We start from the raw sequence: 144,179 nt of genomic DNA, 5'->3' as shown, positions 1-144,179 counted from the left end.
GTTCAGGAGCTGTGCTGCTGTGAGCTCCCACTTAATCTGAGGTCTGCATATACTGTATGTCCATTAGAAAAGATAATGCAAAGCAATTGAAGCAGAGATCTGGATCCTGTTACAGTTCTTTGAGGGGGTGAACAAGCATGTGGACAAAGGGGACCCAATAGATGTTGTTTACCTTGACCTCCAGAAAGCTTTTGATAAAGTTGCAATAAAAATGGTCAACGCCATGCTGGGAATTATTAGACAGGGAACTGAAAACAAATCAGCCAGTATCATAATGTCCTTGTATAAATTGATGATGCGGTCTCATTTGGAATACTGTGTACAATTCTGGTCACCGCACCTCAAAAAGGATATTATAGCAATGGAAAAAGTCCAGAAAAGGGCAACTAGAATGATTAAAGGTTTGGAACACTTTCCCTATGAAGAAAGGTTACAACGCTTGGGGCTCTTTAGCTTGGAGAAACGTCGACTGCGGGGTGACATGATAAAGGTTTACAAGATTATGCATGGGATGGAGAAAGTAGAGAAAGAAGTCCTTTTTTCCCTTTCTCACAATACAAGAACTCGCGGGCATTCAATGAAATTGCTGAGCAGTCAGGTTAAAATGGATAAAAGGAAGTACTTCTTCACCCAAAGGGTGATTAACATGTGGAATTCACTGCCACAGGAGGTGGTGGCAGCTACAAGCATAGCCAGCTTCAAGAGGGGATTGAATAAAAATATGGAACAGAGGTCCATCAGTGGCTATTAGCCACAGTGTGTGTGTGTCTATATATATACCACTGTGTGACACAGAGTGTTGGAGTGAATGGGCCGTTGGCCTGATCCAACATGGCTTCTCTTATGTTCTTATGATATGAATGTCACAGATGCCTTATTTCACCTCCCTGGGGCGAGGCATTCAGTACAATTTACTGAGACGCTCTGTAACACTACATTCTTTGAGGCCAGGTATGGGGTTTGCATAAGTTTGGACTTGAGGGCAACCAGAGTGGCAGCACTGTGAAATGGCTGCCATTTGTTAACATGACCTTCAGTGGTTGACATGACCTTCAGTTCCAGGAATGTGGTGTGAACTAGGGTGCACCGGTGGGCACAACTTTGCACTCCAACCTGACTAAAAACCTCAACTGGATGCGAGAGGCACCACAGCCAGGCTGCTTGGGTTGCTGCTTCTTAACAATTCCCATGTGTTCCAGGGAGGCAGTGCTGTGGGGTTGCAGGCACAGTCTTGTGCACCAGCAGCCATCTTTAATACAGCCAGAGACTCTTCACTGGATCTATTCAGTTTAGCGTGCCGGCACACAGGGTGGCATGGAGCATGGTAGGCTGAACCTGAGTGGCCTATGGATGCAGTTAGGGCTTTGGCCAGGTTGCACTGGGTGGCTGATTGTTTACAATGTCTTTTCAATTCCAGAGACGTAGCATAAGGAGCGTGAAGTTGCGGGCACACTCTTGTGCACAGATTGTGGACTATTTAATCTATTTGCAATGTCTATTCAGTTCCAGGGAGGCAGCGTAAGGAACATGGAGTTGCGGGCACACTCTTGTGCACAGATTGTGGACTATTTAATCTATTTGCAATGTCTATTCAGTTCCAGGGAGGCAGCGTAAGGAACATGGAGTTGCGGGCACACTCTTGTGCACAGATTGTGGACTATTTAATCTATTTGCAATGTCTATTCAGTTCCAGGGAGGCAGCGTAAGGAACATGGAGTTGTGGGCACACTCTTGTGCACAGACTGCTGGCAATTTAGTCTATTTAAAATGTCTATTCAATTCCACAGAGGCAGCGTAAGGAGCATGGAGTTGCATGCACACTCTTGTGCACAGACTGCTGACAATTTAGCCTATTTGCAATGTCTATTCAATTCTAGGGAGGTAGTGTACAGAGTGGTGGCACATTGCACAGGCCATGGACTATTAACTATGCTTTATTCAGTCCCAGGGAGACAACAGGGATGGGCAATGACACAAAGACCTATGGGTTCATATGCACAGATTTATGCACGTGATGGACCTATGCTGCCTTATATAAGTAGGTTGCGTGACCTCAGCCAGGTGGTGCCAGGCAGGATTCAGCATGATGGAGGATGGCATGTGCCTTTCAAATGTAGAGCCATGAAGATGTCGCTGAGGTGACCAGATGTACATTGATCTGCAACTGGCTTTAGATGTGTAACAGTGAATTATTCCATTTCAGGGGAACAGCTGATACCTAACATCAATTCATTCATTTCCAGGGGGCTGGCAGGAGTCCATTTGGTTCTGTGGGCACAACATGGCAGGGCTGTGTGGCATAGTGCTGTACACTGGTCAAGCATCTATGCAAACTTAGTTGGAGGTCAATTGACATAGGGAGGCATGAAAAGGAATGCCCCTGGTTCTGCCATTTAATGTTGACTCAGAGGTTTGCAAGACTTATCTTAGGCGGCATTGGGTTCGTGCTGTGTATTATTGCTCTTTACAGTTGACTCCATCAGGTTTAAGGGGTCAAGGTTGGTCAGCCTGGATAGGCAGACACAGCTTTGTTTGACTTCTAGTAGGCCATATCTGGTTCTGGCCATGTTATTTTGGCTCTTTACCATTGACTCCTTTACTGTTAACTCCTTTAGTTTCATGGGAAATGGCACCAGTCAGTCTGAATTTGCAGACACAAGGCTGGCTAGGGATGGGACACTGGCCTGCAGGACAAAGTGGGAGTCACTTGGTGAGGTGAGTGAGAGGTGAAGTGGAGGGACCTCTCCCTCAGTCTGCATTCTCATTTGGTCCCCCATGGTCCCCCAACATGCTGTTGACACAACTTGGTGAGAAATAGAGGCCCACTCTGGCAGAGGGCTGGTACACAGGCCGTTGAAGACATTGGGGAAGATACTTCCAGCAGTGATGATCTTCTGGTTTGAACGGGCTGCAGCACCAAAGCTGGCAAGGGGCACGCCTTGTGGATAAGATGGAATTGACATTGGGGGAGATACTTCTGGTGGTGATGATCTTCTGGTTGACCTGGCCACAGTGCCAAAGTTGGCAAGGGGCACACCCTGTGGATAAGATGGAATTGACATTGGAGGAGATACTTCGGGCGATGATGATCTTCTGGTTTGAACTGACTGCTGTGCCAAAGTTGGCAAGGGGCATGCCTTGTGGATAAGATGGAATTGGCAAAGTGGAAGCCAACCAAGAGGTTGCAGAGGATCATGGATTCTATTGGAGGGTTGCTGAATTCAGCACCATGAGATTTCAACATGGCTAAAGGTCCTGCTTCGTTCTGAGGCAGTTCATCTGTTGTATGGATATCTGTCTACACAGAATTGAGGATTCCCTATGCCCTTGGCTACAGCTGTAGGAGCAATGGCAGGAGCTGGCTGAGGCTCGGCTCTTGTGGTGGTATCAGTATGGGACTGGATCCATTCTCTGGGAAATCAGCCTGCGTGCCCACTTTCAGAGTATGGGAATCCTCTTAAGAGATCTTGGCGTGAGAGGAGACTGAGGTGCCCAGCCCAGGAGCATGTAAACCGGGGGATTACCCTCATGCTCAGATGGCAGGGGAGATCACCCCTGGGCTTCCGCCCTAGTGGAATCCCTAACCTGCCATCCCAAGGTGACCAGCAGAGCATCGACTGGCAGGCGGGTCAGTCAATGAGTATGATCCTTACCCCATGCTGTGCCAAGGCTTACTACAGCTGTAACCAATAAAAGTTGTGGCCAATTTTATTCAATTTTTTCTGAAAATGGTGTGGTTGTGTTGAAACTGTTGAAACTAAACTAGAAACTGTAAACTAAACTAGAATGTGTTAGTAGGGAGGAATTTTGCCTAGGGTGCCTGCCTTGGCCCCTCTCCTTGATGCTGGAGCCAGAAATGAATCTTGTGAAACATGAAAAAGCCTTGTAATACTTCAGAGACATAACAGATTCATCGTAGTACAAGGCTTAGTGAACTGGGGCCCACTGTATCAGATAAATGAAGTTTTCCTGCAGTTGGCAGATATATGTTATATGTTACCCTTGCTAAATTATTTAAAATAAATTTTGCTAAACAGGATCCGTTAAATAACTACTATGCCAGCAAGCTAGCCAGAAATTGCTTAGATTAGAATTTATGGAATAAAATAATGAATGTAAAAATACATAGTATTAAATAATATCTGTGAAGCAGTTTAATGTTTTTGCTTTTAGCATAACACAAGTTAGAACTGTTTTCCAACAAGAAGCTATAGATAGTTTGGCTGTTGATAAAAGAATCACAATAACCGTGGTTATCCACTGGGGATGATCTCTACTGCTCCATCTTTACAGAGGTGGTATACATGATTATGGAATCACTATGTTCTAGCTAGACTTCCTTTTAATTTGAATCAGACAATATCAACTGGAGCCCTTCTTAAGAAAATTTGGTTACCAATTCTAACCTAACGGTCTAATCAGAAGGAAATCTAAAGGAATTATATCATTGTTATGTTTAACATATGTTGATATACATTATGTAGTTGAATGATATATTTTTGATTTATATTTACTGTTCTTAAGTCCTTAGTTTTAGTAGAGTCTGTATGAACCCTCCAATGGAATATGAAGTATTGGTATTTCTTTTATGTATTGCTTTTTCTTTCTAATATTAAAGAACAAGTTAGAAACGTTAATAAATACAAGCATTAAAATATACCTTGGTTTTCTTGGATTCTGTTTTGTAATCTAAGGGATAAGAAGAAAGATTTGGGACTTCAAGGTCAGTGAAGTGTTGCATTAGCTACCCATTGCTTGGATTTTCAAGTGCTGGGAAACAGATTATTTATAAATAATGCTAAAATGAATGAAGTATTCTTTCTGCGGCTCCATCTACATATTACGTTTGTTGGCAGACAACACAAGGACTTTGTATCACTTATGTGATATAAGTTTTGTGTTACCCAGATGCACACTGCCTCTGTTCTGTTTCTGACCACAACACACAGGCAGAAGCCTCCCTGCACGCGTTTTCATATCTGCAAACCACCCTATGGAGCTGCTGTTGGCTCTGTTGTAAAAAAAATCACATTACATATGTGGTTGCCCCCCAAGTCGGAATAAAGTGACGGACACAATTAGATTGGTGAAACTATGGGCCACTTTTATTAAAATAACCAGCAACGGCAAGGGCAACCTAACTGTGGCCAGGTCAGGGCCAGGGGTCTCCTCAGACCGCTCCCCTGCCTTTTTCAGCGGGCGAGAGACCCAGGCCCCCAGCCGGAGCTGTGAGCCACAGCTCCCGTTAGGCAGGCCCAGCAGGGAGGCTCGCACCGGAGGGCCCAAACACCAGACGCGAGTCTCAGTGAAAGGCACCCATCCAATCGAGTCTCCAGGACAGTCTGCATTCACATACCTCGGGCCACACCAAAGGTTGATCCTGCCAGACCCCTAACTCCCCAAAAGGGGGAGGCTAACAGGTCCTCCCCAGGCCGCATGGTGCCATAAACCCCGTAAAACCTGCCCTAAAAAGTGACCAAACTCTACCAAGGCACCAACCCCAAGCCAATTCCTCAATCCACTGAAATGCTATGCAGGGTAGGCAAAAAACACCCCCCAGTCACGTGCCAAATAGCCGGGGAGTAAAAAATTCCTACCCGGCCCCTCCAAACGGAAGCGACCAGCAATTGCCTGCATAACAAACAGGGCGGGTGGGTGGGCCAAAAACGCCGGGAAGACTGCCGCGGCGTCGGATGGGGCTTCAGCAACAGCACTGAAGCCCTGCCCCCTCAGGACGCGCTTAGAAGCATGCCGAAGATTCCGCTCTCCCTCCAGGGGGGGCAACACTTCCCCCTCAGCCACGCTGCGATGCAGCGGGCTTCAGGAGGTTTCGCTATACATAAATTTCACAATAGAGCTAACAATGGTGAGGAACATGAGGAATGTATATTATGTAGATGGACCCTGTGTGAACATACACAGGCACTTCTACACAGACACACACACACAGAACCAAATTAAATTAGAAACACTTTCATCTCCCAGTTTCTTTCTAAATTTAAAAATGTTTTCCATTAGATATAGACACTTTGACATAACTTTATAAGTTTTTGGTCTACAAGTTAAACGAAGGAGCAGAAATCACTTTCACAGTATGGGAGCATTTAAACTTGACCCTTAAATCTGACTCTTTCAACCATCAAGACTTCAGCTACTTTTTATTATGGCACAATTTCTCATTCTGCAGACAGCAGAATTCTGGCATATTTTTGTGCTGCAACTGTGTACATTAATCAAAAGTTATTCACAATAAGTGGGCAGTAATTGATGCTAATTCTAAGCTCAAACAGAAATCCTGTGGCAATTAACATTATGCCCACATGAATGGCAAAAAAAATATTTCTGATGGATGAGGCAAGTGAAAGTACTGAAGGAAAAAAATAATGACTTGCCATGATTGTGTGAAGTGTTGCCCAAGAATCAGTGCAATTCTCTGTATCTTCCTTTTTCTGCTCTTTCTATATTCCTGTTCCTTAACAGTAGCAATTTGTTATGACAGACTTTCCTATTCAACAAGACCACAAAGAATCAGTCATTTGTCAATAGGCATTCACACAATTACATACTAATACATTCACTTAAGGCAAACTGAGTAGTGTAGTGAAAATTAATCTCCTCAGATCAGCTGCTTGATGTTCTAACTGCAACGTTCAAAGCTCTTTCCTGCGTTATTTCAGGAATGTGGGGTGATATCTTAACTCATATTCAGTGTATAAATATTTTTCCCTTCACACTTTTTCCTATACCAGAGAGGACAGTCAGAAAAAGATTTGAGATGGTAGAAAGGTGGAGGTATAATTGTATGTAGCCATTTAAAAGAATGGTGTGTTTTCTGAAATTCCCAGAATTCTTTTTTGAAAAATAAAAACAACTAAACATTATGACTTATCTCTCATATTTTAAAACTAAATACAACTGGGTCAGAGTTAATAATCTTAACACAGAAGCAACAAAGGAATTGAAGTGTGTGTAACCCTCCCTACTTGTCTACATCATCAACCTAAATTGCATCCTCCTAAAATAGTAAATAGTTTTGATCTAAGAGAAATCTAGATTATGAAAGTGGTAAAAAAAAGACAGTAAAATGACCTGAGCCCCTTACTACTACAATTAAATTAGACACTCCCTCCAGATGCATTTAGGGGTAAAAATGGTTGGAAGGCCAATCATAGCATCCTAGGCATACTGTATAATTTGATCTAGAGATGAGTGGTGAATGAGGGTGAAATATTTACCCAGGATTCCATGGTTTATTAACATTCCATCTCTGTCTCCCATTTTTACCCTCGCTGTGTGTAAGAAAAGGAAGAAATCTTGATCAAGTGTATTTAGAATTAAATTCTACTGTATTCAGTTTAAACCCCTCTGGGGACCTCACTAAGTGCCAAGCCACACACCTACATTGATGTGCAGACTGGAATTCAGCTCTTGCTGCTCAATTTTTTCTAGAAAGGCCTTTTAATCATTTGAAAACAATGATCAAACAATCAAAAACCTTTATTGGCATATATCAGATTATAAACAAACAAATAAACAGCTACAGAAATAATAAAACAGTCATATGCAGCTATACATTGGACAATTGAACCTTTATTATGAGACTCAAGAATAAACCAACCCTTTCAGTTATTTCAGATGACAAATCATTCAGAAGATGGAAAACCTTTACAATGTCTGAGCAGCCTGCCATATTGAACAGAATTGGATCTAGAAACCTAAGGCGTATGGTATCATATAGGGGACAATAAAGAAGAATATGGGATAATGAGTCAATTGTTTTAAATTACATATACATAGTCTTAATGAGAGTGGAATTTTTTTACATCTACCATAGGTAACTGCTGATGGGATTGTATCACATCTAGCAAGGGTAAATGCTCTACGCAATTTTGGAACGTGGAGAGTTGATAAATAAGAAGGCAGATGGCCAATAGTTGGGGAAATTCCAAAATTCAGAGGGGAACAAGATTTGTTTGCAGTACTCATTAGTTTTTGTAATTCATTATCTAAAATTCTGCGTTTAATTACATAGTATGCATTTGTAAGAGGAAGCATAGAAAGAGAATCCATAGACAAACCTAAAGTGATTATTTTCCTCTCTATACAGGAAATTCATTTGGATGAGGAGGATTCAGACAGCATTTGATATAAATAACTCCCACAGTTGGCAGAATAGTGCACACATAGCCAATATTTGATTGATATAAGCCATGCTCTAGTTTCTAACATATTGAGGCCTGTTTCTAGACAAAGAGTGGCATATGAGACACAGCATGGTAGGTCCATAATTTTCCTAGCAAAATTGGACTGAACTCTTTCGATATCAGACCCAAAGACGCTAATCCAAGTTGGAATACCATACAATAACTGCGGGATTACTTTGGCTTTATAGATTTTTAAAGCCGCTGGAGCAAACTGGTTGCCTCTATTAAAGAAAAACTGGGAAATGGCTGATGCAGTAATGGCTGCTAGGTTAACTGCAGATTTACAGTGACATGACCAGGACATATTGTATCTAAAATGGAGACCTAGGTATTTAAAATTCTTGACCTGTTCTATTTCTTTTGTGGATTTGTGGATTTTACAAGACTTAGCAAAAACCAGAATCTTAGATTTTTCATAATTCAGATGCAGTTTGTTTTCTTGAAAAAAACTGAGACATCTATTCAACAGTCATCTAAGCCCAATCCTTATACAAGAAAGGAGTACTGTGTCATCCGCATATAGCAAGATGGGTACGTACATAGAGCCCAATTTTGGGGGGTGGCAATCTACTTCTGTTAGTACAGGAGCCAAATAATTGAGAAACAGATTGAATAAAAAAGGAGCAAGTATGCATCCTTGTTTAACTCCTTTACTGAAGGGAATTTTACGTGTCAGTTCCTCAGTAGTTGAAGTTTTGATTTGGCAAGTGGTGGAGAAATGTAGAGTTATGATTAGTTTGAGAAGTCTCTTATCAATGCCCAGTTGATAGAGTTTAATACATAGTCACTCTCTGCAGAGTCGAATGTCCCTTTAAGGTCCAAAAAAGCTGCATAAAGTTTGGAATTCCTAGGGGTAGTATATTTGTCAGTCAGATATGCTAGAGTGATACAATGATCTACAGTAGATTTACCCTTATTAAATCCAATTTGTTCAGGGCCTAAGACTCTTTGCTGGGACATCCAAGAAGTTAATTTAGTTAATAGATGCTTGGCATATAGTTTGCCTATAATGGAAAGAAGGCTGATTGGCCTGTAATTAGAAGGAATTGTACAGTCACCTTTCTTGTATATCGGGACTACAATTGCATTTCGCCAAACATCAGGAATAAGGCCCATTTGATTAATCATGGTAAAAAGGGAAGCAAGAGGGACAGACCACCCTTCTGGATCAAACTTTAAGAGCTCTGGGGGAATCAAATCAATTCCAGAAGCTTTCCCAGTTTTCAGTTGGTTGATTAATTCCATTACTTCGTCTGGTGTCACAAGTGGCCAAGCTGGTAAGTCCTTATCATAAAAATCACATGGCTTAATGGTACAATCTTGGTTTTGCTGAAACAAGTCAGAGAAATATTGAAAGCATGCACATGATGGAATCACAGACATGGGGAGAGGCCCCACATATTCAGACCCTGAGGTTATAGCCCAGAACTTCTTAGAATTGTTTAGAATAGTGGCTTGGTATAGTTTATCCCACTGATGGTGCAAATACTCTAATTTTTTCCTTGTCATGCTCTCCCTTAGCTGTTTTTTTACCTGGAAGAACTCTAAAAGAAAAGAGGGGTTGTTAGAGATTCGGAATTGGCTATAGATATTACATAATTGAGTTTTTAATACTCTGCAGTCTTCAGTGAACCAAGAGTTGATGCCCCTATTGCTCTTCTTTGTGGAATGATTAAGTTTTATACTGACTGAGAAAAATGGGAAATCAGCTGAGATCTTTGGTGTGGGATCCATGCTATCAATTATAGAGGCTCTAAGATCAGAAAAAGATCTGAGTTGAAGTAGTTGAGATGCCACCTGCATAGAATGGTTGTTCCATACAATTTTAGGTAAGATTTCTGGTTCAGAGGTCAGAAAAACTGGTGGATGGAAAGGGGCAGCAAAAAGGCTGGTTCTGAGAGTTAAGATCAGAGGCAAGTGGTCACTAATAACAAAATCCCCAATCTCCAAGTTCAAAATGCAAGATTCCAAAAGAGGAGGCATTAGAAAGTAATCAATTATGCTACATCCTATTATAGAAACAAAAGTGAATTCTCTGGCTTTAGGGAAACAGGTAAGTTCATTCAGCCATACTACATTGAACTGAAGGCAAAATTTAGTGAGATGTAGGCCAGTCGAATTTATGTAGCAGTCTTTAGATAATCTCTCTGAGGAAAAAAGAGGGGGAAGGGTGTCATTCTGGTTGACTTCAAGAGCTCTGAAAAATATCAAGTGATCACTGCCTACTCTCGCATTAAAATCCCAGGCCAGAATAATTTCAGCAGAGGGAAATTTCCATTCTAATGTTCCCACAAAAATAGACAAATGTTCCCAATGTTGTGAAAGTGCATGGCTATCTAGGGCAGGGGACACGTAGAGATTAACAATAATCAAAATGGAGCTTTCAAAATCAAGTTTGACAGCTTGTTCTGAATAAGTATCTGATGGTAACATAGTAGCTCTACAGTTTAATGATAAGGAAATGAAAATAGACAGCTCAACTTGAAAACGACTTTTAGATTTGACTCTATACGCTGGGAGACAGAAGGAATTGAATCCTTCTAATTGGATCACATTGTGAAATCATGTTTCCTGCAAAAGTATGATATCAAAACTTTTTAAATAACTAAGAAAATCCGCGTCATTAACCTTACTCCCACATCCTGCAATGTTCCAGGAAATTATTTTTAATGTAGTTGGAGGAGGAGTAATTGAAAGTCAGTTTGCTGCAGAAAGTTGGTCAAGAGAGTTGTTCATATCATGGAATACACAGCCATTGGCTGAACCACTTTGAAGGTTGGAGATTGTTACTTGCAGGTTTTGTTGAGTTACTTTAAACTCCTCACTAGGGAGGGAATTATTGGTCCCCAAGATTCTAGGGTAGCTGTGGGGAAAAAGTCCTCAATCTTAGTTTGTTTAGAATCAGGAAGTACAGATTCATCACCCTCCCTCCTCTGTTTGTGGGGCTGCATTTTATCTATTTCTTCACTTAATTTCAACCTTCAGTTAGATTCACAGTTCAAATTAAGAGACTCAAAAAAAAAATGTCTTTGAGGGACAACGTAAGACTTTGTAAAACGTTATAAAACATCAGCTGTAGTTTGTTAGCTGCAGCAGCTTCTGAGTGAAAAAGCGAACGTAGAAGCTTATTAACTGATTAAACAGCCAGAGCTTGAGAAAGACAAAACAGCTGCCCCAAAAATTAAAAGTGAGGTGATAAGACTATTTAAAAACAATTCCTTCTATCAAGGCAAGATAAAAGAAGATTGATAACAACTTAGAGTTTTTAGGAGCGAAGAAACAAGCGTCTGTCTTTCTCCGAGTCTGCGCAGTTCCCCTGCATATTAGGCCACACATCTGCCGAAAACAATGGTAGCACCAATTAAGACCAAACTAAAATCTCTTAATTGCTGCAATTAATATTGAATCTACCACAAAATTATTCTGGTGCTACCCTTGATAATATCTCACTGATCACTTCATGGACTAAGGAGCAGCTACAAGTGAAAGCTGTCATAATTTCAGGGAAAAATTATGTTAGCAGCACTGAAAATCTGTTTTCAAAGGCATCCTTCATGAGCCTTCCATTTGTTAGATTTTGAATGTTTGGCATCATGTCTATCTATTTTGTCTAAAAAACTGGATGTCATCTGGAGGGCAATGGAGATGCCAAATACACTGATGTGAGTTACTGCCAAAAGTGCTATGCAGAGAGATGCCAGGTATGCAGTAAGGGCAAATACAAAGTTATATGCTATGAAATGTACTGCTGACCCAGGCTGATCCACTAGTTTCAATCAAATGCTATATTGAAAGCACAGTATAGCGATTCCTATACTTCAGTGAAAGGTGAATAGCTCCTTGCTGCATTTAGTGACATTATTCATCTCATGCACTGAAGCACATGGAAATTTAATTATCAAAATATAATGGACAAGCGTGAAACCCATGATTCACTATGATATTTAACTATCTTTAATCCGGTTATAGTACTTCAAGGAATATAATTTTTTGTTGTGTTTTAGGATGGGTGTTTTGTTTTTGGAATTGTTTTTGTAATACAACAGCAGTAGGAATAAGGCCCATTGTGAAGGGAAATATAATGGGATCCAGAAAGATGCTCTGGGTGACTTCCCCCCACCCCACCCTTGCTGTCTTCCCACCCACTCACCCAAATGAAGGCATTTGCTCTCCCCAACCCTGGTGTCTTCCCATCCACTCAAGGTAGCCATTTTCTGTAGGGGAAATGATCTGACTTCAGCTTTCCATCTCCTTCCCCCTCTCTGCAGCCTCTACCTAGGAAAAATACATTCTTTCTCCACAGTGTGAACCAAAGCAGCTTGCATCATTCTCCACTCCCCCTTTTGATCTACACAACAACCCTGTGAGGTAGGTTAGGCTGAAAGTCTGTGACTGGTCTGAAATCACAGTGTGGACCAAAGCAAGAGGGATGTTACTTCAGTAAAGTATAATGACACAGAGTCCACCCTGCAAAGTAGCCATTTTCTCCAGGGGACCTGATCTCTGACATTTGGAGAGCAGTTGTAATTCTGAGTGATTTTCAGCCCTCACCTGGAGAGTGGCAACAATTGTTCCCCAGGAAGAAGTGGCTGGTTTGGACAGTGGAGTCTATGGCATTGTACCTGTCTGAGATCCCACCCCTCCTCAAACTCCTCCCTCTCCAGGCTCCACCCCTCAAATTTCCAGGAATTTCCCAACTTGGAGTTGGCAACTCTATCTCCTTCCCAGCCAACTATCAACCAGCCAACCATGGAAGGAATGCACTCCCCTAATTTTGGATTTCTAGGTTAAAGGGTTTGGGTTGAGCATTGACAAGTCAGTCAGGACACCTGTTCAACTGTCTGCAGTCTCTGTTAACTGGTTTTCACCTCAAAACACAGAGCTCCACAGTGGACCAATCAAAGAGAGGTGTGTGCAAGCAGGCAGCAGCTTTCCAGGTACACAGCAAAGCTTTACCCCTTTGCGAAAACACATTTTACCCCTTTTCACCCCCTTAGGGATGGAATTTCTAAAAAATCTCTTCGGAATGGGCACTAATGTCATGGAAGGAATGCACTCCCCAAATTTGGGTTTATAGGTCCAGGGGTTTTGTCTGGGTGTTGATGAATCTGTCAGGACACTTGTGTTTTTATATATATAGATGTGAGAATGGGGAGGAGAGCAATATTCTATGGTGGTGGTCATTCATTAAGGCTAGACCTTCACGTGGAATTAGAAGTTAGAAAAAACTAGATAGGCCTCAGAAAACAACCACAAATTACAGAGGAGCCAGTTCCTAATTTAACATTCTGCCATCTGGCACATTGAATAAATTTGAGAGCTGGTGTATGGTGCTCAGTCAGTTATTCTGCTGCCTCAGGTTTCAGTCCGTGAGGATACCCCTGTAGTCTCTCCCAAAAGTAATGTCCTTCAGTTAAAGCTGCTAACCTTTAAAGTTAAAGATGTTACCTTTTCTTTCACATTTTCACACATTTTAAAATTTTCTCTGCAGCCACACAGCAGCTGTGGGAAACTGCTTTTGACAAAAAGAAGTGAGCTCAAATTGGCTCACAATGGTGCCACAGGAGGGTGATGGGGGTCCTGCCTCTCTGCAAGCAGGTTCCTTGCATGAAAACCATGTTGGAGGAGGAGTTATTTCATGGATTTTGTTGCTCCAGGAGGAGCATCTGTGCATGTGGAGAAGCAAAATTGGTAGAATACCTCTTACATGGTTTTGATATGAGCTCATTTGGGCTCACCTTGAGAGCCATTGTGGTGTGGTGGTTAAGAGCAGTAGACTCTAATCTGGAGAATCGAGTTTGATTCCCCATTCTTAGACATGAAGTCAGCTGGGTGACCTTGGGCCGGTCACAGTTCTCTTAGAACTCTTTCAGTCCCTCCTACCTCACAGACTTTCTGTTGTGGTGAGAGGAATGCAAGGCAATTATGAACCGCTTTGAGACTCCTTTGGGTGGTGAAGTGCAGAGTTTAAAAACTGATGCTCCTTCTTCTGAGATGCAGTTCCCCTGCAGTTGTTGTGTGGCTGCATGAAAACATGTGAAAAAGGCCTTTCACTCTAAAACAGGGGTGGCCAACGGTAGCTCTCCAGATGTTTTTTGCCTACAACTCCCACCAGCCCTAGCCAGCATGGCCAATGGCTGGGGCTGATGGGAGTTGTAGGCAAAAACATCTGGAGAGCTACCATTGGCCACCCCTGCTCTGAAACATTCTTGAATCTAAGCCTATTTGACTGTATCAAAGCCAGTGGTTTCAATGGGTTGTAATTTATGGCTCTGTGGTAGAGCATCTACTTGAGAAAGCATGCAGAGTGAGCCAGGTTCAATGCCTAGCATCTGCAGCTAAAAGAATCAGGTAGTATCTGAAATCCTGGAGAGCCCTTGCCAGTCTGAGTAGACAATACCAACCAACCTCGATGGACTAACTGGCTCATTCAACATAAGGCATTTTTATGTGTTCGCAAGTAGATAGCTGCCTATATGATAATGGCATGTTGACATGTTAAATTTAGTAATAATTCTATTGAGGGTATTGATGTGGGGTACATGTCTGGTTAAAAAAAAACAGTGCCAAAATCATCCCTCATTTTGCATTCTTTTGATTTCAGAACTCAGCATAGGATATTAAATCAGTTCCATTTGTGTAGCATCTTCCAAGTGCATTGCCATATAATTCATTTCAAACTATTCTCCTTCCTCCAAGAAAGAAAGAAAGAAAGAAAGAAAGAAAGAAAGAAAGAAAGAAAGAAAGAAAGAAAGAAAGAAAGAAAGAAAGAAAGAAAGAAAGAAAGAAAGAAAGACACATCCCCTCCTGTTTGAGAATCCTGATAAAGGATGGGAAATACCTGCCAAAGTTGTCACATCTCCTTGTGCCCATTTGGCAAGCATGGGTTTTAATTGTCTGTAAAATGAGGATGCTTTCTTCTCTGTCTGAAATTTGGCAGGTAGAAGAATCCCTTGGGCGAGGAATCCTAGAGAATTTCATTCCACTTGAACAGTAGGGGGAAAGTTACATGGAGAAAATGTATTTTCTATTGAAACCTATGGAACAAAAACAAAGGAAACAAAGAGCTTTGGAACTATAATAAAGACAAAGAATAAAAAAAATGTAAAATTAAACAAAACTGAACAGACTTTTTAATATGCACATCTCTCATTATATGTATCAGCTGTTGTCAGATTATATACCATTGAGAAATGTATGAGCACTAAGTTGTTTAATAATTTTAGAGTTTCATACAAATGATACAATAAATATATGTACAGCTAATAATGAAGGGTGTGATTCTCTAGGAAAAATCCACTCTTGTATATCTCCCATTTATTTCAAATGAAATTTAGCAGTGATTTGTGTCCTTAAGATCCATTGAAATTACTAGAATTTTATTTTATAAAGACATCTTCTGTGCTTGATTCCAGGAGCTTATGGCAGGTACTTTAATATCATAACCTCATTTTATTCTTATAACAAACCTATCAAGCGTGTTAAAGTGTGAGACAGCAGTTTTCTGTCACACATTGGCCCCAAGAAGGTTATGTTTTAGATCCGAATTTCCAGCAAAATCAAGATGTACACTGACCTAAATTCTTTCACATCTGCTTTATGGGAACCATCTGTTTGTGTGTTTTGTTTTGTTTGTTTGTTTAAACAGTTTTAGGCCACTTTTCACCCAAAGGGACCCAGAGTGGTGTACAAAAAAGAAAAAGAAAGTTTCAAGTGACATTTAATTTTTTTTTTTTTTGAGAAACAAGAAACATGGGTATGAGAAGGAGATATGTGAAGCAGTACACAGCTGTATGCAAAACTAGAATATGCTCAAAGGAGGAGGATGAATTGGCTTTCTGATTAAAGTTTGGCTATTGTGTATAAGGCTGTGACCTGGATAGCCCAGCCTAATCCAATCTGTCAGCTCTCAGATGCTAAACAGAGTCTGCCTTGGCTAGTATTTGGATGGGAGACCTCCAAAGAATACCAGGGTTATGATGCAGAAGCTTGAAGAAAAAAAATAATACCCAATTAGCAGAAATTCCTAACTTGTTCAATGTCTGAGCTTGCTATAGTCAATTTGGAAAGATCCAGACTGCCATTTTTAGAGAAAACCAAGACTTTAGAATTGTTACAGGGCGTTTTCACACTTACCTTAAGCCGGAGTGACGTCCCTCTTCACCGCGCAGCGTCTGCATGGTTTTCGTACTAATTGCTCCGGAGCACCTGGAAGAGCCGCAAAGTCCCGCGGCTTTTGCGTCGCAAATGTAAACCGGTTTTTGGCTGTTTACATTTGCGCCGCAAAAGCTGCGGGACTTTGCGGCTCTTCCAGGTGCTCCGGAGCAATTAGTACGAAAACCGTGCAGACACTGCGCGATGAAGAGGGACATCACTCTGGCTTAAGGTAAGTGCGAAAACGCCCACAGTTTATTTGCAACTCCTCATTTAGGCAATAGTTTGAAAAACATCTAAGGAGTCTCTTCAGACCAACTTTAGTGTGGGAGATAAACACTGAATTATCAGCATACTGCTGCAAGGGTATTTCTTTTGACGCTAATCTGGGGGCATGAAACTCTGGAGAAGAAAGCTTCAACATCAGGTCATTTAGATATGAATTGAAAAGAAGAGGATTGAGCAAACAACCTTGCCTCACCCCCCCCCCCCTATTGAGATTGAAACCCTCTGAAAATTGTCCTTCATCACTGCAGCAGACCTGGGCAATAGTGTAGGCATATGGAGTCTTGATTAGCCATAGTAGTCTTTTATCAGTGGATAGGCCAGCAGTTTCTCCCTTGTCTTGCTTCAGCTAGCTGAATTTAGATGCTTCCTTAAGATCCATAAAGGCTACATAGAGCTTCTGGTCACCATGTCTGTGACATTATGGGAATTTCCCCAATCTCTGTTGTTTTTACCATAGAGATTGGAGGGAATCCCTAGAACATTGCCTGGTCCAGAGGTGGTGCTGGGGTTTTTGCCGTCCCAGGCTGCCCTGTGTCCCCCCATGGGAGTTGAAGTGAGGCAGCAGCACCTCTTTCATTTGCCTGGGCACCAGGCAGGTGAAAGGGGCTGTGTGGCTGCTGTGCCTCACTCTGAGGCTGTCTCCCCTTGCAGGGGAGTCAGCCTGGAGTGAGACCACATGGTCTCCTTTGTCTGCCTGGGTACTGGGCAGGTGAAAGGGGTCATAGGGTTGCTGTGCCTCACTTTGAGGCTGCCACTCCTGCAAGAGAGCACACACTGGCCCGTAGTCCCACTGCTCTCACTTTATAAAGGATACAAACACTTTTTTTTAAAAAAAAACCCTTAAAATAAAGACATTAGCACTCATTGGTCTTAAAGATGCTTTCTTTGTATTTCTCCCATGGGATCCAGGGAACTGGGCAAAGGAAGCTCTGGCTCTTTCCTTCCTTCCCCAGGGGACCAGGAGAGGAAGGAGCCTCAGCCAATAGAAGGAAGAGAAGCTTGGCTCAGTAGCTCTGCTGTGTGTTTGAGAGAACCTGGCAAAGCCAGCTCTCCCTCCCCTTCTTCATCCCCAAGGGAGGAGACTCAGCCTATGGAAAAAATAGAGATTTTGCTTTGTAGTTCCTGTGCAATTGAGCAAACCTTGCAAAGCAAGCTGTGACGAAGAAGGAAGCAAGAGAAGGGGAGAAGGAAGCAGACGACAGCCAGTTGCTCGGGGGCCTGATAGGAACCCTCTGAGGGCCTGATTCAGCCCCCAGGCCACATGTCTGACATCCCTGATCTAGATCCATCTGGGAAATAATGTATCAAATGGTCAAGTATTCTGATTGGCTAGCTTATTAGGATGTCATAGCTGGGCTAGGGTAAAAGAAGTCCAGGTGCTAGTCCAAACAGGCTAGTTTGATCCAGAGGCTCAAGGGCTGAAGATACAGAAAGATGAGGAAGCCAGCTACTCACTCTAGAACTTCCACTGTGCTGCAACTCCTGCTGCTATAGATGCTGCTTGCCTGGTTCCTGCTGCAGCCTCAAGGTTACCAGTTGGCTAGGACAGTGATTGGTAAGCATAGTCAGTCAGGTATATTGTTTTTGTATGTTTTCCTCCATTGTGTACTTTCTTCCCCCATTTGAACATTCTTTTTTCTGTAAATAAATTATATTTCTTTTTTTTTTTTAATCTTAGTATTAGTCTGGTCCATGCCCAAATCTTAACAATTAATTTATTGCTGACTTTTTGCTACCAGCTTAAAGGGACACCCCCTCCCCTTAATTTTCAATTGGGTATATTCTCCTAAAAGAACCCAATTTAGTGATATCAGCTGGCATGGTCCAATATCTTGACACAATGCGAGGGCCCAAAAAGCTGGACAGGGTATCACTGGGCAATAGTAGAGGCATACTTGCTCTTATGAAGTATCTAGTGTTTATTTTTCTAAATATAGGGAGGGCAGACGGACCTGTGATCAGTGTTCCCTCTAAACTGAGTCAGTGTGAGCTGGCTTACAGATTTTTAGGCTCCAGCTCACACATTTTTGCCTTAGCTCAAGAAGGATGACCCCAGAGCACACTAACTGATGCGGTAGCTCACAACTTTAATGCCAGCAGCTCACAACTTTAATGCCAGCAGCTCACAAAGTAAGATTTTAGCTCACAAGACTCTGCAGCTTAGAGGGAGCATTGCCTGTGATGTCTCTCAGCAATTTTAATGGTAATTGTATTATAGTTTAGGGATATGAATATTTTCCATTCCACCTGTATTCTGCACACTGTCACCATGTTGCTGTGGATACTGTGCATGTTGCAAGGTATGCTTTCAACAGTACTAAACAATACCAAACAGTACTAAACTTCTGCAAAAAAAAAAATGGGGTTCAAATATGTCTGGAAAGAGTGTCCTCTGTGTGGAAGCTCCACCCCAATCCTTCATCTTCTGGTTCTTCTTTTTCTACTTACTCAGAAGTGAAGAAAATGCAACCAAAACTTTATTACAGAGAGCATATATTACAAGGTAAAGGTCTTATAGTTGTGGGGCTGATCTTCCATGAAACCTGGTACAAATTTTGCCTTGGTTACCCAGTTGAACTGTGCAGAAACAAGACTGTGCTCTTAACAGACATCATAGGATAGTGGGGATGGAGGGGTGTGTGGGAGAAGCAAGAGGCACCAGAACTTAAGTACCTGGGACTCATAACATGGAATAATAAAATCTGAACCCACAGACCCAACTTTGAATCTGTCTTCCTTTCCCATGTAAACATCCTTAAAAGAAACATTTTGAAGTAATTTCAGAAGTGTCGATCTTATTAACCAGAACAAATTGAATAGTGCAAAATTAAAGGTTCTGTTTTAGACACATCCAGAGTATGATTCTGGGTGTAAGCAGATCTGTGTCCTTTTTATATCATATTAACAAATGTTGATTATAGTTACATAATTTATAGTGCTGCTGAATCATCCCTATAATACACAGAATAGAAAGCACATCAGCCTGTAATAGATTATGTTGATTGGTTTTGTTGGCAGATGTGAGAGAGCATCATTGCTCATTATATAGTAGGCTTAATTGGTTTTCTCCTGAATTACGTAGACAATATTCTCTTAATCTGCTCACACAGAGGGTACTTAAATTCAAAATCCCTGAATTATTGTTTAATTGTTAACATTTTTCAGATAGCTGTTATGGTCTGGAATTGATTTATTATACCAAAAAAAAGTTTGTCCCTTATGAGGAATATTATAATGGACAGGAAGGTCATATGGGATATTGTCAGTGTTACCAGCGACATCTCTTACAAATTCAAGGGAACAAAAAAGTTACTTATATCTATCACTGAAACATTTCCACTAAGGGGACCTAAAATCAACATCAACAATTCTCTTTCAACAGAATTTTTCTAACAGTATAGTGGTCTACCTATGTGTTTTAAGCTATGGATCATTCTACACCTATAAAAGCTGGATCTCAACATTTCCTGGGAATAAGGCCTTGGATCCAGAGTAAGGTTTCTGTGCATTGGGTATGATTTTCGTGCATCTATCCTCAAAATCTTGTTCTTGGATTTCAGGGAGCAGTTAAACTGCTGCAGGAGCAGAGAAGCAGGAGAAAAACACTCTGCTAGCAGAAGTCCTGGTGTCCAAGGAAACATTAGACTGGATTCAGCCCAAAGCCACTTACAAAGAAGACCCTTCTTACCAGACAAGATTAATGGAGTCTTCTTGTAGTGACATGGAAGGAGCTAGGGCTGCCAATCCCCAGATGGGGGGAGGGGAATTCCCCCAGTTTGGAGCCCCCCCCCACTTCAGGGTCATCAGAAAGCGGTGGGGGGAAGCGAAATGTCTGTTGGGCACTCCATTATTCCCTATGGAGACCAATTCCCATAGGGCATAATGCATAACTGATCTGCAGGTATCTGGGGCTCGGGGGGGGGGGCTGTTTTTGAGATAGAAGCACCAGATTTTCAGCATAGCATTCAGTGCCTCTCCCAAAAATACCCTCCAAATTTCACAAAGACTGGACCAGGGGGTCCAATTCTATAAGTACCCCAAGAAGGTGCCCCTATTCTTCATAATTTCCAATGGAAGGAAGCATTTAAAACATGTGCGATCCCTTTAAACAGGCCTGGCACTCAGAACCCCAACATGTGCCCACTCCAACATGTGGGGGGGGGCATGATGACATCATCCAGAGGTCATGTCATCATGCCTGGCATTCAGCACATCTCCTCTCCACTGCTCACCGAGTTCACCAGGTAATACGAATGGGAAGCACAGTTTTTTCTTGGCTTCAAGGGATTGGGGGAGCTCCTCCACCCCTTAAAGCCAAGAAAGAACACTGAATCTGCACTTCCCCTCCCCAGCGCTTGCTGAGTTTGGTGGGCACTGTGGATGAGATTCTGCAGTGGGGGAAAGGGCTGGGCAAAGGCGGGCCGAGCGTTCTCTGAGCAGTGGGCAGTGACTGCATCTTTCTTCCTTCGCTGGGAGCAGGGATGGGGAGGGAGCGCCTGCCCCCATGGTGAGGTGGTGCCCCAGGCAGCCACTGACCTTGCCAACTCCCATGTGTCGTCCCTGCCTTTAAATGTGATAGCCAGAACTCCCTTTGGAGTTCAATTATGTTTGTCACAACCTTGCTCCTGGCTCCATCCTAAAGTCTCCTGGCTCCACCCCCAAGTCCCCCGATATTTCTTGAATTGGACTTGGCAACCCTCGAAGGAGCAGAGACAACTGTTTTCCAAGCTATGCCCTGACCTGGATGGCCAGACTAGCTCAATCTTTTAGTATTTGGATAGGAGACCACAAAGGAATTCCAGGGTTTCTATACAAAGAAAGAGGTTAACGAACTAACTTCTGTTATGTACATACCCCAGTAAGACATAAAGTGTCATTAAATCACAGACGACTTTTGACAACCCCATAGGGTTTTCAAGGCAACGGACCAACAGAGGTATCCTCCAGCTAGTTTCTATGTTCAGATAGTTAGCTAATTAATAAAACCTCTTTCATTTCAGAAATCTTGATCTTTTGAAGGAGATAATTTCAACAGTAAAGGAAAACTCAGGTCTTTTCTGTCATACTATCTCAATGAAGGTAAAGGTAGTCCCCTGTGCAAGCACCAGTCGTTGCTGACTCTGGGTTGATGTCACATCATGATGTTTTTACAGGAGAGTTTTTATGGGGTGATTTGCTGTTGCCTTCCCAAGTCATCAACACTTCCCCCCAGCAAGCTCATTTTACCAACCTCAGAAGGATGAAAGGTGTTCAGTGAGGCTGTGGGCTATGCCATTTAGGGCCATCCAAGATGGATAGGCCACAGCTGACAACCCAGAGAAAATGCTATCCACTAGAGACGGAAATGGAAACCCACTCCAGTATCCTTGTGAAGAAAACCCCATGGACAGTAACAAAAGGCTAAAAGATACGGCGCTGGAAGATGAGCACCTCAGGTCGGAAGGTGCCCAATATGCTGCTGGGGAAGAATGGAGGGCAAGTCCAAGTAACCACAGAAAGAGTGAAGCGGCTGGGCCAAAGCCAAAAGGATGCTCAGCTGTGGATGTATCTGATGGTGAAAGGAAAGTCTGATGCTGCAAAGAACAATATTGCATTGGAACGTGGAATGTAAGATCTGTGAATCAAGGTAAGCTGGATATAGTCAAACAAGAAATAGCAAGACTGAACATCGACATCTTGGGAATCAGTGGACTAAAATGGATGGGAATGGGCAAATTTAACTCAGTGGATCACTACATCTATTATTGTGGGCAAGAGTCCTGTAGAAGAAATGGTGTGGCCTTTATAGTTAACAAGAGAGTGAGGAAGGCAGTAATGGGATACAATCTCAAAAATGACAGAATGATCTCGGTCCATATCCAAGGCAAACCATTCAATATCACAGTAATCCAAGTCTATGCCCCAACCACTGATGCAGAAGAGGCTGAAGTGGACCAGTTCTATGAAGATCTACAACACCTTCTAGAATTAACATCAAAAAAAGATGTCCTCCTCATCACAGGGGACTGGATTGCCAAAGTAAAAAGTCAAAAGGTAACTGGAACAACTGACGAGTTTGGCCTTGGAAAACAAAATGAAGTCAGGCAAAGGCTAATAGAGTTTTGTCAAGAGAACAAACTGGTCATAGCAAACACCCTCTTCCAACAACCTAAAAGGCGACTCTACATATGGACATCACCTGATGGGCAACATGGAAATCATATTGATTACATACTCTGCAGTCAAAGATGGAGAAGCTCCTTACAGTCAACAAAAGAAGACTTGGAGCTGACTGTGGCTCAAATCATAAGCTACTCATTGCAAAGTTCAGACTTAATCTGAAGAAATCTGGGGAAGCCATTAAACCATTCAGATTTGACCTTGATCACAGCCCTTATGAATATACAGTGGAGGTGAAGAATGGGTTTAAGGAACTAGAGTTGACAGAGTGCCTGAAGAACTATGGATGGAGGTATGTGACACTGTACAGAAGGCAGCAATCAGCACCATCCCAAATTAAAAGAAATGCAAGAAAGCAAAGTGGCTGTCTGATGAGGCTTTACAAATAGCTGAGGAAAGAAGGAAAGCGAAAGGCAAAGGTGAAAAGGAAAGATTCACCCAACTGAATGCAGATTCCCAGAGAACAGCAAGGAGAGATAAGGAGGCCTTCCTGAAGGAACAATGCAAAGCAATAGAGGAAAATAATAGAATGGGAAGGACAAGAGATTTCTTCAAGAAAATTGGAGAAATCAAGGGAACGTTTTGTGCAAGGGTGGCCATGATAAAGGACAAAATCAGTAGGGACCTAACAGAAGCAGAAGAGATTAGGAAGAGGTGGCAAGAATACACAGAAGAATAATACAAGGATCTCAATGTCTTTGACAACCATGACAGTGAAATCGCTGACCTCGAGCCAGACATCCTGGAGTGTGAAGTCAAATGGCCCTTAGAAAGCATTACTAACAACAAAGCGAGTGGAGATGATGGTATCCGAGTTGAGCTATTCAAAGTTCTAAAAGACGATGCTGTTAAAGTGATGCACACATTATGTCAGCAAATTTGGAAAACGCAACGGTGGCCACAGAATTGGAAAAACTCAGTTTATATTTCAATCCCAAAGAAGGGTAATGCCAAGGAATGTTCAGACTATTGCACCATTGCTCATTTCACGTGCCAGCAAGGTCTTGTTAAAGATCCTACAAGCTAGGCTTCAGCAGTATGTAGATCGGGAACTACCAGAAGTTCAAGCTGGGTTTTGGAGAGGTAGAGGTACTAGAGATCAAATTGCTGGCATTCGCTGGATTATGGAGAAAGCATAGGAGTACCAGAAAAATGTCTATTTCTGCTTCACTGACTAATCTAAAGCCTTTAATTGTATGGATCACAACAAACTGTGGCAAGTCCTTAAAGAGATGGGAGTACCAGACCACCTCACATGCCTCCTGAGAAACCTCAAGAAGCAACTGTCAGAACAGGATATGGAACAACTGACTGGTTTAGAATAGGAAAAGGAGTTCAACAAGGATGTATATTGTCACCCTGCTTATTTAATTTATATACAGAGTATATCATGCAGAATGCCGGCCTAGATGAAGCAAAAGCCGGAATTAAGATTGCCAGGAAAAACATCAACAACCTCAGATATGCAGATGACACCACTCTAATGGCAGAAAGTGAGGAGGACCTCAAGAACCTCTTGTTGAGGATGAAAGAGGAGAGCATAAAAGTAGGCTTGAAACTCCACATCAAAAATATCTAAAATCATAGCATCCGGCCCCATCACACCTTGGCAAATAGAAGGGGAAGACATGGAAGTAGTGACAGACTTCACATTTCTGGGATCCAAGATCACTGCAGATGGTGACTGTAGTCATGAAATTAAAAGACGTTTGCTCCTTGGGAGGACTTAAGCAGTATAATACAATGTAGAGACATCACCTTGCCAACAAAAGTCCATATAGTCAAAGCTATGGTATTCCCAGAAGTAATTTATGGCTGTGAGAGTTGGATCATAAGGAAGGCTGAGTGCAGAAGAATAGATGCTGTCAAGCTGTGGTGCTGGAGAAGACTCTTGAGAGTCCCTTGGACCCCAAGAAGATCAAATCAGTCAGTCCTAAGGTAAATCAACCCTGACTGTTCCCTGGAAGTTCATATGCTGAAGCTGAAGCTCAAATACTTTGTCCACCAAATGAGAAGGGAGCACTAGCTGGAGAAGCCCCTGATGCTAGGAAAGATAGAAGACAAAAGAAGAAGGGGACGGCAAAAGATGAGATGGCTGGACAGTGTTACTGATGTAACTAGCATGAATTTGAGCAGACTTCGGAGGATGATGGAAGACAGGAGGGCCTGACATGACTTGGTCCATGAGATCGCAAAGACTCAGAATCAACTGTGCGACTGAACAACAAAAATCTAAATGAAGTATTTCCATTAAGAAAAGAAGGAAAGAAAAGCATTATTTGCTTGAGGAAGTTTTTCCGCTTCCTCAAGCAAGGAAAACTTTTCTTTCCTTCATTCTGAAATGTAACTAAGTGTATAACTTTATCATATTGGTTGTCTTGGAATCTGCTTTCATATATTGCATAGTGATATTTTTCAGCTTGTTTCATCACAAAAATAAGCTTAGTATTCTTCTGCTATCTGTTAAAGTGTAGTTTTCATAGGTTTTTAGTTCTGAATTTTGGTTGGTGGGGGATGAGTCTCTGACAATGTCACATGACCCACAAATTTTTCAATATCAAATGCTTTTCAACATGTCTGATACGTGACTCGGCTTTCTCTGTAGCTGAAGTATGTTTTTACTTTTTATAAAAGTATCATTTCAGGTTGAAGGGCATTTATACCCTAGAATTACTTGAAATAACCATGGTAACAAGCTCTGCAGTAATGGCAGTTACTCATATTTCCATAGAAACAGGATTTTAAAGAGGAAATTACCTTTAATTTATTTCCATTGCTTACAGTGACAATGGCATAATTTACATCCACCCTCCCCCCCACTCCAACACATATATAATGGCTACAGAAACTGTCAAGAAGTTGTTAAAAAATACTGAAAGTTATTCCAAAGGTACTGGATGGTCCTTTACTGTCATGACTGTTAATTCTGTCAGTTGAACAGAGAAACTTGTAAAAGTGATAATTATATTAAAATATAAAATGCAGCAGGCACTGAAGGTGGGCTGAACCAAGAGAACATTCCTGTGAATAGAAGGATTTCTATTGAGGGAAGGAAACTTTTATCATCTCCACCCTCCTGTTGCAGATCAAAATGCCATTCCCAGGGGAGCACCATTTCAGGGTGCATTTTAGGCTGCAACAGGAATGGGGAGCTTTGTGCTGTGCAGAAGGAAACCCTTCTGTCTATGGAGGAGTGCAGGAGAATATGGAACCTAGAGGTCCTGGTCTGGTCCTGGTTACCTGATTGGGTTTCCAGGTAACAATGGGCAAGGGGGAGGCTCCAGTATGACAGTTGAGGGGATTAAAACAAGCTATTGGAACCTCCGGCAGCCCGCCGCATTGCGCCGTGGCTGCTGGGGAGATTTTGCCTCCTCCGGAGGAAAGAGTGGGCGATTTAGCGCGCTTTAGGTGCGTTTTAAGTTGGGCTGAGGCGGCAGCCAGGGGGTGGTGTGCTTCAGCCATTTTGTGAGGCACTGGGGTTGTTTGTTCTTCCTCCTCGCCTCTGGTCCTTGGTGGCCATTTTATGCTGGTTCTTCCTCCTTGCCTCTTGTTTTTGGTGGCCATTTTAAGTGCCAGTGAGGCGGCAGCCATTTTAGGTGTGGGCTGTGGCCTTTTTCAGGTTAAGAAATTGAGTGGTTTTTTAGGGGGTGTTAAGACTTAGCCCCTGGCACAGAGTGGTAAAGCTGCTTTACTGCAGTTCAAACTCTGTTTAATTTTGCCTCGTGCCGTGATCCCTCAGGGTGGCGAACATGTCAGGGCGTAAAGGTGGTAGAAAATCAAAGGGTAAGCAGCCTGCTCATAAGGCTCCTAAGCCGCCCCAGAAGCGTCCTCCGCCCCCTTCATCTTCAGACGAGGAGGGGGAGGATGAGGTGAATGCAGTCATTTTTCAGATGCTGCAGGCCCTGGAACTGGCATCTGAACTTCCACCTTCTCAGATCCATTTGTCTATTTTGGAGGGCAGGTCTGCTGTGACTGCTAATGGAGGAGCTGTTGTGCTGGTCGGCTCGGATGCTGGATCTGGCCCATTGTCCGGTGCAGTTGGTGCGGGAACAGCATTGGTGCCTGCTGTACCTCCTGGTAAGTTAGGGAATGGTTCTTTGCCCTATTTGGGGCCTGTGTGGCCCTGGGGCCTTGTGGATCTCCCGCACCTAATGGGGCTGGTGCTACTTCAGGTGGTTCTGGGACTCCTTCATCTTGTCACTTAAAACAATTTATTGGTAACATATGGTAATAAATCTATTTCTTACATCTTTAAAAACTTCTTTTATCTACCCCATATATTACTTTCTACCCACCCCTCCCCCCGTTACTTGACCCCCGCCAGTGTTATTTACTTAAAATGCAAATATTTAAAGGTACTCTTAACTATTAAAACAAAAATTTATATTCTTCTTTTTTTTTTTAAACTTAATCATTATAAAAAAATTGTCCAATGTCCTTTGATTTTCCACTCTTTTTCTACATATCTTCTAAACTTTTTCCACTCCGTCTTAAAAACTTCTAAATCGTAGTCTCTTAATATTCTTGTTAATTTGTCCATTTCACTCCATGTCATAACTTTTATAATCCAATCCCATTTCTCTGGTATTTTTTCTTGCTTCCACAACTGCACATATAATGTCCTAGCAGCTGAAAGCAAGTACCAAATTACAGTTCTATCTCCTTTTGGAAATTTTTCCATTTGTAATCCCAACAGAAAAGTCTCTGCAACTTTCTTGAATTCATATTCCAAGATCTTAAAAATTTCTTAAAACCCTTGTGGGACTCCTTCATCTTCAGGTGTGGGACAGCAGAATAATTGGATGTGGCCACATGGTCAGTTTGGCTCATTCGGTAATTGGCCTGGGGTAGGGCAGCAGGGGCAGCTGCAGCTTTAACTGGTGGTTGGGGTTTCCCATCTCCTTATGGGGCGGTCCCTTTTGGTGCTATGCCCTTTGGTGAGGTGGCCTTACTTTTGGGCGATCACCTGTTGCCTGCCACAAGAGAAAAAATGCTTAAGGGAGAATATGTTGATGATATTAGCCTACCAACATGGCTTTCATGGTCAAGGCTGGAACTGCTTGCCCGGACAGTTCCTGGCGGCACAACTTCTTCCACTGCCATGGCCAGGATGGTGCATGCGTGGAGCAGCTGGAAGCCCATCTGTACTTCTGGCTAGCACTCTTCCAGAGATATAGAGTGCTGTTGTATCACTGAGACTGTTAGTACTCACATAAGTCTCTTATAAAATGGTAGATAAAACCCATGTTTCACAGCAGATGTGTGTGAGTTGAATCTCCAGGCACCCTGGCAACCAAACGGGTGATTACGATGTCCATATATAACTGAAATTAGGGGCCTCTTGCTCACAGTTGCCAACTCTCTCCATCTAGTATGGAACCTTTGCCTTTACAAGCTACTTCCAGAGGCCATGGGGAGACAGGCTGAGCTGTCCCTAGCACAACATTCTTCTGATTGAGGCAGAATTATTGGTTGGAAAGCTGAAACTCGATACTCCAGGAACTGGTTGGGAACTGGTAACTGAGCAGGGACCACAATGGTTATGTTCCCAGGTCTCCCTATTCACTCACCATCTGTAAAGATGCTAAACAGAAGCCTGCACACTTATGCAAATAGCACAGATTTGATAGCAGCCACAACCCTACCTTTGGGGCTCTGCCCCAAATACAACAACAACTATTATTATTATTATTATTATTATTATTATTATTATTAGGAGTAAGGCCCGTTGTGAAGAAAAATACAATGGGCTCCAGAAGGAAGCCCTGGGCAAGTGCCCCCCTGACTGGCTTCCCACCCATCCAAATGAAGGCATTCACTTCCCTCCCACCTCAAGAGGAGCTGATCTCTGCCATCTGGAGAGCAGTTGTAATTCTGAGTGATCTCCAGCCCTCATCTGAAGATTGGCAACAATGGTTCTCTAGGAGGAAATGGCATTGTACCTGTCTGAGGTCCCATCCCTCCTCATACCCCACCCTCTCCATGCCCCACCCCTTAATTCTGCAGGAATTTCTTAACCTGGAGTTGGCAACCCTATCACCTTCTCTTTATCTGCCCCTTTGACTTCAGTTTTCCATCGGCTTCCCCCTCCCTGCAGTTTCTACATAGGAAAAGGACAATCTTTCTCCACAGTGGGGTGGGGGACCAAAGAAGCTTACATCATTCTCCTCTTTCTCCTTTGATCTGAACAACAACCCTGTGAGGCAGGTTAGGGTGGAAGTCTTTGACTGGTCCAAAATCACCCAGTCAGCTTCCACGGCAAGAACCTGGGTCTGACAGATCCCACTCTAAAGCCCTAACTTGTATGCCCTCCTCAAACTCCACCAATGGAATCTCTAGGGCTTTTCCACCAACTTGGGAAGGTATCACTGAAGGCCTCTAGGTGAGTGCCCCCCCCACCCTTGCTGTCTTCCAACCTACTCAAGTAAAGGCATTCACTCCCCGCCCCCACCTCAAGGGGAGGTGATCTCTGCCATCTGGACTCCAGCTAAGAGATCTCTCTCTCTCTCCTTCCTGGAGAAAATATCTGATTTGGAGGTGGACTGTATGGCATTATGCTCCCCTGAGGCCTTTCCCTTTCCTGACCAAAGCAGCCTGGGTTGCCTAGCAACAGCCTCTGGCTAGCACTTTTCAGGGGACAGCCATGGGCTCTAAGGAAACACTGCTAGGCAATGGGACCCATGGGAAGAGGTCAGACAATAGGCTTACAGAATTTTGGCAGTGCCTCTAATTTTATCTTTATTTTTTTGTGCTGGAGAATTTTGTCTAAACATCCACCCTTAACCCACTGATCTGTGCACTCACCCCATGTACTTAAGCACATATCTGAAGCACTGGCTCCTTTTTGACATCTCTGCAATCCCTCCACCAAGTGCCGTGTATTTCTCCACCAGAAATCACTTTCCCACCTGATCTTACTCCCTTTTTCACTCATTCCAGAGGACTCTATGTATTTCTGTAGCACCACCCAAGTGCATCCTGCACTTTTATCTCTCTCCATAGAGCTTTCCTGCCAGAGCTATATTATAAGAAGAAAAGATATTGGATTTATATCCCACCCTCCACTCCGAATCTCAGAGTCTCAGAGAGGCTTACAATCTCCTTTACCTTCCTCCCCCACAACAAACACCCTGTGAGCTGGTTGGGGCTGAGAGGGCTCTCACAGCAGCTGTCCTTTCAAGGACAGTCTCTACCAGAGCTATGCCATTCCAGCAGGTTGAAGTGGAGAAGTGGGGAATCAAACCCGGTTCTCCCAAATCAGGGTCATTTTTCTTGAATCTATCACTCCAAAACAACCCTCCTGTGGGTTCCTGATCACAACAAGACATTGCAGCGAAGAAGCATGCAAGTGGTGATTCAAAATCCTTGCACAAAGATCTGATGATGCACAAAAGAAAGGTTCAGACTTTCCATACAGTGAGACCATCATGGAGTGATCAGTCATCCAGAAATGTGTGATGAAACTGCAGACATCCTTAAACCTCAGACTTTCCCTAGCATCAGAAAGCATGCAATCGGGGAGGAGTGACAATTGGTGTGTGTGGGGGGGCACAACTGCGGTATAGGATAGGGGTGGTGCTGTCTAATTTTATATAAACCAGTTTTATTAAGTTTTAACAGGGAAGATTAGGGAATTGAGGGAAGGATCAGGGATAAGGTACAAAAAATAAAAGAGTAGATTACATTTATTACTACATCAAGAAAGAAAGAAAAGTATAATTCATTATACCCGCAAGTTCCCAAAAGTAGTACATATTACCTTTAAAGTCTACAAACTTTTTGATATACTATGAAATCCCACTATTTAGTGGGAAATTCTGGATTTTTATCTGTTGTATCTGTGCTCATACAAAACCACATCTATATATTTTTAAACTACATCAAACAACAAAGGAAGAAGAAAAAGAAAAGAGAGAAAAGTTCAAATTCTGGTCTTCAATACTATCTTATTAGGCAAGAAGTTTCTGTATATAACAACAGCACCTGTATACTGGCAACATTTATCTAAATTACAAAGGAGTCTCAAGATTAATAAAACTAAAACCAGCTTCTCATTAACCGTGAAAGGCCTTTGAATTAAATGGGTACAATTATGAGGCGCATGTCTTATTAGCAAATGTTGATAACTTTAGCGACCTACTTGAAAAGCTAGCTTTCTTTAACAAGCAAAAAGGCTGGATTTTCTAAGAGAAAAAAAATAAACAAGGGAGAAGAGTTTTTATAGCACTCATCTCCAACAACAAAGAACAGGGCAAGAACTTGCCTTCCCTAATTGTTCCCAGAACTTCACACTAAACTGAGAAAAGAACCCTTGATCTATAAGGAGAATTCATCTCACTTCCATAAAGCTGCACTCCTAACTTTTCTGGAATACAAAAGAAAAAAAAAGAAAGAAAAATCTCTCAGTGGATTATTTCATTAGCAGACATCTTGTTTGACATCTCATGTATGATACCTGCTCATTCCTAAAATACTTTCCTAGATTTATTTTTTATTTCTCCTACTCCTACAAAATAATTTCTGAATAGCCCCAGGATTTTATTAGGCTTTTTCACCCAGCCCATAGTTCTGGCCATGCAAATGTAAAAATCTACACCATAGTCTCCATTGAACCTTTTATCAAAATTAGCTATCATACAGTCCAATGGCGTTCCCTTTCACTGCGTTCCACCCATGGTTAACCAGACAGACGAGACGCTATGATACACACAAAGAAAAGGGTAATTGAGAAGCCGGTAAGGGGTCCAGAATCTCAACACAATTCACTTCTCCTTGTTTGTGGCTCAGATGTGGTTGCCTGACTGATAAACTCACTACTAGAGGATCCTCACTTCACTTCGTGATGGCTGCTGTTACCAGCTAATGTCACGGCTCATTCACACCACAAGCCCTTCCCAGCTCTGCTGCTATGGCTCCCACAGTTTCAAGGGTGCTGGTGGGGAGAAAGCATATTCTCCTGTAATCCAGCGGGCTTTACTAGTGTGGTGCCAAGAAGTGATCAAGCCCCTTCTTCCCTCCGAGAAGCCAAACAGTCTCTTCTGGAAAGGTCCTGATACTTTTAATAGTGTTATACTCACCCTCCAGAGGTCTTCTAACCACTGCTGGTTCCACACTGCTTTATGTGGTTCGTTTGGCACCTGCAGACAGTCGGGTCGATGAGGGTGAGCAGTGGCCAGTCAGCCAAATTTGGCTGGGTCCCCCTACTGATCTTCTGGTCCTCCAATGGCAGCCCAAATCTGGTCGAGGGTCAATCAGAGGGGACCAATATCCCCTAAACCTGGCCAAATGCACCAGAAAAATGTAGCAGAAAATCAGGCCGCTTGGTGAAAAGGCAAAGACCATGCCGCAAGGAAGTCAGGAAAAACAGCAAAGTTTTATTCACGTGCACGTGCCCCAGATGGACATAAATCCTAAAATGTCTGAGCCCCGATTTGAGGAAGATCATTGGTTTTTATATTCACAGTTAATTAATTACAGTAAATTAGAGAACAGTTATAGTAAAGGACAGGCCTATTTCCCATACATCATTACAAGCGTCATATTACTAAAGGAACAAGGAGAGGCCGCATGTTATATTCCATATATGGCATTATCATCACTAACAACTTAATGCAACATCCTTTCTTATAAACATGTTTTGCTCGCTAGGGTATTTCCAAGGTGCATCTACTTGATATCCAGTTCCATCCAGTTCCAGCAAGCTTAGTTCCCCTTTTAGCTTAATACTACTTAGCTAGCATGTAGGCGAGGGGGTAACTTCCCCTTTCTTTCGGCAGTATTTCACACACTTAATATCATTTTATATCAGGCCTGCTATGCAAGCTCCCTACTAACCTTTCTCTCAAGTTCTTTCATATCTGCAGGAACTCAAGCCTGAACCTTCACCCCCCCGGCACCTCTGAGTAATGTGAGTTGACACACGTCTTAGAGTGCAGATGTAGGGAAACTTCCCCAGAGAGTATGTGTGAGTGTATGAGCATACATCTCTGTGTGCAACACTATAAGAGCAACTATCAGGGTTAGAATCTTTTGCCCTTTTCACCTCTTGGTCTTGTGGCATTCAGCCACTGCTATTGGCCCATGAGTTTGTGCAAACAACCATGAGGTTCTTTAGAACACAAGAGGATGACATGCGGTTCTTCCTTCAACTTTTCCCGATCTTAGGTTGATCAGGGTTGGTTGGAAGCTTCAGTAGGAGAGAGAAAGGCATAAACACCCTTCATACAGTATCACCTTAAAAATTCTAAATGTGCATTTCCAGGCCTCAAATGACATAAAATGGATGCCAGCCAGAGGCAAGCCTGGGGAAAATATTTTTGAAGGTGAGTCAGAAATGGCTGACTGACTAACGACTCCCTCCACACCCTGAGGAGATGTAAAATTGGGAACAACAGGTTGCTTCATCCTGGACTAATCTTGTCAAGATTTAGTCTAATGTAGCAACACTTAACACTATTCATAAAATCTGATAGTTTTTCTGTCCAATGCTCATAGGATCATCAAGAAACATTAACACCTATTCCTCATCTCCAGTAAATTCATCAAGGTTTCCCAAGATCATTGTTCATCCCCCGCCCCCCCCCCAAAAAAAAGCAATCAAGTCATTGTTTTTGAGGCAAACATGTCAGGCTGCCCCAGAGAATAGTGTGGTATGTGATTAAGAGTGATGGACTCTAAGCTGGAGAACCACATTCGATTCTGCACTCCTTCACATGAAGCCAATTGAATGACCTTGAATCAGTCACAGTTTTCTCAGAGCTCTCTCAACCCCCGTGCCCCAATAAGTCTAGCTCACCATCTAGTGGTGTGTAATGCTAAAAAGAGCTAGAACTTCAGGCTGCCAGACAATCTTATCTCCTGGCTATACTACATACAATGCTACATGATAATTATTAATCATTTGCCCCAGGGAATATTTTACTGTAATTGCCAGCACACGGCTCCATAGCATTGTGTGAACTCTTGGCCATACCCCCACTCTGTGGGTTCACTTCTCTTCATGAAATGCTGGCCATTTTGCTGCTGTTTCCTGGAGCTCTATAAGATTTGAAAAATATTATCCTTCCCCAAAAAGCTTTCCCATTTCCACTCTGCCTTTCTTCTTAGCTAGCCTTGAATGTGTTTTCAGTGTTAATATGTGTGTTTTACACATTTCTATTTCTTTTAATAAAAACCTTTCAAGCTAAACACTGGTCTAGTTTATTTCAAGAATATTCTAGGGGGGAAATCCCCATAAACATTGGTGGAGAATCCCAGTGACCCTCTCTCACTTTGTCTCCTTTAAAGCTAATTTCCTCCAATTAAATAGGACACTACATCTGTAGGCTAGAGCAGCCATATTCCCACCTCTGCTCACCTGTCAGTGTGAGGTCACCCCTTTGGAAGGTGGAAGCGGGAAGCGCTGTTGCGACTCAGTAACGATTGCCCATTCAGATGCTCTAGAGCGCTCAGGAAGCGCTCAGGAAGCGTCTTGTTCCGGATTAAAAGCGGTAGCAAATTAATCCGCGAGCAAGGTGCATCAGCGTGGGATGGGCACGGGCTAAGCACGCTTCACAGATGCGGACCTGTGAACATCCGGGTAAAATCCGACATGCTTGCGGGCTCAACTCATGCCCGTAGCGGGTTTTTTTGGACGTCTGACCGCACCCATAGGGTGCCTGTTAGGGTTCTCACATGGGACCCATTAGCCAAGTGACATGGACATTGCACTCCCCTTTGGGTGTCAGTGCTAAGTGTCCCATGCCACTCTCCCTCCCTACTGAACCATGGGCCATTCTGGTTGGGGTTTATGTAGTGCTGGGGGAAGGCTGTAATTGGCTGCAGGGTAGGAGTTTTTGGTTGCATCTGGGGAGGGGTTGATTGGGTTACAGCTGTAGTCAGCATCCTGTGTTCTATCAGAACTAGTGAGCAGGACCATGTTGTATGGGCTCCTATGATTTTTGATGGTGTAACTTTCCACCAGTTTTTTTTGGGGGGGGGGCATTCCTGGGCAGTTTAGGGAACCAGCTAATTTCTGCCATGCCCTGGATCCATTCCTTTCGCTGCTGGCTCAGTAGCTTGTGCCAGCATTGCTCAAAGATGTCATCATACTGGTGCCTGGCCAGGGCAAAGCACTGCTGTAGTTTTCTGCATTTGAGAGATATGCTGGTATAGCGCCTAGTCAGCTCCTTGTGCACTTTCAGCCCTCAGCCTCAGGATTGCACTGATGGAGTCAATTAGTAGGTCTCTCTAATTCTGCATTTATTTCATAACTGGTTCACACTGGGTACATTAAGTGGTCTGGTCTTAAGTCTATCTTAAGCAAGTTTTCATGGTAGTCTTCTTTTATAAAAATATACAGTACTGGATAACAGGGATTGTTAGCTTTGCTAACAAAGTTGGTTAGCAGATGCACATGAGACTGTGAGTGCAACCAGAATATAGGACCTGTTCTGACATTCATTAATTGTTTTATGTGGAATGGCCTAAGTAGCCACAGGGTGAGGCTGTGAGAAGGACGTAATATTTGACCCAGTATTTCCATTGCTGTGGCTGTTGCTTCCTGATGATTGTTTGCATGGGAGGAGATATAAAAATATGTTCATGAGGATTATTGCTATGATGCAACACCTGCTATTAGTGGATATATAGGGTCAGATGTTATTTTCTTCATGCAGCTTCCTCCCCAGGGCAACTAAAGCCTTCTGACAGGGAGCAATTGACTAATGTCAAAGCAGCTCCTTCTAATAGTATTATAAATCCCAATAATGAGGCTGTTTAAGCACAGGGGTTTATACTGGCCACAGACCTGAGCCAGGATCCATTGAAATGCTTGAAGGGATGAATATGATCTATGTTTTTAAATTCCCTGTGCATGTTTGAGTAAGTATCACTACTAAATATCCCTGCATGGCACTAGACACTTAGGGAGGAAAAAAATTACTGACATAAGCCCATTTCCATGGCTGGAAAGAGAGATCCCACATTGATAATTCCTCCAGCATTTTATAAACTGCATGCATTTATGAACTAATGAAAAAAAAAATAAACTTGTGCATATTTCATTGTAAGGGAAACAAATGAAGCCAAGTCTGGGGAGGCTTGCATTTAATCATGAAATGTGCAACATTTGGCTGTGGTGAATTAGCCATTTGTCTTCCTAATGCAATGCCTCTAGAGAGCTGAAGGCACGGTGGACACATTCACAGCTTTGTGTCTGCATGTCCTCCAGGGACCTTGGGATGGATTCAGAAGGGGAGCACAAAGCTCAACTCCATGGGTCCTGACTTCCATCTTTGTCAGTGTGGTCCCAGTGGAAAGAATTAGCATATCAATCAGGAATGACACAGCATTCGGGTCGCCAGGAAAATGAATGAGGCGCAAGAAGGACGATTTGTCATATGGCTTCCCTCGATAAGTAATCTAGGTAGCACTCATTTTAGTTATCAACAATATCACATACAGTGTCAATCCTTCTCTATACATTTTGTAGGCTTGGTGACCATGGCAGAGTTACATGCAAGGCAGGAATGAGGAAATAATTCCCAGATTTTGATAACTGAATGTTTTTAACAGAGCTTGAGTTGAATCAAAGTGAATCATTTAATGAAGTTCTTTCTCTTATTAACAACAAAACCCCCTGTATCAGGCAAAGCAGACCATTGCTAAAAATATCATTAATATTTGAAGCTCTTTAGCTAAGGAGCCATCAGCCATATTAATCCGTTTCATCTACACAGCACAAGTTAGATTATCTCTGTTCTACTGTATTATATTCTGCTAGGCCATAATTAAATTCTATTCATGCATCATGACATTACCAAATAATTCTGTCCCACATTAAGCAATCACAGTCACACATTGTTTGTGGATCTTTCAAAGTTGCTCTTGGCTCGTCCCCCTTCCTGTTTTAATTTGCTGACATTTTATCTCTGCATGCTGGCCTCACTTTGCTTGTAACCTCACAACTTTGTATACAGCAGACTAAATTTGAAAATTAGTTATAAGAACTCTCCAGATTAAGCCTGAGCATGAACCAGGAAAATGGTGGTTCGTGTTGGTTTGTTTGATTGCCTAAACTGGTGGTTCATGTTGGTTTGTGGTTCATTTGATTTCCTGAGCTGGTTCAAGGCTCATTTGGTTCAGGTGGTATAGAACTGCCCTCTCACAAGTTAGAGATGCCATACTCACCAGGACTCTTCAGTAGACTCTTCTCCACCTTCCCTCCAACTTTGGCAAAAAATTGATGTTTTAGTTATAGCCTCCCAAAGCAGGTGCCCCCAGGAAAGCTCAGCTTCAGTTTTCATGACAACTAACTCTTCTCTCTTTGTGTTGCAAAATGAAAGCAGCTGAGTCAAGGTGTCTACCCTCAAAGAGCAGAATGATAGCTCTGTGATTGGCTTCCAGAGCTGCCAATCAATCTATGGGCAATTGCTATGGGTATTTCTAGGGCTCCAAGAAATCAACACCTAGCGTTGCCTAGGAATTGATTTAATTGGCACCAGGCTTTCTGGGAAAATGAACAGCAAAAACAAAACAAAACAAATGAACCACCAAGGAAAAAAGATGATTCATTTTCTGTTTTGGGCATGGCATGACCAAATGAATTGATTCAAAACAAACCAGAAACCAGCCTGGTTTGTGGTTGAACCATAGTTTGTTTTTTTGGCTTTTGCCCATCCCTATTCCAGATACATCTTCAAGTACTTCTGTGTGGAATTAAGAACACCCAAATATGGCTGAAGTAAAACTGGTCAACTAATTTCTGAATATCTAAAATTCTCCTTTCTTTACAATTAGACCTTGGAGGAAATAGCAGCTTTGGAAGGCAAATCCAACAGCAACAGAAACCAGCTGAGTAGGAATGTCAACCTGGAGGTCAACTGAAATTTCAGCTAATCTCCAGACTAAAGAGAACAGTTCCCCCGAAGAAAATGGATGCTTTGCGGCATAGACCATATTCCTCTGTGGTCCCTGTCCACCTCAGGCTCCATCCCCAAATATCTAGGAGTTTTCCAACTTGGATTTGGCAACCCTACCCCCTCATCCCCTGCCAATGGCCTGGCAATCTGTTCCTGAGCTCCCACCTGTCCCCAACCCTTCCCCCAAATCTCCTGGAATTTGCCAAGACAGAATTGGCAATTCTACTTATATCTAAGGACCCTTCCATTAGCTGCTTCAGAACAGCCCAAAGAACCATGCTTTGGATATGTAACACAGGAAGGGGAGAATCAGGAGAGTTGTACTGAACTTTCCCAGTTTGCAAACATGTACCCATCCTGCATGTTCTCAGTATAATCAGATGCCAACATAATGGCATCACAGATAATGACAACGAAGTTGCATTCAGACAAAGAAGCCAAGCTTCAGAATTCCTGTTTCCCCCACTTTGCCAAATTCAGTTCCAGTTGCCAACCAAACATTTCTTGCAGTATACTGACATTTCTCATTTCTGTTTTATTTGGCAACTTGTGAATGGAAGAGCTGCACTGATATTGCCAGAGCTGAGACCCTTCTTCCCAACAACCCTATAAAATGTCAGTATGAGACAGAATGTGCTGGATGGAGAAATAAGGGAATCAGTAGCACAGCAGATTGATTTTAGCAATGTATTTTTTTCCCAATTTACTAAAAGCATCAGAAGGAAAAAAGTGCTTTCATTGTCTGTGTTATTTTGAAAAATGTTGCCTTAATGATTTCTCACCTGTTCTTTCTTTTTTAAAAAACATACAGTTTGCTCTTTGTCTTGTTTTTAAATATTTTTTCTGTGTGAAATCCATCAATGGACAAGGCTCTCTGCTAGACAAATGTGGTACAGTTATCCAATAGCAATGCAGAAAAGACAGTGTTCAATAAATATTTTTATTCTCAAAATGAAAAGAAAGTAGCATGGTGCAGTTGGATCCCAATGGTGTTAGCAATAGCTCTATTGATTCCACCTTTTTTGACTCAGATTACTTCAAGCAGCGGTTGGGCAGCTATCTATAAGGGATGCTCTAGCTTGGGATTTCTTGTTGTGGTGAGCTGGGTTCTGCCCCTCTAACTGAAGGGAAGACTCTTGCATGCTGCTACCATGACAATTTGAAAATGGAAACAACTTGTCCCTGTCAAAGCCTTGGGGCACACACACATAAACTCTCCCTGATGTGATATTTATAGGGGAAATGTCGATCCTTGCTTGATCATGAGGATAAGTTTACTGTGCAGTTTCAGTGTGTTCATGAAAATATAGACAAAAAAAATCCTAGTCATCACTTGGTGTGATTAAAAGGCAAATGTTTATTAAAGTGCTAAAGACAGAATAAAAGGAAGACAGACTGCAATAGGTACTTCTGTGGATTAAAAAAAAATTGTATGTGAGTGTGTGTGTGTGTGTACACCTGGAAGTCATGTTGACTGACCCCTACTGGGGGCCTGGAGGATATTCAGGGAGGCGGCTGAATATTCCTTGGAATACCGACTGCTGGTATTCCAAGGAGGTCTCCTATCCAATTACTTGCCAGAATTGATTCTGCTTAGCTCTTCTGAGATCTGACAGGATTAGGCTTCCTTGGACTGTTGAGGTCAGGGCAGAATAGATACTTCTGTTTGAGGAGTATCAGGTGATTCCAAACTTGGGGCCATTATCTGCAATCAAATTGTTGCTCTTCTAGCCTAATCTACATGCAAAATTACAATTAACTTGTGGATATTGTGCTCTGATTTCCCTGTCTACACAGGGGTCTCTATTTCCAATGTTGGACTGGGATACTCAAATCCCCACTCTGCCATGGAATTTTGCTGGGTGACCTTGGGCCAGTCATATACTTTCAGCCTAGCTTACCTCACAGGGTTGTTGTGAAGATACAGTGGAGGAGAGCAGATTTATGTTCCTACTTGGGTTGCCATTGAAGAGAGGGGTGGGGTATATATTAAGTAAATCAACCAGTCAATCAATCCATCAGCAGAGGTACACTCTGCTCCAAATCTTTTTGGCACCAGGGACCAGTTTTGTGGAAGACAATTTTTCCACAGACCAGTTGGGGAGAAGCACTGTTTTATTTGCCATCCCAGGTTGCCTGCCCATGCACTGTCCCTGCCCCCATGGGGGTCTTTAAATGAGGGGTAGATGAAGGTTGCTGCTGCGCTGCCCCTTCCATCTGCCTGGGTCCCAGGTGGTGCTTCAGAGCGAGGCCACACCTCTTTTGTTCACTCGGGTCCCAGGTGGTCGGAAGAGGCAGAGCTGCTCTGCCTTGCTCCAAGGCTGCACTGCCTCTTTTGTCTGCCCAGATCCCGGGTGGGCGAAATGGGTGGCAGGGCTACACTGTGCTCCTCTGAGTGAGGCCACACTGCCTCTTTCATCTGCCCAGGTCTCGAGCAGGTGAAAGGGGTGGTGCAGTGCCTCTGCCTTGCTCCGTGGGTCCAGTTGCTAACAGTCCACAGACTGGTACCGTTCTGCGGCCCAGGGGTTGGGGACCCCTGCACTAGAGGTACACCCCTGGAATTTTTTTTCCAGTTTGAGTTGATTAACACTATCATGTCAAGATAAGAGAAATATTGCCTAATGGCACAAACAGAAATCACTGTCCATTACCTTTTATTTCCTGCAAGCAATATAATAATAATAATAATAATAATATTTTATTTTTATATCCCGCCCTCCCCGCCAGGCGGGCTCAGGGCGGCTAACAGGCACGGGAATCCCATGATTCTTATTGGACAGTATAACAGACACGGGAGTCCCATGATTCATAAAAACATAATAATTTGACATTAATTACAAATAGTTATTTAAAATACATAAAAACAAATAAAATATAATAAGATATATTAAGGTAGGTGCTAGAATGATGTAATCCAGATGTATTTAGGATGGCTAAATATCTGTTCATTCGTTGATCCGGTTCTATATCAATTCAATTACCACATGTTGTCTCAAATGCCAACTGAAAGAGAAATGTTTTGCAAGCCCTGCGGAACTGGTTCAGGTCCCGCAGGGCTCGCACCATCTCTGGTAGATCGTTCCACCAGCGAGGGGCTATCACCGAGAAGGCCTGCTCCCTAGTGGCCTTCAACCTAACTTCTCTTGGCCCAGGGATTGTTAGTAAGTTCTGGGAACCAGATCTCAGTGCTCTCCGGGGTACATACGGGGAGAGGCGGTCCTTTAGGTAGGCAGGTCCTCGGCCATATAGGACTTTAAAGGTGATAACCAGCACCTTATATCGGACACGGTAGACAACCGGCAGCCAGTGCAAATTACGCAGCCCAGGCCGTGCAGGCTCCCACCGTGGTAGTCCCTCCAACAGCCTGGCCGCCGCGTTCTGGACTACCTGAAGCCTCCGTGTCCGGTACAAGGGCAGCCCCATGTAGAGGGCATTGCAGTAGTCTAACCTCGAAGTGACCGTTGCGTGGATCACAGTTGCTAGGTCGGCGCGCTCCAGGAAGGGAGCCAACTGCCTCGCCCTCTTAAGATGAAAGAAGGCGGATCTAGCAGTGGCAGCTACTTGGGCCTCCATTGATAGGGAGGACTCCAGTAGCACTCCCAGGCTCTTGACTTTGCGCACCGGTACCAGTGGCGCCCCGTCGAAGGCCGGTAGAATAGTCTCCCCTCCTGGCTCGCCGCGGCCCATGCAAAGGACCTCAGTCTTCGCCGGATTCAACTTCAGCCCGCTCAGCCTGAGCCAGTCAGCCACGGCTCGTAGTGCCCGGTCCAGGTTTGCTGGGACATCACCAGTCCGGTCGTCCATCAATAGATAGAGCTGGGTGTCATCTGCATATTGATGGCAACCCAGCCCATTCCTCCGTGCAATCTGGGCAAGGGGACGCATAAAGATGTTAAACAGCATCGGGGAGAGAACTGCTCCCTGAGGCACTCCACAATGAAGTGGGTATCTCTGAGACAGTTCCCCCCCAATTGCCACCCTTTGTCCCCGACCTTCAAGAAAGGAGGAGAGCCACTGTAAGGCTAGCCCCCGAATTCCTGCGTCGGCGAGGCGACGGGTCAGCAGCCGGTGGTCGACCATATCGAACGCCGCCGATAGGTCTAACAGCAGCAATACTGCCGAGCCGCCTCGATCCAGTTGCCGTCGGAGGTCATCCATGAGGGCGACCAGGACTGTTTCTGTCCCATGGCCCGGGCGGAAGCCGGACTGGCATGGGTCTAGGACGGAAGCGTCCTCCAGGAATTCCTGCAACTGCGCTGCCACGGCCCTCTCAATAATCTTGCCCAAAAAAGGCAGATTTGAGACCGGCCGGTAGTGTGCCAATTCGGCCGGGTCTGATGACGGTTTTTTCAAGAGAGGGCGGACCAATGCCTCTTTCAGAGGTGTTGGAAAGGCACCTTCTGAAAGGGATCGATTTATAATATCCCGTATAGGATATCTTAGTTCCTCCCGGCAGGCCTTAATTAGCCAGGAGGGGCAAGGGTCCAGATCGCAAGTCGTGGAACGTGCAGTGGCAAGAATTCTGTCGACTTCGTCCAAGCTGAGCGGGTCGAAGCAATCCAGAGTTGAATCAGAAGACACGCATTGGGCTTCGAGTCCACTTACTGCCTCCAAATTGGCGGGGCAGTCCTGGCGGAGCGATTGGACCTTATCCGCAAAGAATTTCGCAAAAGCCTCACAGCCAATTTCCAATTCCTTAGCTTTAGAATTGCCTTGAGGCAATGTAGTCAAATTCCGAATTATTCTAAATAATTGGGCTGGGCGCGAATTTGCAGATGCAATCCTAGCTGCAAAGTATGTTTTCTTTGCAGCCTTGATTGCCATCTCATAGGATTTCATAAACTTCCTATAAGATGTTCTAGTCGCCTCGTCACGAGTGCGTCGCCATTGCCTCTCTAGCCGTCTAAGGCCTTGTTTCAGCTGGCGTAATTCCGGGGTATACCACGGAGCCAGCTTAATCCGAGGTCGCAGAGGGCGCCGAGGTGCGATCTCCTCGATGGCCCCAGAGAGCCGGCTATTCCAGGTCTCTATCAGGCCATCAAGAGAGTCACCAGAGGGCCAGGAGTCCCGCAGGGCCATCTGGAACCGTTCCGGGTCCATTTGGCTCCGCGGGCGAGCCATAATCGGCTCCTCGCCTAAACAGGTTTGGGGGGGCATATTTACACGGGCCTTGAGGGCGAAGTGATCCGACCATGGCACAACCTCTGTGGTTATATCGCTCACTACAATCCCGGCCGCGAAGATCAGGTCTAACATGTGCCCGGCCTGGTGGGTGGGGGTTACAACAAATTGAGAGAGTCCCAGTGTCGCCATGGAGGACACTAGGTCCATCGCCTGGCTGGAGGACGGGTCATCGGCATGGACGTTGAAGTCACCCAGGATTATCAACCTTGGGTGCTCCAGCGCCCAGCCTGTCGCCGCCTCAAGCAGGGACGGCAAGGCGTTGGCCGGTGCGTTAGGCGTACGGTACACCAGCCAAATCGCCAACCCCTCTTCATCCCCCCACGCCAGTCCGGCACATTCAATGCCCTCAATCTTTGGGGCCGGGAGCGCCCTAAAGGAGTAAGCCTCCCGTGCAAATAATGCCACTCCTCCCCCCCGCCCGCTAGTCCGCGATTGATGGAAGACCGAGTAACCTGGGGGAGCTGTTTGCGAGAGGGCCACTGTATCGCCCTCCCGGATCCAGGTCTCGGTCACGCAAGCCAGGTCCGCATTCTGCTCGAGCATGAACTCTCGGAGAATTGAGGTCTTGTTATTAATGGACCTGGCGTTGCATAACACCAATGACGGAGGCGGGTTACTCCTGGTCCTGCTACCTGTCACCCTTGGGATGGGCCGCAGACTGGAGGGGGGCCGAGCACCGACTTGTCTCTGTCCACCTCCCTTATAATATCTGCTCCCACCGCCATACCTCCCCCTCCCCAGGAGCACCGGAATCCCTGAGCCAGCCATTCCTCGCTGGCAGCAGCTGCAATGAAACCGTTATCAGGCTGGCAGCCAATTACACACCTTCCTCACTCCGTCTAATTAGACCCCAATTCCAATTAACCCAAAATCCCCTCCAGTTCCCTGTATATATTTGATAAAAACTTATTCTAAGAGCAATTAATTTACCCCTCCCCAATTCCCATCAATTTGCTAAATGTTTGTATAATCTAATTCAAATATATAATAATCAATCTATGAGTTAATTAGTAATAAATTACCAACTATTCAGTTCCGGAGTGGGTTGGCAGATCTTAAAGTGCAATGTGAGTGCAGTTTTGTGGGTTAGCAGCCACCGATAGATATACAGATCACAGTCAATAGTCGGCTAGTCAGTGCAGAGTAAAGTAGAGTAAAGTGCAGAGTAAAGTAAAGCGCGCAGTGCAAGGTCCAGGGCCAGGTGTCCGTGGTTTGCCCAGTCATGTAGATGCGCCAGGTATCAAGTCCATAATGTTAATCATGATACGTTGATCAACCTGTGTAAAATCACAACTGTGGCGAAATGAGCAGAGCAGCTATTCTGACACTCAGTTCTGAAATGTAATTTCTACTAATAAATATTTCTAAAATGGCTACCAGGAGAGGTTACCCAGCAAAATTCCATGGCAGAGTGGGGATTTGAACTTGAGTATTTAGTCCAGGCCTCAGATTCAGTGGGAGCTCACAGGAGTGCAGCTCCTGAACCTTTCTGAGAGTTCCACCTCCTCCTTCTGAGAGTTCCACCTCCTTGTCCATTGAATAGTACTGCAGCTGCATAACAATCCCTGGATGAGCTCCATCACCTATTTTTCTACAAAATGACCGCTGATCTAGTCCAACATTGGAAATTGCCCAGTGCTTACCTTCCCCACTTTGATTTGAACATTACTGAAGCCCCAGTAACCTTGCATAATAGCAAAAACATCAGTAAAAGAATCATGATGAATATAAGAGGAAATGTCAGGATGGATGAGGCCCTGGAACTTTGCTATGAATTAATCTCTCTCCAGAGAGGCATAATCCCTTCCCTCTCCTCTGCAGATTAGAATGTTTGAAGTTTAGATTCCATGTTGCATCTCTGAATAAATGAAATGCTTTCTGCTTAAAAGCCATACTGATAAGTTTAGTGGTACAACTATGCTGTCTTGTGTTTGTGTGTGTAACCACTGTGTATATAACCACCATGATGATGGACGGGACCTCATTGTCTGAAGCTCCCTTGGAATATTCATTGAATAACATTCAACTTCAGGGTGGTAGGCAGCTGAAATAAAGATGTTCTTGGGAGAAAAGAAGTTGCCATATGTTGCTTCAGTTTTATTAATGAAGTGCAAAGAGAAGTGCAGAGATGGCTTTTCCAAGGGTCCAGAATTTCTTGAGGGCCTTGTCACAATCTCATGATAACCAAGAGAACAAAATTGACAAAATTGGGTGAGACATATTTTTCTTTCTTTTTTCTTTTTGCCCAAACTGGTTGCAATTTTACAATTTTCTTGTAGCAGCTGTTGACACCTAAAACCTATCCTCCATAGAATCTTTGCTGAAGTAGGGCCAGATTGTTTTCTGGGATATTCCTTTCTCTAGTGTGATGAAGAGAGTTTTGAGCAATTTGTATTTTCACCAGCTGGCTTTTTGTTATAAAGGAGAAGAATAAGGGAAGATATGAGAAAAATTTATTTATAAATAGCAAGTGGACATATAGGCCAACGGAATGTTTCAAACTAGCATTTATTTGTCTTGACAACGAAAGAATACTGGGGCACCCAATGAAATTAAAAGGTGACATGAATAAAATGGATGAAAGGAAATGGTGTTTTATGCAAATATATAATTGTTGGACTCATTTCCACAGGATGCTGTAGAGATGAAAGCCTAGCATTTTTTTAAAGCATAGGGCACTTTTACAAACAAGAAAATGGATCACATATGCAGAAAGAATTTTGCAGATATAAAATTGGAATGAGTGCCTAGGTAACTGGTAGCATTTCTGTTAAAAAAGAGAGAGAGAGAGTAGTAATATTGGGTGTGTACATAAATCAAAATTAAGGGGTTGTTTACACTTTGTACACAAGCCAGCAAAACATACAGTGCAATCCTAAACAGAGTTACACACTTCGAAATCCACTGAAGTCAGTGTTCTTAGAAGAGTGTAACTCCGCTTAGCTTGACACTGATAGTGATGGCTAAGAACCACAGAATGCAGTGGGATTGGACTTCACAGCTGTCTTAAGTTCAATTGATTTATTATTGTATTTATTTACAAATTTTTACTCTACCCTCCTGCTCCAGAGCACCCGAAAAGGCTGACAAAATATAAGTTAAAAATAAATTCTTAGGAAATAAAAATAATCTCACACAGCAAAAGCAGACATAATAACAACAGAGAGGAATTAAATTAACAGTATCAAACACAATTAGTGCATTGCATTTCCAGATGCTATCTTCTGTTATCCCTGTGTGTCAGAAAGCAAGGCATGGTGGAGACAGGAAAATTTCTTGAAGAAGGGAGTTTCAAAGCCCAAGGGTCCCTACCAGAAAGGCCTTCTCTCAAGTAGAAACCAACCTTACCCCCAGATGGTAAGTGAATGTGTCTTACCCCAGATGAAGACTTAAATGAACAGATAAATCTATATTTTTAAGGTGGCCCTTTTAAAATGTAGGTACCAGGGGCTAAGGTCAACACCAGTAGTTTGAATTCAGCCTAGAATCAAATAAGAAACCAGTGAAGATGTTAACATTAGTACTGAAGTTATACAGTCTATGTGATGACAACAGATGCTCACTGCTGAATTTGGGGCCAATTAAACTACCCCAATCCCTGCAGTCTGTAAAGACAGTCCAATATACCACATTACAGTAATTTACTGATCTGGATTTTACCAAGGCATATATAGACAGGTGTAACTCTGTTTTGGATTGCATTGTTATTGACCAAGACATGATTTACCCATGTCCTTGCAAGCATCTGAAAGAAATCTGGGAACTCTGTAGGCTCAAAGCTGCCAGACATGCTATTCGATTTGAGCTTTGAGCAAAGTATCAAGTGAATCTCATGCTCAATTTGCATGTAAATGAGCAGTTATGATCAAAGTAAATTTGAATGCCACTCATTTTTTTTATTTGTGATGTTTGCTGCATCCTTGAGCAGAATTGTGTTATCAGTGCAACAAGTAGCCGTGTCCCAAGAGAATATGTACACACGTGAGAAAGTATGAGAGCATTGTTCATCTTAAGAAGCAGCTGTAGCCCAGCTCATCATTAGGGGTTGAAGATGTTCAGGATAACACCAGAACTGGCCTAGGGATTCAACACTGTGAAGTAATGAAAGCATTTTCAGTTACTGTTTTACTATCTTGGATGTACTGGTGCTTGATACAAATGGTCTGTCCCTTAAAAAAAAAAAAAACTTGGAGCCACTCCCCCTTCATTTCAGTTTTCTCTTTATATGTTATTCACCAAGCATAGCTGATTGGTAGGTGATGCCCTAGAGACTGTTTTGCAATGAATTGTATGCTTCTGCTTCGTTTTTGCTTTTGAAGTTCAAAAACCACCCTTTCCATATTTAAGCATGGAAGGATTCTATCCAGGTCAGCCTGGCACTGTCTGGTACCTGCTTTGATTTTTTTTAAAACTTCTGCATAAATACAATACTAGCTGTCATATATGAAATGATATGGCTGAAACAGCCAATTGAAAGACTTTCACAGCCTTCGGCATATAGAGATATGAAAATTAACACTGTATATCCTGCAGCCTGAGCATGGCAGCGGACTGCAGGTAGGTGAGCAAAAACCACAGTCTGTAAGACTTCAGAAGCTCTCAATATTTTGTTATGTTAATGAAGGTGTTGTATTTTCTATGGACATCCTTCCAGCTCCCAATGTGCTCAATGGTAGTTCTCAGAAACATCCTTCCACCTTTCCTGTCAGTGTTACATATTTGAGTAGACTGAGCCAGGCAGCTGTAAAGGTCAGAGGGAGTGACCTCACATCAGAGCTTAATATGTAAATGTTTTATGTCAATGTAGGAAACAGCAGATAAGAGAACATAAGAGAAGCCATGTTGCATCAGGCCAAAACCCAGATATCATAAGAGGGTCCATCAGTGAGACCAGCACTCCAGAAGCTCTCCCACTATGCCCCCCAAGCACTAAGAATACAGAGCATCATTGCCACAGACATAGTGTTCATCTGTACCTTGCAGCTAATGGAATGATGGACCTCTGTTCCATATGTTTTTCCAGTCCCCTCTTAAAGCTGTCTATGCTTGTAGCTGCTACCATTTCCTGTGGCAGTGAATTTCATGTTTTGGTTGAAAAAGTACTTCCTTTATCTGTTCTAAACCTACTGCCCATCATTTACACTGACTGCTCACAAATTCTTGTATTGTGAGAAAGGGAAAAAATACTCCCTTCTCTGCCTTCTCTATTCCATGCATAATTCTGTAAACCTCTATCATATCCCTCAGTTGTCATTTATCCAGCCTAAAGAGCCCTAACCTCTTTAAACCTTTCATCATAGGTAAAGTGTATGAGCCCTTAATCATTTTAATTCCCCTTTTTTGCACCTTTTCCAATGCTATCATATCTTTTTGTTGGTGACCAGAACTGTATACAGTATTCTAGATGAGGCCACGCCATAAATTAATACAGGGGCATTATGATACTGGCTGATTTGTTTTCAGTTCCCTTCCTAATAATCCCCAACAAAGCCTTTGTGTTTTTTAATTGCAGTTGCACAGAGTTGATATTTTCAGAGAAGTTATCAATCATGACTCCAAGATCTCTCTCCTGGACAGTTACCACCCTTTCAGACCCCATCAGCATGCACTGAGATTTATGGTTCCAATGTGCATTTCTATGCATTACCAGTTCAGACTGTCAAGCATGGAAGTTTCAAAAGAACCAAGCGATGAAACAAAGTCTTAGTTTATTGATAATCCATTGTGCTCAGAGAAGGAACAACTTGAAAGTGATACATTTCAGTGTATAGCATCTGGCTTTAAGGGATACATCAAAGAGAATAGAGGAGATAACGCGGAATTCTATCATGAGCGTGTGAATTACTACAACTAGGCATTTGACTATCTTTTGCGGTTAGAAACATCCTAAGTCCCAGGCTTGAGCTTGGGAACTGTCTCGGGAGGCGCTATCTTCAAAGCAGGCATTCCTGCATTTGTTACAGAAGGTGAGAACTAAGGAAGGGGTTACATAGCTGTGATATGCATCAGTAGTAAAGTAACAGTCTAACTAATACAGCTTTATATTAAAAATAACTTGCATGCTTGACATACTGCCCCCCCCCAAACATTATTTTGGGGTTTTTCTGGATACAGTAGGTAAAACTTCTTCAGTAACTGGGACACCCTCACATTGGATGCTTCTACCCATTCATCGTGGCTTGGGGGAAAATGTTTCCACCTTATTAAAAAGTAGAGCACTCCCCTTTTCAACCTTGCATCCAGTATTTCCTGCACCTCATGGTGACTATGCCCCTCCACTTGAATCGGTTGTGGCGCCGGCAGACGAGGGTGCCAATTCGTAGACCCCGGCGCAAAAGGCTGCAATGAAAAACAGGGTGAATTTTACCAAACAACTTCGGTAACTCTAACTCCACCGTTACCTTATTTATAACCTTTTTTATTTTGAAGGGTCCCAGGTATTTATAAGCCAACCTCTTTGATGTTTGTGGCAAGGGCAAGTTCTTGGTGGACAAAAACACCGTCTCCCCCACTTTAAAATCCCACACGGGAGTATGTTTCTTGTCGTAATGTTTTTTGTAAGTCTCTTTAGCTGCTTCCAAATTCTCCTGTATTACTCTCCATCCCTTCCCCAGGTATCCCCATCATTGTTCAAACAAAGAGGGGGTCTCGGTGGGGTCACACACCTTGGTAGTAACAGGAAAGGCTTCCCCTCGTAGCCATTCACTATTTGAATGGGGAGGTTTTGGTCGAACTGTGGATGCTGTTATTATATCCATTTTCAGCGAAGGGTAATAGTTCCACCCAATTGGACTGTTGATGGTTCACATAACACCTCAAATATTGTTCAAGAAGCGCATTCATCATCTCCATCTGTCCGTCTGTTTTTGGGTGATACGCTGAGCTCAAACCCTGTTCCATTCCTGTCAGTTTACAAAACTCCCGCCAGAAGTTGGCAATGAGCTAATGACCTTGTTGGGGAATGAGTGTACTTTGACCACATGCTGAAAGAATAAATACGCTAATTTCTTTGCATTGGGTAATTTAGTGCAGGGGATGAAGTGAGCTTGTTTAGAGAAGGTGTCCACTATTACCAGAATTATGGTTTTCCCTTGGGATATGGGTAGTTCCACAATAAAGCCCATGGATACTACTGACCATGGCCTCCCTGCTGTTTCTATTGGCTGTAGCAGGCCGGGGGGTTTCCCTCCCCTCTTTTTTGCCATGATGCACACCGGGCAAGTGGAGACATATTCCGAGATGTCTTTTTTCATTTGTGGCCACCAAAATTGTCTATTGACCAAATGCAATGTTTTTACATATCCAAAGTGTCCCGAAATTTTACTGTTATGACAAAATTGCAACACTTCTTTCCAGAGGCTCTCCAGTACGTAAAGCTTTCTCTCGCGGTACCAAAATCCCCCTTCTCCTTTCTTTACTCCCTCTGGTTTTGCTTCTCCTTTCGCCTCCACTTCCTCGATCAGATGTTGCCCTCCCCATCTGTCCCCTATATTATCCTTTTTTGATCTGGTAGTGACCATTCTGGTCAAATGGTCTGGGGATATCATTGAGTCTGTTACTTCTTCCCTCTGACTATCATGCTGGGGTAGCCTGGAAAGGGCGTTTTCTAAAAAGTTCTTTGAGCCTGATATGTGTTTCAGGGTGAAATCAAATTTAGCAAAGAATCCTGCCCACCTAATTTGTTTCTCGGTCAGTTTCCTACATCCCATGAGGGCTTCTAAATTCTTGTGGTCTGTCCAAATTTTGAACGGGACCCTAGCTCCTTCTAACTAATACCTCCACATTTTCAGGGCAAAAGTTACAGCGAACACTTCTTTGTCCCAGACAGACCAATTCCGTTGTTCCTGGGAAAATTTCTTAGAAATATAAGCGCATGGCTGTAACCTCCCTTCCTCATCAGTCTGCATTAATATTGCCCCCACGGCCAAGTCGGAGGCGTCACATTGGACCACGAAGGGCCAGAGCTCATCTGGGTGATTTAGAATGGGCTCACTGGTGAACAGTCTTTTTAATTGACTGAATGCCTCTTGGCACTCCAGCGTCCATTTTAACTTTGTCTCTGGTTTCTTCACCTCTGGACCTTTCCCTTTTGTCTTTAAAAGATCAGTCAGGGGCAACAATGTCTGGGCAAATCCTTGAATGAAATTACAGTAAAAATTCGCAAATCCAAGGAATGATTGGAGCTGTCTACGTGTCCTCGGGGGTTCCCAGTCTAACACCACCTGGATTTTGGCTGGGTCCATGGCTAGCCCTTTCCCACACACCCGAAATCCCAAATAATCCAGTTTCCTTTTGTGGAATTCATATTTTGATAATTTGGCATACAGTTTGTGTTCACACAGGGTTGTGAGTACTTTCCTCACCAATTTTATGTGCGAGTCCATGTCTTTTGAGTAAATAATTATGTCATCCAGGAACACCACCACTCCCTGGTACAGGTGTTCCCTTAGTACTTCGTTGATGAAGTTCATGAACACCCCGGGGGCCCCTTGTAATCCAAATGGCATGACTAAATATTCAAACTGACCCATCAGTGTGTTGAAAGCAGTTTTCCACTCATCATCCTCCTTTATTCACACTCTAAAGTAAGCATCTCTCAGGTCCAGCTTAGTGAAAATTTTCCCTTCTGAGACTGTGCTCAGTAGGTATCTGATTAGCGGGATAGGATAAGCGTCGGAGGTTGAAATCCCATTAATCCCTCTAAAATCTGTGCAAAGCCTGAGACTGCCATCCTTCTTCTTTCTGAAGAGCACCGGGGTGGCGTACGGGGTGGTTGCTGGTCTAATAAAGCCCCTCTTGAGGTTTTTGTCTAAAAATTTCCTCAGCTCTGCTTTCTCAGCCCACTCCATGGAATACAATTTTGCCTTAGGCAGCTCCTGACCGGGGATGAGTTCAATTGTGCAATCTGTGCTCTGGTGGGGAGGGAGTTCATTCGCTTCCTCCTCACTGAACACCCTATTCAGGTCCCGGTACTCTTTAGGGATAGACCGGACCTCCTCCATGGCTAGGCATAGTTTTTCATTCCTGGGTGGAGGATCCAACCCACATGCCATGTCCCACTGGTGACATTTGCACTTACTGTCCATAAAGTCTATGCTTTGGTCCCCCCACCTAATGTCCAGTTCATGTTTGTCTAGCCAGCCGACTCCCAGGACCACATTGAATGATGCAGAGGGGGTGATTACAAACAGTTCTATGTCCCACTGATCCTCTATGCCCACGGGCACTGCCTGGGTTTGTTCTATGCATGGCTCTCCCTTCATTACTGAACCATCCATCTGTTCAAACTGGATGGGGTGGGGCAATGGGGTTTGCGAGAGGCCAAGGGCTTCCACCAGCTTGGGGGTGATTATTTCCCTCGTACACCCAGAGTCAATTAGGGCTCTCATGTGTACAAATCTTTTTAGCTTCGGTTTCAGTAAAGTCAATGGGACAAAAAACAAAGATCCAGTTATTCTCACCCTCAGTGGTGCCGTTAGATCCACGATCTGCTGCTCGGCACCTTTCAGTGCAGGTCGTCCTCGTTTTCCGCCAGCTTTTCTTCCCACAACATCTCGCTCAGCTCATCCAATATGATGATCTCTTCCTCCGTGATGGTGGGGGTGATGGTGCTCCCTTTTGCCAACTCTTTTGTATGTGCTGGTGCCTTCTTGGGTGCTGACGTGATGTGCCTTGGAGTCAGGGGGGGGGGGACCTCGAGGTCTCTCTGGGCAGTTGACAGCCAAGTGGTTCGGGTCCCCACATCGAAAGCACTTGTGGGCCGGCAGGATTTTAGCTGTTCCTCCCGCCTGTGGGGCCTTCCTCACTTCAGTTTTCACCCCTGACCGAGACTCACGTCCCCCCTTTCCCCCTTTCTGTTGTTGACGTTGCAGGGCCACTCTCTTCATGTTGGTTACTACCTCTCCTGCTAGCTGCACCCACCCCACCAGTGTGGTGGGGTGCACCTGCTGCAGGGCCTGATCCAGAACGCTTGCGTTCAGGCCCCTTTGGAACTGCTCTATCTTCATCAGCTTCATCAGCTCATTCCAATCCCGGACTTTCGCGGTGTTGGCTCTAAATTCAGCCACATACACACCGATTTCGAATTGGGCTCCCCCCCTTGTGCCCAAGACAAACGCCTAAATTTGCTTCTCCCCTGCCACCACTGCTGCCACCACCAGCAGCCCCCTCCCTTCCCTTCTGCCATACTGCGCTGTGCTCCACCCCCCTGCATGATCAGAGGAGCATGCCACAATGAGGCTCAGCCCTACTGGCTTTGAGGTGGCCAGCATCTGAGCATTCTTTGATGAGAGAGGGGGGAGAAGCCTCCTCCAGAGCTCTCTTCAAAGAACGCTCAGATGCCGGCCACCTTGAAGACATTAGGACCAATCCTCATCGTGGTGCACTCTGATCAATGGGGGGAGGACATGACAAAGCGCAGAACTGAGGAGGGAGGACGGGAGGCAGTGGTGGCGGGGAGTAGCAGGCAGGAAGCCTGCCTGGGGCTCCATGTGCCCTAGGGCCGGCACTGACTAGAGGATTTCTCTGTAGGTGTCTCCACACCCTCCATACTGGGAATTTTAATACCCTCTGTCAAGGGATGTCTCTCTCAGGGCTTTCAGCCACCCACTGTACCTCCATGGGAAGCCCCCTTCCCAAGGACTTCCTGTCTCATGCCTTTGATTTTTTTAAAATGAACTTTATTGAGCACAATACATTTAAAAACTATACAGAAAATAGAAATGAGAACCCTTAAAGAAAAAGAAAATAAACCCCTTCCTCAGGGGCTGTCTGTTGGTTTCAGGGGGCTTTCAGCCACCACTATCTGTCCTCCTGCCACAGCCTAGGATAGGTTCTCTTGATTGTAGGTCTGGTGTAGCAGAAGAGCTTGTGCCAACTGTGAGGCGTAGTGTCTGCACAGGTGTGATCGCAACCCCCACAGGGAATTTTAACTTAATACTCCACCTTCTCAGGATATTTTGAAGAACTTGTCCTCATGAGCTGTGTTGCTCCCCCAAGAATTGTCTCCATATCTACCATATCTGCCTTCTCATGATTTCTGCCCCCCCTCAGGCCCTTCCTCATCCGTATCTGTCTCCTCATGATTTCATTCTCTCGTATACCTCATAGCACAGCATTCACCTTCTTGAACCAAGATCCATCTCATGGCATGACACCCATCTCATGAACTTGGATCTAGGGCGCCAAAAGGCCTGGCACCAGCCCTGGAGGTAGATCCAAGTTCATGAGATGGGTGTCATGCCATGAGATGGATCTTGGTTCAAGAAGGGGCGTGCTGTGCTATGAGGTATATGGGAGACTGAAATCATGAGGAGACAGATACGGATGAGGGAGGGCCTGAGGGGGGGGGGCAGAAATGCCAAGGGGCACCTGAGCACCGAAGGAGCCCTCTGCTTCCCCACCCTCGCCACCACAAGTCACATGGGGGTGCCCTAAGGCTGTGCATGGCCTCTTCCTGGCTCCCAGGGGCCTCCCCTCCTGGGTGAGGGTTGGGGGGAGGGCCCAATCTTGCACACGCTTGGGATGCACCCTAGGCAGCTACCTAGGTCTGCCTAGTGGACAGGCCACCTCTGTCTGGTTTGTTTCGGTTCATGCCCATTGATATTTTCCACTTTTAGCGAACATATTCAACTTGTACCCTTATAAACAGATGATTACAAAGATACCTTAAATCTCCATCTACTTCATCTAACTATCTCCCCTGAATGCTGATTTATAATTCTCTCTGTGCTAAACAATTTTGTATTGTTTCTCCCTCACATCAATAACTTTTGAAGACATTCATTTAAAAGCGAGACTACTTCTGAAAAGTTTAGTTCTTTCTCTCTCTCTGAAGTAGGACTTGTAATTCTACAAAGATGGATATCTCATAGAGAAATGTATGAGACCCAGAAAAGTATGGAAACTTCAGGAAATTTCAGGAGTCCCCAACTAGCATGTTACTAGGAGAAAGGGTTGGTATAACTAGATGGACCCTTATTCTAACCCAGTAAGGCAACTGTAATACCCTTAATGATTACACACATTTCCCCTATTTTCATGTAATATATATAAGCATGAAGCATGCTTAAACCATTTGTATCCACATTAGTTGGTACTTTATGAATTTAAAGCAAATCTTTTTCTCAGCTGGGCCAAATATGTCCTTTGCATTTCTCTTTTAATGAGTAATTTTTATTCTGCAGAACAAAACTAAAGTTTAGTGGCAGATAGGTCTTTAAAAAGGTATGATTTTTCAATTGAAATAATTTGATAAATAAACTGATAGAGGCCTTTGGGGGGACTGCTTTGTCACTTTCAAAAGAAATAGTGTATTTAATCAAGGCAATCTCTGTTTCAGTTAAAATAAATCATTTTAATGCCAGCAGTGTTTTTATATGATTATGGCTTGTCACTCAAAGGCAAATCAGGCAGCTGATAAAGTACTTGAAATTCTATATCCTATGGTCTTGTAATTGATTACTAATCAATGTGCTCTTTCAAAAGAATGATCTTGTTTATTAAATGTGGTCCCACACCACTGCTGATAATTAATAAGGTACTGAACATTTAAAAATCTTGACCAGAGAAACTTTGAAGATACTGATGCTCTCCAAAGCATCAAAATGAACTGTTTTCCCACATTCTTTAAAAGCATTACTGTCAGAGAAAGGCTATTCCTAAGCTTTTAAAAGAAGTGTAAGTAGACTTCCAAGCTCTGGGTTGGGAAATACCTGGAGATTTTGGGGGTGGAGTCTGATAGGGCTTGGGAAGGTGAAGGACTTCAAAGAGGTATAATGTCATAGAGTTCACCTTCCAAAGCAGCCATTTTCTCCAGGTGAACTGATCTCTGTTGCCTGGAGATCAGTTGTGATAGTGGGACATCTCCAGACACCCCCTGGAGGTTGGCAGGCATATTTCCAAAATGAATAGCCCCTGATGCTTGCTAAAGTTCTTGCACATTCTGTCTTGTAATCTTATATGTTGTTTTTAATTGTTGTTAGCTGCCCTAAGCCCACTAGGGGAGGGAGGGATATAAATATGATTAAACAAACAAACAAACCCGAGGAACTTGAATATACTTGTAACAAATAACAGAATACAAATTAAGTTCCAGACTAGATTTATTGTGCATCTAAACAGGCACAACAACTGTTGCATTACTCACTATGACACACTAGGCCCAATCAAATCTTCACTCTGTTTCCTATTTCCCATCCTAGCAAACTAGATCTCCCAACAATCAGTGCTTTTAACTGTATGGTTTATAGCTATTACTATTTCTTTTTTCTTTTTCTTTTTTAAAGTTTTACAGTTTTATTAAGAAAAGAAAAGTACACTAAATACACAAGAAAAAAAAAACAAATCACATAAAACCAAACGAGACTCAACTAACAACATTTGACTACTGCTACTACAGAGAACAACTACTACAAATACCCCCTCACCCCACCCTGGGAGAAGGAGAGGATTAGGCATATAATAAAAACAAAAATCATTGCTCCATTATTACTTTTGCTTGATATAGTTACTCTGTATCAAAACCTCTGCTTTTAGCCCAATTATATACAGGATCCCATTCCTCCCGACATTTCTGCACATTACCACTTCGTAATCGGGTGGTCATTAAATCGGATTCCGCAGTTTCTAACAATTTGGTAATAAATTCCTCTCTGTTAGGAGTTCTATCTACCTTCCAATACTTGGCATAAAGAGTTCTAGCAATTGTAATTATGTACAACAATAGTTTCAGCGTTGTCGTCGGTAAGCTTTGTCTGCATATGTTTATGAGATACAATTCCGGTACGTGTTTCACTTGTATTTTCAAAATTTTTTGGATCCAAATATTAACTTGTGCCCAATATTTTTTGGCTTTTTTACATTGCCACCATATGTGAAACAGGGATCCTTTGACTTCACTGCATTTCCAACATTTGTTAGAATAAAGAGGATATATTTTAGCCAGTCTGTCTGGTGTCAGGTACCATCTATATACCATTTTATACAAGTTCTCTTTAAGATCTGCTGGCTTTATTAGCTTTATGTTTTGCTTCCACAACTTCTCCCATTCTTCCAAATCTATACTGTAGCCAAAGTCTTTCAGCCACCGGATCCATGCTTCTTTCACCACCTCGTCCTGCATTTTAACTTGAAGCAGCCACTCGTACACTTTGGCAATTAACTTTTGTTTGGACTCTAGAATCAGATCTAATTCAGAATAAGAGTTCACAAATCCTTTTACTTTGTCCTTCTGGAATCTTGATCTAAGTTGGCATTGTACCCACCAAGATAGCTTTGAAACTTCTTCTTCAATCAGCTCATTCTGGTCGTTTAGCAAGTAAGCATAGTCTTGTTGATTATCCCAATCATATAGGTTCGGATGGGACAAGGCCTCTATCGGAGAAATCCATTTCGGGGTATAATTATACTGTCCTTTAATTTCATTCCAAACCTTATACAAAGATCTTCTTATTTCATGTCTAAAGAAACGTCCAGTTTTCATAGGAGTTTTATACCACATATAACTATGCCAGCCTTCTCCCAGCCCAGCTCCTTCGATGGACAATAATCTCTTATTGTCCAATTTACACCAAGTTCTCAGCCACGCAATACTACAAGCTTTATGGTACAAGTTCCAATCAGGTAGAGCTAATCCACCTCTTAATTTACTGTCCTGTAAAACTTTCATTTTAATTCTGGGCTTCTTGTCCTGCCAAATAAACATCTTTGTCATCCCGTTAAGTTGTTGGAAAAAGGATTTAGGTAAAGTAATTGGAATCGTTTGAAATAAAAACAAGATCCTCGGAAGAATATTCATTTTAATTGTTGCAATTCGCCCAAGAAGCGAAATTTGAAGGTCCTTCCACTTAGTGAGATCCCTACGGATCTCTCTCAAAATTTTTTCATAATTGTCTCTATATAGCGACCTCAAATCATTAGTCAAGAAAATTCCCAAATATTTTACCTTCTTTTCATTCTTGAATCCGGAAAGTTGTTCCAAAAGTTCAATTTGATTTTTTTCCATATTTTTGACTAAAATCTTAGTTTTAGTAACATTCAGCTTAAATCCGGATACAGCTCCAAACTCTGTTAGCCTCTGTTTTAGAAGTTCTATCGAAGATGTGGGTTGTTCCAGTAAAAATACCAAGTCGTCTGCAAACGCCAATGTTTTTAGTTCTGTGTTATTTATTCTAATCCCTTGGATTCGGGTGTCTTCTCTAACCCTCTTAATCAGCAGTTCTAAAGTCAATATAAAAAGTAATGGAGATAGAGGACACCCTTGTCTTGTACCTTGCTCTATGTCTATTAGATCCGTCATTACTCCATTAAAGTTCACTTTGGCCATCTGTTTCGTATACACTGCTTGAATCATTGAACAATACCTTTCACCACATCCAACGCCTGCTAAAGTCGCTTTAATTATAGCTATTACTATTTCTAAGAGCTCCACAATGTTTTTTGTTATAATGAAACTGGAAATAAGGCAATTGCAGCTTTCCCCACCTGTTTTGTCCCTGGTCTAGTTGCTTGTTCCTTCCTCTGCTACCTGTACAACAATTGCTGCTTTCTAAAGTATGTGGGAAAAGGGGGAGGAAGGGACTTAAGATGTTTGTGTATGTGATGATGCAACTTCAGATATGATTCAGAAGTGATGTCATTTCCCTCCTGTTGCCCATCTGAATGATGGCAAGTGATGGCAGTGGGGGAGAGAAATCACCAGCAGCAGCAATGAGGCAACCCTAGGTTAGACAGCAGGCACAAGGTGGAAGCACAGGAGAGTTTAGGCTGCCTTGTCTCTTATTTCATCAAGGATTTTAAAGGGCTATGTTCATTTTTCAGGTTGTAACCTTGCAACCTTACTTCATGCTCTTTGCAAGCATGAAACAGGCATATGAAAGAAAAATGAGAAAGGAATATCTGGCTGAAACCAGATGGCCGATTTGGGGTGGCTTGCAGCCGCCCTGAAGAAAGCCAGTTAGAAGAAGGGCGCCCCAGAGCTTCTGGACAGTGCTGGAAGAAGGGGCGGGCCTTGGGTGGCCAGGGAGCATCTGGAACACTCACGCATCCTGCTCGCAGCTCCCTGGGCACTCTTATGGCGCACTCCGGCCTTCCAGACGGCCAGGCACCACCTCGGAGCTGCCCCAGCGAAAAGGGACCACTTTCCAAGTGGTGCCTTTTTGAGGTGGTTGGAGCATACTTGAGGATGGGGTAAGTGCGGGACAGGGGCAGGCGGCAGATGTTGCCATCTGGACAGTGTTTTTTTTTTTGTCGACTTCAGAGGCGTCTCTGAGTCAACCCAAAGTGCCAGTCTGTAATCAGCCTCTCTTTCCTTGTTACTTCTTTTTTCATGTCATCTGACAGCAATGAAGATGTTAATTTACGGGAAGGTATTTGTGAGTTTCCTGCATTGTTCAGAGGGTTGGACTAGATGACCCTGGAAGTCCTTTCCAACTCTATGATTCTATGTGGCATTTAGCCCACAAATCAGTTTAGAGAATGGTCAGAATGTCCCCTTGTCATTGCTTCAAGACTAACACAAAAATAAAAAAAAGATCTAGAGTCAGCCTGTGTTTTCCTATAATAGCTTAGTGAGGCCACAAACCTCTGAAAATGGTGATAAAATGTGCATAGCAGATCAGCAATTCCAGTCAGCACTCCAGTGCGTGTTGTGAACAATTCTTCGCTTTCATCAGTCTCATCAGTCTAAGGTGAGGTAAGGGAGCATTTGTAGCCATGTTGGTTCCTTAAGCAGTAGTAAAGGTGTAATATTTGACTGATTCTCACACAGACTTTGATTGGTTCTTTGGCTGTGGATCATAATTAGGCCTAGGAATCAGTTTCTAGCAACTTCCATATTTGTTACATTTTGTACCTAGTTGGTTCCTGTTTTATCCATGTGGTCAGATGGGAGTGTTGCCTGATATTGTTGCTTTTCCCTAACAGATTAAATGGGCTTATTTGCACACTCATATCTGGCAGCCATTCTCTAGTCATACTCAGCCAGTTGTATGATGAATTGGATATGGAGTAAATAGCCACCAAAGAAAATCAGGTGCTTATGGATCCCCGCACATTCATCTGATGTTGCTGGATGCCTGAACTCCCCTGGTGTGAACCTTTAATTCCATTTTTTGCCATTCTGTTTTTTTAACTGGTAGTGCATATTTGCATGGGTGCTCATGTGCACCCAAGATATGTTTTCTGAAAAATGTCAAAAGTTTTTAAAAGAAGAGGAAGACCAGACCACGTGCTTTGTGGTTGATATGCAGCACTAATCTGAATGATCAGCCATAGAAGATGTGCACGATGAGGCTGGATCAGGGTGGGAGTCTGATCAAAAATCTCCACCACAAATTGCGACAGAATAATTAGCAGAACACTCAAACTGCTCCAACCTTCCAGTCTGACCACAACCATGGTGAAGAAAACTGTTAGGAAACCCCTTGCCCTGACAGCCTGTTTATGAAGATGACACATTTCTTCATCCTTTTTTCATTATTACTTTTTTAGTATGTTCAAAATGGGTACATACGTCTCAGCAGTTACAATTCAAGCCTTTGTACATGGCATTCTCATCTAAACAATTGTATCTTGCTATTGTATCTCACCTCTTCAATCAATTCAAAATGTTTTGCTATATTCATCTAATCTGCTTATTGTTGTTGTGTGTTCTTTCACACTTTGTTCCCCCCTCAATGCAACATCAAATCTCTTCTCATTTTAAATTTCCAAGTCTCTGCAATCCTATTTATAAATAGCTTTCTACATTTTAACCAGATTGCAGTGGTTGCTGAATTGTGCTTATATTGTGGAGAGTCTCTACATCAGCTATACATGTTTTGGTAAGTGCTAGGGTCAGTTTTTTCATACACATTTTTCCACAGAAGTTGAAGTTCTGAATTACCTGCTCTTGCTCTTGTTTCAGAAATCATGCTGATGCATTAGAAATCAGCCTCTGCAGTTTTTTTTAAATGCTCCACTTTTATTCAGTGTGCTGTACAATACATAGTTTTCTGAAATTTAATTCCTTCTGTTAATTAGCTTCTTTTCTGCGTTACTGATACATAAGAACATAAGAGAAGCCATGTTGGATCAGGCCAATGGCCCATCCAGTCCAACACTCTGTGTCACAAAGTGGCCAAAAAAACCAAGTGCCATCAGGAGGTCCACCAGTGGAGCTAGAAGCCCTCCCACTGTGCCCCTCCAACCACAAAGAATACAGAGCATCACTGCCCCAGACAGAGAGTTCCAACAATACGCTGTGGCTAATAGCCACTGATGGATCTCTGCTCCATATGCTTATCCAATCCCCTCTTGAAGCTGTTTATGCTTGTAGCCGCCACCATCTCCTGTGGCAGTGAATCCCACGTGTTAATCACCCTTTGGGTGAAGAAGTACTTCCTTTTATCCATTCTAACCCGACTGCTCAGCAATTTCATTGAATGCCCATGAGTTCTCATGTTGTGAAAAGGGAGAAAAGTACTTCTTTCTCTACCTTCTCTAGCCCATGCATAATCTTGTAAACCTCTATCATGTCACCCTGCAGTCGACGTTTCTCCAAACTAAAGAGCCCCAAGCATTTTAACCTTTCTTCATAGGGAAAGTGTTCCAAACTTTTAATCATTCTAATTGCCCTTTTCTGCACTTTTTCCAATGTTATATCTTTTTTTGAGGTGTGGTGACTAGAATTGTACACAGTACTCCAAGTGAGGCCACATCATCAATTTATACAGGGGCATTATGATACTGGCTGATTTGTTTTCAATTCCCTTCCTAAGAATTCCCAGCACGGCGTTACACCTTTACTACTGCCTAAGGAACCAACATGGCTACAAACAACACAGCAATTATAATCTTCTGCTACATAGAAGAAACATAATAATAATGGCAACCTCTTCAAATTACCTTTTTTTGGACCAAGTTTTAAAGAGATTTTCTTATTTACTTCTTTTTTGCATTGGCCATTTTTATTGCAATTGCACACTGTCTCGACATTTTCAGTGAGTTATCTACCATGACCCCAAGATCCCTCTTTTGGTCAGTCTCTGCCAGTTCACACCCCATCAACTTGTATTTATATTAGGATTTTTGGCCCCAATGTGCATTACTTTGCACTTGCCACGTTGATACATACGTACAAATTGATAAACACTGCACAAAAGAATTAATGTGGTTATAATATAATTATATGCAGGGCTTTTTTGGAGCAGGAACACACAGGCTGGCTTGGCATCAGGGGGTGTGGCCTAATATGCAAATGAATTCCAGCTGGGCTTTTTCTACAAAAAAGCCCTGGTTATATGAAGATTTTTTCTATATCAAGTTTTATCAATGCACAGGAGCACATATGTGCATCAATAAAACACACAAAAATATTAATATATTCATACAAACAATTGCACCAAGGTAGTCTTTTGGTAGTGTTTCATCAATGCAGACATGCACACTGGTAGCAGATGTGACAAAGATGTAAATTACTTATCAAAAACTGTACACGGCAAATTTCATAAGGTCCAGTTATGGATTGGATTTTAGAAATTCTCCTATTTCAGCTAGGAGGAATGAAGTATATTGCAGAGAGAAAATCTGAACCAAAAATGAATGAATTGTGAAAAATCCTCTCATTCCTAGTGCAAGTGCAAACATATTCTGGCATTCATTAAGAGTTCTGTAAACAGTAGGAGTTTTGTAGTTGTTAGAGGGCCTGTATGAATCATTGCCATGTACCACCTCTTTTAAGTTTCCAGTGTTTACAAATAGCTAAATTTGAATTCAGGAACACTTTGAGACCAACAACATTTTTGGATTTTGAGCTTTTGAAAGTATGGGGTATGATTCTTGAAAGCTCATACTCCAAAAATCGTGTTGGGCTGTTATAATATAGTGGGCTCAAAGCATTGCAGAGGCGAGATCATAGTGAGGACAGCTCTTTATTAAGGAAAGCAAGGTGAAGCTGCTCCCAACAAAGACTGGCTAAGGCCCTGTGGGCCAAACCTATATACAACTCTAATCTCCCGCGCTAGCCTGCCATTGTTTCATTCAAGCAGGCAGGGGTCTGTGATAAGTGCAGGGCAGCAGGTATTTGGATCCCACTACCCATTGTTATATAGTTCCCAAGCTCTGCTTTCCTGGTTCCAATGAGCCGGCAGGAAGTACATACTTTAAGGCACATACATAACATCCCTCCCCTCTAAGTTTGCAAGCCCTATTGTACGTAGTCCTGTAGTACGCTGCTTGCGCTGCTCGCGTGTTGACCTTCTGAGTTCCCGGGCCGCCGGCGGGGAGGTTGCGGCCTCGGGTGCAGCGGGCTGGGAGTCCGGTAGCGTTGTAGCCTCAGCCAATGGTTTGGGGTCTTCCTGATGCTTGGCTCCGGCTGGATGTTTCAATTCCTCTTGCGGCATGGGTGTCTGTTGAGCTGTGGCCACCGGGGCAGTCGCTTCCTCCATCTCCGCCTCCAGACTGATGGCCGGTGAGGCATCAGGGTTTGGTACCCCACCCCCTAGTGCCTCATGCGACCGTAACTGGTCTATGTGTTGCCTCATTGTGAATCCTTCTTCTGAGGTGACCTCATACATTACGGCCCCCAGTACCCTGGAGACTTGAGCTGGAATCCATGCCGCAACCCCTCCAAAGTTTTTAGTGAACACCAGGTCCCCTGTGTTGAACCCTTTGGGTGCCCAGACCATCTCCGATACCTCTTGTAGGCTTGGGGCCTGGTCCAGGTGCATGCGGTCTAGTAAGGTGTTAAGCCTCCTACCCATCTGCTGGGCTTCGGCCAGTTACCATACTAAGGGTGTAGTGTTGGGCGAGCAGGCATTCGGCTAGGCCGGCTTCCCAGTTGCCCTAGGTGATGCAGCAGAGTGATTCTTTGGTGGCCCATACCATCTGCTCTGCTTGGCCGTTTGTGGCGGGATGGAAGGGGGCCAACCTTATATGCTTTATTATATTTTGGCCACAAAAGTTTTGGAACTTGGCCAAAGTGAATGCTGTCCCATTGTCTGAGACAAGGGTGTCTGGCAACCCGTGTGTGGTGAAAACCCTTCAGAACTCCCCTAGTGCCACCCTGTGAAAGTGGATGCTACCGGGATTACCTCTAGCCACTTGGAGTGGGAATATATAATTAGAAAGAATACCTGTCCCTGGAAGGGCCCTGCAAAATCTAAATGCAGGCAGGACCAGGGGTTTTGTGTGTGTTTCAACGGTTGACCTGGGGCTCTAGGCAGAGCTGGCCGAGTCTCCTGGCATGGCTGGCAATAAGCTACCCAGGACTCAATGGTATCATTGATCCCTAGCCACCAGACATAACTATGGGCTAGTGCCTTCATGCGCAGAATACCAGGGTGTGTCTCGTGTAGTGCATTGAAGACCCGCTGCCTTAAAACCAGGGGTACCACCACCTTGTTTCCCCACAACAGACACCCCTTGTGTACAGACAATTCATCCTGGCGGGATACAAATGCAGGGAACTCTATCCTCACGCGGGCCGCCAGCCATCCCCTCCACACCCAGTCCAGGACCCATGAGAGGGTCCTGTCTTTCCTGGAGCATTGAGCAATGTCCGTAGCATGTACTGGGCGGTCCAGAAGGGACTCCAATGACATGATCTGGTAAGTCGGGGTTTGCCTGCAACCCCAAACCCATAGAGCCCTTTTGTCCAGTAGGTGGTGCAGAGGTTCTGCTACTGCTGCCTTGTGAGGAAGGAATGCGTGGTAGAAACTGAGAAGTCCCAAAAACGATTGTAGTTCCGCTTTGTTCCTAGAGGCTGGCGCATCATAAATCGCCTTGAATTTGTCCCTACCCAGGTGAATCCCTTGTTCATCCACCCTGTACCCCAGGAAATCAATGCTGGTCACCCCCCAGTTCACATTTCTCTCTCTTGACCTTCAACCACACCCCATCGAACCACTGTAATACTGCTCGGAGGCGGGATGCGAATTCCTCCTCCGTGGCTGCGGTGATCAGCACATCATTGAAGAATGGCTGGACCCTGGGAATACATTTAAGGAGAGAGTCCATTAAGTTTTGGAAGATCCCCGGGGTCACACTGACGCTGAACTGCAGCTGTTTGACCCTGAAAGCCCCCCTGGGTGTGACAATAGTCTGTGCATCTGCGGTGGCGGCATCTACTGGAAGCTGCTGATAAGCCTGGGCCAAATTGAGCTTTCAAAAAAAATTTAGCTCCTGCCAGCGAGGCCAACATGTGACCCACAACCGGCACCAGATAAGCGTGGCCTTGAAGTGCCTTTTTTATCATACATTTGTAATCTGCACAAATGCACATGCTGCTGTTGGGCTTTACTGGAGTGACTATGGGTGTTCACCACCGGCTCCAGTACCCCTTGAGCCACAAGGCGGTCCGGCTGTTCTTCTATCATGGGCTTTAATGCCAGGGGCACCCGCCGGACCTTCAATCTAATAGGCTACACACTGGGGTCTAGTTGTAGGGTCACGGGTTCTCTTATGTAGGTACCCAGGCTGCTGTCGAAAACAGCAGGTAATTCTTTGCATTCCCTCTGGAAATTGGTCTGGGAGGGTGTGGGCGCATGATGGATGCCGGTTATCCAGATTCCCGGGGCTTTGAACCAGGACTGCCCCAGTAGACTGCACAGGTCCCCCTCGACTACAATCAGGGGCAACCAGCCGGAAAACTGGCCATATTTTACATGGACATTTCCTACTCCCAGTACTGCAACCTTCCTCTTCTGAAAGTCCTGGACTACGAAGGGGGATGGGCTTAACTGGGCTTCCTTCCCCGGGCACAATTCCCTGAATGTCTGGGCCAATATTACTGTCTGGCCCACCCCCGAATTGACTTCCATCTGGCAGGGCCTGCCCGCTATGAGCACAGTCACCTTGTACTTTCCCAAGGAGGGCTTTGGAAGCTGGCATACCTGGTCCCTTGCCTCGATGAGCACCTGGATGTCCTCCATGAATGCGACCTCATGGCGGCGGCCATTTTTCTGTCATGGTTTTCCTCCAGGGCGTAGCGACTTCGACCGACACACCAATGCGAGGTGCTCCTTTTATCTAGATATGTGGCAGACGGCGTTCCGGAACTTGCAGGAATGGTGCTCGTGGGCTTTCCCACAGCTGGTGCATCCTCCCGTCGAGGTAGGGTCAGTGGCACGTGGCTGCTGGCGCTTCGGGGCCTGGCGTGTTTGCAGTGCATCTTCTTGCCAGAGTCTTCCAAGTTGGATCCGCTGGTGATCTGGTTTGTTGCAATTGCCCACCACTTCTTATGCGACTTCTCATAGGCAACCACCTTGTAAGCTTCTTGTGCCTCGTCAGTTTGTCCTGTATCTTCTCCCCGTGGAGGCCCGCCACAAAACGGCACAGCAGCGCTTCATCGAGGCTCGTGAATTCACAATCTCAGGCCAGGCAGCACAGCTCTGCTAAGAATGTTGAAGCGGTCTCACCAACCTTCTGTACCCTCTCGTGGTATTCCAGTTGCAGGGCCGTGAGCATCGGCTTGGGTGAAAAATGCTCGGTGAGCCTCTCCGTGATGGCCTTGTATATAGCGGCGTCATTGGTCAGCCACACCGGTGACATCAGGCTCTCTGCCAGTGTTAACGTGTCTTCTCCACAGAGGCTGAGCAAAAGCTGTTTTTACTTCCGCTCGTTTTCGACGTCGTGATAGACGAGATAGAAGTTGAGTTGCTTCACCCATCATTCCCATCTTTCAGGTTGATTGGGGTTGAACTCCAGCTGTTGTCCATGGGGGTCTGGCACCGTGGCCTGGTTGGGGTTGGCCCTTGGAGAAATTGGTTCCCCGGTGCTGGTGGAGCCGGAAGCTTGGCTCTGACTCATCTCCTGTCCTGGCATGGCAACCCTTGTGAGCAATGGTGGTACAATGTGTGGAGCAGGAGCTTGCTGCGAGGCGCGGTGCGTTGCCGGTTGCTGCATCGACTACCAGGATCCCACCCTCATCACCACTATAATAGAGTGGGTTCAAAGCATTGCAGAGACAAGATCATAGTGAGGACAGCTCTTTATTAAGGAAAGCATGGTGAAGGCTGTTCCCAACAAAGACTGACTAAGGGCCTGTGGGCCAAACCTATATACAACTCTAATCTCCCGTGCTAGCCTATCATTGTTTTATTCAAACAGCCAGGGGTCTGTGATAGGTGCAGAGCAGCAGGTATTTGGATCCCACTACCCATTGTTATACGGTCCCCAAGCTCTGCTTTCCTGGCTCCAATGAGCCGGCAGGAAGTACATACTTTAAGGCACATACATAACAGCTGTCAAGTACTACTGGACTCAAATCTAGCTGTTCTACTGCAGACGAACACAGCTACCCTCTAAAACAATATTGAAGAGTCATAGTGTAGTAAGTTGCTCTGTTGAGTGACAGTGCAGTATAATGGTTAGAGTGTTAGACTAGGACAGGGGTGGCCAAACTTGCTTAATATAAGAGCTACATAGAAGAAACATCAGATGTTTGAGAGCTGAAAGACATGAACAAATATTACACACACATCTTTATTAAAACTCCTACTACGTTCTTTGCACAGAAAGATAAAATACATATGTATGCACATTACAAAATGACAATGCTAGAAGGAGACTTTGAAAAAAAAAAGCTGGGAATTACAATCTCCATAAACCCAGGATAGAGAAAAGTTAGGGAATTATTTTTGGCACCAGTGGGAGAAAAAAAAAACACATGTACCATATAAATCACTGACCACCATTTCTATCGTTATGTATCTCTCTTTGTTTTGACACCAAGGTTAGTAAATACCGTTCATAAAAGAGCTATGAAACTAAAGAGGAACCTTGTGCCACCCTCTTTAATTCTAGCCCTCCTTCCAGTGGCTCCCTTTGCTCTTGCACTCTCTTTCCCTGCTCTAGGTCTCCAGGTGACTTTTGTGGTGGAGGAGAAGAGCTTGCAAGCCTGCCTATTTTTCCCTCCTTCCCTGCTTCACACAAGACAGAACTAATCAACTATCAGTGGGTCAGTGCTCAGAGGCTGGCTGAGGTCCCAATATTAAGTGTGCTTACTTGAGAGTAAGCCTGCATCAAGTTCCTCCTTGACCTCCAGGAGCCACACAATATGTTAAAGGGGACAATATGTGTCTCCCAAGCTGCAGTTTGGCCACCCCTAGACTAGGATTTGGGAGAGCCAGGTATGAATCCCGACACTACCATGAAAGCTTGCCAGAGGGAGAGGCATGGGCCAGTCACACACTCTCAGCCTAACCTACCTCATAGGGTTGTTGTGTGGATGAAATGGAAGAGAAAAAAAACAATATGAACTGCCTATGGTTTCCATTGGGGAGAAAACTGGGGTATAAACAAAGTGAATAAATGAATAAGATAAATATATCCCTGCAACTTCCCCATTTTTTAGCCCTTTAGTCCCTATGTTTTCTAACAGCTCATCTGCTACTGTCAGCTATTGTGTCTCCTTCTCCCATATCCATTTAGGATTTAAATGAGAGATGCTGACCAAATCCTCTCATGCCAATTTGTGAGTTCAGGATTACAAGAACTATTTACCAAAATAAAACTCATAATTTCAAAATCTGTAGTTTTTCCAGAGTGTAGTCCTGGAAATCATTCACAAAAAAGTAAAAAAGAAAACCTCTTTAAAACTTGGTCCAAGAAAAGGTAATTTGAAGAGGCTGCCATTATTATTATGTTTCTTCTATGTAGCAGAAGATTATAACTGCTGTGTTGTACAAAATTGAAAGAGAAAATAATAGAAACCCTTTCAAAACTAGCTGTTTGTGTGCCCCCCAAAATAAATAAAAGATGTGTGTTTTCTTCACTCAAGGGGTTAGTTTCAAGGAAGTTTCTATTTTTCTGTTTCATATGAGTGTAGTTGTTCTGTTTCACTCATGGGGAAAGGGACAAAAATAAATACACTGATTGTAATGGGGGAAGCCATAATTGTTATCATTTTAATGTATTTATATATCTCAAAAATAATAAATTGTCCCCCTCCCTTCCATTATCAATTCCTTGAAATTCTTCTTGCTTACTAGAAGACAACCAGAACAAAATTTAAGCTGTAACAGAACCACAAGATAATACTTCTGGGAGAGCCACCATGTTGGGCTTCAGTAGAAGAGCTAGATTTGAATCCAGCAGCACCTTAAAGACAAACAAGGTTTTCAGAGTAGAAGCTTTTAAGAGTAGAACATTTCAGAGAGTTCTGAGAGAGAGCAGAGAAGCTCTGAGCTAGAGTAGAAAATAACTGATATAAGGGTGAGCAGCTGGGGAAGTTGCTGAGAATTTCTGAGTTTGTGTGATTGCTGAAAATTCTGAGTTTGTGGTTGCTGAGGAACTGCTGTTTGTTTGGTTGAGTGGGCCGAAGGTGAAGGTGACTGAAGGTGATTGTTGCTGATTGATTAGGAGTGGCTGTGTTCCGCACCCTCTTTGCATTGTTAAGTTGTGCTTAAAATCAAGAAGGTGGCAGAGCAGTTTTTAAACTAAATCTTGAGGGAAAGCTGGCAGGAGATGAAATGTCTCTGGTTCGGGAGGACTCATCTCAAAGAGATGAAGGGTTAGCTCTTACTTTTCTTACCGGGTAATGGATCAACGTCCACTGAGATGGTGACAATCAGTATGGGCTGCCTGTCAAAGTCTCGAGACAGCAGGAGGAAGGTTGTGGGCCTAACTTGCCTGGGAAATTATAGATGTTTGTATACAAATGCTAGAAGTGTTTGAAGTAAAATTGGTGAGTTGGAATGTTTAGTGTTGGGGAAAAACATAGACATTGTGGGAATTTCAGAAACTTGGTGGAATGAGGAGAATCAGTGGGACACGGTGATTCCTGGATATAAGTTATATCGGAAGGATAGGGAGGGAAGGGTTGGAGGTGGGGTGGCTCTCTATGTCAGAGAGGGTATATGGTCCATTAAGTCTGAGGTCAAAGAATTAGATTCCCTTCTAGAAATGCTTTGGGTCGAAATAGAGGGCCCAAAAGGAAATTTAACTATGGGAGTTTGTTATCACCCACCAAATCAAAAGATAGAGGACAATTATAATATGATGGAAGGATTAAAGATAGCAGCTAAACGTAAAAAGTGTGTCATAATAGGTGATTTTAACTACCCGCAGATTGATTGGGTCAATATGTGCTCAGGTCGAGAGAAAGAGATTGAGTTTCTTGATGCTCTCAATGACTGTGCTATGGAGCAGATGGTCTCAGAACCTACCAGGGGTGGGGCGATTCTGGATTTGGTCCTAAGTAATGCCCAAGACTTGGTGAGAAATGTAAAAGTGATCGCACCGCTTGGGAGCAGTGACCATAACGTTATTGATTTCACCATTTGTATAAATAGGGAGTTGCCCCAAAAGACCAGCACAGTCACGTTTAACTTTAAAAGGGGTACATTCTTTGAGATGAGGAGGCATGTGAAGAGGAAACTGAAAGGAAAGGTTAATACAGTCAAAACCCTTGGGGAAGCTTGGAGGCTATTTAAAACTACAATCCTAGAAGCTCAAATAAAATATATACCACAAGTTAGGAAAGACATAAACTGGCATAAGAAAAGGCCTGCATGGTTAACAAACAAAGTAATGGAAGCTGTAAAAGGTAAGAAGGACTCCTTTAAGCGGTGGAAAGCTAGTCCAAGTGAGATTAATAAAAGGGAACACAGGCTGTGGCAAATCAAATGCAAGACTGTGATCAGGCAGGCAAAAAGGGACTATGAAGAGCATATTGCAAAAAACATAAAGACCAACAATAAAAATTTCTTCAAATATATTAGAAGCAGGAAACCAGCCAGGGAGGCAGTGGGGCCCTTGGATGACCAAGGGGTCAAAGGATTACTGAAGGAGGATAGGGAAATGGCTGAGAAGCTGAATGCATTTTTTGCCTCTGTCTTCACTGTGGAAGATGAGAAGTGTTTGCCCGCTCCAGAACCACTAATTTTGGAAGGGGTGTTGAAAGACCTGAGTCAGATTGAGGTGACAAGAGAGGAGGTCCTACAACTGTTAGACGAATTTAAAACTAATAAGTCACCAGGTCCGGATGGCATACATCCAAGAGTTCTGAAAGAACTCAACGTTGAACTTGTGGATCTCCTGACAAAAATATGTAATCTTTCATTGAAATCTGCCTCCGTTCCTGAGGACTGGAAGGTAGCAAATGTCACCCCCATCATAAAAAAGGGTTCCAAAGGAGATTCGGGAAATTACAGGCCAGTGAGTCTGACTTCAATACCGGGAAAGTTGGTAGAAACCATTATCAAGGACAGAATGAGTAGGCACATTGATGAACACGGGTTATTGAGGAAGACTCAGCATGGGTTCTGAAAGGGACGATCTTGCCTCACTAACCTGTTACATTTCTTTGAGGGGGTGAACAAACATGTGGACAAAGGAGACCCAATAGATGTTGTTTACCTTGACTTCCAGAAAGCTTTTGATAAAGTTCCTCATCAAAGGCTCCTTAGAATCCTCGAGAGTCATGGAGAAAATGGACATGTCCTCTTGTGGATCAAAAACTGGCTGAGTAATAGGAAGCAGAGAGTGAGTATAAATGGGCAGTCTTCGCAATGGAGGACGGTAAGCAGTGGGGTGCTGCAGGGCTCGGTACTGGGTCCCATGCTCTTTAACTTGTTCATAAATGATTTAGAGTTGGGAGTGAGCAGTGAAGTGGCCAAGTTTGCAGATGACACTAAATTGTTCAGGGTGGTGAGAACCAGAGAGGATTGTGAGGAACTCCAAAGGGATCTGTTGAGGCTCGGTGAGTGGGGATCAACGTGGCAGACGTAGTTCAATGTGGCCAAATGCAAAGTAATGCGCATTGGGGCCAAGAATCCTAGCTACAAATACAAGTTGATGGGGTGTGAACTGGCAGAGACTGACCAAGAGAGAGATTTTGGGGTCGTGGTAGATAACTCACTGAAAATGTCAAGACAGTGTACGTTTGCAATAAAAAAGGCCAACACCATGCTGGGAATTATTAGGAAGGAAATTGAAAACAAATCAGCCAGTATCATAATGCCCCTGTATAAATCGATGGTGCGGTCTCATTTGGAGTACTATGTGCAATTCTGGTCACTGCACCTCAAAAAGGATATTATAGCATTGGAAAAAGTCCAGAAAAGGGCAACTAGAATGATTAAAGGGCTGGAACACTTTCCCTATGAAGAAAGGTTGAAATGCTTGGGACTCTTTAGCTTGGAGAAACGTCGACTGTGGGGTGATATGATAGAGGTTTACAAGATTATGCATAGGATGGAGAAAGTAGAGAAAGAAGTACTTTTCTCCCTTTCTCACAATACAAGAACTCGTGGGCATTCAATGAAATTGCTGAGCAGTCAGGTTAAAACGGATAAAAGGAAGTACTTCTTCACCCAAAGGGTGATTAACATGTGGAATTCACTGCCACAGGAGGTGGTGGCGGCTACAATATATATATATATATATATATATATATATATATATATATATATATATATATATATATATATATATATATATATATATATATATATATATATATATATATATATATATAAAATTTTTTGGGTCACTGTGTGACACAGAGTGTTGGACTGGATGGGCTATTGGCCTGATCCAACATTGCTTCTCTTATGTTCTTAAGCTCCCTTCATCAGATGCCAGACAATAGTGGAGCAGAACTGAGGAAATCTGTTTATCTAGAGTGTCTACATTTTTCTGTCTGAGTTCCTGGAGTTTTAAATTATTGCACAAAAATTAGAAATTCAGCCTATGCAGGGTTCTCCCAGCAAAAGGAAGCATCAATGGGTAAAGTCTTGACTGTTAAATTTCTTGTCTCTTGTGGGAAAAAGATGGGTGCTACCTAGTCCAAGTTCCATACTTCCTGTCAAGCCATTCCTTGTTCATGGAATATCTTCTACCGCAATTCTGTTCACATCTTCTTTGGAATCCACTTCTAACAATGCAACCACTGCATGTAGGCCACTTTAAATGGCCTCTGTGTGGCAGATGCTCTATGAAACATGCTACTGCCTGTTTGTTTACCTGGCATGTGGGGTGTCTCTACATAGCTGACATATAATGTTTGGGTGTGATCTGTAGTAGCACAGAGACAAAACAACACCCAGTGCAGCTTCTCTGACTAGGAAGGTAATGCATGCAAAATGGCTTGGGGGCATGCAGAGCCCTTGCACCCAGTTAGTCTTCAATTGTTCTACTTGCTCCTCCACTGCCACTTAATTTTCCCTTGCCTCATTCTTAATATCTGCTTCTCTAGGAGTACCATTTTTCTCCATCCAACTCAGACTGTAAACTACTCTGGAACATCCTACTTCTCTACAGAACTTAACACAACATTTACCTAAAAGTTAGTATGTTCTGGTTGCAGCTACATTTGGAATCAAATGCTGTGGACAGAATTTGTCTGGAGTGGGTAAGGGAGCATCTTGGGACAGTCTCATTCCATGTACACTGGTTCCAATGTTTTGTTTTGTTTTTTGGTAGCAGGAACTCCTTTGCATATTAGACCACAACCCCCTTATGTAGCCAATCCTCCTGGAGCTTACCGTAGGCTCTGTACTAAAAGCCCTACATCAGGGATGTGTGGCCTAATATGCAAAGGAGTTCTTACTACAAAAAAAGCCCTGCTGGTTCCCAATATGTTTCTGGGGCCAATTTCTGGAATGGATCTTTAAAGCCCTATACAGCTTGGGGCCAACACACCTTAAGGATGGCCTACTAACATATGAACTTACCCAGATACTCCAGTCATCTTTAGAGGCCCTACTTTGGAGGCCTTTGATATCTGAAGCTAGACAGGTGGCAACACAAGAAAAGGCTGAAACACCAAAACTATGTAACTTCTGTCAAAGGGAGGTTCATCTGTCTCCCTCCATCATTGTGTTCCACCAGTGGGTGAACACATTTTTGTTTTGTTTGCCATTCCTCCACTAACCATTATTGGCCTTCCTTCCTGGTTGTGTTGCTATGTGTTTTTGTGTCCATATGTTTTCTTGTTTAAATGTTTTATGTACACTTATATTTTAAATGCTGCTTAATGTCTTGATGTTTTAATATTGAAATTTTTACTGTTTTGATGTTTGCAGCCTTGAGGACCCTATTTGGGTATAAGGGCATCAGAAAAAACATTTGAAATAAATAGAATAAAACGTTAGTTAAAAATTGCTATAGTAAGATTTTAGTGGTTAAAAAAGATCCTTCTACAATGCATTGAGAACAGTTGTCTCTGTCATGAATGCAGTCCCAACAGTCAGAATAGGAGTATTTTTTGATTTTTGTTACATGGAGACGCTTTAAGGTGTTTTCCTCCAACAGGATATGCAGAAAAGAGTATTACTAGTATTTATTATTTGTGGCTAGTTTTAAAGGCCATTTAAAGGTTCCATGATAAGCCTCCAGGCTGCATGAATTTAAAGCCTGAGAGCCTGATTCAAACAGGCCCCAAAGTAAAGGAAAAATAACTACTTTTGTTATGAGAATTTGGATCAGACCCAGAGTAAATTCAATGCATTGCAGGAAAGCATCCTCAGAATTCATATTTTGTTTTGCACTTAATGACTTACTCCTTTTTGAAGGATGTTTATATTTTCAGGAGGGCTGTGAGTACTACTGGAGGCTGTGACTTCAGAAGGCTTCTGGAGGGCCAAAGTACATGATGCGCTTTTCATAATGACAATTCAAATCAATGAGGCTGGTCATAGAGGTACACGCTGAGTTTGTAGCATCAGGAAATGCCGTTCTTTCAGTTGCCATGACACCTGTTCCCTAGTTCTGAGAATCCCCTTGAAGCCAGTAACATAGAAATGACTAACACTGTAATTTGGGATATATATAAAAATGGCAAAATGGGAATTAATATTTGGAACAGAAAGTGGGCCACTTTGTAGGGAGAAAATGACTGAGAATGGATGGCTTATATTTTAAACACAGTTTGGAGGCATAATTTCTCTGAGAAATATAAATTATTGTCATTTCCCTCGCCAGGAAAAACTCCTTTGCCTGTAACAATTTCATTACATGCAGACATTCGACAGATGTATCCTTATACCAGGAAAATAGCACCAGTTGAATTCCTGTTAAAACAAAGGCTAGGAAGCCTGATGGAGGAACCATATATGGAATAATATACAGATTTATTTGAAAAATAAGCTATGGATGTCACCTTCTCCCCAAACCCAGACAGTTCTAGAGCTCATGCAGCTAGAACTCCATCTTGAATCAAATCAGAAAATCATTGTTTTGACTAAAGGCAATAAAATGCCAATTCATGATGGGTCAGCTGGGTCTATGTGAAGAACTGGCGCAGACTTGCTCTGTGATTCAATGGGATTTTTCCAAACCCAGGCTGTTATGTACTGCATTTAATGTTTCGTGGGAAGCTTTGCATACACCCAAGCAACTGCAGGAAATGCTAGATACTCTTGATTTATTTGAACTCAAAGCAGCAACCAATGGTGCAAAACTTGACTGCCGTGATTTGGGAAACTGGGTATGTGTGTTTCGTTTGCATGTATATAAGCGGAGTCTCAGCCCCACCATGTTGTCTTAGTGTGTAGTTGCTAATAAAGCATGTTCCTGTTTGAACTCCTACGTGTTGAATTCCCAGTGTTGAACCACTGGCAATGAGGATGGGATCCTGTTGAATCAGCCTATCATTCAGCTGCAACGCATGCACGGCACACCGAGCTCTAGTGCCCCGTGCTCATCTTGCAATGCATTGTGGCTGGGATCATGTCTGTTGCTCCAGTACATCATTTGCTGGAGTTCAACCCCGCTTGCCCAGACTTGTGGGAAATCTGGGTGGACCAGCTGAAGTATTATGTGCTCTTCCACAAAATAGAGGACAAGGCAGACAAGAAATCGCTGCTGCTCGTGGTATTGCTACCCTGCAACTGGTGAAGTGCCTCATTGCTCCAATCACTTTTGAAGCCGCCTTGTACAAGGCCCTGATCAGGGTGATCACTAACCATTTGGTGCCCCAGCCGATCCATTTGGCACGCATGAGTTCTACACTTGGCAACAGAAACCCGTCGAGTCAGCTGCTGACTACCTTGCCAAGTTGTGATGCCTTGATGAGGCACTCCTGGACAGGCTCATGGTGGGGATCCAGGATGACAAACTGTGGCACAAGTTTCTTGTCCAGGATGACCTCACCCTGACGAAAGCCTTCCGAAAGGCCATTGCATTCGAGCAGTCCCACAGAGACTGCCCTGCAACAGCAGCACATCAGGCCACCGCATCATCTGCCTCTGAAGTATCTGATGGTGAGGAAACTGTTGGAATACAAGTTATTTACATTCCAGCCATTATTAACTGTTTACCTAAAAGTAAATGGACTGTAGCCTGAACTCAATGGATTGTAGATGGATTGTAGCCTAAACTCAATTAGGTACTGACTCTTCTAAGGGGGGGGGGGAATTGTAAACACTGTATTGGTCAGACAGCACTTTGGGTGTGAAAAGCTTTGATATTGTATGCAAGCTGAATTGCCTGTCTTCCTGTCTCAATGTTTGCTGGGATCAAAAAGCCAGGAGACAAAGAGTTGTTAATTGTAGCCATGTAGCTGATGAGATGTAGTTAGCCATGCCACTAAACTAAGTTTTATGTCTTTTGTCCCAAGTACCTTTTCCTGATATTTTTCTAGTAAACTTTATTGCTTTTGATAAGCTTAAGTCTCATCTCCAGTTATTGCCATCTCCACACCTTTGAATTTTACATGCATTTCCCAACAGAAACCCACCAGCTCCATCATCCGCCTCGCCATTAGAGCTGCCCGGTGGCCACAGCACATCCTACTGACAAGCCAGCTTTAGCTTCCTGTGCCAGCTGTGGAGAGTGGAGACCCACACGAGCGCCACTCTTGCCCATTCCAGAATGTCACGTGTTGGAACTGTGGCAGGATCGGCCACATCACCCGGGTCTGCTGGGCCAAAGGGAACCAGAGGCACCAGGCGACCCACCAGAAATTGGTGGAGCTGCACACAACCTCCTTGAACTGCCTCCAGGTATTGTGTTTGCTCCAAGACACCCCTGACAAGATTAAGATCACAGTACAGATCAACAGGGGCCCCTGCTTAATGGAAATTCACTCTTGGTCCTCTATATCCATTATTTCAGAGTTTAAGAAACTCTGCCCCAAGGAAGGTCCTCTGCTACGGCCTGCCGAGTTCATCCTGAGAAACTTTGAAAAGAAGCTGGTGCACATAAAGGGGTGGGACCGTTTCTGAGTGCAGTTCAAGCATTTTGATGGCATGTTAGACTTGCTGGTGGTGGGAGGCAAGCTCACAAGTCTACTCGGGCTAGCCTGGTTTGAGCTCCTCAGGATAGAAATCATAGGGATAAATCAGCCTCAGCCTCACAGTTTTACAAACATCTGCGAAGAGTTCCTTGAGGTTTTTGATGGAGCTCTGGGATGCTACATGGGCCCTCCAGTATCTTTGAAACCTAATCCAGCGGTACAGCCCATAAAGCTGAAGGCTAGGTGCATCCCGTTCGTACTCAAGCCCAAAATAGAGTCCAAGGTAGACTGCCTTGTAGCCCGGGGGTACTGGAACCAGCCCCTCATGCCCTCTGGGCAGCCCCAGTAGTGACACCAATCAAACCCAATGGGGACGTCCGCATTTGTGTGGATTACAACTCCACAATTAATAAAGATCTGCAGGACCATGCATACCTGGTAGCAGTTGTCATCCATGTTCTGGCATCCCTGGCTGACTCTAAAATCTTTGGGAAGCTGGGCATAGCACAGGTATACTAGCAACTCCCTGTGGATGACAGAACAGCCGAGGCACAAACAATTCTCACCCACCGAGGGGGCCTTTAGAGTGAAGTGGTTGCAATTTGGGGTGAGCATGGCCCCAGGGAATTTCCAGAATCTCATGGACTCCATTCTTAAAGGAATCCCAGAGTCCAGCTATTTTTTGATGACATTCAGATTGCCGCCCCCACTGCAAAAGAGTTTGGTTGCTGCCTTCGCTCTGTGTTGCAACGATTCAAGGCAGCTGATTTAAAGGTAAAGAGAGAAAAGTGCTGGGCATTCTGTGAGTGGAGTTCCTGAGTTTTGCAGTCAACGCTGCCGACATCCTCCCGACTCCAGAGAAGATCCGCGCCATAGTACAGGCCCCCACTCTAACTTCAAAGGCAAAACTACAAGCATTTCTGGACCTCTTGAATTTTTATAATTCGTTCCTGCCCCACAAAGCTGCCCCAGCAGAGCCACTCCTCTGTCTGCTGACAAGAAGGCTCCCTGGGTCTGGGGAAAGAAAGAGGCAGCTGCTTCAGGCCGTCAAGGACATTCTTGTTTCTAATGAGGTTCTACACCATTTTGATGAAACCTTGCCCATGGTCCTTGCATGCGACACTTCTCCCTATGGTGTTGGGGCTGTCCTGGGCCATCAGTTGCCAGATGGCTGGGAGATGCCAGTGGCCTATTACTCATGCACCTTGTCACCAGTGGAGCAGAACAACTCCCAAATCGATGAGGAAGCACTGGCCATCATAGCAGGGGTGAAAAAATTTCATGATTACTTGTATGGGCAGCCCTTCACCATTGCTACTAACCACAAGCTGCTACTTGGACTGCTCACCCTGACAGGCAAACCCTCAGATCCTTTCATCCCGGGTCCTATGCTGGAATACCTTCCTTGGCACCGGCAGGTACGACCTTGTCTACCACCCCGGGAAGTTGATGGGCCATGCAGACGAACTGAGCTCCATTGACCCAGACCCGACCCCAGTGAAACAGATCATGCTGACTGAGACCCTGCCTGACTGACCCCTGCATGCTTTGGGTGTTGCCAAACACATGGCTTGGAACCGCGTCCTCTCCTGAGTTCTGGACTGGGTGGGGAGGGGATAGCCCACCAGGTGGATGGGTCCAGACTTTACAGCTTTCGCTTCCTGAAAGGATGAACTGTTGGCCCACAAGGGGTGCCTACTCTGGGGAAGCTGTGTAGTTGTTCCCTTACCACTGCGAAAGCAATTCTTAGAGGGCCTACACGAAACACACCCGGGCGTTGCGTCCATGAAGGCCCTCGCCAGGGGCTATATGTGGTGGCCTGGCCTGGACAAGGAGATAGAGATGTGGGTAAAGGGAGCCAGCCCTGCCAAGTAACACAACCGGATCCCTTGAGTGCCCCCGTACACAGGTGGGAATCCACACGCACTGCCTGGGTAACGTTACACTTAGACTATGCCGGCCCCTTCCACGACCAGATATTTTTCATATTGGTGGACTCCTACACCAAATGGTTAGAGGTGATACCCATTGCCTCCACTTCAGCACGAGCTGCCAACCGGGCCCTTAGATGGGGTTTTAGCATCTACTGCCTGCCCGACATGGTCATAACAGATAATGGAAATGCTTTCATGTCCAGGGAGTTCCAGGAATTCTTGGGATGCTATCTAATTCACCACATTTGGTCCGCTCCTTTCCACTCTGCCACTAATGGGCAGGCTGAGAGAATGGTGCACACGACCAAGGAGTCCCTAAGCAGAATCATCTATGGGGACTGGGACCACAGGCTTGCAGCTTTCTTGTTTGGCCACCAAATAACCCCAAGCATGTCCACCAGCCACAGCCCAGTGGAACTCCTCATGGGGCAGTGCCTCATAACCTGTTTGGACCAACTGCACCCCGAATGGGCTCCAGAGCAGCGCCCTAACCCGGTGAACCAAGAAGTGCCCAGAGGATTCTTTCCAGGTGACTCTGTGTATGCCCAGAAATTCATGAGTGGCCCCGTGTGGATTCCTGCCAGGGTGATACAAGTCACTGGCCCCCATTCCTATGAGGTGTCAATTGAAGGGGGCCAACTGCTCCATTGGCACATCAACCAACTACATCGCAGAATGCTCCTGGAAGAGCCGGAGAGCCCGGGGGGAAATGAGGAAGACCAGGCTGGGGAAGAGCCAGAGTTGCCACAGACTGGGGTGAGTCAAGACCCACAGAGAAGTCACTCCACTGTCCTCAACGGGGGAAAGTTCCAAAGGGGTTCCAGCTTCCCTGCCGCAGCTGAGCATTCCAGTTTCCCTGCCACAGCCACGTGCAGTTGCGGCCATACCAAGCACAACTTCTGCAACACCTCCTCCCATGGCAGAGCCCCAGCACTCACAGAGAGAGTGGCGTTGACCAGAGTACTTGGAGGACTATGGGCTTTTTCACACAGTCTATGTATTCCGGTATGGAAGCTGGTCAGTTACTGAACAGTAACGGGTTTCTGCTGGCATTTCAGACAGACCCGATTCAGTAACTGGCTGCTACCGGAATACTCTCACCTTTTCACACACTCCCGCGGCTGTCCCGGTAGTGAGGCGTGCCTGAGTTGTTACAAACAAAGAGCAGCTTCTTCCACTTTTCAACCCCTCCTTCCGGGTTGAAATCGCTATGGGGTGCTGTGTGAAATGTCCAGTATCTAACGCGGGAGCAGTTTTCGCGCCCTTTTTCGCCCGCCGGCGCGCGCGATCTCCGGCTTTTTTTTTTTTGGAACGTCGGGCTAAGATCGCTATAGCGCTATAGCGACGTATCACAACAGCATCACCATAGGGATCCCTGGGCTCCATTAAGATGCCAGATATCGCCACCGCTGAAACCTGGTAACTTATCTCAATAGAGCCTAGCCATCTTTATGGTGTTGCTGTTGTGATATGTCACTATAGCGCTATAGCAATCTTAGCCCAACGTTCCAAAAAAAAAAAGCTGGAGATCGCGAGCCGGCAAGCAAAAACGGCTGGCGCTGGTGGAAGCGAGATAAGAGCGGAACAGTGTGAAATGGCTCGCTTCAATCACGGAACCCTACCGGGAAAAAAAACAAAACATGTGTCGGATTACTGCAAGCGGCACAATACCGACTCCCTTCCGGTTTCCACTGGTAAGTGTGAAAAGGGCCTATGTCTGTTAGTACTTTGGAACTTGGGCTGAGGGGGCAGGAAGGAGTGTTGTGTACTGAATTTATTGTTTCATGGGAAGCTTCACATGCACACGGGCAACCATGGAAAACACCAGAGACTCTTGATTGATTTGAACTCGAAGCAGCAACCAATGAGCGATCTTGGTGTGAACCTTGACTGATTTAGATTTGGGAGTGAGCAGTGAAGTGGCCAAATTTGCGGATGACACTAAATTGTTCAGGGTGGTGAGAACCAGAGAGGATTGTGAGGAACTCCAAAGGGATCTGTTGAGGCTGGGTGAGTGGGCGTCAACGTGGCAGATGCGGTTCAATGTGGCCAAGTGCAAAGTGATGCACATTGGGGCCAAGAATCCCAGCTACAAATACAAGTTGATGGGGTGTGAACTGGCAGAGACAGACCAAGAGAGAGATCTTGGGGTCATGGTAGATAATTCACTGAAAATGTCAAGACAGTGTGCGTTTGCAATAAAAAAGGCCAACGCCATGCTGGGAATTATTAGGAAGGGAATTGAAAACAAATCAGCCAGTATCATAATGCCTCTGTATAAATCGATGGTGCGGTCTCATTTGGAGTACTGTGTGCGGTTCTGGTCGCCGCACCTCAAAAAGGATATTATAGCATTGGAGAAAGTTCAGAAAAGGGCAACTAAAATGATTAAAGGGCTGGAACACCTTCCCTATGAAGAAAGGTTGAAACGCTTAGGGCTCTTTAGCTTGGAGAAACGTCGACTGCGGGGTGACATGATAGAAGTTTACAAGATAATGCATGGGATGGAGAAAGTAGAGAAAGAAGTACTTTTCTCCCTTTCTCACAATACGAGAACTCGTGGGCATTTGATGAAATTGCTGAGCAGACAGGTTAAAACGGATAAAAGGAAGTACTTCTTCACCCAAAGGGTGATTAACATGTGGAATTCACTGCCACAGGAGGTGGTGGCATCCACAAGCATAGCCACCTTCAAGAAGGGGTTAGATAAAAATATGGAGCAGAGGTCCATCAGTGGCTATTAGCCACAGTGTATGTGTGTGTGTGTATATATATATATATATATTTGGCCGCTGTGTGACACAGAATGTTGGACTGGATGGGCCATTGGCCTGATCTAACATGGCTTCTCTTATGCTCTTATGTTCTTATGATTTAGTATGGGAAATGGGGTGTGTGTGTTTCGTTTGCATGTATATAAGTGGGGTCTCAGCCCCGCCATGTTGTCTCAGTGTGTAGTTGCTAATAAAGCATGTTCCTGGTTGAACTCCTATGTGTTGAACCCAGTATTTAACACAGGCCAAATCCCTCTCCTTCTACACCCACTCAGCTGAACTCAATCTTTCCCTCTGTCTTCTTGCCATACCTACAGCATCCTCTTTCCCCTTGCTACCTCTTATTCTGCTTGTGTCTCAGGGACATTCTATGCATAAACATGCACAACTGGGTTCCTCTTGGACTATAATGATTACATCTACCTTAAGTATGAATTGTTTGGTAACTCATTGATAGCTCAATCTTTATGATACTCTTGCTTTTTATTGCATCCCCCATGATTGGTGTATCTCATCCATCCATCTGCAGCTTTCTCTCCAGTGGGGATCCACAGCAGCTTACATTGTTCTCCTCTTCTCCATGTTCTCATCATAACTATTTTTGGCTGAGGGTGTGTGTGAATGACTCAAGGTCACCCAGCAAATGCCTATGGCAGAGTGAATACTGAAACTTGGTTCTCACAAATCCTCGTCCAAAATTCTAACCATTATACTATACTGGATCTTATAGCATTGCCTTCATTTCTCAACTTTTCTTTCTGTTAATCTGTATTCAATAAAGATTCAGACTGATTTCCCACTAGCCTTACCTTGCTGTCACTCTCTTCTCCACGGGGCTGCCATCGGATTTCACACAAGCTGCTCTGAGGCTGCAATTTGCTCTGCCTCTTTTGTTCAGCAAGCAAGATTTTCTAAAAACCAGTTTCTGTTTGCTGCATGAAAGAGGCGAAGCGAGCTGCAGCTTCCGAGCAGCTTGTGCAAAATCCAATGGAAGCCCCATGGTAAAGAGGAGAGTGAGAGTGGGGTAAGGCTAGTGGAGAACTGATCTCAATCTAGTTCAATTCAAAGTTGCCTCTTCTTTCTTCCCCCTCTCCCTGTTGTACTTTCTCAATGTATCACCTCCCAAGATTGTGCCTGTGTATACACAGACTTTTGATCTCATACCTGAATTAGGAGAATACCACACATATGAAGCCCTCCCTGTACTCTCAGCTACACTGGCATGCAGCTATTAAGTAGGTAAAGCTTTCCCTATTCCTGTATCTTGGCACTGAGTAAGCTTTGCCTGCTTAATTTTTGCATGTGCAGCTGATGTAATTAACATAAGAAGAGGACCAATAAAAGAGGTGGCAACCCTATAAGTATATGGTTAAATTTAAAACATGCAAGCTGATTTTTTTTACTAGTGACTGCAAAACATCTTTGTAACGAAATGGTAAAAGTGCTGGCAGTTGGCTGGTTTTGAAATGTCTGCTGTTTGTAGTTTTAGATGTTTAAATCTCCTCCTCCTCTGACCTATAAGGCCCAGCAGCCCTTGGGCCTACAAAGTGCTGGGGAAAAAGAACTTCCCCAAGGGGTGGGGTGACCTCTGGATAGACTCCTTTCCAACCAGGAAGCAGGCGGTCTTTGAGCTACTGGAGAGTTGGAGAGACTCCTGTGGAAGGGCTGTGCAGGGTGACCAGGCCACAGAGGTGGAAAACCCTGCAAGTCAGAAGTGGAAACCCACGGGATTCAGCTGCAATCAGTCTGAGGTGGACTGGAAGTTTCTCTGCCCTCTCTAGAGAGAGAGCGGGAGAGATGAGCTGAAGGCCTGTTGGAAAAGAGACCCTGTCCTGCACTGCAGCCTTCCAGGTAGAGAAGTTAGGGAAGTTTGTTGGGAGAGAGGACTGCATTTTTCTTCTGTTTTATTTGTGCCCTGTTGGTCCAGTTTAAATCTTCCCTTGTAGTGTGCCTTATCCAATCAATATATGTGTCCCCTGTTTATAGTGTAAATAGTTAGAATGAATACTTATAGTTTCTTTTGGAGTTACTAGTGGAGTCATGCTCTGACCACCTACTCTCCCCACTCTGCATGTTACCAAGAAGAGAAAGGGGATGCCTGATATTTGGGTTGCCAACTCTCCAGGGCCACCCCAACGATTGGAGATTTCACCTCCAAACAAGGAGATTCAGCCAGAGGGGTCTCACTGTCTCTCTAAGATGGCAGTGACAAATTCAGTGAGTGGTGGCAGCAAACTGAGAAAGGTTACACCCACTAGGGGGTGGATAGGGGTGACAGCAGGACTTGCAAGCCACAGACAGTTGCTAGGAGTGTGGGCAGGGGCCTTTTCTGCCACATCTTAAAGCCTGATCCTAATAATGATAGCAGCATAAACACCACCCTGCTGGATTAGGCCAAGGGTCAATGTAGTTCAGCATCCTGTTTTCCACAGCAGCCAACCAGATGCCCTGCACATAGGGGCACAGAGGCCAGATCTTTTCCTTCTTGTTGCCCTCCAGCAATGTCATTCAGATGCTCACTAAATAGCTGTGCTTTCCAAATAAGATGATTAATTTGGCAAGTTCTAACAGATATAATTTCTTCGCAGTAGCAGCTAGAAAAGTCTGTGGTTTTCAAATTCTTCACCATACATTATGGAACTTGGGAGTGTTTTTTAAAAAAGAACCTTTCAGGAACAGTCCTACTTTGTGGCCCAGTTCTCTCCCAATGTGGCACATAATTATTTAATGCAGTGCCTTCATACCTAATGGGAACATCTTGCCAGAAGAAGTCTCATTAACCCTCTTTCTGTTGTGGATGCCCATTAATGTTCCCCAATGATGTTCCCTTTGTCTGTCATAACAGAAAGGAGTGAGAAAAGATCAAGGCAGAAAGTAGGTGTCGAAACATAGCAATGGGTTCTATGGGACTAAGTCTGACTAGAGAAGGAATGACAGTTACAAATATCAGTTCTGATTTTATATTTTTCACTGTAGAAGAATAGCTTATCAGACTCTGATTTCAGGTTTTTGTCTTGTTCTTTCAAAAAGTTTAAACTGAAGATGTGAACTCATGTAGACCTAAATCATGCTAAGTTAATGAAACCAATATTGCACAGAAAATTTAGGACACTGGCACTAACCTGAAAATAAAATCCAATGACTTTAGTTTACATCACTTATGTAGAGGGTAGAAAAATGTTTAGATCTGATGCCAGGAATTCTACCCACGGATCTGAAACAGAATCCATTCCCGACCTGTCATCACCCTTAGAGATTACTCCTAATAGCGAGATAATCTTTGCGTGTGATCACACAAGAGATTTGGCCTGACCTAGCCAAACTTCCCATCCAGATGTAATGTGCACAATCACATGTGCACATCTGCCCCTGAGTCCTGCCTGTATGCACCACATCTTAAGACAGGCCAGAACTGGATTAAATAGCTACCGCGAATTTCCCAGTAGTAAGCCTCTAAAATGTATGTAGGGCGTGCTTCCCAGCCATCTGAATGGCCAGGTGTGTGATGCACCTGTCCCAAACACACACAAGCAGTCTGAATGCTTCTCTTGTGCATGTGCAGCCGGTACCTCTCCTGGCATCAGGGTGGGGGCTGTGTGAATGCTGCAGCATATATCAAAGAGAACTGGCTTTTTCAGAGCTGGGACACTGCTGCACCAAATTCTCATGTGATCCCACCTTTCCTCTCCCTTCAGAATCCAAAAAAAGCTTGCAAATGACACCTGGAGAAAAGCCATTTAAATATTTATAAAATAACATTTGAGCTCAATAAGAAGCTTGTAATCTATACTGAGCTGAAGATTAGTTGCCTAATTTCCTTTCTTTTCAGATGTTATTTCTTATATAGTGGCCTTTACAACTGTGAATGAACACTGCCAGAGTTCAGTGATGACTTTTTTTTAATTAAAGGAGATTTAATATTGAAGAGCATAAGTCCTACAATTTCAGTAAATGAACTTTAACCTGTGAAGTAAGTACAGCAATAGTATAATTTTCAAGATTTATAACAATGCGACTGCATGTAGCAATTTGATAAGAGATTGATGTCCGGAGGGCTTACCTCACAGCCCGCCTCCGGCCTCTTGCCCACCGCCACCATCGATGACTAGTTGTCAAAAGGGCAATGGCAGGCCATACGGGAGGTCGTGGCCCAGACCCCTGGGGTCTTCTCCTGCATGCCTGGAGTCACCTCGCTTGCTGAGCACTGTATCCACATGGAACCCCAGCAAGTGGTCAGGGCTGTGTGGAGGCCGGTACCACGAAAGCAATGGGAACAGATGGAACAGGAGGTCCAGGATATGTTAGCCATGTAAATTATTGAACCGTCTAGGAGCGCATGGAGAAGCCCAATAGTGCTGGTGCCCAAGCTGGACGGCTCCACCCGGTTTTGCATCGACTACCACGAGGTGAATAGAGTCTCACAGTTCGACGCATACTCAATGCTGTGCACAGATCACCTGCTCGACCTCCTTGGGGCGGCTCGATACCTCTCCGCCCTGGATTTGACAAAGGGCTACTGGCAAATCCTGGTGAGGGTGGAGGACCTTGAGAAAATGGCCTTTGCAACCCCCTCGGGATTCTATCAGTTCAGTTGTATGCCTTTCTGGCTCCACGGGGCAGTGGCTACCTTTCAGTGGCTGGTGGACTCCACCTCAGCTGAATGCCATGGATTTGCGGCAGCCTATATTGATGACATCATCATCTTCAGTGCCTCATGGGAGGACTACCTATAGCGTGTACAGGCCATCCTGCAGGCACTCAAGGCAAACCCCCAGAATAGCAAGTTAGCATTTTTGGAGTTAAAGTACCTCGGGTTCCTCATGGGAAATGGATGGGTAAAGCCCTGCCCCCCAAAAGTGGTCCAGATCCGCAACACACCGCTACCCCACACGAAGAAACACCTTAGGCACTTTCCTGACCTTATCAGCTACTATGGGCAGTTTGTGCCTCACTTCGCCTCACGGGCAGCCATGCTCACTGATGCTCTCAAGAAAACGCAGCCCAACCAAATTGCGTGGTCGCCACCATGTAGGGCCGCCTTTGCGGACTTAGCCGGCACTCTAACCGACACCATGGCCTTACACAACCCTAACTTTGCAGTGCCCTTCCTGGGGCACACTGATGCCTCAGATTTGGGACTCGGCGCTGTGCTCTCGCAAGAACAAGAGTGGGTAGAACACCCTATCCTCTTCCTTAGCCGGAAGCTGCACCCCCCCGAACTAAAGTACTCTACGGTAGAAAAGGAAGTCAAGTGGAAGTCAAGCAGTCAAGTGGGCCGTGGGGGCCTTCAAATTCTATCTGGCCAACAATCCCTTCACCTTAGTCACCAATCATGCCCCCTTGCAGTGGCTCAGTAGGTTGAAAGATCACAATGACAGAGTCTTCTGCTGGTACCTGTCCCTTCTTCCTTTTAGGTTCCACATCCAGTACCGGAAAGGGCGACTTCACGCCAACACAAATTTCATTTTTTTCCCGTAAATTAATTTTATTATTTTTGCAATATATTGAGAAATATACCTCTAACAAACACAAAAAATAATCACCCAATAAATTACAAAATTTTCTCCCCCCCACACCTGTAATTCATGACCTCCGCCAGTATTGAAAATATATATATATAAAAATCTAAAGGTAAAAATTACAATTATAGAATCTTCACTAAAAATTACCGTTATCTTAACACAAGGATAATTATTATATTTTATCCTCTACTTGATTCTTATTCATCTAGCTTACATATTAAATCAAATATCAATAGTCACAGTTTCTCTCTTCCCATTAAAAGTTCAATTAATGTTATCAAAAAACACTAAGCAACTCTTCACTTTCCATTGTTTCTCCACATAGTTTTGAAATTTCTCTGAGACTTCATGTCCCGATTCTATGAGGACAGCCTGGTGGCCAAGGAAGACCGAAGAGAGGAGGTGTGTCTGAGGGCTTGTCTCACAGCCCGCCTCCGGCCTCTTGCCCGCCGCCACCGTCAGTGGGGGAATGTCAGAACTTAAGAACTTCAAACAGATCCCATACTTGGTTACAAAGCTAGGATTTTATTAGAGAGAACTAAGCACTGGAAGAGACGAGATAACAGTGATGGCGAGGGCCAGCACCAGCGCAGTTTTATACACTAAAGCAAACACATTACAAAGCCACAATTCACACCGTTACAAGCACATCTGTCTTCCCACCATCCACTATCAGCGAGGAGGTTGCCTCCTCGCTCTGAAGGCCACACGGCTCGGCTTCAAAGGGCACCAGTGTGAGAATGTGCAGAGACACATCATAACTCAGTCTACAGCCCTAAATATTTTGGATACCAGTAGGGCAAGGTTAATTGCTACATAGGCACTTGGGGTTATTGGGAGGTTACAACATGGAGACAGTTTGGTTCAGTTACAATCCCTGCATGAGCAATACTGAGATCACAATACAAGTACTGGTTACATTGCAGTGAAGCATCAGCAATAGTTACAAGTTCTGACATACTGCCCCCCCTAAGCGCCCCCCCCCGCGGGGAGCCAACTTGGGCTTGTGCGGGTACAGTAGGTGAAATTTTTTCAGCAGTTGCGGTGCGGATACATCCTGTGACTTGACCCACTCGTCACAGCTCGGGGGGAAGTGTTTCCATCTGATCAAGTAATACAACTGGCCCCTTTTTACTTTGGAATCCAGAATCTCCTGGACCTCATGGTGAATCTGACCCCTCACTGTCGTCGGAGGGGGCGGCGGGGCCCTGGGATGGAACGACGTAGCACCAGGGTCTTTCCGAAGGAGGCTGCAATGAAAAACAGGATGGATCTTACTTAGAGACTTGGGCAGGTCGAGTTCTACGGTTACCTTATTTATGACTCTTTTGATTTTAAAGGGCCCCAGGAACTTTAGTGCAAGCTTTCGGCATGTTTGCGGGAGGGGGAGGTTCTTTGTAGATAAGAAGACTGTATCCCCCACCCTCAATTCCCACTCAGGGGAATGTTTTTTGTCAAACTGCTTTTTGTATGCCTTTTTCGCTTCCTCCAGATTTTCCTGAATACCCTTCCAGCCTTCACGAAGGCCCTCCCACCATTGTTGGCAAGACGTGGGTTCGGAGGGGCTGGCGGGGAGGGCGAGCGTGGGGAACGGCTTGCCCTCGTAGCCGTTAATGATTTGGAAGGGAGAAGTTTTGGTAGAACTGTGGAGGCTGTTGTTATAGCCATATTCCGCAAAGGGGAGGAGGTCCACCCAGTTGGATTGTTGGAAATTAATGAAACAGCGGAGATATTGCTCAAGAAGGCCATTGACCCTCTCCGTCTGTCCGTCTGACTGGGGGTGGTAGGCAGAGCTGAGTCCTTGCTCAATGCCTGCGAGTTTGCAGAACTCCCGCCAGAAGTTGGCAACGAACTGCGTTCCGCGGTCACTAATGACCTTGTCTGGGAATGAGTGTAGTCGTACGATGTGAGTAAAAAAGAGTTGAGCGAGCTTTTTTGCTGTGGGGAGTTGTTTACAAGGGATGAAGTGGGCTTGTTTTGAAAAAGTGTCGACTACCACTAGAATGACTGTCTTGCCATGTGAGGGGGGGAGTTCGACAATGAAGTCCATGGAGACCACCGACCAAGGCCGGTTAGCCGTGGGGAGGGGGACAAGGTGGCCAGGGGGCTTACCCCCTCTTCGTTTTGCCATGAGGCAAGTGGGACAGGCGAGAACAAATTCGGAGACGTCTTTTTTGATTTTTGGCCACCAAAATTGTCGGGTGAGTAAGTTGAGCGTTTTGACATAGCCGAAATGGCCTGCTAGGCGACTAGAGTGGCAGCGTTCGAGGACTTCTTTACGGAGGGGGCTGGGCACATAGATTTTGCCATTGTGCAACCAGAGACCGTTTTCGCCCTTGGTTAAGTTAGGTGGGAGGTCAGTTTCAAGGTTTGATTCCGTGAGGAAGCGGGGCAGAAGGTCTGCGTCCGGAGGGCAGGTTTGTTTCCCTGAGCGGGTGGTGACCCCGCCCGATATGGCGGAGGGGGGAATGAGTGAGTCCACCACTTCCTCTCGGAGACTGTCGGGCTGAGGCATGCGGGAGAGGGCGTCTGCCAAAAATTTTTTTGAGCCTGGGATGTGTTTTAACACGAAGTCAAATTTTGCAAAGAAGCCTGCCCACCGGATTTGTTTTGCAGTCATTTTGCGGCGCCCGGTGAGGGCTTCGAGATTTTTGTGATCGGTCCAAATTTCAAAAGGAACCCTCGCTCCTTCGAGCCAGGAGCGCCAGGTTTTGAGGGCAAACATGACTGCAAAAGCTTCCTTGTCCCAGACTGACCAATTTCTTTGCTCATTAGAAAATTTTCTAGAAATGTAGGCACATGGACGGAGCACTCCGGTTTCCCCTTTTTGCATCAATATGGCTCCGATTGCGGCGTCGGAGGCGTCGCATTGGACCACGAAGGGTTTCAACTCGTCAGGATGTGCTAACACGGGTTCTGAGGTGAAGAGGCGTTTTAGTTCGGTGAAAGCTTTTTGGCAGTCAGGCGTCCACGTTAGGCGTGCGCCTGGCTTTTTCGCCTCCTCACTTTTGCCCTTGGTTTTTAGGAGTTCAGTTAGGGGAAGCATGACTGTGGCGAACCCTTTGATGAATTCGCGGTAGAAATTTGCGAACCCGATAAAACTTTGGAGCTGTTTGCGGGTCTGGGGGGGTTCCCAATCCAGTACTGCTTGGACCTTTGCGGGGTCCATTGACAGTCCCTCCCCCGACACCCGGAAGCCCAGATAGTCAAGCTCAGTTTTGTGAAATTCACATTTTGCCAACTTGGCGTACAATTTGTGTTTACAGAGGGTGCTTAACACTTTTCTGACCAGTGGCACATGAGATTTGAGATCTTGCGAATAGATAATGATGTCATCAAGGTACACCACCACCCCCTTATAGAGGAAGTCTCGTAGCACCTCATTGATAAAGTTCATGAATACCCCGGGGGCCCCCTGTAGTCCGAACGGCATGACTAGGTACTCGAATTGTCCTAGAGGGGTGTTGAAAGCCGTTTTCCACTCGTCCCCCTCCTTGATGCGGACGCGGAAGTACGCGTCTCGAAGGTCAAGTTTGGTGAATATCTTCCCTTTCGCTACAGTGTTCAATAAGTCTTTTATCAACGGGATTGGGTAGGCGTTGGACATTGAAATCCCGTTTATCGCACGAAAATCTGTGCAAAGTCTAAGCGTCCCGTCCTTCTTCTTTCGGAAGAGGACAGGGGCGGCGTGGGGGGCTGTGGCCGGTCGTATGAACCCACGCTTAAGGTTTTTGTCCAAAAACTTTCGGAGTTCCGCTTTCTCCGCCCAACCCATGGAGTATAGTTTCGCCTTGGGAAGTTGTTGCCCCGGGATCAATTCAATGGCGCAATCCGTGGGGCGGTGGGGTGGTAACTCATCTGCTTCTTTTTCGCTAAAAGCTAGCCTTAGGTCCCGATACTCCGTGGGAATCGAAGCGACTTCCTCAAGTGTGAGGCAAGCCCGTTCGTTTTGGGGGGGAGCGTGCGGCCCCCATTCGGGGCGCCAGTGGTGGTGTTCGCACCTCCAATCGGGGAACCGGACGATCTGTTCCGCCCACCTTATGTCCGGTTGGTGGCGGGTGAGCCAAGCCGAGCCTACCACCACGTCGAAAGAGCAAGAGGGGGCGATTATGAAAGTTTCAATCCCCCAGTGCTCCTCGGTTCCTACCGGGACCGCCTGGGTCTCAAGAGTGCATGGTTCCCCCCTCATGGGTCCCCCGTCCATCTGTTGAAATTGTATCGGTTGCGGTAGAGGCGAGGTGGCTAATCCTAGTGCCTCTACCAAGCGGGGGGTAATCAGGTCTCTGTTACACCCTGAGTCGATTAGCGCTCGGGCGTGCATGAACCGCTTTAAGTTTGGATTAAGGAGGGTAACGGCCATAAACAATAAACCCCCAGAGGCTCTCACCGTGAGGAGTGCCGGCTGTTCTTGGACCTGCTTTGCGGCACCCATTAAAGCAGGTCGCTGTCGTTTCCCGCCGACTCGGTGTCATCCGACTCTTCGGTTGATTCCTCCACGGCTGTCAGGTCGGTGGTAAAATCCTCGTCAGTCGCCAAGGAAGTGGCGACGGAGCCCCGACTGGGCTCCTTCGGGCGGCTACCCTTTTTCTTCTTCGGCCCCGAGGCGGTAGGTTTCGCCGAGGGTGGCGTTGCTCCTGTTTTAACGGGGCAGTTGGCGGCGAGATGATCCGGGTCTCCACATCTGAAGCATTTGCGTGCGGCGGAGGGGGTCGAGGTCGCTGGGGTCTTCCTCCCTTCCGCTTTAGTCGGAGTGTGTTTGGCCCCCTTCTTCCCCAACTGCTGCCGGCGCATCCCCACATGTTGGAGGTTGGTCTCCACCTCCCCGGCCAGTTGGATCCATCCGACCAGTGTGTCGGGTCTCCCTTGGCTGTAGCAGCAGTCGAGGATGTTCGGGTTCAAGCCATTGCGGAACGCAGTGTACTTCATGACTTCGTTCCACCCCCGGGCCGCCGCACAGTATCCTAGGAACTCGGTGGCATACTCGCGAGTAGTGCGGTTGCCTTGCTCTATGCGCTGGAGGGCAGCGATGGCTTTCTCTTCTCGAAGAGGGTCGCCGTACTGGCGGAGCATCGCGTGCAGGAACCCCGCGACTGTTGCTAGCTCGGGCTTCCTTCCCGTGTAGAGCCCCACGTACCACTTGCGGGCCGGGCCCCTCAGTCGGGACGCGATGTGGTTTACTCGGCTGGCCTCTGTCGGGTAGTCGGCACCCCAGTGGGTGAAGAACGTGTCGCATTGTATCGTGAAGTACTCCACGTCCTCTGCATTCCCGTTGAATGTAATCTTCAGCTCTCTGCCCCTGCCGTCGCCCCCCCCCGGAGCGGCGGGGCCAGGGATCGCCGGGGGTCCCCCTGGGAGCGGGGCCTGGGGTACCGCCGGCGGCGGCACCGGGCCCGGCGGGGCCGGCAGCATCGGGGCGGGTGGCGCCGGTTGCGCCGGAACGGGTGGTGCCGGTGCAGGCGGTGCTGGTGGAGCCGGAGCGGGTGCCACCGGCGGTGCTGGGGCCGGCGGGGCCGGTGGAGCTGCGGGCGGCGGCCCCAGCGGCAGCCCTCCTCCTAAAACCGGGATCCCCAGGACCGCAGTTTGCAGGGTTCGAAGTTGGTCGTAGATCGCGCCCAGATTCTGCTGCATGTCCTCCGCCATCGACACGCGGGACCTGTGCACGTCGTCGTGAATTTCCCGCACCCAGTCGAACAAGTCGTTGCGGAGGGTCCGGATCGGGTCGTCCCCACTTCGCACCCCCGGACCTTCTCCTTGGTCCTCGTCGTCGTCTCCGGTTCCTCCTTCGCCCAGCATGCTTCGGTACCGTTGCTCCGCGGCGTCGATCGCTGCCGTGGACTTCCGCGGGCTCCAGGGTCGTGGGGCGGGGAACGCGTCAACCGAGAAAGGCGCTGGGACCTTAATTTTGCGCCTAACCCCCGTCACCTTCGGGTCGAGCGGCGGATCGTCTGTAGGGGTGGTGGGCTCTCCGCTGTCTGGAACTTTTGCCGCCATCGGACCAGGTTTCCAGTTCAGATAAGCCACGAGACAATGGGATCACTGTTATAATGTCAGAACTTAAGAACTTCAAACAGATCCCATACTTGGTTACAAAGCTAGGATTTTATTAGAGAGAACTAAGCACTGGAAGAGACGAGATAACAGTGATGGCGAGGGCCAGCACCAGCGCAGTTTTATACACTAAAGCAAACACATTACAAAGCCACAATTCACACCGTTACAAGCACATCTGTCTTCCCACCATCCACTATCAGCGAGGAGGTTGCCTCCTCGCTCTGAAGGCCACACGGCTCGGCTTCAAAGGGCACCAGTGTGAGAATGTGCAGAGACACATCATAACTCAGTCTACAGCCCTAAATATTTTGGATACCAGTAGGGCAAGGTTAATTGCTACATAGGCACTTGGGGTTATTGGGAGGTTACAACATGGAGACAGTTTGGTTCAGTTACAATCCCTGCATGAGCAATACTGAGATCACAATACAAGTACTGGTTACATTGCAGTGAAGCATCAGCAATAGTTACAAGTTCTGACAGGGAAGCGCCGGGAGACGCCCATCCGTCCTCCATCCTGAGTGCCATCGGTTCCAGTTTCGAAAGGATCTCCAGCCTTCGGCCGGGAAGCCCTCGGATGCCATCTGGTGATGTGGGCATTGGCAGGGGCCAACCGCACGCAGCTGAGTTCAATAAAAGTGGGGAAGATGAGCTGGGAGGAGGCAGGGACCGAGAGGGACAGGATTTAAGGGAGCCAGAGATGCACGCTGGGGAGGAAGAGCTCGGTGTTGACGTTTTGGATGGTTCAGAGAGAAGGAAGGGAGCGAACGACAAGAACGAGAGTAGTTGGGGGTGCTTAGGTGACGTTAACCTACAACCCTCCCGCTCGGTCTGAGGCATGCCTGGTCCCTGGTTTAATCCATCCTGGAGGGGTCATCCGGCCCCTCCCAGGGACTGACAGGGGAAGAGCCTGACAATTGATGAGTCCTTGTACAGTAAGATGAATTTTCATATATACACACTCACATATAGAGTATACAAAGTGGCTTGAACCCCAATGGAAGTTTCTGCTGACTGAAGGGGCTGGGCAGCTGGAGGGGGAACTGGAAAAAATCACCCCCTTTCATGGACATTTTTCATTGGATCCTGACAGATGAGAAAACTAGCCCTGCAGTGTGGGGTCACTTTTCCTGAAGAGCCATTTTCCTGTTATTCCTAGCCATTCCTATCAGCTGGACCTTCTATATTGTCTGTACAGCTATGTTTGAATTATCCAATTGTTATTGGAAGCGAGTGGCAGATACTCTAGCATTTTGCAAAACTCTATGGTAAATATGTGTGACAGATAGGTTAGGTTCTGCCTTTCCCTAAGAGCAGCCAATGGGACCTGACAGAATGTTTGTGAGGGGAAATGGGAGGAAAGAGCCGCTAGTTCATTTGAGAGGGAAGCTGGCTGAATGAAAGTGTGGCAAAACAGCAGCTTATGCTCACTAGAAAAAGGCTGGATTGTAATGAAGAAATCCAAATGCCTGGATATGGAAATTGTAATGTACTGAGAACCGAGACGGTTGGAAGGCAACATAGTTTATTCAGTAGCACATTACAAGAGAGAGAGAGCATGCGGGCCGGGCCCCGCTTATATACATTACCCGGAACAGCCCCCTCATCCGACCAGGCCAATCCTGGTTGGTCAAACTTCCCGCCACAGATCTTGATGGGCGGGGCGACAGGCGAGCTCCATCCGGGACCCGGGGGTCGCCTTCAGTAGCGATCGCCATGCGGCCTGATCCCTTGTGTTCAATACATAACAGAAATAGTTCAACAGTTCAACTGAAAAGCAACTTTGTAACCTCTACCTAATTGAGGAGGAGGAGGAGATTGAATTTATATCCCACTCTTCACTCTGAATCTCAGAGTGGTTTACAATCTCATTTACCTTCATCCCTCACAACAGACGCCCTGTGAAGTAGGTGGGGCTGAGATAGCTCTCACAGAAGCTGCCCTTTCAGAGACAGTTCTAAGAGACCCAGGGCTATTCCAGCAGCTGCAAGTAGAGGAGTAGGGAATCAAACCTGGTTTTATAAGAGTCTGCGCACTTGACCCCTACAACAAACTGGCTATCTCATGTTCCCATGAAAGTATTGAGCACTATTCCTAAGTAAGCAAGATTTATTTTTGCATTTCAGATCAAATCAATTTCAAAGAAAGATATAATCCAGCAATAACTAACAGCCTTAATCTAAAGTTACACATTTTGAATTCTGATTTGACAAACATGAATATGTAGAACATTGCATGTCACATTGTAGTTTATGTAACTTTCATTCAAATTTTGGAGCTCACTTATCACAAGTTGCACTTTCTGTGAAGGTTCAAGGTTAGTTCTGACATGTGGAAGTAGTGTGGTGAGGGTCCTCTGTAGTTTAATAGGATAGATCACTTCCTGTAGGATAGATTATTATAAGTCCTACTTTCCTTTGGGAAAACACAGGCGCTGCTTACCTCACAGTGAATCTAATTAGATGATATTTTCTTTTCTCTGAGTTTTGGGAATCTGAGCAATTTTTGCTCTTGGTTAATTAGCTGTTATAGGCCTCTTCAATTATCAACAGCATCCTTTCAAGATAGCTGCTTTAGGTCTTCTGTGCCTCATCTCACTACCTCTGTGTCAATCAACCATATATTTTTATGTTCAACTCTTACATTTGTGACCTGAAACATTAGAGTGAAATCTTAAAACTATTTACCTATCATTAGTCCCCATTTAGTTTTAGTACTGATAGACTACCCTAGGTTGTTCTGAGACAAGACTATTTTTCTCTGCTATTTTTCTTCTGCGCAGAACGAACTAGAAATGTACTAGTTGCTATCTTTTATTTAAACATGCAAAGCAAGAGTCTCACATTCTGATGTGCAGTAGGGAATTTTCCACTGGCTGCCATAAGCTCATCCTGTTTTTTAAAATAACGTCCTTTGCTTAAGAAATTTCTTTTTGTAAATGATAGGGAATATTATAAGTACTGCATACATGGCCCAATATTGCCATACAAAAAAAGCTGTGGACATACCAATCTATCAGCTAATCTGTTACCTCTGCATTATCCAGGTTCCAGACACCATCAGCAACAAAGCCACCTGCTCTAAATATAGACTTGGGAATCTTTGAGTGGGTTTTGGTGTCAACATTCTTGTATCATTGCCAGCCTTCAGGTGTGGCCTGGAAATCTTCTGGAATTACAGTTGACCTCCAGATGACAGAGATCATCTGGAGAAAATGGCAGCTTCTTAGAATGGATTCCATGGCATCATGTTCCTGCTGAATCTATCTATCTGTCTGTCTGTCTGTCTGTCTGTCTGTCTGTCTGTCTGTCTGTCTGTCTGTCTGTCTGTCTGTCTGTCTGTCTATCTATCTATCTATCTATCTATCTATCTATCTATCTATCTATCTATCTATCTATCTATCTATCTATCTATCTATCATCTCTCTCTCTCTCTCTCTCTCTCTCTCTGTCTGTCTAGGAAAAGATGCTTACATTTCACCTGCAGGGCTAGTCCTTTTAGACATTTTGTTGATTGTTTTGTGTTTTATTTTGCTGTTTTATAGTTCAATGGTTGTTAGCCACCCTGAGCCCGCTTGCGGGGAGGGCAGGATATAAATCCATTAAATGAAATGAAATGAAAGTGTCTATAGAAAAGTCTTACCTTGAACATCTTCAAGATGACAATGTGGTGTAGGCAGAGGGTTATTTCTCCCTTTGAAGTACAGTTTTGTTAATATAACTTTGCAAAAATCATAATAACTTCATATGTTTTAATGCTCAATCCATGCTCTCCAAACCATGTTCTGTATCAGTGCATTATCTGTGATAAGTTCCCGCTATTATGTTCACAGGCATGTCTGTAGAGTTACAGGCCAGAACCACGCGTTATAAGAAACAAGAGACTGATATTGAAAATGGCAGCCTTGTGTTATTCTTCCCATCATCTCTGTAACATGTGGTGCTACTTACCTCCTGCCCTGAATTTATTATGCTGAATGTTTAGCTGCTCTCATTGTCATCAGCCAGTGATGTGGGACAGAGAGAGGTTAGTACTCATGACGTTAGGTGATGTGGCAAATTATTTGACATATTACGTGGGGAAAGGAAAGCTTTGACAAGGCTGCCATTTTTAGTGGCAACTTCTTTTGGTTTATAATGCCAATTTCTGCCATCAATATATCTTATTCTCATGTGGACTTTCCTTGTATGTTTTCCTGTATTTTATTAGAATTTGGCAAGTCGTCATTTGTAATCACATTTACAACTAATTAAACAGCAAATGTGTTAAGTCACAAATAAATTTATGCTGCTGTATTTGCACATAGTGGAGGGGAAGAGAAATAGCAATTTTAGCACTAATTGATTTTGGTTTGGAGGTCCTGATCAAATTAAGTGAAGGATCAAATTAGCTGCCAACTGGCAGATGAATTACAGTGAAGAAGGTGCTGTACTTGCAACAGCAGCTTTTCACATGCAAATGCTTATAATGTGGATATGGGGGAATCATAGCACAGCTGTAGCAGCTGGGCATCCATATTTTTGCTTCTTTCCTGTTTTGAGGATTTTTTTTATCTCCCTTCCCCTTTGTGTTTTTCCAGAAGACCTATTAAAGTTTTATGTTTGTTGATGAGTCTGCTGTGTCTCATTTTAGTCATATTCATGCAGTGATGCAGTCACTTTGTTTGTCTGACTCCCTGCCACAAGACAGTAACTAAGAGAGGAAAGTTATCTTAGCCCACACAGTAATGAACATTTCAGATGATATTGTCTCCCCTTCCCAACTTTCCTCTTTTATTCACTAACCTCAAGCTATTGCTAATCTAGCCTTGACTATAAACTGTTGAATCACCATTTAATGAAGAGGGTTAATGTTGCATCCATGGAAGGGATAGGCAGATTTTTAGCCTTAAAAAATGGGCCTTGTGCACTCCAGTTCTGAAAGAGTAGAACATATAGCAACACACCAAATTATAAAAGAGAAACATGAACAATGCAATATGTGGCTTGATCCTGCAAAGAAGCCTCATGTGCAGAAACAGCTTGGACACACAAATTTCTTTGCTAGATTGGAAACCTAATACAGTGACTGTATGCATATGTTTAATTTGATAGGGATGTACAAATATGGATTTTTCATTTCTTTCTTCACATTGTCAGGAGCGCAATTTTCATCCATCTATTTCCTTTGGCAGATTTCCTATGATTTACTTCCATTATGCCTTGTGTTCTACATAATTTTTATTCAGTTTATCAATAATTGGTGCAAACAGCAGGTGTCAATTTTAACAGCAATATCAATATATCTAATTCTCAAAAATGGTCCCACATATGGATACTTGAATCTGCAAATTAGGGCCATGCTGAGAGAAGAGACATTTTTCTGCAAACTTGTCCTTCCCAAGTTTGCAGAAAAATCCAAAATCATTAAAAAAGGGGGAGTTATAACCCTCAATGGAAAAAAAAAAACCCAGACACTGCAACAGACAGACGACTGGTGGGAAAGGAGGAAAGGGAGGAGGAATGGGAGTGGTTGCTGCACCACCACCCCCAACCATTGCTAAGGTGGCAAGGCTGCAGGTGTAAACAGGAAGGGTAGGAAGATGGGTGAAGAAAAGCAGGAAGCTTGGGAACTGCCACTGCTGCTCCCCCCTCACTGAGATTGTGACACTGGAGGTGTGGGGAGGATGAAGAAGAGAGACTTGGGAGCTGCTGCCACTGCCCCACCAAGTTGGATAGGAACAGTAGCAGCAGGAGGTGGGTGGGCAGAACAGTGAGGAGGAAGGAAGAGTAGGTGAATGAATGGGGCACACAACTATTTATTTCAGCTGCTGCTAGCTGCTTCATAAATTTTCTCTTCAGTACTGCCAAGGAACAGGGCAGCAGATGAGCTCTCTTGCATTCTTCTTCATCCCAACCCACAGTGGCTCAGCAGCCAGCTTGAGCTGAGACTGAAGGAGGGGAGCTGCTAGAACCAGCTGTGGAAAAGGAATGTGGAACATGGGAGGTTGACACTTACTGTATGGAATTGCCATCAGATATTGAGTACTGAGCACCAACAGTATTTGGGCTGGGTTGACAGTTAAGTAACTGAGCGCTCTGTCCGAGCTCAAAAAGTGCTGGTGCTCTGCACCTGTTTTCTCTGGGCAGGATTCTTCCTTCATTCCTGGAGGTGCCAGCAGTAAAGCAGGTAGTATAGAAGAGGAGTGTTAGGGGGAAAAGAGAGATAAGAAAAAGGAGGGTGCAGAGTGACATGAAAGGGGAATTTTCCATTTGTTTCTCATGAATCCCCACTTGTTTCTATCTAATTTAATTACTGTAGCCTAATATTGTTTTATGTTTTTATTTATTATGTATGTATATATATTTTATGTCTCTGGTTTATATCAGTACTGATTTTTATATGACTTTTGTGGACTGTAAGCCGCCTTGAGCCTGCTTCAGCAGGGAGGGCAGGATATAAGCCAAATAAATAAATAAATAAAATTCAGACTGTGGCCATTGTCCATCAAATGATAATAATAGCATGGCCAGGATCTGGTCTTCTTTTCTTTTAAGGGCTACATGAGCTTAATTGCTCATGGTAATCCAAATCTTACATGAAGCAGCTGGGTGAGATATTGTGGATCTGGAATTTGGTATCCTCAATAGGCAGATGGCACTGAGCTCTTATGTTTCCTGTCTCTTGGTCTTTTCAACAATTGCATAAAGTCATAAATGAGGGATAGCACTTGAGGGCTCAAGCCACATAAATTGGATTTGGTTGAGGTCGGCAAACCAGTTGATTTAAGTGTCTGTGGCTCACTTGTTCTGGACAGGGACCCCCTCCCCAAAGGATCAGGTTTGTATCTTGGGCCTCTACCGGCCTATGTTCTACTATTTGATACTCAAGTGGCATCTGTCGGTGGGGTGCCTTTTTCATGTTTTTCTTGACGAACCATATCATGTTGTCACTCTTACAATAGGTTCCCAGTCTGAATTCTTTTCAAACTTTAGCCACCTATAAAGTATTCAAGATAGCTACAATGCTTACCAGTAGTGACCAGTGAAGTGATTCACAGTTATAGAGAGCCAGTTTGGTGTAGTGGCTACGTGTGCGAACTCTTACCTGGGAGAACCGGGTTTGATTCCCCATCCCTCCACTTGCAGCTGCTGGAATGGCCTTGAGTTAGCCATAGCTCTCTTAGGAGTTGTCCTTGAAAAATAAGTTGATGTAAAAAGCTCTCTCAGCCACATCTACCTCACAGGGTGTCTGCTGTTGGGGAGGGGAGGTAAAGGAGATTGTGGCCGCTCTGAGATTCAGAGTATAGGGCGGGATATAAATCCAATATCTTCTTCTATAAATAAACATAAACCATCAAACAAATAAATAGAACCATAAGTCACAGAGAAAGAGAGCATGTCTCAACCTTAATGGTAGCCATCAGACAACAACACTAAAGAATTCAGTACTGTATCTAAATACGGCTCTTCATGGGCTAGCCACTCTCCTTGACATCAGCATCCTGCATGTACACCAGGGGTGGCTAGCCAGCGATGTCAAGAACTTTGACTTGGTGACAGTCACCCATCAGATTTGCTATGATCAGATGCCTCATTCACATGAGGGAGAAGCCCCCTTACTAGAGGATCACTGTATCTTTGCTTGAAGTTCAACTGAAACGCTTTGCTGAGCAGCTTTGCACCTGCACAGTAACACCTTGGGCTACAGGGTCATGACCATGTTATGCCACATAATAAGCTGCATTTGTAAGTATGTGTTGCAGCTTGTGGCCACCTTTTCATTTGCACAGTTGGATTGACTGGTTAGATAGCAGCTACATTTTCTTGCCTTTCCTGCCTCCCCTCTCCCGGTGTAACCCACTTTCCATTAAGTGCTGCTCCTGGGGATAGGTGACCCTGAAGAATTACACAAGGGAGTCTGCAGAGCAAATGGGGAATCTGTGGAAGTTGCCAATTTAATCTGGATACAATCCTGAGTAGAATGTCACAGTCCTCTAAGCCCATTGACATAAATGGGTTTAGAAAGCTGTAACCCTACAGAAGATTGCACTATAAATCTTGACCACCACAAAAGGTGCGTGTGTGACTTACTGTGTTTAGAATAACTCACAGTTTGTCTCTGCTTTTAACAACATGCCTTAGGGAAGGGGGAGCAGCTGCAGTACAGCAGCATGCACAGTCATCTTTTTTTTTCTTCTAAAATTGAACTTGTCAAGCTGTTTGGCCACCCAGCCTATCAAACTATACATTTGTAGAGTGTGACACAGATGGTCTGTTTCTCTACTGTAGCCTGTGCAAGAAGGATGGCTAGCCAGTCAAGAACCATGTATTTGTACATTGATGTCAGTTACTAATAAGGGCAGAAATTCACATCCCCCTGATCACTCCTCAGTGTCAAGTGCTTCAGTAGCCTCTGCTGTTCTTCAAAGTTTGAACAGACATTAATTGAAAGCAGTTTTTTTTAAATTGCCTCCCCAACCCCAGCAAATACCCATTTTGTATATTTCGCTTTTTTATATCTAAGATGAAAGTTCTTATTTGTCCCCTCTCCCAAAACTTAAAAAACTGAGCTATTATATGCTGAAACAATACAGTTGCCAGAAATAGAATATTAAAACTGAAGCATCAAATGAAGCATAGAACATTAGTTGCGAAATACGTTAATATTAATTTTCTGTTGTTGTTTTTCTACTCTTCTCATGGTATAGACAGTACAAGTAGAGGTTTTTTTCTCATACCAGTGTCCTCTCTGTAATTATAAAGACTTGTAATTAGCAGATGGATTGTTGACTGAGTTTTTCTCTACCCACCTATTCAGACAATAGAGCTTTATATTTGATTTAATCCAGGCTGAAGCTAATGGAAAATAATGAGTTTATAAATTACAGAATGCATTTTAGTGTTGGAGTTTAAAGTAGTATATTGAGCCATCTAAGGAAGTTAAACAGAAAGTGAAGCCTTTGACCTGCTTCCTACCATCAGTAGAAAGCTGTGGTATTTGTGATATTTCAGTTTTCAATAGTGTCAATAGTCGCTTCCCATTTTTTGGACAACTTTTGATTCCAAACTTATTTGCATTATCTCAGTGCAACCTCATCATCATTTTTCTTCTTTGTGGTCACTGATCTTGGCCTCACTTGTCTTCACTATCCCTTAGTCCACTTTACAGTAGTGATCCATCCAATTTTGTTGATTCCATCATGTTGATACATGTCACATAATGACATCTTCAACATTGTGAAAGGCAGTGCCCTTTCTCCTTTTTTCTTTGCTGCAATTCTTAGACAGAGGCCACCAGGTGAACTTGCAAACATATTTAGTTTGCAGACAAACTTAGGTTACAGAGAGATTCTTCCACCCCAAATATAACAGCCTGCTTAGCTTTCTCTCCCTGTTCCCCTCTGCTTTACTACAGGCCTCTTTTATCTTCTAGCTCTGCCCTCATGAGATTGGTTTTGTTGTTCATTCGCACAGTCGAGTCCGACTCTTTGCGACCCCATGGACAAAGTCACGCCAGGCCCTCCTGTCTTCCACCATCCTCTGAAGTCTGCTCAAATTCTTGTTTGTTACATCAGTAACACTGTCCAGCCATCTCATCTTTGGCCATCCCCTTCTTTTTTTGCCTTCTGTCTTTCCCAGAATCAGAATCTTCTCCAGGAAGTGCTCCCTTCTCATTTGGTGGCCAAAGTATTTGAGCTTCAGCTTTAACACCTGACCTTCCAGGGAACAGTCTGGGTTGATTTCCCTTAGGACTGACTGATTTGATCTTCTTGCAGTCTATGGGACTCTCAAGATTCTTTTCCACACCACATCTCAAAAGCATCTATTCTTCTCCACTCGGCCTTCCTTATGGTCCAGCTCTCACAGCCATACATATACGAGATTGTACTCTCCTACAATAACTACATCCAATCCTCCCAGAGGGTGGGGTTCCTCTTCTTACCCTTACGCATGAGAATCCTTGCCCGCTTTAGTCTCACTGATTTTCTGGTTGCCGGTTAGATTCTGCCTGCTCCAGAGCCTGGGTTAACTCTCTTGCTAATATACACTTCCTTCCCAATGGTTAGTTTCCATCTTGGTTTGGATGGTTTCTCTGCTGACTCTATTCTCCCCAGACAGCCTATCTGGTACCTCCCTGCCACAAACACTCATAAACAAAATCACATGGGTTGTTGTGGCCGATCAGATTAAATTGCCTTGTGACAAAAAGGCTAAGGACAGCGAGGGTAAGGATTCAGAAAGAAATATAAGATTCTGTGTAGGCAGATAGATGTCACATAACACATGTTCACAATAGAACTTTTTAAAAAAAAATGCTGAATCAAAAAACTTGAACAAAATCAGATATTCTTCAACAGACCTTATTTGTATTACCATCAAAGAAGGCACACAAATATATGTATTCATTCAATTGCAGAGCTATGATTGCTTCTCCTTTTGATCATACAAAGCAGTTGTTGGGCATCAGACTGCTGGGCAAGTAGTTTGTGGTTTCATTGTTTCTCTGTACCATTTTCCTGATCAAAACTGTGACTACTATGTGCTGTTTTTGATTATCTTCTTTTCCTAGCAGAGCTAAGCAGCTTGAAAAGATGGTGGTTTTGATTGGTAAAAGGACCCAGGAGAACAGAGTTAGTCCCTCCATCCACCCTTGCCCAACAGTGTGGCCTTGTTATTAATGCCCCCCTCCCAGTTCCTTTTAATGTCAAAAAACTTGTTGGGAGATCCAGTCATGAACCACCAACTGAACCACCGATTTAATATGTGTTTTGGTCCTTAGAAAATGCTGCTTGTACCACAACATGAAAAAATAGATACATCATATGTTTTAAGCAGGCCAATCCATTTTAACATTTAATCATGCCTTTAGATTTGTTTTCACTTATCATGGCTCCTGCAGTATCCACTCGTAAGTGTGAAATATAATTTTGTTTATTTATTTATTTTATAACCCATCTTTTCCACAGACTTGGGGGACTGCTGAGTATAAAATAACACAAATGAGAGAGCATGAGACAGTCAATATAGGATTACAAAATCTAGAAATAATACAACTATCTGACATGATATAAACGATGCAAAAAATGAAATAGTAGCAATAACTAAATAGTAGAAATAATTACCCCAGTCCCCTTTTAAAAGTATGCTCCTCATCCATTCCTTTATAATACAGTCTTTTCTCCTTTATAAAAATGCCCTCCTGACCACCCCAGGAGTTTTACAGAAAAAAAAAATCTGTTTCAAAATTGTCTCTGCTATTTTTCATCTCTCTGAAGCATAGTTGACCATGATCCAAACACCCTAGCTCCTGAGTCAGTAAATATTCTTGGCAGTTTAGATTTCTTATTTAAAAACAAAAAATAAAACTCCCTTTCCTCTTCTTTATAAATTTACCTTGCCACTCATAAATTACTGAAATACAAAGATAACAAGTTGAGACTCAAAGTATTCACTGTGGCATGTGTGGAATAGATCTGACTATTCAAGGGGGGGCAAAGAGATGTATAGAATCTTTGACCTGTGGGTTGCACCCAGGAATTTCCCATCTGGTGACTTGTTTTTCAGTTGTCAATGTGATAGCAGTTTGGTGGACTCTATTCTTTTCCAGTAAGACAACAGTTCTTCTTCCTCATAAAACAATATTTATATTGCGGTCACAAGAGAATAATGACAGTTACTGCTTTGCCACCTAAATTAATGTGACAGCTATCTCTGGGCAAAAATAGCCTGAGGTTAAATACTAGCAAAACTAATCTTTTAAAAATTCTTAGCATTTTGGCAATGCTGCTTCTGTGCTGGCAGGATCTAGCCTATAGTTTTCAAATTGTCCACTCTCAGCAGACATCCTGATTTAAGATGGCCAGCTGTTCATCATTACTCACAGCCCTCATTAAAGCCCAAATCTGCTGGACTCATCATTATACTAAACACAATCTATGCACGGTGCTATAAATCTATGCAAAGGGTTGTACTTGGTGAGATGCCTGTTTTAAGTTCAATTTAAGAAATGTATTTTCAGTGCCTATCTCCTGACAAGATAAGGTTTCTATTTTTTTTTTTATTTTTGCAAATCAAAAAGGTTCTTTGAACTATGGATTTGATGGGCTGGGTTATTGGAACAACATTATTTTATTGTATCATAAGTATATTCTGCTTAATGTTAGTGGTTGTAAGGTTGGTGATATTAATGTGTATTATACACTTTGTGTTAATAAAATACTAGAGGACTAGTAGCTTACTATCTTTTCGGTCGTGTGACTTGCCCTTTATAATTCCTGAGAGAGTTCCAGAACTGTAGTGTGTGGCATCTGAACTACATTCACTTTGCATGTATGTTAAGTACCATCAAGCTGCTTCTGACTTATAGCAACCCTATGAATTAATATCATTCAAAATGTCCTCAAAATTGCTCAGATCTTGCAAACTGAGGGCTATGGCTCCCTACATTGAGTCAATCTATCTCAAACTAGATCTTCCTCATTTCTACATCATTTTCTTTTTGGAGGGGAGGGGAGGAAACAATTTACCAAAATAATTAAGGTAGAGATGCAAAATTGATGGTAAGCATGTTTTTTGGAAGCAAAAATGGAAGCAGCCCAACCAAATTCAGGAAGCTGCTCATCCCTTTTCCACTCTGTATATTGTCAGTCACCACTTCAAACAGGAACATCTTGCTTCTGGGCCTATTGGTGGGACAGTTGAAATGGGGCAACCACAGGTATTAGTGCATACTCATGGGGTTTCCCAAGTATGAAAAAAATAGTAGATTTAAATAAAATCCCCCCCCTCATCAGGGCTTAAGCATAATCTATATCCTTTAGGAAGCATGAAATGTTGAGGGCAGTGGAGTGTCAAAACAACAAAAAGGAGAGGGAAGAGGAATAGGTCTGCTTGAAACCTACAGTTTATTTTATCCTAGAAGGGGAGATTAGATGAACTGCTCTGTAAAGTGCATATTCCCAAGGCCTAGTAAACACACAAAAAATACTATAAACTTTATGGGGATAGGATTGGAAGAGATGTGCTATTCCAATCTTATTTAGTTTCACTGCTCTGGGATGCTTTCAACTGCAAAGAGGACAGAACACTTAATGGTTTTTAGCAGATCTCAGATTCAGTGGGAGCTCACAGGAACACAGCTCCTTCTGAGAGTTCCACCACCTCCTTCTGAGAATTCCACCTCCTTGTCCATTGAATAGTAGGTGCAGCTGCATAACAATCCCTGGATGAGCTTCACCACCTATTTTTCTACAGAACGATGCCTGTTTTTTTGTAACACGGGGAAGAGGTAATGAAATTAAGGCTGGAGAATCTGTGGCAATCTCCCCCTGCTAAAAAATACACTTCCTCATACAATATGTGGATACACCTGGAAAAAACATCCCTGGAATTAAAGCACTAGATTCTGATCTGCACAGACAGCTTCCTGACCTGGATGTGAGTAGTTAGGGCAATTGTGAAACAGTGATAGACTACTGGAATACTTTCCTAGATGGGCAGAAAACTACTCAGTTGGGGTGTGTTACAAACTTCCAAAGCCAAAAATATACACATAAATTTCTTGTTCTGGTCATTACAGTATTCTCCCAGAGGTAAAGATAGTCCCCCGTGCAAGCACCAAGTCATTACTGACCTAATGGGTGACAACTTATCACAATGTTTTCTTGTCAAAATTTTGGTATGGGACCAGTGTGGTGCTGATCAGAGTTCCCCAATGAAGCACTTGCGAGTGCCATGGTGTCCATCTACACTATGCTGATGCCTGACAAGCACTTCAGAAAATAGATGGGTTTGTAAGGCAGAGCTTTTTGTTGGTTACACTCATTCAGCTGCAGCAGCCACAGCAGCAATTTGAGGATCAGGAGGACTGTTAAGCACCCCTAGTTTTCATTAGTTTGTGTCTGCTTCAGGCTTTCCTTCTTTTTATCCCCCCTTCTTAATCCACATCCATTCAGGCTTCCACCCTTTTTTAACCCACCTTTCTCCTTCCTCATTATGATTTTCCTTCCTTTCTTTTTGCAAAGCAAGGTATTGTATTCTACTACACCTCCTACTGCAGCCATTTTGGGTTTGGCTCCACCACCTATGGCAGCCATTTTGAGGCAATTCTCACAACCCCTTCCCAAAATGGCAAAAATGCCCACATGCTTGAAAAGGTTGGGGACCAAAGCGAGCTTTAATTGCCTACTCAGTTCTTTTATATCCTGTTTTGTGCTCTTTGGCTGATCCCATTCCCAGTGTTATGATCCTTGCTCAGACAGCTATTATCCTGGGCTCAGAGTCTTCCGAGGACAAGCTGGTCAGGGGGCCCAGGAAGATCTAAACACAGTTGGAATACCCTTAGATCCATAATTCTTAACTCCTGAGACCATAGCAAAGAGCTCGCAGTTGGGAATCCTGAGATGTTCCAGGTCTGATAACAGACCGTCATCTTTCCAGACTTTGCTCCCCACCTGGCATGAGTAGCAGAAGTAGCAAGCTTGTACAGAAACAGCCCAGGAGAGAGGACATGCCAGGCTTTCAGACTGTGTCCTAACTGTTAAGTCAGACCATGTGCTAGTGAAATTAATCCTTTGCAGGAGTCTAGTCCAAGTAACCACTGGTCGGATGAATCCCAACAGCTGTCTTCAAAGCAGGTGCGGTTGCTTGCTTCCCTGTCAGTCTATTTAAGCCTTGACTTAGAATGGGATTCTTGCCAGATCAACTGGTTTGTAAGGTTTCAGTTCTTATGCTCTGGCTCCAGACCTTTCACTCCTCATGCTGGCTCAGACAAGCAAGCAAAACGAAGTCTGAAAACAGAACACCCTGTTGCTTTAGCTGTGTTTGACCATAGATAAATCCCAGTTTAACCTATATGCTTGATGTTTTATGTCTTCACTACAAAGGCAAGGTTAATGTGTAACAAGAAACTGAATATTATGAAAGAGTTGTTCAATATCTTAGTTACATCCTTAATAAAAAGAACATTATTCATACTTTCTACTTTAAACTCATGATTGACATTTGCATGGTTTTAGAGTCTTTTTCACCCATTGCAGAGGAGTGTAATGGCTTTATAATAAAGAAAGAATAAATGTACTTCCCAAGAGAATGGATTGAACATGTGCTTTATTTGTTAAAGTGCAGATACTGATGCTCAAACTTGCCTCAAAATGGCATCCTTTCCCCTGAAGCTCTTACTTTTTATCACTATCCCAGATATATGGTATCGCTTCATTATTATTCATAAATGAAAAAAATGGCACTCTGCTCATGCTTAGAAGTCCTAAAATGCTGTGACTACTCCTCATATAGCACCATCTTTGAAACCTAACCAGTCAGGTCTAGCTAATACCTGGATTGGAGAAGTCATCTAGGAAATTTCACATGTGCTCCTGTGATCTCCTTGGAGAAAGCTGTTGTTTCATCACAAAGAATCATCCTGGTTCAGATCTGCAAGTATCCCATTGCCAGTATTTCATGGGTAATGCAAGTGTTCCTTAACAGACATATTCTTCAAGATATTGTGTTATACCTAAATTTAGAAATGTAATCATTTGGTTATAACCTCTCCCATCTCTTAGTTGAAGTACAGACTGAGAAAAAAAGGAGATCACTCTTGTTCCAAAATGAGCTTTAAAAAGCTATAGAATGTCAATTTATTAAGAGACATATTTTCCCTTAGGACATCTGCAGCACTTAGATTCCCAAGCTAGTGGGAATGTTGGAATGTTAATATGTTTCTTTAAGAAGACTTTAAGTAGACAGGCATTCTATTTCATTTTTATGGTTTAACTTTTTATGCAAAGAACCACATCTAAGCATTGTGACTTGAGCTTTTCTTTCTTTTTATTGCTGTATATGAGACATCAGGTGAATAACTTCCATTACTATTAATGAGTGCTGCCTGTCTAGTTCTTACTGTGCTATGCATGTGAAATACTTTGTCCTGCTAGAAGAGGTGAAAAGATACTTAGGCATTTAAGGAAATAAAAGCCACAGCAGTTTGCTGCAAACTGCTCATAAACATTTTTCTTTGTATTTTTTAAAGGAGTAATGGATCGGTTCAACTTTGAAAGCAGAGCCAATTAATTTGGCACTCCAAAATCCAGGGCTCAGTTTAGATGAGAATTTGTGAGTTCCAGTGAAATTCCGATAGCATTTTTCATCATACTGTTTAATAGGGATGGGCATAAACCGGCTCAACAACTAAAGTTCATAATGAATTTTGGCTGTTTTGTCATTAGTCAAGTTTGTGGCAGGTCAACCAGCATGAACTTTCTTCAACTTTCAAATAGTTTGTGGCAATTCCTGAATGGATACATCTCCAGATAGACAGTCTCCTCTTAATCAAAAATGTTTACCAAACTTAAAGCAAAAGGGGACTGGAATTCTCATAGGGGCCCTCCAAAACTTAGCAGGCACTGCTGGCTGCTAGTAACAGAGATCCCATTCTGCTCTATGGAAACTTGCAAGTTGCAGAGGGCCATTCTATACACTTTTTTTCCGGTGTCTGACATTTTTCCCAAAAGCACTTTGCTGGGGGCATCTTCTTTGGGGAGCCATTACCCAGACCCTCTGAGTCCAATTTGCACATAACTTGGAGGACATACATCAGGAAGGCTGCCCCTGTGAGACTGATGTCTCTAGCTTGCACAGAGTCTATTATATACAATCTTCTTTGTGGTCTTTGTGCTTCACACTCATGGGATGAAGCACCAGAGCTGATCTCCGATCGGTAGTACCCAAGTCCAGGATTTTTAACACGTCTGCGTCCCGTGAGCATGCGCAGAAGCATGAGCATCCCCACTGCTCATGCTCCCGGGACGGCGCGGAGATCCTGCCAGTTCCTTTTTGACTGCCATGTTGGACAGTCACGTTTTGGCTTCTCCGGTCGGTACTTATCCCTTTTCTGCCTTTCTGGGTGTTTTTTCTTGTGTTTTCCTAAAAAAAAAGAAAGAAAGAAAGACAGTTAGAGTTTTTCCAACCCTTTGGGCCCTCCACCCCCAGTCTCCCCACCGCCTTCCTGAACTTTTCTATGGAAAAGCGCTGGGGTTTTTTCAAGCGCTGTTGTCAGTGTGGGAGTAAAATTCCACCCCCGGACGGACATTCCCTTTGCCTGCTGTGTCTGGGAGAGGGACATAGAGTGGAATCCTGTCATCACTGCTCCAAATTTTCGAAGAAGACCAGGAAAAACAGAGCAGCTAGACTTTCAGCAGCCCTCCTCAAGTCGGCCCTAACTCCACAGATGTCAGCCTTGACGTCGGCAGCGACAGTGGCTGTGACAGCCACCGCACCATCAACATCATTATCGACAGTGAGTCGATTGACACAATCTTTCAACATCAACCACCCCTCCAAGTGCATGGGCTTGGTGTTGGCTTCCAAATCCTCTACTCTGGCAAAGAAAGCCAGAGAGGAGGGAGCCCATCACTCCCAGGAGCTGAAGAAACAGAAGGAGAAGCGCAAGCACTCTGACCATCGCACTCCTTCTCCGCTGCCGAAGAGGCCCTTGGACCCGATGATTGTGCAGACATTGCCACCGAAACAGCTTCTGGCCTCACTGGCATGATCGAAAAGCCCCTTGGGACCGAGTGATACACAACCGATCTCGCTTTCAGGCTCTGACCCCGAAATCGATCTCACACAGCGATCAGTTTCTTCGAAGGCTGCATTGCACAGGGGCAACGATTCTACCTTGCCATCGGAGACTGAAACCCCGCGTCCGAAAGACAAATCGGTGCCGGTCATCCAACCCGCTGTCATGGGTGCTGGGGACCCTGCAGAGGAAGTGGAGCCTGCAGAAGAAACTGTGCCCCTGCCACCTGCACCAGTGCCCCTGCCTCCTGCTGGAGAAGATCCCAGCCCCCCTGCCTCACCCTCTCGGGTGGCGCGTGTGCGTGACCGCCTCTGTCAGGACCTCAGGGATCGGAGGAGGGCGGCACGCTCACAAGCAAGACGCTCCCTGAGCCCTGAGTTTTGAGAGGATTCTGGCCCTTCTAAGAGCAAGGATGCTTGAGTTGTAACAGGATCCTGGCTGCCTCTCTGAGCCAGCAATTAGCCCAAATGGGCAACAGCCAGCAGAGAGCTATATAGCTGTAGGCTTTGGGAGGAGGCTTTGTGGAAGCAACTAGTCATCTCCCTGACGTTCTAGCATCCACTCCGGCTTGACTTTGGTTTCTGGACTCCCTGACTTTGGCTTGTGACTTCTGGACTCCCTGACCTCGGCTTCTGGACCTCGGACCTGTGATACTTGTACAGTGATTTGAATTTGGCGCCTCGGACCCTCCTGCTTACTGGCTACAGACCTCGGACTGCCCCTGGACTTTGCCTGACCCGGCCCCAGCCGTGACACCCACAGAGCAACAGAATAGAGTGCAGGAGCAACCTGATCACTTTTGCAGCCCGCCACCGCCATCGAAATGGGCCCTATCCCTTTGGGGGTTTTCCGTATCAGTCACTGTACCCATAGTACCTCCTCACAATCCTGAATGGGACCAGCATTTGGAAGCTTCCCATCAGTCCAGAGTCTCTCATCACTCGCCACCGAGGAAACCCTTGACCTCGACATTGATGCCAGAATCACAACCAAAAGTCAGCACTCACCGTTCTAGCATGCTGGAGCACATCCCAGATGTGCCACGCCTGTCTGAGCACCTGGATGGTAGCGACTCCTCCTCCCAATTGGCTCCAGAGTCTGATGATGAATGTTGTTCGGAACACTGCTGGACCAACGAACAGCAGAGGATCTCCCCATTTCACCTTTGGAGGACTTGAAATCGTATGGGGAGCTGGTTAAACGTATGGCACATTCTCTCTCCTTATCCGCTGTCCAACCGAAACCCATTATAGATGACACGGTGTTCGACATAATGCAATGGGATACCTCTACTCCAATAGCGTTACCTGTAACTAAGGTCATCCAGCAAGCCATCAAGGAACTGTGGGCTAAGCCTGCCTTGACCCCCGGCTCCTCTAGGAGAATGGACCATATGTATAGAGTCCAGGAACAAGGTGCAGAATGTCTATTTACTCACCCACGACCAAACTCTGTCATAGTTGCATCTTCCTTGAATGCCAAGAAAACGCACTCTACACCTCCTGATAAGGAGGGTAAGAGACTGGACAGCTTTGGCAGACGCTTCTACTCTGCTGGTGCCCTAGGCATCTCGAATTACTCGGCTTGTATGGCCAGGTATCAGTACTCCCTGTGGGAGCTGCTTTCTCCGATCTTAGCTTCCTTACCTGACGAGAAGTGAGCCCTGGCTAAGAAACTGCAGAAGAAAAGGTCTGCTTCTAGCAAAACAACAACTGACAGCATTGAAACATATGGTGGATACAGCGGTGATGACCTTAACATCCACAGTTATCTTACGACGGCACTCCTGGCTCAGATCCATGGCATTGCACTTGGACATGAGATCTTGGGAGGAGGACCTTCTGTTTGAAGGAGAATGACTATTTAGTTCAACTACTGACTCAGTCCTTCAAAAGATGGACAAGAGCATTAAAACCTCTCGGAACTTGGGAGTCCCGTCCATGTCTCGTCCCAATAGACCCTGTCCAGGTTCCAGGCAGTGGCCTAAGAAGCCATACCTCTCCAAGTCACCAGAAAGGTCATGGAAGCCACACACTTCACAACATGACAATAAGAGCCCTTATTCTTCAGAGGGCAAATAAAAATTTACCTCCTCAACTCCACACCCTTCTAAACCCAAGGGCCCCAGAAACCCTAAGCAGGGTCTTTGACTTTGGCCTCCAGGCCATCCACCCTTCCCCCCACCCTCCTCCAGCCCTACCCACATCTACAGTTTTCTACCAGCATGGAGGCAAATTACCACTGACAGATGGGTCTTGTCTATAATAGAGGAGGGTTATGCGATAGAATTTGTTCAGCTTCCCCCATGTTCAAAATTGGTAATCACCCACCCTACACAGGTTCTACTAGAGGAAGTACAGAACCTCTTAACCAAGCAGGCGATAGAACCAGTCCCATCTCATCTCAGAGGACAGGGATTCTACTCCCGGTATTTCACAGTCCCCAAGAGGAAAGGTGGGCTCCGCCCAATTATGGACCTGAGAGACCTGAACATCTTCATATCCTACCAGAAGTTCAGAATGCTCACATTGCAGAGTCCACCTGCAACATGAGCATTCTTCCACTAATCAAGGAAGGGGACTGGATGGCCACGTTGAATTTGAAGGATGTGTACTTCCACATCAGCATCCTATCTGGCCACAGGAAATTTCTCCGGTTTGCAATGGGTCAAAATCACTATCAATACAAGGCCCTCCCATTTGGACTTTCAAGGGCCCCCAGAGTTTTTACAAAGACAATGGTGGTCGAATCCGCCTACCTGCACCTCCAGGGTGTGGTTGTCTTTCCGTACATAGAAACTGGCTGGTCGAGGTCTTCCGGCAAGATGGCGGAGTGAAGCGGACTCCTTCTCGGTGCTCTGGGAGGGAGTTCTGTTTGGGGGGAGATTGAGGGGGTCTCCTATCAGGGGGCACCCCTTACGGAGCTGTCGGAGACGCTCCGAAGCCTGGGGGGCAGCTGGAGGCGAGGGAGGAACGGAGGTTCCTCTCGCAGCGCCAGTTTCCTCTGTGGCCGTTTCCCCGTCCAACACAGCTGTGTCGAACTGTGCCGCCGGAATAAGGGAGAGCGGAGGGGATCAGCAACTCCCTTCAGCTTACCTAGAAGGCTGTTTCTGTATGCTGGGGTCTTCACTCCTTGTGTGTCTTAAGTCTACTGCAAGCCCATAAGGAAGAGTAAGAAGGAATCCGTTGGTGAACGGCCCGCTCTCAGCTGGTGTGGGGCGAAAGCGAAAGCGAGCGGCAGCAAATGGCGGAGAGCGGGAGTCAGCTGATAAGCGGCCTTTGAAGAAGTGCTGAGCAACTGATCGGCTGAATGGCGCGGTGAGCGAACGTAATTATCGGCATATCTGAAGGGGGAAGAAGCGAGTGGAGGGGAAGAGACGGGTTTCCAGCAGGGCTCTCGAATGCTTGACTGTGTGAGGGGGGTGAGAGGAGAGATCTCGGCCGGGGAAGGCGAGGTGTAATGGCCGGCGCTAAGCTGAGTCGAGAGGTGGCAGTCTACGAAGTGTTGGAGCCGGCTGGGGCTTGAGAAGTTTTTTCCTGTGCAGACTTAGCGAAATCCCCCCCCACCACACTTGACTTTTGTTTCGTGCCTGCTGTCCCCCCTTCCCCCCCTCTTTGTGAGCGCTGTTGAAGGAAGCCTAACTTTCTTTAAAATTACATTCGTTACTTGGAGGTAGAAACGGCTTTTGCTTTGTGGCTATGTGTTCCAGAGACAGCGTTTCTGAGATCAAAGGGTAGAGACGCAGTTCTTAGCAGCTCACTGCGGCTGCGCTCTACTGAAGACTATGGGTGTTTGGCTCTACATTTCCTAAGAGGCATTTGGAATATAGTTTTATTTCAAGTCACTTTGGTGATTCCCTTTGGTTTCCACGCCTGTCTTCGTTGAACTATTTTGCTACGGACTTGATCAGTCTTTCCAAGACAAAAACTTACAGCTATATTATTGTAGTACTGTCTCTAGGACATTTGAGTACCAACCTACTTGAACTGAAGACATTCCATAAGAGACTTAACAGATAAAAGGGAAGAGAAAAGAAGAAAGAGAAGAGAGAAGAAGGAAGATGAAAAAAGAGCAGATAAGATAAGACTGAGTTTTTGGGTGAGGCAATTTGGGAGCTCTTCTTTTTTTTTTTTCTATTGGTATAGATTAATGTTGTATAGCTGGCTAGTTGACTGAATCCAATGGTTTGCTAAATTGCTTGACTGATTTAACCTCTTTTCTTATTTTGGGTTTCTATGTGGGTTCTGGTGGGACTCCTGAAACTTTGAACTACTGGTTGCATTTAAGTACCATCTGAGTGTTGACTGTTACTTAATTTTGATTCCATTGAGTATTATTAGTAGAATTGTAGTATTGAGTATTATTAGTAGAATTTTAGTAGAGATCTACGCATAACTTTGTGTATTTTTGGGGTAGGTTCAATACTTAAATCAAAGATATACTTTCAACATGACAGAAACAAAGATTAAAAAATATCTACAAGGTACCCCTCCGGCCGGGGGGGCAAAAGCAGGTCCAGTACCAGCCAATCAAGATTCTGTAGAAAAATTACAAAGTATTGTTACAGCTGGCTTCAAACAGAATCAAGAAGCCTTAGATGCTCTGAAAACAGATTTGATGTATCAAGTTAAGAAAACTAATGATCAATTGGTAGAATTCCAAAAGCAGTTATTGGCCAATACTCAACAGGTTCATGGATTAACTGCCAAGGTTGACAGAATGGAGGATCGGGATAGACAGACAAGCAAACTAGTCAGAGAAAACCAAACAGAAATTTTTGAGTTAGAAGATCGTGTGATGAGATTAGAAATGGAGAAAGCTGCAACGATTTTACGTTTTCAAAATTTACCTGAAGAGAAGGAAGAAGATTTAATCCACAAAGTTATGGATACGCTAATGATTGATGACGAAGAATTACTGGAGGATGGCCCGAAAGATATTCTCTGGGTCAAAAGAGTTTCCTCAACTTACACAAGAAAACACAATCTTCCCAGGGAGGTGCAAGTTAAGTTCGTGCGTCCAGAAACTACGGAGAGAATTCTTCGGAAAGCTAGAGAATGTGAAGTTAGCTGGAAGGGTACCAAGATAAAAATTTTGAAAGAAATACCATGGAGCGTCAGACAGCGGAGATTTAAATTTAAAAAATTGTCCACTTGGCTAATCAAGCACGAAATTCAATTCAGATGGCTGATCCCCCAGGGCCTCTTCTTCACATTCCAAGCTAAAAGATTCAACATTACCACTGAGGCAAAGATGGAAGAATTCTGGGATGAATTTGTGAAGCGCAATGGATCGGACTCAGGAGAAGAGCAGGAACTAGAAGGTGCCAAGAAATCGCCGGAGGGGGCGACTCCTAAAAAGAAACATGAAAAGATCAAGACCAGACTTCAGAGCAGAAAAGACCTAGCTAATATACCCGATAGTATGGATCCACCAAAATGAATTCCAAGTCAGGTACTAAAATACTTTCTCTGAACATCAACGGTTTAAATGAACCCGGTAAAAGGAAGAAGACTTTTCAACAATTGAGAAAATCAGAGGCTCAAATTATTTGTCTGCAAGAAACCCATATTAGACAAGACAATCGGAAGTATTTGGAAAATAAGAGATTAGGAACCCTATACACGTCATGTGACTCATCGAAAAAGAAGAAGGGAGTTGCAATCTACGTTGCTCACCATATTAAATCGAGTTGCTTATATTCGGATGATCAGGGAAGAATTATTATTGTGGAAGTGGAACTGAATGGACTTAAAACAGTATTAGGAAACATCTATGCCCCCAACGAGAATCAAGAAAAATTTTACCAAGCACTGCATCTCAAACTTAGTGAATTTAATTCAGACAGGTACTGTATTGTCGGGGATTACAACGCAATATTTGATGTTAAAATGGATAAAAAGCATGTTGACCCACAAAAGAGGAAGAAAAATCGCAACATACTACCAAACTCTTTTTTGCAAATGGCTGAGGAACTAAACTTGGTGGATGCTTGGAGAACAAAAAATCCGACCACTATTGATTTCACTTTTTATTCTCATGCACATAAATCATGGTCAAGAATTGATATGTCCTGGATATCTCTGGGTATGATTCTCTCAGTGAGCCAAACAGATATCCTCCCACAGTCTTATGCAGATCACAGTCCAATAGTGGTGATATTGGAGGAGCAGTCGAGAAATCCTCGTTGGTCTTTAAATCTGCAAATTTTAAGGGAACCACAATTTCTAGAAACGGCCAAAAAAGAAATCCAAGAATTCTTTAAGATTAATGTGGAAAAGGACACTAAGATCCCAGTCATTTGGGATGCCTTTAAAGCTTTTTTCAGAGGTCTTGCCATGAGATACACAGCAAGGAAGAAGAGAGAACGGAAGAAAAAGTACAATGATTTTATATCAAAACTGAAGTACTTGGAGCAACAACAGAAAGCAGCAAGCCCAAAGGAGGTGAAGGCAAAAATTAGCTTCATCCAACATAAGATTAACCTTTTATTAGCGGAAGAAATTGAGAAAAAGTTAAAATGGACAAGACAAAACTTTTTTGAAAATGCAAATAAAGTGAGCAGATGGCTGGCATATAGACTGAGGAAAGAAAAAGAGAAAAAGATTATCAAAATGTTGAAAAGTGAAACTAATGAGGAGCTATTTCAAAATTCTCAAATGAAAACTGTCATCCAAAACTTTTACAGGAACCTCTACAAGAAACAGAAAATCGAACAACCAATCCAAGAAGATTACATAAAGGCGGTGGAAGTTAAGCAACTAACTCGGGAACAACAAGTAAGTCTGGAGAGTCCCATTGCAATACAAGAAATTGTTGATGTAATTAAAACCCAAAAAAGCAATAAGACACCGGGTCCGGACGGATTACCGATTGAATTTTTTAGAGCATTTGAGGATCTACTATTGTTACCCTTTAAGAGGGTGATTGAAGAAGCTTATAATACAGGTACGATTCCGGACTCATGGAAAGAAGCTTTAATCACACTTATTCATAAAGAAAGTACTGATCCATCAGAAGTTAAAAATTATAGACCAATCTCACTCCTGAACAGTGACTATAAGATCTTTGCAGCGATACTCGCAAACAGGTTGAAGAAAGTAATTCCTAGCCTGATCCATGAAGATCAAACTGGTTTCGTGCCAGGAAGATTAATGAATCAGAATGTGAGATTCCTGTTGAATGCAATTGAATACTATAAAGAACATCCGAATAAAGAATTTGCCGCCATTTTGGTAGACGCGGAAAAGGCCTTTGACAACGTTAATTGGAACTTTATTAAAGCTATTTTGGCAGCAATTGGCTGCGGTGAAAAGTATATTAGGATGGTCGGTGCGGTCTATTCAAGGCAAACAGCAAAAGTAAGTTTTAATGGGATAATGACAGATTCAATAGAAATCGAGCAAGGTACGAGACAGGGATGTCCCCTCTCTCCTCTACTCTTTATTTTGACGTTGGAACCGTTGATTAAGAAGATTAGAGAGGACCCTCTAATTCAAGGCATTAGAATAAAGGATATAGAGCTGAAAACTTTGGCGTTTGCGGACGACTTGGTATTTATTTTGGAACAACCTGTTTCCTCGATAGCTCTCCTGAAGCAAAAAATAAGAGAATTTGGCGAAGTTTCAGGTTTCAAATTGAATGTTGCCAAGACCAAAATTTTATCAAAAAACATGTCGGAAGAACAGATCCAATTATTAGAAGAACTGTCGGGATTCAAACATGAAAAGAAAATTAAGTATCTGGGAATTTATCTTACAAATGACTTAAAGACTTTGTATAGAGACAATTATGAAAAAATATTGAAACAAATCCGTCATGACCTAATTAATTGGAAAGATCTTCAGATTTCACTTTTGGGCAGGATTGCTACAATTAAGATGAATATTCTTCCGAGAATTTTGTTTCTATTTCAGACAATACCAATTTCGATTCCCAAAACATTCTTTCAACAACTCAATACCATGACCAAGACTTTTATCTGGCAGGGCAAGAAGGCCAGAATCAAACTGAAAGTTTTACAGGACACAAAATTAAGAGGTGGCCTAGCCCTTCCAGATTGGAACCTATATTACAAAGCTTGTGGTATGGCATGGCTGAGAGATTGGTGCAAACTGGATAATAAGAGACTCTTGATCATTGAAGGTGCAGGCTTGGGAGAAGGCTGGCATAACTATATGTGGTATCATGCCCCCATAAAAACAGGCCACTTTCTCAGACATGAAATAAGAAGATCTTTGTACAAGATTTGGAGTGAAATTAAGCTACAGTACTCTTATACTCCCAAGTGGATATCTCCGGTAGAAGCCCTGACCCATCCTAATCTGTATAATTGGGACAGAACACAGGATTATGCGTACCTATTGAATGATAAAAACGAATTGATCGAAGAAGAGGTTGTTAAGTTAAACTGGTGGCTTCAATGCCAACTGAGATCGAGATTTCGAGTAGATAAAGAAAAAGGTTTTGTGAATACACAAATTGAACTAGACCTCATCTTAGAATCCAAGCAGAAGATAATTTCTAAAGTTTATGATTGGCTGCTTCAAATTAAGATGTCCGACGAAACAGTGAAGGAAGTATGGATTCGTTGGCTTAAAGATTTTGGCTACAATATGGATTTGGAGGAATGGGAGAAATTATGGAAACAGAACTTAAAGCTGATAAGACCAGCAGAGCTCAAAGAAAATCTCTACAAAATGGTTTATAGGTGGTACCTTACGCCTGATAGATTAGCCAAAATTTACCCTACGTATTCCAATAAGTGTTGGAAATGCCGAGAAGTTAAAGGATCCTTATACCATATATGGTGGCAATGTAAGAAGGCCAGAAAGTATTGGACACAAATCAATATTTGGACTCAAAAAATTTTGGAATTACAAGTTTCCCATCTGCCAGAATTGTATCTCTTAAATATTTGTAGACAGAAAATACCCGCAACAAAACTGAAATTGCTGATGTATATTATCACAATAGCCAGAATATTGTATGCTAAGTATTGGAAAAGTGACAAAACCCCGAATAGAGATGAATTCATTAACAGATTATTAGAAACTGCAGAGGCCGATCTAATGTCTACAAGACTAAGAAACGGTAATGTGCAAAAGTGTCAGGAGGAATGGAACCCCGTTTATAAATGGGTTAAGAGTAAAGGATTTGATTTGGAGTAACTATATTGAAATATAATATACTTACTGATTAATGAGAATATTTTCTTCTAGTTTAAGAAGTAAAGGCTTTGATATTGATATTAGCATTGTGCTACATAATATTATATGAATGAAATAACTGATGAACTCACAACTAAATGTTTTTCATTTTATGGAAACCTCTCCGCCTCCCAGTGTGCTTGGCTGTGTATTTGTGGTGATTGTCTGGCAACGGGAGGATGATATATGTATTTTGTGTTTACTTTTCTTTTCTATTGTGTATGTAATGTAATGTTTTATTTTCTATTGTGTATGTAATGTAATGTTTTATCTTCTATTGTGTATGTAATGTAATGTTTTATTTTCTATTGTGTATGTAATGTATGTAATGTTCTCTTTTCTCTTTTTTCTAATAAAAGTAAAATGTTTCAAAAAAAAAAAAAAGAAACTGGCTGGTCGTAGCCAACTCCAGGTCTCAGCTTCTCACTCATCTTCAACTGACTCTAAGGCTGTTGCAAGATCTAGGCCTGCAGGTGAATACAAAAAAGTCACATCTGACACCCTTGAGAAGGTTGCAGTTCATTGGGGCAATTTTGGACACCACCCTACACTTGGCTATACTTCCAGAGGGCAGGGCCTCGGACATTATAACTCTGATTTCCTGACTACAATCTCAGAAGATGGGAACGATGCTGCAAATCCAGCGTCTCTTAGGACCGATGGTGGCCACTACAAACGTCCTCCCTTTTGCGAAGTTGTGGATGAGGGTCTTACAATTGTGGTTCCACAAGCACTTCAATCCATTGGTGGACTCTCAAAGGAGATCTCTACCCATTCCCACGCTGGTTCTTCACTCCCTGGACTGGTGGAAAGTAAAAGACAACCTTTGACAAGGAACCCCATTTCAGCTGCCGTCTCCTTCAGAGACGGTTGTGACGGACGCCTCTCTGTGGGGGTGGAGAGTGCACTTGGGCGAAATGAACATTGGAGGTCCCTGGACCCTGTTCTTTGCCCAGCATCACATAAACTACTTGGAGCTGATGGCAATCAAGCTAGCCATCAGCTCGTTCTGGCCCTTACTAGAGAATCGAACAGTAGCAGTTCTGACAGACAACACGACTGCCATGAGTTATGTCAATCGTCAAGGCAGTACAGTGTCACACAAGTTGTGTGCACTGGCCATGAGTCTATGGGAAGACTGCATTCGGGCAAAGATCTTTGTGTTAGCCATGCACTTGCCGGGAGAGCTCAATGTGCAGGTGCACTCTTTGAGCAGGGGGGCAGCAACCCCTCACGAGTGGGCGATGAACTGGAAATACCTCACTCCCATCTTCAATCGCTGGAGACACCCACCTATCGATGCTTTCGCCACAGTGGAGAATCGCAAGTGCTAACGGTATTGCTCCAGAGGGGGGAAGGGGCCCAGATCCCTAGGGGACGGCCTACTGCTACCACGGGCAGGCAAATTCCTGTACCTCTTTCCCCCGCTACCTCTCCTCACCAGGGTGCTTCACAAGCTGATGAGGGAGAGACCGGACTGCATCTTGATCACCCTCTGGTGGCCCAGGCAGAACTGGTTTCCGATCCTCCTGGCAATGGGGAAAGATCAGTACCTCATGTTTCCTCCGGAACCAGACCTCCTGCTAGCTCGAGGAGGCTCTCTGTTTCATCGTGACATACCCCATCTGAAGCTGACAGCCTGGAGGATCAGTTTCTAGCTTTTTTCTGGCAGAATCAGACACATATTGCTGAATAGTAGAAAGCTTTCGACTCGCCGCACTTACAGCAGCAAAGGTTCTAAATTTACTGCCTTCTTAAGAGTGCAGGGCATGCCTGCTCACAGTGCAGGACTAGAACTGGTCTTTGAGTTTCTGCTAGCCCTAGTGGATTCTGGCCTCATCCACTCCTCCAACAGAGTTTATTTGGCAGCCATTTCAGCGCACCATGATTTGGTGGAGGGCAAGTCAGTGTTCACGCATGAGCACACAAAACATTTCCTGAAGGGTGTGCTTAGGCTATACCCTCCTTCAAGGACAACCCCTGTCTCCTGGGACCTTCCATTAGTGCTGGACCGCCTCACTAGATGGCTCTTTGAACCTCTAGCTACCTGTCCGTTGCATCTTTTCTCGTGGAAGACTTCCCTGTTGGTTGCCATCACTTCAGCTAGGAGAGTGGGAGAGTTGGTAGCTCTCCGTTGTGACCCTCCTTACATCACCTTCCATGATGATGGTGTGTCCCTGGCACCAGATGTCTCCTTCATCCCTAAGGTGGTGTCAAGCTTTCATCTGGATTTGGAGGTTGTTCTTCCCACATTCTACCCCTCTCCATCTTCCTCAGAGGAGAGGCGGTTACACTCCCTTGATGTTAAGTGAGCACTACTCTTCTACCTACACCACATAAAGTGCTTTCGCTGGGATCCCCACCTATTTGTCTCTTATGTGCCTATGCAGTTGGGTTGCAAAATATTGGCTCAGAGACTTTCCAAATGGATCTCAGAGGCAATCAAACTGTGTTATCTTTTGGCAAAGTGGCCTTTGCCGGGACCCATCCGTGCCCATTCTACCAGGGTGATGGCCACTGCTTTTTTTAGAGGTGCTTCCTTAGCTGACATCTGTAAAGCAGCTACGTGGGTGTCTCTACATGCTTTCATGATACATTACGCCCTTGACGTCAGGAGGCATCATAAAGTGCAGCTCGGCAACCTGGTTCTTCAGTCTGTTCATTCAACATGACCGACAGCTCTTGCCTCCAGGTAAGCCTGGCTTGCTAATCTCTCATGGGTGTGAAGCACAGAGACCATGAAGAAGATAAACAGGCTGCTTACCTGTAACTGATGATCTTCGAGTCGTCATCTGTGCATTCACACCACCCACCCTCCTTCCCCTCTGCTGCCGCTCATTCTTTTGACTGGCTGCGGTCAGAAGGAACTGGTGGGATCTCTGCGCCATCCTGGGAGCATGCATGGTGGAACTTTTGTGCATGTTCACGGGACACAGGCATGTCAAAAATCCCAGACTTGAGTACTACCGATCGGGGATCGGCGCTGGTGCTTCATCCCATGGGTGTGAATGCACAGATGACCACTCGAAGATCATCAGTTACAGGTAAGCAGACTGTTTTTCCTGACTCTCCTGAAACTGTGCCTGTTATTTCCCCAAAAGCACTTTCCTGGGGGTACCTTTTTTGGGGGGGGGGGGCTTTAATTTGGACCCTGTAAATCCAACTCTGATCAAACTTGGAGAATGAGAAGAGGCCAGTCAGACACAGATCTGTTTCGAGTTTGATGACTCTACCATGCTCTAGTCTAGTGCATCACAAATCTCATGAACTGGTTCATTTGGCTCCTAAAAGTTTATGATGGTTCATGGCGCATGAACTGGGCATGCCATGAACCACAAATTGAAATGAATCACATTTTCCTGGTTCAGGCCCATCCCTACCATTTAACTCTGGTTTGATTTCTTCATGTCACACCTGAAACACTGACATTCAAAATTACTTTCTACCAGCTTCCAAAATCAGTTCCATTCTGGCTTTGTTAATGGTCACCTGAAACCTTTAACCTGTTTAAATGTGACACCTATCAATACAAGCCAGGAGGTTGGGATATAAAGCTTCCAGGTACTGTTGCCAATTCCCAGAAAACATGAGAGGTGGGACTCAAACTGTGTCCCATGACAATACAATGTCACTTCTAGCTGCATAACCGCAACATCTGTGGTAAAAACCACAGAATTTTTGGTGACTCCTAGAGTGTCCTGCAATGTAGTGATATCATGAGATGCCATATTGTCCCTCCCCCTACTGCCTTACCAAGCTGTGATAGGGATCAACAATTGACGGTGGGAGGCTGCCAGCCAAACAGGAGAACCTGGCCAAGCCACCTTCTGGAAACCCTACCTAAACCTCCTTGAATTCCATGGAGGAAGTAAGATATAAATGTAAGAATATCTCTCTGACATGTCATGCCACACTCACATGCCTTTAGTGAGTTATAAGTCAACTCTTTGCCCCTCCCTCTTATCACTTGAACTTTTATACTGACCACAGAGATGCCATCAAAATCCAGTTCCTCATGGTGAGTATTCCTTATCCTGGTCATAACATTTAGAACTATTTATTGCATGAATTTTCTGTTAGGATAGGAATAACAATGGATCCCACACAGCAGAAGTGGGAAAGTATTTAGAGGATTAATCTACCTATTAAGTTATTCTATAGATAGGAGGGGTGATGTTGCCTAGTAATTAACTGGGGTTTAGTCTTCTACTTTGTTTTGCTTATCCTTTCCTTTTAGTGCTTGCTGGATCTGGATCTGCTGCAGACTAAGAGAAATGTCTGTATTGTACTTGTTAAGTTATCTGTTCTGTCAGTTTCAAATAGGGTTGCCAAGTCCAATTCAAGAAATATCTGGGGACTTTGAAGGTGGAGCCAGGATATGTTGGGGGGTGGGGCCAGGAGACATTGGGGGCAGAGTCATGAGCAAGGTTGTAACAAGTACAATTGAACTCCAAAAGGGAGTTCTGGCCATCACATTGAAAGGGACTGCACACCTTTTCAATGCCTTCCCTCCATTAGAAATAATGAAGGATAGGGGCACCTTCTTTGGGGGCTTATAGAATTGCCCCCCCCCCCCGGTCCAATCCTTTTGAAACTTGGAGAGTGTTTTGAGGAATGGCATCAGATGCTATGCTGCAAATTTGGTGCCTCTACCTCAAAGAACATCCCCGCCAGAGCCCCAGAAACCCACAGATAAATTACCCATTATTCCCTATGGGAATTGTTCTCCATAGGGAATAATAGAGTGCCCAGAAGACATCGCCCCCACTTTCTAAAGTTTTCTAAAGTGGGGGGAGAGCCTCCAAGCTGGGGAATCCCCTGCCCCCTCCCTTTCTCTCTCACACACTTACTGGGTCTGGTTCCTCTACAACTTTACTTGCTCTGAAAACAAATGCAAAAGAAACGGAGGGTCTGTGCTCTGACAAAACTGCTGCTGACCCTTCCCCATGAAGCTCTTCCTGTTTCCTGCTTCCTGATCAACTTTAAAGGCACACATTTTAAAAACGGACCTGTTTGCAGGTTTCTAAACCTGCCGGAGCTCTAGAGATACATGGTTACTGTGGGGGCAGGGGGGGGATGCCTGTAAAACCGGGGGATCCCCCTCTCATATGAAATGTGGTCTATTATATCAAATTCTTACTAAAATTGGGTTCTAATACCAGAATGAACATGTATGCATGATATCACTTCATGGTCATCTGTCTGACAGTCTGTAAAACATTGCTTAGATATAATGTAGGGAGAGGGTAGGTTTGGACAGATTTGTCAAAAACACTCTACTGTGGACCTGCTAACTCAGCACAACACAAATTATACAGTGCAAGAGATGAATACCAGAATGGGACATAAAGCTTAAGGGTCCCCAGTGATACATATTTGTTTTAGGTGTTTAATAATGGCAGCAACATTAATGACTGTACAAAAGTTTTGGAAATGCAAACTCCTTTGGGGATTTGAGATAATAATGTGGTGCACAGGTACTGGAAACAAGTATTATTAGATGGGTGTTTGAACTAGGTGAAGATTATTTTAGGTGACACACTAATAACTTATGCAGTGTACTGATTAGTGGGTGAAATCAATTCCCCAACCTCACTGTGTGACCCTGAGCCATTTATTCTTTCAGCCTTCTCGAACTTGCAAGGTTGCTGTGAAGGCAAAATGGTGGAAGAGGAAACCAAGTGTATTAACCTGAGCTCCATGCAGGAACGGTAAGATATAAGTGGAAAGGGGAGATAAACATTATGCAAGCATGATGCAAGGAAATATAGTTTTCTTAAGAATAGCAAACAAGAGGAAAGATCTGAAAGATGTACATATGAACAATAGATTATTGTTTTCCAAGATGGAAAAGAAACAAAGCAGCACAATGGAGTAAGTTTAGTCTTTGGAATACCAGCTTATAGCTACACTACAAATGTAAATTATTTGAATCCTTTTGAATGGAGAATGCAACTGATCATTTCAGGGTCAAGTTTAGACATGCATGAATGCATGCATTAATAAGCCCATCACAGCTTCAGCACCACAGACAGAGCTTTCAGACTTCCATAATACGGAAGCAGGGACATAGCTTGTGGGATTCTGCTTGGTCCTGGCCTATAGTTGGAGACTCAGGTCTCCTTCGTAGCATGTAACACATTTCATCAGCTTCAGCTGATATGCCACCTATGACCCTGTTTGGCCATGTTGATCCAGGCTTTAATCACATCCAAGTTACTGTAATGCACTTTATTTGAACACTCTCCAGAAAATTCACTTGATCCAAAATGTGGTGGCCAGGCTATTGTTGGGAGCTGCATACAGGGATCATATCACCCCTGCACTGAAAGATCTACACTGGCTGCCCATTTGTTTCCAAGCAAAATTCAAAGTGCTGATTCTTACCCTTGCTAAGTTGAGTGGCTTGGCACCAGTGTACTGAATTGTCTACCTTCACCCATATTTTCTGCTTAGCTATTAAAATTATGTTCTCAAGCCCTGCTCTCTGTTTTCCGTGTGCAGATATAAAGTAGATGATGACCAGAGACAGTGTTTTTTCAGTAGTGGTGCCCAGCCTACAGAATGACTTCCCCCTTCAGGCTGTTCTAGTGCCTACCTTAGTTACTTTTTCACCCAGAACTTCTTCAAAGTAGGTGGCAGTACACCCTCCCACAGAGAGGAAATTATTACCTCCTAGACTCACTTTGTAAAGAAATTGACCTTTGTGACAGCCATTTGTCTTTAAACATGTGTTCTCATGTTTGTAAGTTGCTGAAGCCTTTCACTTGTAAATGCTAACACCCCATGATTAAGTGTTTTTGAGATTGTACCCAAGGTATCTGAGGTAATTACTAACATCAGCTGGTAGCAGTTATTTGCATGTACTTGGAAGTAATAGTTACCACCTGAGAACTGTCCAGTCAATTGATTTTGACAGCCATCTGTCTGGATCTAGTAACAATTGGTGATCTAGATCTACCTTGCTTTTAATATTTGAACTAAGCAAGGAATAGGATTGGCTATCTAATTGGGGAATAACAGCTAGGCTACTATAAGGGTAGCCCAGGTTCAAGCTTATAGGGGATGTTAGAGAATATTAGGTGCTGCATGTACCACACCAAGATGGAGACATCCTGATGAGGACAACTTTAGAGATCTTCAGGACTTCCACTTTGCTACATTGCTGATTATGCTGCTTGTCAAGCTTCTCCTGTAACTTTGAATCTGTAATCTGATAGGAACAGTTATTGGTGAGCTAGATAGTTTTCTTTGTTTTATAGTTCTTTGCTCCTCTGTACACCCATTTTCTCTAATTTATGCTTTTCTTTCTCTTCTCTTTTGCAAATAAATTTTCTTGTTACATTTTAATTGGAGTGAGTTTCTGGACCAGACCTGTTTCAGTGCATATTTCATGCTATCAACAAGTAAAACCTCTTGTTCAAATTGGGACATTTATTTTGAATTTGCTTAGCCAAAAGATATTGGTTCAAGGACCAGTATCTTGACACACTTGACCTACTCAGTCTAGGTTATCAGCCACAAAGGTGTTTTGGGTTATGTACATTTCTAAATAGTTTCCTTGGGCATCACCAGTTGAAAAGATACCTCCAAGTGGATAATTTGCCCCATGACTGATAGTGTTGGAAAGTTTTTTTCCCCCTGCTTCCCCACAGCCTCTGAGAGCTTCCCTAGCATTTCTTGGCTCTTTTCCAAACCTGCTTTGTTTGGAAGTTTTAAGAAAGGTCACAGCAAAACCTTGGTGGCTGAATTGTGAGTGGGTAGCCCTGGTCATACAGCAATAATTTCTCTTACAACAGCCATTTCCTTGCATAGGGGCTTTTCATTTCTAGTCAGTGACTGAATAATGTTATGCCACTACACAGGGTGCTTTCACACAGTGACTGTTAGCAAGTGGATTTTGCCACTCTTACAAAGTAAAAATCCATTTGCAAAGCACCTTATTTAGTGCGTGTGAACGCATCCACTGTTACACATTTATATGTTTTTGGTTGCCTGAATTTTCAACTTTCATTTTTAAAAAGTAACTCTCTATCCTCTTTTGTTGTGGAGGCATGTCTTTGTAAGATAAGGAGATACTGACTTACTTTTTTTTTAATGAAAGCTAAGAATTCAGAGAACTTGATACATACATTGCTATAAGAATACAGAGATTATCTGTGATTTAAACAAAGAGAAAACTACCAGGAAAACCTGGTAGAAGTCCACTGCTGCTTCACTGTATTACCTGCTGCTTAAAAAATTGAAATTCCAATAAGTATTTGTAAAGATTGAAAAATATATTATTTTTAACACAGATATATACATGCATATAGTCACTCACTCTTTTCCTGCCATCATGGCTTTGATAGAAATAAGTGAACCATACTGAAAGCATACCATGGAAGCATCTGGTCTTAGGTTTCAGATGAATGCTTTTCATTTCATTGTCTGCTTGCTTGCGTGTGATGAATTTCATGGACTGCATTGGGTTGCTCACAGTGCCCTGCAGGCAAAGGATGTTACCCTGGGCAAGACATCCAGTGTCTTTCACTACAGATTGGTTTTCTCCTGAGAAACACAAATGGCTTTTGAGCGTTAGTTGTTGTGAGGGGAAAAATGTTCTTTAGTTTTGTGAATTGAAGAACCCATACCCAAGGACCAAAATAAAATGCCCCTCTGTCTAAATAAAAACTGTGACCTGACCCAGCCAAGAAAAGATGTTTTCTTGTGCTGGGTAAACTGATTGGAAAAGCTTTGTGAAAATAGAATTGCCAGGATTGCTGTGGGAATGAAGGTCAGCTAATCCAGCACTGTACAGTAAGGCGAGATGATTTTTGAAAATCAAATTTCCTGATGGATAATTCTTATCCTAACTAAAATACAGCCAGATGGCTTTGTCCTGTGCTGCTGTTATCTCAGCTGCTGTTTTGTAAGGTAAAGCATGGCTTGTACCAGCTGAAGGGGCATTATATGGTAGGTATACAGCACTAGCAATCTTACCTGTTATAATCTCTGAGTCCCCATGCATTTTTACGCTATGAAAATCCAAGACGATGCCATACCATGACATGAGACCTGTGGGGTGGTGAGGGACAAAATGTTCATATGAGAAAAGGTGCTTCCAACTATCAGGCAGTTTTTCCGTGTGTTGGATCCTTAGAATACAGTAGCATTCATCAGCATTGCTGTATTAGGATACCAGACACAAGTCTATTTTTGAATTCCTTTTTAGAGTAATAAGTATGGCAAAGAAAGAACAAATGGGCAGGAGTACTACCATAGAGTTGTCAATCAACCAATGGAATATGGGAGGAGTGAATGAGTAATGTCGTGAAGTTACTTCTGGGGAAACACTGGAAAGTCTATGGTGATTGTGATTCATAGAGAGGGCTGATATCACTTCTGGGTTTTGCCTGGCAGTGACATTATGCTGTTAGGCTGATGGCATATTTTTATTTGTTTGCTCAGAGGAGAAATGAGAAAGGGGAGCTGGGGTGGGGCATCCTATGCCCCCACCAGGAGCTTGGCAGCTGTATGCTATCAATGGCCCTCCAAGGTCCCTTTATGGTTTATCTAGTCTCTGGACAAAATATAGGGTTGGCAGCCTCCAGGTGGGGCCTGGAGATCCCCTGCTTTTACAACTGATCTCCAGCTGGCAGAGATCAGCTCTCCTGGAGAAAATATATCTTTCAAAATCTCACCGGTTGAATTATCACTCACACACAAAAAGTGTGTAAACAAACATTTAGTGCACAATTTAGGATAAGTCCATATAACAAAATAATAGAACAAACACCCACACGATGCTCCCCCAGACTGTTTTCTAAATTCACACCTCAGTGGCACTGGCTTCAGCTGCTTCTTGCAGTTCAGAATCTGGGTGGAGACAGGGACGTCGTTCTGCACAACTTTTCACAAAGAGATCAAAAGACCGTATTTCCTAGATTTCCTATGGTTTCATTGGTTTTACCCTTCGTCAGTCTTCTCTCAATGCTGTTTTAACCGGAGCCACAGTACAAAGTACAAAAAATTCAGTCTTCTCTCAATGCTGTTTTAACTTCGTCAGTGTTCTCTCAATGCTGTTTTAACTGGAGCCACAGTACAAAGAATTCAATCATGGATCAATGCATACATGCTCAAGTCTCTGCTACCGGCAGAGCGGGTTGCAGAGACTTGAGCATGTATGCGTTGATCCGTGATTAAATTCTTTGTACTGTGGCTCCAGTTAAAACAGCATTGAAAGAAGACTGACAAAAGGTAAAACCAACAAAACCATAGGAAATCCAGGAAATATGGTCTTTTGATCTCTTTGTGAGTTGTGCAGAACGACGCCCCTGTCTCCACCCAGACTCTGAACTGCAAGAAGCAGCTGAAGGCAGTGCCTCTTAGACGTGAATTTAGAAAACAGTCTGGGGGAGCATCGTGTGGGTGTTTGTTCTATCATTTTGCTGTGTGGACTTATTATAAATTGTGCACTAAATGTTTGTTTACACACTTTTTGTGTGTGAGTGATAATTCAACTGGTGAGGTTTTGAAGGATATATTGTGCTTAATACACCAGTACCTGTGCTATTGTATTACCCCTGGAGAAAATGGCTGCTTTGAAGGGTGGGCTTTGTACCATGCTGAGACCCGTCCCCAAATCACACCCTCTACTGGCTGCACTCCCAAAGTCTCTAGGTATTTTCCAACACGCACCTGGCAACCCTAAATCTCAGTCATTGTTTTTCTTGACCATATTAACAAAATTCAATAGAAATACTGCCAATGATTAAAACAGGTGACCCTTTCCATGTCATATGCATAAAAATGGCATAAAACTAACAAAGAGGAGGGGGAATTTACCAAACAAAATCTGTGGGACAAAAATGGTCTTCTCAACCATGTAGAAAAATGAAAAGAAATTCCAACCATTATTCAAAATCATACAAATATTTCTCATATGTTTCAAATGATAAGGCTTTTAAAGCAATCTGTGTATTTGAAGTGAACTACTAGAACAAAAATGCAGGTAATATCTTACAAAACTGAAAATAAATATCTGCCCCAGAGGCATTCCTGATCTCTCTTTTATGCTGTATTGCAGTATAAATTTTATTAATTTTATTATTTGTTCAGGATTTTATATCCTGTTTTTCTGTCCTAAAGCACATCAGATGGAACGGTGTTGGAGAGTTCCCATGATAAAAAGTAGCATAACAATAATAAACCACCAATGTAACACAATAAAGTCAAATACAGTAAAATTATTCTAAAACATAGCAGCAGGGAAATAACTGCCTGTCCCCAAATGCCAGCTCAAATGCACCCTGCATTAGGAGACAAGAAATGAGAAAACAGGCCAGTTTCTTGGGAGATACAGCCAAGAAAAATCCAGTCCTATGTGTTCATTTGGGCACATTTAGTGGGACTGGAGAATATAAGGTTATGGGGTAATTTATGTAGGTGGAGTTATTCGTTCAGATAAATTGATCCCAAGCCCCTTCGCATCCTCACCAGAATATGGAGCCATGGTAGAGGGATTTTTTTTTGGGGGGGGGGGGGACAAGCAAATAGAAATTTGGGAGGAAAACTGAAATATGTGCAATGCTTTCTTATCAAACTGGTACTTATTAAATGCATAATTTATGAAATGGCATATAAAATTATGTTTGACATATGTATGAAATTTAGACGTATAAATACCGTAGGTTTCTACAAGCAAAACTGCAACAACACCCAATACTGAAGAGAGAGCAAACTGCTGCACACTATGCTATCTTAGCACATATACCTTAGGGTGTTGTGTTGTTGTTGTTTTTTGCCATTGACAGGTAGACAATCATAACCTAACTGCATTTTTGGTTTGCCACTGACTTTCACCAAGTCATCATTACATTAGGAGATAATCCATAATAATGCAAAAGACAATTACCACTCCAAGGGATAGCTTTCTGTCATCATTCTGGTAAAGGCAGGGGACAGGAGACAACAGCCATGTTTTATAAATTCCAATAGGAAAAACAGCATTTGGCTCAATATTGTCAGAAAATAAGGAAACTGAATAGTATAATGTTGGATATTATTCTTTCTTAGTATAATGCTGCTTAGTTGATATATTAGACATCTTCTAAAGAAATTCGAGCACAATATGTAAACTGCACATATTCTTTCAAATATACCTAACATAGTAGACTGTAAATTAAATTGGTTATCACCTCGAGACTATATATTTTCTGTGACAAAATTCTAAAGTTCCATGTAAAGTGGACAGCCTTTCTATTCAAAACCATTCTTTCCCCCAACTGATATACATAGCCTCTCATTGCTGTGTGCCTTATTGACTACTGGAGAGTTTTCTTATTATCTATTCTAGATTTTTAAAACCATAGGTAACAGATAATTGTATTTTGTTGTTCATTAGTGCCTTGCATAATTAGGGTTAGAATGGGAGAGCAAATTGTAGTTCTTTCCCCAGCAGCCAGAACTTTGCTGTTTGACTATTAAAAAGGAGAATTGTGTTCATCTATGATAAGATCCTTGTTCCAATGTACATATTATACAGGATGCAATTGTTTACCTAGCATTAATGGCAGAAAAATATCAATGGCTCCCAGCTACTATATCCAACTGAAAAAATCCTAATTAATAGAGTTCTATCATCAGTGAATGTGGAAACCACCCTTTTCTTGTCTCTACTAGCTGAATAGATACAAGCAATCTTATCTTCAGACCTGAATTCTGCCAGTACAACAGTTGAGTGCTTATTATCAGCAACCACAAAAAAGCCAATGGGCAGGGGATATAGTATATATCACAGCCTCCAGTCCCAGGTAGTGGTCAAGTCTGGCTGTTAGGGACAAGTTAGGATCATGTTTGGCTGTCACTGGAATTCCCCACTACAGTGTTTTACTTTTGTCCCCGAGATGTTTGGTAGACATTAACACATGGGAAGAAAGTGTTCTTAGTAGGGCATTGCTGGGGTGGGGAGTAACAATATAATGCAGAGTTACACCCTTCAAAAACTATTGAAGTCCATTTACGATTGCAGTGTAAATCTTCCTTTAAGTGACACCCCCCACACCCACCCCATTCTTGCCTATTGTAGCCCATTGACTTTATTCCATAGCACTTCATATGAGACACCAGTAAGCCAGTTCATGCTGCATAGACTTGTTCCATGTTTCTTTCTTGGTAAATATGGAACAAATATGGAATCCTGAAATGAAATTACTTGTATGGCTCAAATGTGTGGGACAGCTATTTCCTTTAGTCCTTACTGGTTGGATTCCCAGAATCATCTGGCTGGCCAGTGTGAGACATTTGACTAGGCCATTGATGTGATCAGCAGCTTATTTTATTCTTATGAAAGGTACAGGGCTTTTTTTGGGGGGGGGGGGCATGGTGGAACAGAGTTCCAGAACCTCTTCACAGAAACAAAATTCTCAAAAAGTGTTTAAAAGTTTATGGGGACACCCATGTGTTTTGCCTTTATTTCCATCTTGAGAGTTCTGGCACCTCTTTTTCCAGAAAAAAAGTCCTTCAGGGCATGTAATCAACATAATCTTATTTTTACATTAGGACTTAAAAATATAGTTCAGTGACTACACTGACTCATCTGTTTCATCTACATCTTTACATATGCTACTTAATTGTTAAAGTGCATGGGAAGAAAGGATACTACAGTTTTTCAAAGACTTTCTGTACAAGCTCAGCAAGTATTTTTCTTTCAGAACTCAGCCAGTGCTGAAAACTAACTGCTGGGCTAAGGAAGCCCTAGTGAAATCTTGATACAAAGTAAATAATTAGAACAGACACATTATAGACCAGGGATTTCCAATATGGGGCCCATGGGCACCATGGCACCTGCTGACACCTTTCATAAGAACATAAGAGAATATAAGAGACTCCATATTGGATCAGGCCAATGGCCCATCCAGTCCAACACTCTGTCACACAGTGGTCAAAAAAATCCAGGTGCCATCAGGAGGTTCATCAGTGGGGCCAGGACACCAGAAGCCCTCCCCACCTCATTTGTTATGAGGGATCTGACATAAATGAGACCTTGTTGGGCCAGGCCATGTGTGTACCTATTTAAGATCAGGTAGCAGAGATGTAAACTTTATAAAGGACACAGCCAAACAAAATTAAAGATTTAAAAACCCTTAAAACATGCTTAAAATATTGGCACTTGTTAGTCTTAAAGGTGGACCGATTTCGCACTAGGCTTGTTCCTGGTGGAGAGCCCTTTTACTCCTGGCGCTTTTCCCGCAGCAAGCAAAATCCTCTTACAAGTGGTTTCTGCTTGCTGTGGAAAGGTGGCATGCCAACTCGCAGCTCTGTGGCAGCTTGTGTGAAAATGGAGAGAAGCACCGGGGGCAAAAGGACTCTCCACCTGGAACAAGCCCTAGTGCAAAATCAGTAGTTCTTTCTTCATCTCTCTTCCATGGGATCCAGGGAATTGGGCAAAGGAAGCTCTGGCTCTTTCCTTCCTTCCCCAGGGGACCAGGAGGGGTAGGAGCCTCAGCCAATAGAAGGAAGAGAGGCTTGGCTCAGTAGCTCTGCTGTGGGATTGAGAGAGCCTGGCAAAGCAAGCTCTGCTTTCCCTCCCCCATCCTCCCCAGAGAGAAGCCTTAGCCAATGAAAAAAATAGAGGTTTTGCTCTGTAGCTCCTATGTGATCGAGTGAGCCTGGCAAAGCAAGCTGTTATGCAGAAAGAAGCAAGCGAGGGAGAGAAGAAAGCAGATGACAGCCAGTAGCTTGGGGGCCTGATAGGAGTCCTCCGGGGGCCTGATTTGGCCCCTGGGGCCGCATGTTTGACATTCTTGATCTATATCTTGTGGCTAATAGTCACTGATGGACCTCTGCTCCATATGTTTATCTAATCCCCTCTTGAAGCCATCTATGCATGTAGCTGCCACCACCTCCTAAGGCAGTGATTTCCATGTGTTAATCACTCTTTGGGTAAAGAAGTACCCCCTTTTATCCATTCTAACCCAACTGTTCAGCAATTTCATTGAACGCCTGTGAGTTCTTGTATTGCAGGCGCAGGGCTTAGTATGGAGAGGTCTTATGGAGTTCCACAAAAATAACACCACACATTTTTTTTGAATAAAATCAGGCCACAACTTTTATTGATTACAAAACCAGGGAGCATTGGCGAAGCATGGGGGGCGGATCCAAGGAAATCAAATTACCTGCCTGCCGTTTGATCAAGTCATCCCACAGTCTGCTTGCTGGGGAAAACCTGGGAATGGCAAATATCATTGGTAACACATGGGTGGTTGCCTCAGAGTGGTACCCACTTGCCACCTGGGTGAGCCTGGGCACGGCCCCTGAACTGAGCCACCCACATCACAGCTCACACCCCAAACCCCTTAAGGGAGTCCCCATAAAGGGAGGAGGTGGGCACCCAGGCCCATCTCCCCCAAATGGATCCACCCCGCTGTGCAAAAACTGCCAGCTGTGACAAAAAGAAAAACCACCAGAACCTGAAAAAGGGGTGGGTGGGGATCCCACAAAAATTGCACTGCTAAACCCACCAGCAGTGCAGCTTTAAATAACTTTGGGCAGGCTCCATGTCACCATTACATGGTGCCCACCAAAATTAGAACTGACCAGCTAGACTGGCCTCCCCAGATGACGCAGGGCCTGCCAGTGCGGTTGCCTGAGGCTCCCATTGTTCTCCTGCTGAAATGAGGGGAGGGGGACCTCCTCCAGTCCTCTCCTGCCCATGCAGCAATCCGCCCCCTTCAGGAAAGTCTTGGCCGCATTTATGAGAAAGGGAGAAAAGTACTTCTTTCTCTACCTTCTCTATCTATGCATAATCTTGTAAACCTCTATCACATCACCCCTCAGTCGTTGTTTCTCTAAGCTAAAGAGCCCTAGGGAAAGTGTTCCAACCCTTTAATCCACGGGCTGCCAAACATGTGGCCGGGGGGCCTATCAGGCCCATGAGCAACTTGCTGTTGTCTACTTCTTTCCCCCTCTCTCTTGCTTCCTTCTACATCACAGCTTGCCTTGTCAGGCTTGCTCAATAGCACAGGAGCTACAAAGCAAAACCTCTATTTTCTCCATTGGCTGAGGCTCCTCCCTTGGGGAGAAGGGGAGAGGGAGAGCTTGCTTTGCCAGGCTTTCTCAGTTGCACAGCAGAGCTACTAAGCCAAGCCTCTCTTCCTTCTATTGGCTGAGGCTTCGCCCCACCCCCCTGGGGAAAGAAGGAAAACTTTGCCCAGTTGCCTGGATCATATGGGAGAGATACAAACAAAGCACCTTTAAGACCAATGTGTGCTAATGTTTTAAGCATGGTTTAGTTTAATTTTTTTTAATTGTGTTTGTCTGTGCCCTTTATGAAGTTTCTATATCTGCTACCTAATCTTAAATAAAAGACGGTGCTGTTAAAGTGATGCACACATTATGCCAGCAAATTTAGAAAATGCAACAGTGGCCACAGGATTGGAGAAGGTCAGTTTATATTCCAATCCCATAGAAGAGTAATGCCAAGGAATGTTCAAACTATAATAATAATAATAATAATAATAATAATAATAATAATAATAATAATAATAATAATAATAATAATAATAATAATAATAATAATAATAATATTTTTTTATTTCTATCCTGCCCTCCCCGCCGAAGCAGGCTCAGGGCGGCTCACAACATAAAATGCACTGTACGTCAGTTATACTTATAAAAACATAGTTAAAACAAATTATAAATTATTAAAATTAACATTTAACAATATGGCGTTAAAACATTAGGTCTTCAATGGAATTCAGTGACTAAAAGCATTTTCAGCAGCATTTCCTAGCTTTGTCACTAGTTGAAGGCCATCCTGAAGAGGTGGGTCTTACAGGCCCTACGGAATTGATCTAAGCATCGTAGGGCCCGCACCTCCTCAGGGAGTTGATTCCACAGTAGTGGAGCTGCAACAGAGAAGGCCTGATCCCGGGTGGCCTTCAATCCTGGCCTCCCTTGGCCCAGGGACATTCAGCTGGTTTTTTCCAGCTGACCTCAGCGCTCTCTGGGGCTCATATGGGGAGAGACGGTCCCTCAGGTAGGTAGGTCCTCAGCCATATAGGGCTTTAAAGGTGATGACCAGCACTTTGTAGTGAACTCGGTATGCCACTGGCAGCCAGTGCAGTCCACATAGCCCCAGCTGTATGTGCTCCCACCTTGGGAGCCCCAGTAACAGCCTAGCCACCGCATTCTGCACCAGCTGCAGCCGCCGAGTTCGGCACAAGGGCAGCCCCATGTAGAGGGCGTTGCAGTAGTCCAGTCTCGAGGTGACCGTAGCATGGATCACCATTGCTAGGTCACGGCGCTCCAGGAAGGGGGCCAACTGCTTCGCCCGTCGAAGATGAAAGAACGCGGACTTGGCAGCGGCCGCTATCTGTGCCTCCATTGATAATGAAGGCTCCAGAAGAACCCCCAGGCTCTTGACCTTATGGGCTGCTTTCAGCAGCGCACCGTCAAAGACCGGCAAGGGGATTTCCCTTCCCAGGGCACCGCGACCCAAGCAAAGGACCTCTGTCTTCGTTGGATTCAACTTCAGCCTGCTCAGTCTGAGCCAACCTGCCATGGCTTGCAGTGCTAGGTCCAGGTTTTCTGGGACGGAGCCAGGCCGGCCGTCCATTAGTAGATAGAGCTGGGTGTCATCAGCAGATTGATGGCACCCAAGCCCAAACCTCCGGGCAATCTGGGCAAGGGGGCGCATATAGATGTTAAACAGCATCGGGAAGAGAACTGCCCCTTGTGGCACCCCACACACTAGTGGATGCCTCCGGGACCGCTCTCCCCCAATGGCCACCCTTTGTCCCCGTCCATCAAGGAAGGAGGAAAGCCACTGTAAGGCCAATCCCCTAATCCCTGCGTCGGCAAGCCGGTGGCGAGCCGGCGGGCCAGTAGCTGATGATCGCACCATTGCACTCATTTCACATGCCAGCAAGGTCATGTTAAAGATCCTACAACCTAGGCTTCAGCAGTATATAGATTGTGAACTACCAGAAGTTCAAACTGGGTTTCGGAGAGGTAGAGGAACTAGAGATCAAATTGCCAGCATTCGCTGGATTATGGAGAAAGCAGGGGAGATGGAGTACCAGAAAAATGTCTATTTCTGCTTCATTGACTAAAGCCTTTGATTTTGTGGATCACAACAAACTGTGGCAAGTCCTTAAAGAGATGGAAGTACCAGACCACCTCACTTGTCTCCTGAGAAACCTGTATAAGGGTCAAGAAGCAACTGTCAGAACAACTGATTGGTTTAGAATAGGAAAAGGAGTTCAACAAGGATGTATGTTGTCACCCTACTTATTTAATTTATATGCAGAGTACATCATGCGGAATGCTGGCCTGGATGAAGCACAAGCTGGAATTAAGATTGCCGGGAAAAACATCAACAACCTCAGATATGCAGATGATACCACTCTAATGGCAGAAAGTGAAGAGGACCTAGAGAGCCTCTTGTTGAGGGTGAAAGAGGAGAGCGCAAAAGTAGGCTTGAAACTCAACATCAAAAAAACTAAGATCATGGCATCCGGCCCCATCACACCTTGGCAGATAGAAGGGAAAGACATGGAAGTTGTGACAGACTTCACATTTCTGGGATCCAAGATCACTGCAGATAGTGACTGTAGTCATGAAATTAAAAGACATTTGCTCCTTGGGAGGACAGCTATGGTGAACCTGGGCAGTATAATAAAAAGTAGAGACATCACCCTGCCCAAAAAAAGTCTGTATAGTCAAAGCAATGGTATTCCCAGTAGTAATGTATGGCTGTGAGAGCTGGACCATAAGGAAGGCCGAGCGCAGAAGAATGGATGCTTTTGAGCTGTGGAGCTGGAGAAGAATCTTGAGAGTCCCTTGGACTGCAAGTTCAAATCAGTCATTCCTAAGGGAAATCAACCCAGACTGGAAGGTCAGATGTTGAAGCTGAAGCTCAAATACTTTGGCCACCAAATGAGAAGGGAGCACTTCCTGGAGAAGATCCTGATGCTGGGAAAGACAGAAGACAAAAAAAGAAGGGCACGGCAAAAGATGAGATGGCTGGACAGCGTTACTGATGTAACAAACACAAATTTGAGCAGTCTTCAGAGGATGGTGGAAGACAGGAAAGCCTGGCGTGACTTTGTCCATGGAGTCGCAAAGAGTTGGACTTGACTGTGCGACTGAACAGCAACAAATCTTAAATAGGAACACACATAGCCTGGTCTGACATGGCCTGGCCCAACAAGGTCTCATTTATATCAGATTCAGTTATGTCATAACAAATGAGTCTGACATCCCTGCTCTAATCTTTCTAGTTGCCCTTTTCTGCTCTTTTTCCAATGCTATAATGCAGGGATGGCCAAACATTCTTAATGTAAGAGCCACATAGAATAAACATCAGATGTTTGAGAGCCACGTGATATGAACTTCAGATGTAGGAAGGAAGGAAGATGGGGAGGGGGGAGGGAAAGAGAGGTGGAAAGAAAGCAATTTTTAACTTAAAATGCATTCTCCAAGTTTCTGGCTGACATGATTTAAAGAGAGAAATGTTTTCTCCTGGCTGGCCAATGTGACAGTGGGGATTTCGAGAGCCATTCAATATGTGTGAAAGAGCCACACGTGGCTCCTGAGCTGCAAATTTGCCCACCCCAGCCATAATATCTTTTTTGAGGTGTGGTGACCAGAATTATATACTGTATTCCAAATGAGGCCACACCATCGGTTTATTCAGGGGCATTGTGATATTGGCTGATTTGTTTTCAAATCCCTTCCTAATAATCCCTAGCATAGTGTTGGCCTTTTTTTTATTGCAGTCGCACACTGTCTCAACATTTTTGGCGAGTTATCTACCATGACTCCAAGATCTCTCTCTTGGTCAGTCTCCGCCAGTTCAAACCCCATCAAGATGTATTTCCTGGTGCTCGCCAAATGTTTTTAGAAAGTGGATAAGGCCAGGTGGGTTTTTTTGCCCAGCTAGGGTTTGGATTGGCCATTTGAGATTTGACTGGCTTTGCAGATTTTTTACAAAATGATGCTTTGGCAGAAGCTCCCACCACAGCACAAGAATCTTCCTTGTGAGACTGAAGGTAAGTCATGGCATCAGTTTTGTAACTGATTTTACTAGGGTTGCCAAGTCCAATTCAAGAAATATCTGGGGACTTTGGGGGTGGAGCCAGGAGACATTGGGGGTGGTGCCAAGATCAAGTCTGTGACAAGCATAATTGAACTCCAAAGGGAGTTCTGGCCATCACATTTAAAGTGACGGCACACCTTTTCAATTCCTTCCTTCCATAGGAAATAATGAATTATTATTATTATTATTAAATTTTATTTGTATCCCGCCCTCCCCGCCTGGGCAGGCTCAGGGCGGCTAACAACATTCAATAAGACATGATATAAATACAGTAATTAAAACACATTAAAATTATAAAACAGCATTAAAATTATACATAGTTAATAATATACATAGTTATATGTATATTATATATGAAGGATAGGGGCACGTTCTTTTGAGGCTCATAGAATTGGACCCCCTGGTCCAATCTTTTTGAAACTTGGGGGGTATTTTGGGAAGAGACACTAGATGCTATACTGAAAATTTGGTGCCTCTGCCCTAAAAAAAAACAACCCCTACAGAGCCCCAGATACCCACAGATCAATTCTGCATGATTTTCTATGGGAATAAATCTCCATAGGGAATAAGAAGAAGAAGAAGAAGAAGATATTGGATTTCTATCCCGCCCTCCACTCCGAAGAGTCTCAGAGCGGCTCACAATCTCCTTTACCTTCCTCCCCCACAACAGACACCCTGTGAGGTGGGTGGGGCTGGAGAGAGCTCTCACAGCAGCTGCCCTTTCAAGGACAACCTCTGCCAGAGCTATGGCTGACCCAAGGCCATCTCAGCAGGTGCAAGTGGAGGAGTGGGGAATCAAACCCGGTTCTCCCAGATAAGAGTCCGCACACTTAACCACTACACCAAACTGGCTCTCCAGTTGTTCCCAGAACAGAGTTCCCAGAAGATATTTCCCTCCCCTCCCCCCGCTTTCTGACAACCCTGAAGCGGGTGGAGGGCCTCCAAACCGGGGGATCCCGCAACCCTAGATTTTACTTCCTGAAGCAGCCATTTTGTTCTTTGGGCCCACCACACTTTGTCAGAATTCCAAACATGCTTGCAGGCTCAAAAAGATTGGCAATCCCTGTTCTAAATGTATAGCCATGTTAGTCTATTGTGGCATAACCGAAAGGAATCTTGTGCTATCATAGCAAATAATAGATGTACTGTAGTTTCAGCTTTCATTGTGAGAATCTATTTCATCAGATGCACAAAGTGAACTCTCAGTCTGAAGACAGAGCTACACACATGGAAAAAATACTTGTTTGTGAAGAAGGAAAGCAGGTGATGTTCCCATTAAAATGCATGCTATGGAGTTACAATACCTTATAATAAATTAATATTATATGTTAAGCTTTAAAAAGTACAGAGGCAAGGGAAATAGAAGACTGGGAGTAAGTCATATTGAATAAAATGAGACTTCTAAGGAGACCTGATTAGGATTGCTCCCAAAAGATCTATTCACTTCTGAACTGTTTGGTATGCCAAGGATCTATATCTTCAGGAGCACAGGTGGGGTCACTCTATAATTTCAAGAGTTATTTCAATAGCCCAATCTGCCCCAGCACTCCTGCTTTTTTCCTCTCTAGGAGGAGGAAGAAGAAAGGAAGAAAGGGATGGTGCTAGTTGGATTTCAGCTGTAACAGAACCCCAAGTGATTTGTTTGTTAGGATACTGGTTTCAGATCGGAGTGAGGGGGAGAGAGATGGAATTTTTGTCTGGGGACCCATAGTGGCTCTTGTCAGCCCTGTCTGGAATGTAGTGACTGCACAGTGTGCTTAAAGCACATGGCACAAACACAAGAAGAATTGAAACAGTGACTTGTCAAGCCCAGGAAGGGAAAAAGGATGCTGAAGCCATTTCTCCCAAGACAGCATCTACTTAAATGTTCCCAAAGCAGAAAAGGACTTGATTTATATTTCTTTTCAGCTTTTATATATATACCAAAATATAAACTGCCTTTCATTCAACGTATAACAAATGAATGCATTTTGGCAGCCACCAGTGACATTCTTGTAATATTTCCTAGATGCTCCATGATCGGAATCTATCACCGGTGGAACATTGTGTGTAGCCTGAATAGTGGGGCTTGTTGCCTTCTTTTAAATTCATTGAGAAGTGTAGCTGATATGCATCCCATTCCTTTCAAGGCGTATGCATATTAGGCTAACAGCTCCTGCATATATTTGTCTCCTGTCATATACTTGCCACCTTGTACAAGCTAAGTACGTTGTATCGAACTCAGCATCACATAAATCGTTCAAGGTTCAAAATGTGGCTTGTTTTTTAAAATCTTCCTGAAGCATTCTTGCCATTTTTACCCCTCAGTAGCCAAACAGAGATTCTTGGGAAGATATTTTGCCAAAAGAGAAAATCCAGCCTCTTGGTGAGTCATGGCGCAACCGTGCTCTTTAGCTCCATTGATTTAGGCTGTCTGGATTTCATTCCATGTCCCTGAGTTCCCATTTACATGTCCTTTTAATCTACTGATATTCATTTGAATTTATAATGGCCACTGTGCCCAAATAGGAAGCTGGATCCAGAGAACATAGGGTGGAAAGGAAAAAAATCCACCTAGGCAGGTTCTAGGATAATTCTCATGCTTTTATTAGCAGAACAACATTACTCTTAACTTGTGTATTCAAACCAATGAATGGATTCAGATGTGAAGGGTATCTTTATTTCTCCTGCTTTAAGCCCCCACTAGGAAACATGCCCCCCCCCTTTAAGTGTTTGAGTATTTTCTTCCACTCACACTTTTATTAGAACTCTCAGGTCAGTGGTGAAATCAGCCAGTAATAGCAATCATCAAATAATGACAAAGACTCTACTTCAGAAGAAGCTTGATATATCTTGCTGCTGCCTCCCCAAACCCCACATTTCTTCCTTGAAATATAGTTCCCAGACTTGTATTAGAACAGGTTAAGAACCTAGTTCTGTTCCCCAGGTCAACAACCTAGTTCTGCCCCAAAGCAAAAGCCTTTTCCAGCTTAGCCTTTTCCTTTTATACACTGGACTTTTTACTCCCTTTGCCACCTGAGGTCAGCATGCAAATTAGATACCTGTGCCTTAGCAGCACCATTTCCCACTTTTCTTGCAGCTCCATTTTCTGCCACTACATGGTCCATTATTTATGCAGCCTTCACCACACAGAAGGATAGTTTAACGCTCCATGAAGATTTTCATGAAGTGATAACAGCCCTTCTGTGAGCAAAAGATGGTGTTCACACTCAGAAGTTGCCTTTGGTCTACCTTATGTCTTAAACAAATCCAGCTCAGCAAGGAACATAAATACATAATAATAAATATAAATAAATAATTATAGTATAACTAGTAATAAGGCCCGTTGTGGGGAAAAATACAATGGGTGCTAGAAATTTGCTGTGTGTGACTGTTGTGTCGGGTGGGGGGGGGGCAGGGAGGAAAGGGAAAGACAGAAGGAAGCAAGATATGTCAAGAAGGCAGCTGTTCAGAAGGGAAATAGAAACAGTGCGGAAATATGGGGTAGATTATCAGAAGAGGAATAGATTGAGTAAGAAGGGATAGGGGGCAAAAGAGATGGGGGTAGACTGCTTTCCATCTCCTCCCCCCTCCCTTCAACCTCTACCTAGGAAAAGGGCAGTCTTTCTCTACAGTGGGGACCAAAGCAGCTTATATCATTTTCTTCTCCCCTTTTTGATCCACACAACCACCCTGTGAGGTAGGTTAGGGTGAAAGTATTTGGGTGGTCCAAAATCACCAAGTTAGCTTCCACAGTAGGAACCTGAGTCTGGCAGACACTGCTCTGAAGCACTGACTGCCATGTCACAGTGGCTGTCATAGGGGGGCTGCTGCTGATCAGAAGCAAGCAGCCAGATCTAATTAAGTCATGCCAGAGGGTGCTGACAGGCATAGAGTAGAAAATCTCCAGGTGGAGGCTGAAGATCTCCTGGTATCACAACTGAAATCCAGACAATAGATAAGTGCCTTGGAGGGAAAACTCCAGGTACAATTCAGAAAATTCCTGGGGACTTTGGGGTG

This window comes from Heteronotia binoei, chromosome 1 (genome assembly GCF_032191835.1).
Source record: "Heteronotia binoei isolate CCM8104 ecotype False Entrance Well chromosome 1, APGP_CSIRO_Hbin_v1, whole genome shotgun sequence".
Classification (NCBI taxonomy): domain Eukaryota; kingdom Metazoa; phylum Chordata; class Lepidosauria; order Squamata; family Gekkonidae; genus Heteronotia; species Heteronotia binoei.
The sequence above is the reverse complement of the archived record's forward strand: the minus strand, read 5'-3'. Positions refer to the sequence as shown.